This window comes from Oncorhynchus mykiss, chromosome 21 (genome assembly GCF_013265735.2).
Source record: "Oncorhynchus mykiss isolate Arlee chromosome 21, USDA_OmykA_1.1, whole genome shotgun sequence".
Taxonomy (NCBI): Eukaryota; Metazoa; Chordata; class Actinopteri; order Salmoniformes; family Salmonidae; genus Oncorhynchus; species Oncorhynchus mykiss.
The window spans coordinates 61,929,527-62,068,057 of NC_048585.1; the positions used below are offsets into that span (position 1 = coordinate 61,929,527).

Sequence of the window (138,531 nt, forward strand, 5' to 3'; positions counted from 1 at the left end):
TACTACTATATATTACTACTATTTATTTCTACTATATATTAATACTATATATTACTACTATATAGTACTACTATATATTACTACTTTATATTACGACTACATATTACTACTATATATTACTACTTTATATTACTACTATATATTACTACTATTTATTACTACTATATATTACTACTATATATTATTACTATATATTACTACTATATAGTACTACCATTTATTACTACTATATATTACTACTTTATATTACTACTATATATTACTACTATATATTACTACTATATATTACTACTATATATTACTACTATATAGTACTACTATTTATTACTACTATATATTACTACTTTATATTACTACTATTTATTACTACTATATATTACTACTATATATTAGTACTATATATTACTACTATATAGTACTACTATTTGATACTACTATATATTACTACTATATATTGCTACTATATATTACTACTATATATTACTACTATATAGTACTACTATATATTACTACTTTATATTACGACTACATATTACTACTATATATTACTACTTTATATTACTACTATATATTACTACTATTTATTACTACTATATATTACTACTATATATTATTACTATATATTACTACTATATAGTACTACCATTTATTACTACTATATATTACTACTTTATATTACTACTATATATTACTACTATATATTACTACTATATATTACTACTATATATTACTACTATATAGTACTACTATTTATTACTACTATATATTACTACTTTATATTACTACTATTTATTACTACTATATATTACTACTATATATTAGTACTATATATTACTACTATATAGTACTACTATTTATTACTACTATATATTACTACTATATATTACTACTATTTATTTCTACTATATATTACTACTATATATTACTACTTTATATTACTACTATATATTACTACTATATATTACTACTATATGATACTACTTTATATTACTACTGTATATTACTACTATATATTACTACTTTATATTACTACTATATATTACTACTATATAGTACTACTATTTGATACTACTATATATTACTACTATATATTACTACTATATATTACTACTATATATTACTACTATTTATTACTACTATATATTACTACTCTATAGTACTACTATTTGATACTACTATATATTACTACTATATATTACTACTATATATTACTACTATATATTACTACTATATAGTACTACTATTTGATACTACTATATATTACTACTATATATTACTACTATATATTACTACTATATATTACTACTATATAGTACTACTATTTGATACTACTATATATTACTACTATATATTACTACTATATATTACTACTATATATTACTACTATATAGTACTACTATTTGATACTACTATATATTACTACTTCATATTACTACTATATATTACTACTATATGATACTACTTTATATTACTACTATATATTACTACTATATATTACTACTATATGATACTACTATATATTACTACTATATATTACTACTATATATTACTACTATATAGTACTACTATTTGATACTACTATATATTACTACTATATATTACTACTATATATTACTACTATTTATTACTACTATATATTACTGCTATATATTACTACTATATATTACTACTATATAGTACTACTATTTGATACTACTATATATTACTACTATATATTACTACTATATATTACTACTATATATTACTACTATATAGTACTACTATTTGATACTACTATATATTACTACTATATATTACTACTATATATTACTACTATATATTACTACTATATAGTACTACTATTTGATACTACTATATATTACTACTTCATATTACTACTATATATTACTACTATATGATACTACTTTATATTACTACTATATATTACTACTATATATTACTACTATATGATACTACTATATATTACTACTATATATTACTACTATATATTACTACTATATAGTACTACTATTTGATACTACTATATATTACTACTATATATTACTACTTTATATTACTACTATATATTACTACTATATATTACTACTATATGATACTACTTTATATTACTACTGTATATTACTACTATATATTACTACTTTATATTACTACTATATATTACTACTATATAGTACTACTATTTGATACTACTATATATTACTACTATATATTACTACTATATATTACTACTATATATTACTACTATTTATTACTACTATATATTACTACTATATATTACTACTATATATTACTACTATATAGTACTACTATTTATTACTACTATATATTACTACTTTATATTACTACTATATATTACTACTATATATTACTACTATATGACACTACTATATATTACTACTATATATTACTACTATATATTACTACTATATAGTACTACTATTTGATACTACTATATATTACTACTATATATTACTACTATATATTACTACTATATATTACTACTATATAGTACTACTATTTGATACTACTATATATTACTACTTCATATTACTACTATATATTACTACTATATGATACTACTTTATATTACTACTATATATTACTACTATATATTACTACTATATGATACTACTATATATTACTACTATATATTACTACTATATATTACTACTATATAGTACTACTATTTGATACTACTATATATTACTACTATATATTACTACTTTATATTACTACTATATATTACTACTATATATTACTACTATATGATACTACTTTATATTACTACTGTATATTACTACTATATATTTCTACTTTATATTACTACTATATATTACTACTATATAGTACTACTATTTGATACTACTATATATTACTACTATATATTACTACTATATATTACTACTATATATTACTACTATTTATTACTACTATATATTACTACTATATATTACTACTATATATTACTACTATATAGTACTACTATTTATTACTACTATATATTACTACTTTATATTACTACTATATATTACTACTATATATTACTACTATATGACACTACTATATATTACTACTATATATTACTACTATATATTACTACTATATAGTACTACTATTTGATACTACTATATATTACTACTATATATTACTACTATATATTACTACATATGATACTACTTTATATTACTACTATATATTACTACTATATATTACTACTATATGATACTACTATATATTACTACTATATAATACTACTATATATTACTACTATATATTACTACTATATATTACTACTATATAGTACTACTATTTGATACTACTATATATTACTACTATATATTGCTACTATATATTACTACTATATATTACTACTATATAGTACTACTATATATTACTACTTTATATTACGACTACATATTACTACTATATATTACTACTTTATATTACTACTATATATTACTACTATTTATTACTACTATATATTACTACTATATATTATTACTATATATTACTACTATATAGTACTACTATTTATTACTACTATATATTACTACTTTATATTACTACTATATATTACTACTATATATTACTACTATATATTACTACTATATATTACTACTATATAGTACTACTATTTATTACTACTATATATTACTACTTTATATTACTACTATTTATTACTACTATATATTACTACTATATATTAGTACTATATATTACTACTATATAGTACTACTATTTATTACTACTATATATTACTACTATATATTACTACTATTTATTTCTACTATATATTAATACTATATATTACTACTATATAGTACTACTATATATTACTACTTTATATTACGACTACATATTACTACTATATATTACTACTTTATATTACTACTATATATTACTACTATTTATTACTACTATATATTACTACTATATATTATTACTATATATTACTACTATATAGTACTACCATTTATTACTACTATATATTACTACTTTATATTACTACTATATATTACTACTATATATTACTACTATATATTACTACTATATATTACTACTATATAGTACTACTATTTATTACTACTATATATTACTACTTTATATTACTACTATTTATTACTACTATATATTACTACTATATATTAGTACTATATATTACTACTATATAGTACTACTATTTATTACTACTATATATTACTACTATATATTACTACTATTTATTTCTACTATATATTACTACTATATATTACTACTTTATATTACTACTATATATTACTACTATATATTACTACTATATGATACTACTTTATATTACTACTGTATATTACTACTATATATTACTACTTTATATTACTACTATATATTACTACTATATAGTACTACTATTTGATACTACTATATATTACTACTATATATTACTACTGTATATTACTACTATATATTACTACTATTTATTACTACTATATATTACTACTCTATAGTACTACTATTTGATACTACTATATATTACTACTATATATTTCTACTATATATTACTACTATTTATTACTACTATATATTACTGCTATATATTACTACTATATATTACTACTATATAGTACTACTATTTGATACTACTATATATTACTACTATATATTACTACTATATATTACTACTATATATTACTACTATATAGTACTACTATTTGATACTACTATATATTACTACTATATATTACTACTATATATTACTACTATATATTACTACTATATAGTACTACTATTTGATACTACTATATATTACTACTTCATATTACTACTATATATTACTACTATATGATACTACTTTATATTACTACTATATATTACTACTATATATTACTACTATATGATACTACTATATATTACTACTATATATTACTACTATATATTACTACTATATAGTACTACTATTTGATACTACTATATATTACTACTATATATTACTACTTTATATTACTACTATATATTACTACTATATATTACTACTATATGATACTACTTTATATTACTACTGTATATTACCACTATATATTACTACTTTATATTACTACTATATATTACTACTATATAGTACTACTATTTGATACTACTATATATTACTACTATATATTACTACTATATATTACTACTATATATTACTACTATTTATTACTACTATATATTACTACTATATATTACTACTATATATTACTACTATATAGTACTACTATTTATTACTACTATATATTACTACTTTATATTACTACTATATATTACTACTATATATTACTACTATATGACACTACTATATATTACTACTATATATTACTACTATATATTACTACTATATAGTACTACTATTTGATACTACTATATATTACTACTATATATTACTACTATATATTACTACATATGATACTACTTTATATTACTACTATATATTACTACTATATATTACTACTATATGATACTACTATATATTACTACTATATAATACTACTATATATTACTACTATATATTACTACTATATATTACTACTATATAGTACTACTATTTGATACTACTATATATTACTACTATATATTGCTACTATATATTACTACTATATATTACTACTATATAGTACTACTATATATTACTACTTTATATTACGACTACATATTACTACTATATATTACTACTTTATATTACTACTATATATTACTACTATTTATTACTACTATATATTACTACTATATATTATTACTATATATTACTACTATATAGTACTACTATTTATTACTACTATATATTACTACTTTATATTACTACTATATATTACTACTATATATTACTACTATATATTACTACTATATATTACTACTATATAGTACTACTATTTATTACTACTATATATTACTACTTTATATTACTACTATTTATTACTACTATATATTACTACTATATATTAGTACTATATATTACTACTATATAGTACTACTATTTATTACTACTATATATTACTACTATATATTACTACTATTTATTTCTACTATATATTAATACTATATATTACTACTATATAGTACTACTATATATTACTACTTTATATTACGACTACATATTACTACTATATATTACTACTTTATATTACTACTATATATTACTACTATTTATTACTACTATATATTACTACTATATATTATTACTATATATTACTACTATATAGTACTACCATTTATTACTACTATATATTACTACTTTATATTACTACTATATATTACTACTATATATTACTACTATATATTACTACTATATATTACTACTATATAGTACTACTATTTATTACTACTATATATTACTACTTTATATTACTACTATTTATTACTACTATATATTACTACTATATATTAGTACTATATATTACTACTATATAGTACTACTATTTATTACTACTATATATTACTACTATATATTACTACTATTTATTTCTACTATATATTACTACTATATATTACTACTTTATATTACTACTATATATTACTACTATATATTACTACTATATGATACTACTTTATATTACTACTGTATATTACTACTATATATTACTACTTTATATTACTACTATATATTACTACTATATAGTACTACTATTTGATACTACTATATATTACTACTATATATTACTACTATATATTACTACTATATATTACTACTATTTATTACTACTATATATTACTACTCTATAGTACTACTATTTGATACTACTATATATTACTACTATATATTACTACTATATATTACTACTATTTATTACTACTATATATTACTGCTATATATTACTACTATATATTACTACTATATAGTACTACTATTTGATACTACTATATATTACTACTATATATTACTACTATATATTACTACTATATAGTACTACTATTTGATACTACTATATATTACTACTATATATTACTACTATATATTACTACTATATATTACTACTATATAGTACTACTATATATTACTACTATATATTATTACTATATATTACTACTATATAGTACTACTATTTATTACTACTATATATTACTACTTTATATTACTACTATATATTACTACTATATATTACTACTATATATTACTACTATATATTACTACTATATATTACTACTATATAGTACTACTATTTGATACTACTATATATTACTACTATATATTACTACTTTATATTACTACTATATATTACTACTATATATTACTACTATATGATACTACTTTATATTACTACTGTATATTACTACTATATATTACTACTTTATATTACTACTATATATTACTACTATATAGTACTACTATTTGATACTACTATATATTACTACTATATATTACTACTATATATTACTACTATATATTACTACTATTTATTACTACTATATATTACTACTATATATTACTACTATATATTACTACTATATAGTACTACTATTTATTACTACTATATATTACTACTTTATATTACTACTATATATTACTACTATATATTACTACTATATGACACTACTATATATTACTACTATATATTACTACTATATATTACTACTATATAGTACTACTATTTGATACTACTATATATTACTACTATATATTACTACTATATATTACTACATATGATACTACTTTATATTACTACTATATATTACTACTATATATTACTACTATATATTACTACTATATGATACTACTATATATTACTACTATATAATACTACTATATATTACTACTATATATTACTACTATATATTACTACTATATAGTACTACTATTTGATACTACTATATATTACTACTATATATTGCTACTATATATTACTACTATATATTACTACTATATAGTACTACTATATATTACTACTTTATATTACGACTACATATTACTACTATATATTACTACTTTATATTACTACTATATATTACTACTATTTATTACTACTATATATTACTACTATATATTATTACTATATATTACTACTATATAGTACTACTATTTATTACTACTATATATTACTACTTTATATTACTACTATATATTACTACTATATATTACTACTATATATTACTACTATATATTACTACTATATAGTACTACTATTTATTACTACTATATATTACTACTTTATATTACTACTATTTATTACTACTATATATTACTACTATATATTAGTACTATATATTACTACTATATAGTACTACTATTTATTACTACTATATATTACTACTATATATTACTACTATTTATTTCTACTATATATTAATACTATATATTACTACTATATAGTACTACTATATATTACTACTTTATATTACGACTACATATTACTACTATATATTACTACTTTATATTACTACTATATATTACTACTATTTATTACTACTATATATTACTACTATATATTATTACTATATATTACTACTATATAGTACTACCATTTATTACTACTATATATTACTACTTTATATTACTACTATATATTACTACTATATATTACTACTATATATTACTACTATATATTACTACTATATAGTACTACTATTTATTACTACTATATATTACTACTTTATATTACTACTATTTATTACTACTATATATTACTACTATATATTAGTACTATATATTACTACTATATAGTACTACTATTTATTACTACTATATATTACTACTATATATTACTACTATTTATTTCTACTATATATTACTACTATATATTACTACTATATAGTACTACTATATGATACTACTTTATATTACTACTATATATTACTACTATATATTACTACTATATGATACTACTATATATTACTACTATATATTACTACTATATATTACTACTATATAGTACTACTATTTGATACTACTATATATTACTACTATATATTACTACTTTATATTACTACTATATATTACTACTATATATTACTACTATATGATAGTACTTTATATTACTACTGTATATTACTACTATATATTACTACTTTATATTACTACTATATATTACTACTATATAGTACTACTATTTGATACTACTATATATTACTACTATATATTACTACTATATATTACTACTATATATTACTACTATTTATTACTACTATATATTACTACTATATATTACTACTATATATTACTACTATATAGTACTACTATTTATTACTACTATATATTACTACTTTATATTACTACTATATATTACTACTATATATTACTACTATATGACACTACTATATATTACTACTATATATTACTACTATATATTACTACTATATAGTACTACTATTTGATACTACTATATATTACTACTATATATTACTACTATATATTACTACATATGATACTACTTTATATTACTACTATATATTACTACTATATATTACTACTATATGATACTACTATATATTACTACTATATAATACTACTATATATTACTACTATATATTACTACTATATATTACTACTATATAGTACTACTATTTGATACTACTATATATTACTACTATATATTGCTACTATATATTACTACTATATATTACTACTATATAGTACTACTATATATTACTACTTTATATTACGACTACATATTACTACTATATATTACTACTTTATATTACTACTATATATTACTACTATTTATTACTACTATATATTACTACTATATATTATTACTATATATTACTACTATATAGTACTACTATTTATTACTACTATATATTACTACTTTATATTACTACTATATATTACTACTATATATTACTACTATATATTACTACTATATATTACTACTATATAGTACTACTATTTATTACTACTATATATTACTACTTTATATTACTACTATTTATTACTACTATATATTACTACTATATATTAGTACTATATATTACTACTATATAGTACTACTATTTATTACTACTATATATTACTACTATATATTACTACTATTTATTTCTACTATATATTAATACTATATATTACTACTATATAGTACTACTATATATTACTACTTTATATTACGACTACATATTACTACTATATATTACTACTTTATATTACTACTATATATTACTACTATTTATTACTACTATATATTACTACTATATATTATTACTATATATTACTACTATATAGTACTACCATTTATTACTACTATATATTACTACTTTATATTACTACTATATATTACTACTATATATTACTACTATATATTACTACTATATATTACTACTATATAGTACTACTATTTATTACTACTATATATTACTACTTTATATTACTACTATTTATTACTACTATATATTACTACTATATATTAGTACTATATATTACTACTATATAGTACTACTATTTATTACTACTATATATTACTACTATATATTACTACTATTTATTTCTACTATATATTACTACTATATATTACTACTATATAGTACTACTATATATTACTACTTTATATTACGACTACATATTACTACTATATATTACTAATTTATATTACTACTATATATTACTACTATTTATTACTACTATATATTACTACTATATATTATTACTATATATTACTACTATATAGTACTACTATTTATTACTACTATATATTACTACTTTATATTACTACTATATATTACTACTATATATTACTACTATATATTACTACTATATATTACTACTATATATTACTACTATTTATTACTACTATATATTACTACTTTATATTACTACTATTTATTACTACTATATATTACTACTATATATTACTACTATTTATTACTACTATATATTAATACTATATATTACTACTATATAGTACTCCTATTTATTACTACTGTATATTACTACTTTATATTACTACTATATATTACTGCTATATATTACTACTATATATTACTACTTTATATTACTACTATATATTACTACTTTATATTACTACTATATAGTACTACTATATAATACTACTATATATTACTACTTTATATTACTACTATATATTACTACTATATATTACTACTATATGATACTACTATATATTACTACTATATATTACTACTATATATTACTACTATAGTACTACTATATATTACTACTATATATTACTACTATATATTACTACTATATATTACTACTATATAGTACTACTATTTGATACTACTATATATTACTACTATATATTACTACTATATATTACTACTATATATTACTACTATATAGTACTACTATTTGATACTACTATATATTACTACTTTATATTACTACTATATATTACTACTATATGATACTACTTTATATTACTACTATATATTACTACTATATATTACTACTATATGATACTACTATATATTACTACTATATATTACTACTATATATTACTACTATATAGTACTACTATTTGATACTACTATATATTACTACTATATATTACTACTTTATATTACTACTATATATTACTACTATATATTACTACTATATGATACTACTTTATATTACTACTGTATATTACTACTATATATTACTACTTTATATTACTACTATATATTACTACTATATAGTACTACTATTTGATACTACTATATATTACTACTATATATTACTACTATATATTACTACTATATATTACTACTATTTAGTACTACTATATATTACTACTATATATTACTACTATATATTACTACTATATAGTACTACTATTTGATACTACTATATATTACTACTATATATTACTACTATATATTACTACTATATATTACTACTATATATTACTACTATATAGTACTACTATTTGATACTACTATATATTACTACTATATATTACTACTATATATTACTACTATATATTACTACTATATAGTACTACTATTTGATACTACTATATATTACTACTTCATATTACTACTATATATTACTACTATATGATACTACTTTATATTACTACTATATATTACTACTATATATTACTACTATATGATACTACTATATATTACTACTATATATTACTACTATATATTACTACTATATAGTACTACTATTTGATACTACTATATATTACTACTATATATTATTACTATATATTACTACTATATAGTACTACTATTTATTACTACTATATATTACTACTTTATATTACTACTATATATTACTACTATATATTACTACTATATATTACTACTATATAGTACTACTATTTATTACTACTATATATTACTACTTTATATTACTACTATTTATTACTACTATATATTACTACTATATATTAGTACTATATATTACTACTATATAGTACTACTATTTATTACTACTATATATTACTACTATATATTACTACTATTTATTTCTACTATATATTAATACTATATATTACTACTATATAGTACTCCTATTTATTACTACTATATATTACTACTTTATATTACTACTATATATTACTACTATATATTACTACTTTATATTACTACTATATATTACTACTATATATTACTACTTTATATTACTACTATATAGTACTACTATATAATACTACTATATATTACTACTTTATATTACTACTATATATTACTACTATATATTACTACTATATGATACTACTATATATTACTACTATATATTACTACTATATATTACTACTATATAGTACTACTATTTGATACTACTATATATTACTACTATATATTACTACTATATATTACTACTATATATTACTACTATATAGTACTACTATTTGATACTACTATATATTACTACTATATATTACTACTATATATTACTACTATATATTACTACTATTTGATACTACTATATATTACTACTTTATATTACTACTATATATTACTACTATATATTACTACTATATATTACTACTATATATTACTACTATATATTACTACTATATAGTACTACTATTTGATACTACTATATATTACTACTTTATATTACTACTATATATTACTACTATATGATACTACTTTATATTACTACTATATATTACTACTATATATTACTACTATATGATACTACTATATATTACTACTATATATTACTACTATATATTACTACTATACAGTACTACTATTTGATACTACTATATATTACTACTATATATTACTACTTTATATTACTACTATATATTACTACTATATATTACTACTATATGATACTACTTTATATTACTACTATATATTACTACTTTATATTACTACTATATATTACTACTATATAGTACTACTATTTGATACTACTATATATTACTACTATATATTACTACTATTTATTACTACTATATATTACTACTATATATTACTACTATATATTACTACTATTTATTACTACTATATATTACTACTATATATTATTACTATATATTACTACTATATAGTACTACCATTTATTACTACTATATATTACTACTTTATATTACTACTATATATTACTACTATATATTACTACTATATATTACTACTATATATTACTACTATATAGTACTACTATTTATTACTACTATATATTACTACTTTATATTACTACTATTTATTACTACTATATATTACTACTATATATTAGTACTATATATTACTACTATATAGTACTACTATTTATTACTACTATATATTACTACTATATATTACTACTATTTATTTCTACTATATATTACTACTATATATTACTACTTTATATTACTACTATATATTACTACTATATATTACTACTATATGATACTACTTTATATTACTACTGTATATTACTACTATATATTACTACTTTATATTACTACTATATATTACTACTATATAGTACTACTATTTGATACTACTATATATTACTACTATATATTACTACTATATATTACTACTATATATTACTACTATTTATTACTACTATATATTACTACTCTATAGTACTACTATTTGATACTACTATATATTACTACTATATATTACTACTATATATTACTACTATTTATTACTACTATATATTACTGCTATATATTACTACTATATATTACTACTATATAGTACTACTATTTGATACTACTATATATTACTACTATATATTACTACTATATATTACTACTATATAGTACTACTATTTGATACTACTATATATTACTACTATATATTACTACTATATATTACTACTATATATTACTACTATATAGTACTACTATATATTACTACTATATATTATTACTATATATTACTACTATATAGTACTACTATTTATTACTACTATATATTACTACTTTATATTACTACTATATATTACTACTATATATTACTACTATATATTACTACTATATATTACTACTATATATTACTACTATATAGTACTACTATTTGATACTACTATATATTACTACTATATATTACTACTTTATATTACTACTATATATTACTACTATATATTACTACTATATGATACTACTTTATATTACTACTGTATATTACTACTATATATTACTACTTTATATTACTACTATATATTACTACTATATAGTACTACTATTTGATACTACTATATATTACTACTATATATTACTACTATATATTACTACTATATATTACTACTATTTATTACTACTATATATTACTACTATATATTACTACTATATATTACTACTATATAGTACTACTATTTATTACTACTATATATTACTACTTTATATTACTACTATATATTACTACTATATATTACTACTATATGACACTACTATATATTACTACTATATATTACTACTATATATTACTACTATATAGTACTACTATTTGATACTACTATATATTACTACTATATATTACTACTATATATTACTACATATGATACTACTTTATATTACTACTATATATTACTACTATATATTACTACTATATATTACTACTATATGATACTACTATATATTACTACTATATAATACTACTATATATTACTACTATATATTACTACTATATATTACTACTATATAGTACTACTATTTGATACTACTATATATTACTACTATATATTGCTACTATATATTACTACTATATATTACTACTATATAGTACTACTATATATTACTACTATATATTACTACTATATAGTACTACTATTTGATACTACTATATATTACTACTATATATTACTACTATATATTACTACTATATATTACTACTATATAGTACTACTATTTGATACTACTATATATTACTACTTTATATTACTACTATATATTACTACTATATGATACTACTTTATATTACTACTATATATTACTACTATATATTACTACTATATGATACTACTATATATTACTACTATATATTACTACTATATATTACTACTATATAGTACTACTATTTGATACTACTATATATTACTACTATATATTACTACTTTATATTACTACTATATATTACTACTATATATTACTACTATATGATACTACTTTATATTACTACTGTATATTACTACTATATATTACTACTTTATATTACTACTATATATTACTACTATATAGTACTACTATTTGATACTACTATATATTACTACTATATATTACTACTATATATTACTACTATATATTACTACTATTTAGTACTACTATATATTACTACTATATATTACTACTATATATTACTACTATATAGTACTACTATTTGATACTACTATATATTACTACTATATATTACTACTATATATTACTACTATATATTACTACTATATATTACTACTATATAGTACTACTATTTGATACTACTATATATTACTACTATATATTACTACTATATATTACTACTATATATTACTACTATATAGTACTACTATTTGATACTACTATATATTACTACTTCATATTACTACTATATATTACTACTATATGATACTACTTTATATTACTACTATATATTACTACTATATATTACTACTATATGATACTACTATATATTACTACTATATATTACTACTATATATTACTACTATATAGTACTACTATTTGATACTACTATATATTACTACTATATATTATTACTATATATTACTACTATATAGTACTACTATTTATTACTACTATATATTACTACTTTATATTACTACTATATATTACTACTATATATTACTACTATATATTACTACTATATATTACTACTATATAGTACTACTATTTATTACTACTATATATTACTACTTTATATTACTACTATTTATTACTACTATATATTACTACTATATATTAGTACTATATATTACTACTATATAGTACTACTATTTATTACTACTATATATTACTACTATATATTACTACTATTTATTTCTACTATATATTAATACTATATATTACTACTATATAGTACTCCTATTTATTACTACTATATATTACTACTTTATATTACTACTATATATTACTACTATATATTACTACTTTATATTACTACTATATATTACTACTATATATTACTACTTTATATTACTACTATATAGTACTACTATATAATACTACTATATATTACTACTTTATATTACTACTATATATTACTACTATATATTACTACTATATGATACTACTATATATTACTACTATATATTACTACTATATATTACTACTATATAGTACTACTATTTGATACTACTATATATTACTACTATATATTACTACTATATATTACTACTATATATTACTACTATATAGTACTACTATTTGATACTACTATATATTACTACTATATATTACTACTATATATTACTACTATATATTACTACTATTTGATACTACTATATATTACTACTTTATATTACTACTATATATTACTACTATATATTACTACTATATATTACTACTATATATTACTACTATATATTACTACTATATAGTACTACTATTTGATACTACTATATATTACTACTTTATATTACTACTATATATTACTACTATATGATACTACTTTATATTACTACTATATATTACTACTATATATTACTACTATATGATACTACTATATATTACTACTATATATTACTACTATATATTACTACTATACAGTACTACTATTTGATACTACTATATATTACTACTATATATTACTACTTTATATTACTACTATATATTACTACTATATATTACTACTATATGATACTACTTTATATTACTACTATATATTACTACTTTATATTACTACTATATATTACTACTATATAGTACTACTATTTGATACTACTATATATTACTACTATATATTACTACTATTTATTACTACTATATATTACTACTATATATTACTACTATATATTACTACTATTTATTACTACTATATATTACTACTATATATTATTACTATATATTACTACTATATAGTACTACCATTTATTACTACTATATATTACTACTTTATATTACTACTATATATTACTACTATATATTACTACTATATATTACTACTATATATTACTACTATATAGTACTACTATTTATTACTACTATATATTACTACTTTATATTACTACTATTTATTACTACTATATATTACTACTATATATTAGTACTATATATTACTACTATATAGTACTACTATTTATTACTACTATATATTACTACTATATATTACTACTATTTATTTCTACTATATATTACTACTATATATTACTACTTTATATTACTACTATATATTACTACTATATATTACTACTATATGATACTACTTTATATTACTACTGTATATTACTACTATATATTACTACTTTATATTACTACTATATATTACTACTATATAGTACTACTATTTGATACTACTATATATTACTACTATATATTACTACTATATATTACTACTATATATTACTACTATTTATTACTACTATATATTACTACTCTATAGTACTACTATTTGATACTACTATATATTACTACTATATATTACTACTATATATTACTACTATTTATTACTACTATATATTACTGCTATATATTACTACTATATATTACTACTATATAGTACTACTATTTGATACTACTATATATTACTACTATATATTACTACTATATATTACTACTATATAGTACTACTATTTGATACTACTATATATTACTACTATATATTACTACTATATATTACTACTATATATTACTACTATATAGTACTACTATATATTACTACTATATATTATTACTATATATTACTACTATATAGTACTACTATTTATTACTACTATATATTACTACTTTATATTACTACTATATATTACTACTATATATTACTACTATATATTACTACTATATATTACTACTATATATTACTACTATATAGTACTACTATTTGATACTACTATATATTACTACTATATATTACTACTTTATATTACTACTATATATTACTACTATATATTACTACTATATGATACTACTTTATATTACTACTGTATATTACTACTATATATTACTACTTTATATTACTACTATATATTACTACTATATAGTACTACTATTTGATACTACTATATATTACTACTATATATTACTACTATATATTACTACTATATATTACTACTATTTATTACTACTATATATTACTACTATATATTACTACTATATATTACTACTATATAGTACTACTATTTATTACTACTATATATTACTACTTTATATTACTACTATATATTACTACTATATATTACTACTATATGACACTACTATATATTACTACTATATATTACTACTATATATTACTACTATATAGTACTACTATTTGATACTACTATATATTACTACTATATATTACTACTATATATTACTACATATGATACTACTTTATATTACTACTATATATTACTACTATATATTACTACTATATATTACTACTATATGATACTACTATATATTACTACTATATAATACTACTATATATTACTACTATATATTACTACTATATATTACTACTATATAGTACTACTATTTGATACTACTATATATTACTACTATATATTGCTACTATATATTACTACTATATATTACTACTATATAGTACTACTATATATTACTACTTTATATTACGACTACATATTACTACTATATATTACTACTTTATATTACTACTATATATTACTACTATTTATTACTACTATATATTACTACTATATATTATTACTATATATTACTACTATATAGTACTACTATTTATTACTACTATATATTACTACTTTATATTACTACTATATATTACTACTATATATTACTACTATATATTACTACTATATATTACTACTATATAGTACTACTATTTATTACTACTATATATTACTACTTTATATTACTACTATTTATTACTACTATATATTACTACTATATATTAGTACTATATATTACTACTATATAGTACTACTATTTATTACTACTATATATTACTACTATATATTACTACTATTTATTTCTACTATATATTAATACTATATATTACTACTATATAGTACTACTATATATTACTACTTTATATTACGACTACATATTACTACTATATATTACTACTTTATATTACTACTATATATTACTACTATTTATTACTACTATATATTACTACTATATATTATTACTATATATTACTACTATATAGTACTACCATTTATTACTACTATATATTACTACTTTATATTACTACTATATATTACTACTATATATTACTACTATATATTACTACTATATATTACTACTATATAGTACTACTATTTATTACTACTATATATTACTACTTTATATTACTACTATTTATTACTACTATATATTACTACTATATATTAGTACTATATATTACTACTATATAGTACTACTATTTATTACTACTATATATTACTACTATATATTACTACTATTTATTTCTACTATATATTACTACTATATATTACTACTATATAGTACTACTATATGATACTACTTTATATTACTACTATATATTACTACTATATATTACTACTATATGATACTACTATATATTACTACTATATATTACTACTATATATTACTACTATATAGTACTACTATTTGATACTACTATATATTACTACTATATATTACTACTTTATATTACTACTATATATTACTACTATATATTACTACTATATGATAGTACTTTATATTACTACTGTATATTACTACTATATATTACTACTTTATATTACTACTATATATTACTACTATATAGTACTACTATTTGATACTACTATATATTACTACTATATATTACTACTATATATTACTACTATATATTACTACTATTTATTACTACTATATATTACTACTATATATTACTACTATATATTACTACTATATAGTACTACTATTTATTACTACTATATATTACTACTTTATATTACTACTATATATTACTACTATATATTACTACTATATGACACTACTATATATTACTACTATATATTACTACTATATATTACTACTATATAGTACTACTATTTGATACTACTATATATTACTACTATATATTACTACTATATATTACTACATATGATACTACTTTATATTACTACTATATATTACTACTATATATTACTACTATATGATACTACTATATATTACTACTATATAATACTACTATATATTACTACTATATATTACTACTATATATTACTACTATATAGTACTACTATTTGATACTACTATATATTACTACTATATATTGCTACTATATATTACTACTATATATTACTACTATATAGTACTACTATATATTACTACTTTATATTACGACTACATATTACTACTATATATTACTACTTTATATTACTACTATATATTACTACTATTTATTACTACTATATATTACTACTATATATTATTACTATATATTACTACTATATAGTACTACTATTTATTACTACTATATATTACTACTTTATATTACTACTATATATTACTACTATATATTACTACTATATATTACTACTATATATTACTACTATATAGTACTACTATTTATTACTACTATATATTACTACTTTATATTACTACTATTTATTACTACTATATATTACTACTATATATTAGTACTATATATTACTACTATATAGTACTACTATTTATTACTACTATATATTACTACTATATATTACTACTATTTATTTCTACTATATATTAATACTATATATTACTACTATATAGTACTACTATATATTACTACTTTATATTACGACTACATATTACTACTATATATTACTACTTTATATTACTACTATATATTACTACTATTTATTACTACTATATATTACTACTATATATTATTACTATATATTACTACTATATAGTACTACCATTTATTACTACTATATATTACTACTTTATATTACTACTATATATTACTACTATATATTACTACTATATATTACTACTATATATTACTACTATATAGTACTACTATTTATTACTACTATATATTACTACTTTATATTACTACTATTTATTACTACTATATATTACTACTATATATTAGTACTATATATTACTACTATATAGTACTACTATTTATTACTACTATATATTACTACTATATATTACTACTATTTATTTCTACTATATATTACTACTATATATTACTACTATATAGTACTACTATATATTACTACTTTATATTACGACTACATATTACTACTATATATTACTAATTTATATTACTACTATATATTACTACTATTTATTACTACTATATATTACTACTATATATTATTACTATATATTACTACTATATAGTACTACTATTTATTACTACTATATATTACTACTTTATATTACTACTATATATTACTACTATATATTACTACTATATATTACTACTATATATTACTACTATATATTACTACTATTTATTACTACTATATATTACTACTTTATATTACTACTATTTATTACTACTATATATTACTACTATATATTACTACTATTTATTACTACTATATATTAATACTATATATTACTACTATATAGTACTCCTATTTATTACTACTGTATATTACTACTTTATATTACTACTATATATTACTGCTATATATTACTACTATATATTACTACTTTATATTACTACTATATATTACTACTTTATATTACTACTATATAGTACTACTATATAATACTACTATATATTACTACTTTATATTACTACTATATATTACTACTATATATTACTACTATATGATACTACTATATATTACTACTATATATTACTACTATATATTACTACTATATAGTACTACTATATATTACTACTATATATTACTACTATATATTACTACTATATATTACTACTATATAGTACTACTATTTGATACTACTATATATTACTACTATATATTACTACTATATATTACTACTATATATTACTACTATATAGTACTACTATTTGATACTACTATATATTACTACTTTATATTACTACTATATATTACTACTATATGATACTACTTTATATTACTACTATATATTACTACTATATATTACTACTATATGATACTACTATATATTACTACTATATATTACTACTATATATTACTACTATATAGTACTACTATTTGATACTACTATATATTACTACTATATATTACTACTTTATATTACTACTATATATTACTACTATATATTACTACTATATGATACTACTTTATATTACTACTGTATATTACTACTATATATTACTACTTTATATTACTACTATATATTACTACTATATATTACTACTATATATTACTACTATATATTACTACTATTTAGTACTACTATATATTACTACTATATATTACTACTATATATTACTACTATATAGTACTACTATTTGATACTACTATATATTACTACTATATATTACTACTATATATTACTACTATATATTACTACTATATATTACTACTATATAGTACTACTATTTGATACTACTATATATTACTACTATATATTACTACTATATATTACTACTATATATTACTACTATATAGTACTACTATTTGATACTACTATATATTACTACTTCATATTACTACTATATATTACTACTATATGATACTACTTTATATTACTACTATATATTACTACTATATATTACTACTATATATTACTACTATATATTACTACTATATATTACTACTATATAGTACTACTATTTGATACTACTATATATTACTACTATATATTATTACTATATATTACTACTATATAGTACTACTATTTATTACTACTATATATTACTACTTTATATTACTACTATATATTACTACTATATATTACTACTATATATTACTACTATATATTACTACTATATAGTACTACTATTTATTACTACTATATATTACTACTTTATATTACTACTATTTATTACTACTATATATTACTACTATATATTAGTACTATATATTACTACTATATAGTACTACTATTTATTACTACTATATATTACTACTATATATTACTACTATTTATTTCTACTATATATTAATACTATATATTACTACTATATAGTACTCCTATTTATTACTACTATATATTACTACTTTATATTACTACTATATATTACTACTATATATTACTACTTTATATTACTACTATATATTACTACTATATATTACTACTTTATATTACTACTATATAGTACTACTATATAATACTACTATATATTACTACTTTATATTACTACTATATATTACTACTATATATTACTACTATATGATACTACTATATATTACTACTATATATTACTACTATATATTACTACTATATAGTACTACTATTTGATACTACTATATATTACTACTATATATTACTACTATATATTACTACTATATATTACTACTATATAGTACTACTATTTGATACTACTATATATTACTACTATATATTACTACTATATATTACTACTATATATTACTACTATTTGATACTACTATATATTACTACTTTATATTACTACTATATATTACTACTATATATTACTACTATATATTACTACTATATATTACTACTATATATTACTACTATATAGTACTACTATTTGATACTACTATATATTACTACTTTATATTACTACTATATATTACTACTATATGATACTACTTTATATTACTACTATATATTACTACTATATATTACTACTATATGATACTACTATATATTACTACTATATATTACTACTATATATTACTACTATACAGTACTACTATTTGATACTACTATATATTACTACTATATATTACTACTTTATATTACTACTATATATTACTACTATATATTACTACTATATGATACTACTTTATATTACTACTATATATTACTACTTTATATTACTACTATATATTACTACTATATAGTACTACTATTTGATACTACTATATATTACTACTATATATTACTACTATTTATTACTACTATATATTACTACTATATATTTCTACTATATATTACTACTATTTATTACTACTATATATTACTACTTTATATTACTACTATATATTACTACTATATATTACTACTATATGATACTACTATATATTACTACTATATATTACTACTATATATTACTACTATATAGTACTACTATTTGATACTACTATATATTACTACTATATATTACTACTATATATTACTACATATGATACTACTTTATATTACTACTATATATTACTACTATATATTACTACTATATGATACTACTATATATTACTACTATATAATACTACTATATATTACTACTATATATTACTACTATATATTACTACTATATAGTACTACTATTTGATACTACTATATATTACTACTATATATTGCTACTATATATTACTACTATATGATACTACTATATATTACTACTATATGATACTACTATATATTACTTCTATATATTACTACTATATATTACTACTATATAGTACTACTATTTGATACTACTATATATTACTACTATATATTACTACTATATAGTACTACTATTTGATACTACTATATATTACTACTATATATTACTACTATATATTACTACTATTTGATACTACTATATATTACTACTATATATTACTACTATATATTACTACTATATATTACTACTATATAGTACTACTATTTATTACTACTATATATTACTACTTTATATTACTACTATATATTACTACTATATATTACTACTTTATATTACTACTATATATTACTACTATATATTACTACTATATAGTACTACTATTTGATACTACTATATATTACTACTATATATTACTGCTATATATTGCTACTATATGAGTAACACTTTTTGTATATTGCCACTGTTGTTGTAGCACACACACACACATTGCAGAGGGAAAACAAGCCAACCACTTTCATTCCAATAACCAGTAGCCTTCAGAAGCTGTGGATATATCAAATACATGATGTCAATTCCCTGAAGTGCTAACGTTTATCCTTTTCCCTAACCAAGCTGTTCTCTGTGTATTCTGCGCAGTGCTAACGGTAAAATGACACACGGATGACCATATTGAGGGACATTCTGGTAAATTCCATGTTGTCTCAGACTCAGACACACACACACACACACACACACACACCGGGGAATAACACTCTGTCTCGAAGGTCTGAGGTTATGAGCATTCTACTATGCCGTATTCCAAGCCTCAGTGATGCCAACTGACAGTCAGATCTGACAGAAAGATGATTTCTTCTGGGAACTATGTATATATAGTTACATATATATATATATGTATATACATCGACTGATGTAGTCCCCACTGCACGTCCATTTGATTTGGGAGAAGGAAAGAGAAAAGAGCTTTGTTGTCAAGGTCGATAATAGATTTTCATTCAACTGAAGGGAAGCCGATTGTCCATTCCTTTATGGCAGACAGAGTTGCTGGTTCAAGATCTGCTCGACTGTCCCCCCCCCCCTTGATTGCTACACTACACTCGGAAAAGCTGACCACTACTCCATTTTGTTGCTTCCAGCCTATAGACAGAGACTAAAACAGGAAGCTGCTAACCATGTGTATGTGACAAATAAAATTGGATTTGATTTGATTTGCAAAAATCAGAAACTTTTTTTCTAAAAATGATGCAGAAAAATTAATCCATGCTTTTGTCACTTCTAGGTTAGACTACTGCAATGCTCTACTTTCTGGCTACCCGGATAAAGCACTAAATACACTTCAGTTAGTGCTAAATACGGCTGCTAGAATCCTGACTAGAACCAAAACATTTGATCATATTATTCCAGTGCTAGCCTCCCTACACTGGCTTCCTGTCAAAGCAAGGGCTGATTTCAAGGTTTTACTGCTAACCTACAAAGCATTACATGGGCTTGCTCCTACCTATCTCTCTGATTTGGTCCTGCCGTACATACCTACACGTACGCTACGGTCACAAGACGCAGGCCTCCTAATTGTCCCTAGAATTTCTAAGCAAACAGCTGGAGGCAGGGCTTTCTCCTATAGAGCTCCATTTTTATGGAATGTTTTTTTATTTTTTTATTTCACCTTTATTTAACCAAGTTGAGAACAAGTTCTCATTTACAATTGAGACCTGGCCAAGATAAAGCAAAGCAGTTCGACACGTACAACGACACAGAGTTACACATGGGATAAACAAACATACAGTCAATAATACAGTATAAACAAGTCTATATACGATGTGAGCAAATGAGGTGAGATAAGGGAGGCAGGAATGACCTGCCTATCCATGTGAGAGACGCAAACTCGGTCTCAACCTTTAAGTCTTTACTGTAGACTCATCTCTTCAGTGGGTCATATGATTGAGTGTAGTCTGGCCCAGGAGTGGGAAGGTGAATGGAAAGTCTCTGGAGCAACGAACCCGCCCTTGCTGTCTCTGCCTGGCCGGTTCCCCTCTTTCTCCACTGGGATTCTCTGCCTCTAACCCTATTACAGGGGCTGAGTCACTGGTTTACTGGTGTTCTTCCATGCCGTCCCTCGGAGGGCTGAGTCACTGGCTTACTGGGGCTCTTCCATGCCGTCCCTAGGAGGGCTGAGTCACTGGTTTACTGGGGCTCTTCCGTTCGTCACCTGAGTGGGTTGAGTCACTGACATGATCTTCCTGTCTGCGTTGGCCCCCCTCGGGTTCGTGCCGTGGGGGAGATCTCCGTGGGCTATACTCGGCCTTGTCTCAGGATGGTAAGTTGGTGGTTTGAAGATATCCCTCTAGTGGTGTGAGGGCTGTGCTTTGGCAAAGTGGGTGGGGATATATCCTGTCTTTTTGGCCCTTTCCGGGAGTATCGTCAGACGGGGCCACAGTGTCTCCCAACCCCTCCTGTCTCAGCCACCAGTATTTATGCCGCAATAGTTTATGTGTCGGGGGGCTAGGGTCAGTCTGTTATATCTGGAGTACTTCTCCTGTCCTATCCGGTGTCCTGTGTGAATTTAAGTATGCTCTCTCTAATACTCTCTCTCTCTTTCTCTCTTTCTCTCTTTTTCTGAGCCCAAGGACCATACCTCAGGATTACCTGGCCGGATGACTCCTTGCTGTCCCCAGTCCACCTGGCCGTGCTGCTGCTCCAGTTTCAACTGTTCTGCCTGCGGCTATGGAACCCTGACCTGCTCACCAGACGTGCTACCTGTCCCAGACCTGCTGTTTTCGACTCTCTCTCATTATACCGCACCTGCTGTCTCTAACTCTGAATAATCTGCTATGAAAAGCCAACTGACATTTACTCCTGAGGCTTTGTCCTTTTGTACCCTCGACAACCACTATGATTATTATTATTTGACCATGCTGGTCATCTATGAACATTTGAACATCTTGGCCATGCTCTGTTATAATCTCCACCCGGCACAGCCAGAAGAGGAATGGCCACCCCTCAGAGCCTGGTTCCTCTCTAGGTTTCTTCCTAGGTTCTGAACTTTCTAGGGAGTTTTTTCCTAGCCACCGTGCTTCTACATCTGCATTGCTTGCTGTTTGGAGTTTTAGGTTGGGTTTCTGTATAAGCACTTGGTGTCATCGGCTGATGTAAAAAGGGCTATATAAATACGTTTGATTGATTGATTGGTTGACCAATCATATCGAGTGGTTCACAAAACTCCCATGACGCTCTGCAATCCAAGGCTTGAGACTTGTTTCAGCAAAGTTGACTGACAAAAATACTAGGATGCAAGCAAATGTAAGTAATTATAACTTCATAATGAAAATGTAGAATTAAGAGGAATATGTTAGTTAAAGGAATGGTTCATGATTTTGGCGGCCATAGTTAGTTCTCTATAGCCTATACGGTGCTAGCTGCCCTGGGCAGCCGTAGTTAGTGCTCTATAGCCTATACGGTGCTAGCTGCCCTGGACAGCTGTAGTTAGTGCTCTAGAGCCTATATGGTGCTAGCTGTAGTTAGTTCTCTATAGCCTATACGGTTCTAGCTGTAGTTAGTTCTCTATAGCCTATACGGTGCTAGCTGCCCTAGACGGCTGTAGTTAGTGCTCCATCCATGTTCCTCCAGACAGTTAAGCCTGTTGTTCCTCCAGACAGTTCAACCTGTTGGTGATCATGTTGTTCCTCCAGACAGTACAGCCTGTTGTTCCTCCAGACAGTTCAGCATGTTGTTCCTCCAGACAGTACAGCCTGTTGTTCCTCCAGACAGTTCAGCATGTTGTTCCTCCAGACAGTACAGCCTGTTGTTCCTCCAGACAGTACAGCCTGTTGTTCCTCCAGACAGTACAGCCTGTTGTTCCTCCAGACAGTTCAGCATGTTGTTCCTCCAGACAGTTCAGGCTGTTGTTCCTCCAGACAGTTCAGCATGTTGTTCCTCCAGACAGTACAGCCTGTTGTTCCTCCAGACAGTTCAGGCTGTTGTTCCTCCAGACAGTTCAGCCTGTTGGTGATCATGTTGTTCATCCAGACAGTACAGCCTGCTGTTCCTCCAGACAGTTCAGCCTGTTGGTGATCATGTTGTTCCTCCAGACAGTACAGCCTGTTGTTCCTCCAGACAGTACAGCCTGTTGGTGATCATGTTGTTCCTCCAGACAGTTCAGTATGTTGCTCCTCCAGACAGTACAGCCCGTTGTTCCTCCAGACAGTTCAGCCTGTTGTTCCTCCAGACAGTTCAGCCTGTTGTTCCTCCAGACAGTTCAGCCTGTTGTTCCTCCAGACAGTACAGCCTGTTGTTCCTCCAGACAGTTCAGGCTGTTGTTCCTCCAGACAGTTCAGCCTGTTGGTGATCATGTTGTTCCTCCAGACAGTTCACCCTGTTGTTCCTCCAGACAGTACAGCCTGCTGTTCCTCCAGACAGTACAGCCCGTTGTTCCTCCAGACAGTTCAGCCTGTTGTTCCTCCAGACAGTTCCGCCTGTTGTTCCTCCAGACAGTTCAGGCTGTTGTTCCTCCAGATAGTTCAGGCTGTTGTTTCTCCAGACAGTTCAGCCTGTTGTTCCTCCAGATAGTTCAGGCTGTTGTTCCTCCAGACAGTTCAGCCTGTTGGTGATCATGTTGTTCCTCCAGACAGTAAAGCCTGTTGGTGATCATGTTGTTCCTCCAGACAGTACAGCCTGTTGGTGATCATGTTGTTCCTCCAGACAGTAAAGCCTGTTGGTGATCATGTTGTTCCTCCAGACAGTAAAGCCTGTTGGTGATCATGTTGTTCCTCCAGACAGTAAAGCCTGTTGGTGATCATGTTGTTCCTCCAGACAGTTCAGCCTGTTGGTGATCATGTTGTTCCTCCAGACAGTAAAGCCTGTTGGTGATCATGTTGTTCCTCCAGACAGTAAAGCCTGTTGGTGATCATGTTGTTCCTCCAGACAGTAAAGCCTGTTGGTGATCATGTTGTTCCTCCAGACAGTAAAGCCTGTTGGTGATCATGTTGTTCCTCCAGACAGTAAAGCCTGTTGGTGATCATGTTGTTCCTCCAGACAGTAAAGCCTGTTGGTGATCATGTTGTTCCTCCAGACAGTAAAGCCTGTTGGTGATCATGTTGTTCCTCCAGACAGTAAAGCCTGTTGGTGATCATGTTGTTCCTCCAGACAGTAAAGCCTGTTGGTGATCATGTTGTTCCTCCAGACAGTAAAGCCTGTTGGTGATCATGTTGTTCCTCCAGACAGTAAAGCCTGTTGGTGATCATGTTGTTCCTCCAGATAGTTCAGGCTGTTGTTCCTCCAGACAGTAAAGCCTGTTGGTGATCATGTTGTTCCTCCAGACAGTAAAGCCTGTTGGTGATCATGTTGTTCCTCCAGACAGTAAAGCCTGTTGGTGATCATGTTGTTCCTCCAGACAGTAAAGCCTGTTGGTGATCATGTTGTTCCTCCAGACAGTAAAGCCTGTTGGTGATCATGTTGTTCCTCCAGACAGTAAAGCCTGCTGGTGATCATGTTGTTCCTCCAGACAGTAAAGCCTGTTGGTGATCATGTTGTTCCTCCAGACAATAAAGCCTGTTGGTGATCATGTTGTTCCTCCAGACAGTTCAGCCTGTTGGTGATCATGTTGTTCCTCCAGACAGTAAAGCCTGTTGGTGATCATGTTGTTCCTCCAGACAGTAAAGCCTGTTGGTGATCATGTTGTTCCTCCAGACAGTAAAGCCTGTTGGTGATCATGTTGTTCCTCCAGACAGTTCACCCTGTTGTTCCTCCAGACAGTACAGCCTGCTGTTCCTCCAGACAGTACAGCCCGTTGTTCCTCCAGACAGTTCAGCCTGTTGTTCCTCCAGACAGTTCCGCCTGTTGTTCCTCCAGACAGTTCAGGCTGTTGTTCCTCCAGATAGTTCAGGCTGTTGTTTCTCCAGACAGTTCAGCCTGTTGTTCCTCCAGATAGTTCAGGCTGTTGTTCCTCCAGACAGTTCAGCCTGTTGGTGATCATGTTGTTCCTCCAGACAGTAAAGCCTGTTGGTGATCATGTTGTTCCTCCAGACAGTACAGCCTGTTGGTGATCATGTTGTTCCTCCAGACAGTAAAGCCTGTTGGTGATCATGTTGTTCCTCCAGACAGTAAAGCCTGTTGGTGATCATGTTGTTCCTCCAGACAGTAAAGCCTGTTGGTGATCATGTTGTTCCTCCAGACAGTTCAGCCTGTTGGTGATCATGTTGTTCCTCCAGACAGTAAAGCCTGTTGGTGATCATGTTGTTCCTCCAGACAGTAAAGCCTGTTGGTGATCATGTTGTTCCTCCAGACAGTAAAGCCTGTTGGTGATCATGTTGTTCCTCCAGACAGTAAAGCCTGTTGGTGATCATGTTGTTCCTCCAGACAGTAAAGCCTGTTGGTGATCATGTTGTTCCTCCAGACAGTAAAGCCTGTTGGTGATCATGTTGTTCCTCCAGACAGTAAAGCCTGTTGGTGATCATGTTGTTCCTCCAGACAGTAAAGCCTGTTGGTGATCATGTTGTTCCTCCAGACAGTAAAGCCTGTTGGTGATCATGTTGTTCCTCCAGACAGTAAAGCCTGTTGGTGATCATGTTGTTCCTCCAGACAGTAAAGCCTGTTGGTGATCATGTTGTTCCTCCAGATAGTTCAGGCTGTTGTTCCTCCAGACAGTAAAGCCTGTTGGTGATCATGTTGTTCCTCCAGACAGTAAAGCCTGTTGGTGATCATGTTGTTCCTCCAGACAGTAAAGCCTGTTGGTGATCATGTTGTTCCTCCAGACAGTAAAGCCTGTTGGTGATCATGTTGTTCCTCCAGACAGTAAAGCCTGTTGGTGATCATGTTGTTCCTCCAGACAGTAAAGCCTGTTGGTGATCATGTTGTTCCTCCAGACAGTAAAGCCTGTTGGTGATCATGTTGTTCCTCCAGACAATAAAGCCTGTTGGTGATCATGTTGTTCCTCCAGACAGTTCAGCCTGTTGGTGATCATGTTGTTCCTCCAGACAGTAAAGCCTGTTGGTGATCATGTTGTTCCTCCAGACAGTAAAGCCTGTTGGTGATCATGTTGTTCCTCCAGACAGTAAAGCCTGTTGGTGATCATGTTGTTCCTCCAGACAGTAAAGCCTGTTGGTGATCATGTTGTTCCTCCAGACAGTAAAGCCTGTTGGTGATCATGTTGTTCCTCCAGAGAGTAAAGCCTGTTGGTGATCATGTTGTTCCTCCAGACAGTAAAGCCTGTTGGTGATCATGTTGTTCCTCCAGACAGTAAAGCCTGTTGGTGATCATGTTGTTCCTCCAGACAGTAAAGCCTGTTGGTGATCATGTTGTTCCTCCAGACAGTAAAGCCTGTTGGTGATCATGTTGTTCCTCCAGATAGTTCAGGCTGTTGTTCCTCCAGACAGTAAAGCCTGTTGGTGATCATGTTGTTCCTCCAGACAGTAAAGCCTGTTGGTGATCATGTTGTTCCTCCAGACAGTAAAGCCTGTTGGTGATCATGTTGTTCCTCCAGACAGTAAAGCCTGTTGGTGATCATGTTGTTCCTCCAGACAGTAAAGCCTGTTGATGATCATGTTGTTCCTCCAGACAGTAAAGCCTGTTGGTGATCATGTTGTTCCTCCAGATAGTTCAGGCTGTTGTTCCTCCAGACAGTAAAGCCTGTTGGTGATCATGTTGTTCCTCCAGACAGTAAAGCCTGTTGGTGATCATGTTGTTCCTCCAGACAGTAAAGCCTGTTGGTGATCATGTTGTTCCTCCAGACAGTTCAGCCTGTTGGTGATCATGTTGTTCCTCCAGACAGTAAAGCCTGTTGGTGATCATGTTGTTCCTCCAGACAGTAAAGCCTGTTGGTGATCATGTTGTTCCTCCAGACAGTAAAGCCTGTTGGTGATCATGTTGTTCCTCCAGACAGTAAAGCCTGTTGGTGATCATGTTGTTCCTCCAGACAGTAAAGCCTGTTGGTGATCATGTTGTTCCTCCAGACAGTAAAGCCTGTTGGTGATCATGTTGTTCCTCCAGACAGTAAAGCCTGTTGGTGATCATGTTGTTCCTCCAGACAGTAAAGCCTGTTGGTGATCATGTTGTTCCTCCAGACAGTAAAGCCTGTTGGTGATCATGTTGTTCCTCCAGACAGTAAAGCCTGTTGGTGATCATGTTGTTCCTCCAGACAGTAAAGCCTGTTGGTGATCATGTTGTTCCTCCAGACAGTAAAGCCTGTTGGTGATCATGTTGTTCCTCCAGACAGTTCAGCCTGTTGGTGATCATGTTGTTCCTCCAGACAGTAAAGCCTGTTGGTGATCATGTTGTTCCTCCAGACAGTAAAGCCTGTTGGTGATCATGTTGTTCCTCCAGACAGTAAAGCCTGTTGGTGATCATGTTGTTCCTCCAGACAGTAAAGCCTGTTGGTGATCATGTTGTTCCTCCAGACAGTAAAGCCTGTTGGTGATCATGTTGTTCCTCCAGACAGTAAAGCCTGTTGGTGATCATGTTGTTCCTCCAGACAGTAAAGCCTGTTGGTGATCATGTTGTTCCTCCAGACAGTAAAGCCTGTTGGTGATCATGTTGTTCCTCCAGACAGTAAAGCCTGTTGGTGATCATGTTGTTCCTCCAGACAGTTCAGCCTGTTGGTGATCATGTTGTTCCTCCAGACAGTAAAGCCTGTTGGTGATCATGTTGTTCCTCCAGACAGTAAAGCCTGTTGGTGATCATGTTGTTCCTCCAGACAGTAAAGCCTGTTGGTGATCATGTTGTTCCTCCAGACAGTAAAGCCTGTTGGTGATCATGTTGTTCCTCCAGACAGTAAAGCCTGTTGGTGATCATGTTGTTCCTCCAGACAGTAAAGCCTGTTGGTGATCATGTTGTTCCTCCAGACAGTTCAGCCTGTTGGTGATCATGTTGTTCCTCCAGACAGTAAAGCCTGTTGGTGATCATGTTGTTCCTCCAGACAGTAAAGCCTGTTGGTGATCATGTTGTTCCTCCAGACAGTACAGCCTGTTGGTGATCATGTTGTTCCTCCAGACAGTAAAGCCTGTTGGTGATCATGTTGTTCCTCCAGACAGTAAAGCCTGTTGGTGATCATGTTGTTCCTCCAGACAGTAAAGCCTGTTGGTGATCATGTTGTTCCTCCAGACAGTAAAGCCTGTTGGTGATCATGTTGTTCCTCCAGACAGTAAAGCCTGTTGGTGATCATGTTGTTCCTCCAGACAGTAAAGCCTGTTGGTGATCATGTTGTTCCTCCAGACAGTAAAGCCTGTTGGTGATCATGTTGTTCCTCCAGACAGTAAAGCCTGTTGGTGATCATGTTGTTCCTCCAGACAGTTCAGCCTGTTGGTGATCATGTTGTTCCTCCAGACAGTAAAGCCTGTTGGTGATCATGTTGTTCCTCCAGACAGTAAAGCCTGTTGGTGATCATGTTGTTCCTCCAGACAGTAAAGCCTGTTGGTGATCATGTTGTTCCTCCAGACAGTAAAGCCTGTTGGTGATCATGTTGTTCCTCCAGACAGTAAAGCCTGTTGGTGATCATGTTGTTCCTCCAGACAGTAAAGCCTGTTGGTGATCATGTTGTTCCTCCAGACAGTTCACCCTGTTGTTCCTCCAGACAGTACAGCCTGCTGTTCCTCCAGACAGTACAGCCCGTTGTTCCTCCAGACAGTTCAGCCTGTTGTTCCTCCAGACAGTACAGCCTGTTGGTGATCATGTTGTTCCTCCAGACAGTAAAGCCTGTTGGTGATCATGTTGTTCCTCCAGACAGTAAAGCCTGTTGGTGATCATGTTGTTCCTCCAGACAGTAAAGCCTGTTGGTGATCATGTTGTTCCTCCAGACAGTTCAGCCTGTTGGTGATCATGTTGTTCCTCCAGACAGTAAAGCCTGTTGGTGATCATGTTGTTCCTCCAGACAGTAAAGCCTGTTGGTGATCATGTTGTTCCTCCAGACAGTAAAGCCTGTTGGTGATCATGTTGTTCCTCCAGACAGTAAAGCCTGTTGGTGATCATGTTGTTCCTCCAGACAGTAAAGCCTGTTGGTGATCATGTTGTTCCTCCAGACAGTAAAGCCTGTTGGTGATCATGTTGTTCCTCCAGACAGTAAAGCCTGTTGGTGATCATGTTGTTCCTCCAGACAGTAAAGCCTGTTGGTGATCATGTTGTTCCTCCAGACAGTAAAGCCTGTTGGTGATCATGTTGTTCCTCCAGACAGTAAAGCCTGTTGGTGATCATGTTGTTCCTCCAGATAGTTCAGGCTGTTGTTCCTCCAGACAGTAAAGCCTGTTGGTGATCATGTTGTTCCTCCAGACAGTAAAGCCTGTTGGTGATCATGTTGTTCCTCCAGACAGTAAAGCCTGTTGGTGATCATGTTGTTCCTCCAGACAGTAAAGCCTGTTGGTGATCATGTTGTTCCTCCAGACAGTAAAGCCTGTTGGTGATCATGTTGTTCCTCCAGACAGTAAAGCCTGTTGGTGATCATGTTGTTCCTCCAGACAGTAAAGCCTGTTGGTGATCATGTTGTTCCTCCAGACAATAAAGCCTGTTGGTGATCATGTTGTTCCTCCAGACAGTTCAGCCTGTTGGTGATCATGTTGTTCCTCCAGACAGTAAAGCCTGTTGGTGATCATGTTGTTCCTCCAGACAGTAAAGCCTGTTGGTGATCATGTTGTTCCTCCAGACAGTAAAGTCTGTTGGTGATCATGTTGTTCCTCCAGACAGTTCACCCTGTTGTTCCTCCAGACAGTACAGCCTGCTGTTCCTCCAGACAGTACAGCCCGTTGTTCCTCCAGACAGTTCAGCCTGTTGTTCCTCCAGACAGTTCCGCCTGTTGTTCCTCCAGACAGTTCAGGCTGTTGTTCCTCCAGATAGTTCAGGCTGTTGTTTCTCCAGACAGTTCAGCCTGTTGTTCCTCCAGATAGTTCAGGCTGTTGTTCCTCCAGACAGTTCAGCCTGTTGGTGATCATGTTGTTCCTCCAGACAGTAAAGCCTGTTGGTGATCATGTTGTTCCTCCAGACAGTACAGCCTGTTGGTGATCATGTTGTTCCTCCAGACAGTAAAGCCTGTTGGTGATCATGTTGTTCCTCCAGACAGTAAAGCCTGTTGGTGATCATGTTGTTCCTCCAGACAGTAAAGCCTGTTGGTGATCATGTTGTTCCTCCAGACAGTTCAGCCTGTTGGTGATCATGTTGTTCCTCCAGACAGTAAAGCCTGTTGGTGATCATGTTGTTCCTCCAGACAGTAAAGCCTGTTGGTGATCATGTTGTTCCTCCAGACAGTAAAGCCTGTTGGTGATCATGTTGTTCCTCCAGACAGTAAAGCCTGTTGGTTATCATGTTGTTCCTCCAGACAGTAAAGCCTGTTGGTGATCATGTTGTTCCTCCAGACAGTAAAGCCTGTTGGTGATCATGTTGTTCCTCCAGACAGTAAAGCCTGTTGGTGATCATGTTGTTCCTCCAGACAGTAAAGCCTGTTGGTGATCATGTTGTTCCTCCAGACAGTAAAGCCTGTTGGTGATCATGTTGTTCCTCCAGACAGTAAAGCCTGTTGGTGATCATGTTGTTCCTCCAGACAGTAAAGCCTGTTGGTGATCATGTTGTTCCTCCAGATAGTTCAGGCTGTTGTTCCTCCAGACAGTAAAGCCTGTTGGTGATCATGTTGTTCCTCCAGACAGTAAAGCCTGTTGGTGATCATGTTGTTCCTCCAGACAGTAAAGCCTGTTGGTGATCATGTTGTTCCTCCAGACAGTAAAGCCTGTTGGTGATCATGTTGTTCCTCCAGACAGTAAAGCCTGTTGGTGATCATGTTGTTCCTCCAGACAGTAAAGCCTGTTGGTGATCATGTTGTTCCTCCAGACAGTAAAGCCTGTTGGTGATCATGTTGTTCCTCCAGACAATAAAGCCTGTTGGTGATCATGTTGTTCCTCCAGACAGTTCAGCCTGTTGGTGATCATGTTGTTCCTCCAGACAGTAAAGCCTGTTGGTGATCATGTTGTTCCTCCAGACAGTAAAGCCTGTTGGTGATCATGTTGTTCCTCCAGACAGTAAAGCCTGTTGGTGATCATGTTGTTCCTCCAGACAGTAAAGCCTGTTGGTGATCATGTTGTTCCTCCAGACAGTAAAGCCTGTTGGTGATCATGTTGTTCCTCCAGAGAGTAAAGCCTGTTGGTGATCATGTTGTTCCTCCAGACAGTAAAGCCTGTTGGTGATCATGTTGTTCCTCCAGACAGTAAAGCCTGTTGGTGATCATGTTGTTCCTCCAGACAGTAAAGCCTGTTGGTGATCATGTTGTTCCTCCAGACAGTAAAGCCTGTTGGTGATCATGTTGTTCCTCCAGATAGTTCAGGCTGTTGTTCCTCCAGACAGTAAAGCCTGTTGGTGATCATGTTGTTCCTCCAGACAGTAAAGCCTGTTGGTGATCATGTTGTTCCTCCAGACAGTAAAGCCTGTTGGTGATCATGTTGTTCCTCCAGACAGTAAAGCCTGTTGGTGATCATGTTGTTCCTCCAGACAGTAAAGCCTGTTGATGATCATGTTGTTCCTCCAGACAGTAAAGCCTGTTGGTGATCATGTTGTTCCTCCAGATAGTTCAGGCTGTTGTTCCTCCAGACAGTAAAGCCTGTTGGTGATCATGTTGTTCCTCCAGACAGTAAAGCCTGTTGGTGATCATGTTGTTCCTCCAGACAGTTCAGCCTGTTGGTGATCATGTTGTTCCTCCAGACAGTAAAGCCTGTTGGTGATCATGTTGTTCCTCCAGACAGTAAAGCCTGTTGGTGATCATGTTGTTCCTCCAGACAGTAAAGCCTGTTGGTGATCATGTTGTTCCTCCAGACAGTAAAGCCTGTTGGTGATCATGTTGTTCCTCCAGACAGTAAAGCCTGTTGGTGATCATGTTGTTCCTCCAGACAGTAAAGCCTGTTGGTGATCATGTTGTTCCTCCAGACAGTTCAGCCTGTTGGTGATCATGTTGTTCCTCCAGACAGTAAAGCCTGTTGGTGATCATGTTGTTCCTCCAGACAGTAAAGCCTGTTGGTGATCATGTTGTTCCTCCAGACAGTAAAGCCTGTTGGTGATCATGTTGTTCCTCCAGACAGTAAAGCCTGTTGGTGATCATGTTGTTCCTCCAGACAGTAAAGCCTGTTGGTGATCATGTTGTTCCTCCAGACAGTTCAGCCTGTTGGTGATCATGTTGTTCCTCCAGACAGTAAAGCCTGTTGGTGATCATGTTGTTCCTCCAGACAGTAAAGCCTGTTGGTGATCATGTTGTTCCTCCAGACAGTAAAGCCTGTTGGTGATCATGTTGTTCCTCCAGACAGTAAAGCCTGTTGGTGATCATGTTGTTCCTCCAGACAGTAAAGCCTGTTGGTGATCATGTTGTTCCTCCAGACAGTAAAGCCTGTTGGTGATCATGTTGTTCCTCCAGACAGTAAAGCCTGTTGGTGATCATGTTGTTCCTCCAGACAGTAAAGCCTGTTGGTGATCATGTTGTTCCTCCAGACAGTACAGCCTGTTGGTGATCATGTTGTTCCTCCAGACAGTAAAGCCTGTTGGTGATCATGTTGTTCCTCCAGACAGTAAAGCCTGTTGGTGATCATGTTGTTCCTCCAGACAGTAAAGCCTGTTGGTGATCATGTTGTTCCTCCAGACAGTTCAGCCTGTTGGTGATCATGTTGTTCCTCCAGACAGTAAAGCCTGTTGGTGATCATGTTGTTCCTCCAGACAGTAAAGCCTGTTGGTGATCATGTTGTTCCTCCAGACAGTAAAGCCTGTTGGTGATCATGTTGTTCCTCCAGACAGTAAAGCCTGTTGGTGATCATGTTGTTCCTCCAGACAGTAAAGCCTGTTGGTGATCATGTTGTTCCTCCAGACAGTAAAGCCTGTTGGTGATCATGTTGTTCCTCCAGACAGTAAAGCCTGTTGGTGATCATGTTGTTCCTCCAGACAGTAAAGCCTGTTGGTGATCATGTTGTTCCTCCAGACAGTAAAGCCTGTTGGTGATCATGTTGTTCCTCCAGACAGTAAAGCCTGTTGGTGATCATGTTGTTCCTCCAGACAGTAAAGCCTGTTGGTGATCATGTTGTTCCTCCAGATAGTTCAGGCTGTTGTTCCTCCAGACAGTAAAGCCTGTTGGTGATCATGTTGTTCCTCCAGACAGTAAAGCCTGTTGGTGATCATGTTGTTCCTCCAGACAGTAAAGCCTGTTGGTGATCATGTTGTTCCTCCAGACAGTAAAGCCTGTTGGTGATCATGTTGTTCCTCCAGACAGTAAAGCCTGTTGGTGATCATGTTGTTCCTCCAGACAGTAAAGCCTGTTGGTGATCATGTTGTTCCTCCAGACAGTAAAGCCTGTTGGTGATCATGTTGTTCCTCCAGACAATAAAGCCTGTTGGTGATCATGTTGTTCCTCCAGACAGTTCAGCCTGTTGGTGATCATGTTGTTCCTCCAGACAGTAAAGCCTGTTGGTGATCATGTTGTTCCTCCAGACAGTAAAGCCTGTTGGTGATCATGTTGTTCCTCCAGACAGTAAAGCCTGTTGGTGATCATGTTGTTCCTCCAGACAGTTCACCCTGTTGTTCCTCCAGACAGTACAGCCTGCTGTTCCTCCAGACAGTACAGCCCGTTGTTCCTCCAGACAGTTCAGCCTGTTGTTCCTCCAGACAGTTCCGCCTGTTGTTCCTCCAGACAGTTCAGGCTGTTGTTCCTCCAGATAGTTCAGGCTGTTGTTTCTCCAGACAGTTCAGCCTGTTGTTCCTCCAGATAGTTCAGGCTGTTGTTCCTCCAGACAGTTCAGCCTGTTGGTGATCATGTTGTTCCTCCAGACAGTAAAGCCTGTTGGTGATCATGTTGTTCCTCCAGACAGTACAGCCTGTTGGTGATCATGTTGTTCCTCCAGACAGTAAAGCCTGTTGGTGATCATGTTGTTCCTCCAGACAGTAAAGCCTGTTGGTGATCATGTTGTTCCTCCAGACAGTAAAGCCTGTTGGTGATCATGTTGTTCCTCCAGACAGTTCAGCCTGTTGGTGATCATGTTGTTCCTCCAGACAGTAAAGCCTGTTGGTGATCATGTTGTTCCTCCAGACAGTAAAGCCTGTTGGTGATCATGTTGTTCCTCCAGACAGTAAAGCCTGTTGGTGATCATGTTGTTCCTCCAGACAGTAAAGCCTGTTGGTGATCATGTTGTTCCTCCAGACAGTAAAGCCTGTTGGTGATCATGTTGTTCCTCCAGACAGTAAAGCCTGTTGGTGATCATGTTGTTCCTCCAGACAGTAAAGCCTGTTGGTGATCATGTTGTTCCTCCAGACAGTAAAGCCTGTTGGTGATCATGTTGTTCCTCCAGACAGTAAAGCCTGTTGGTGATCATGTTGTTCCTCCAGACAGTAAAGCCTGTTGGTGATCATGTTGTTCCTCCAGACAGTAAAGCCTGTTGGTGATCATGTTGTTCCTCCAGATAGTTCAGGCTGTTGTTCCTCCAGACAGTAAAGCCTGTTGGTGATCATGTTGTTCCTCCAGACAGTAAAGCCTGTTGGTGATCATGTTGTTCCTCCAGACAGTAAAGCCTGTTGGTGATCATGTTGTTCCTCCAGACAGTAAAGCCTGTTGGTGATCATGTTGTTCCTCCAGACAGTAAAGCCTGTTGGTGATCATGTTGTTCCTCCAGACAGTAAAGCCTGTTGGTGATCATGTTGTTCCTCCAGACAGTAAAGCCTGTTGGTGATCATGTTGTTCCTCCAGACAATAAAGCCTGTTGGTGATCATGTTGTTCCTCCAGACAGTTCAGCCTGTTGGTGATCATGTTGTTCCTCCAGACAGTAAAGCCTGTTGGTGATCATGTTGTTCCTCCAGACAGTAAAGCCTGTTGGTGATCATGTTGTTCCTCCAGACAGTAAAGCCTGTTGGTGATCATGTTGTTCCTCCAGACAGTAAAGCCTGTTGGTGATCATGTTGTTCCTCCAGACAGTAAAGCCTGTTGGTGATCATGTTGTTCCACCAGAGAGTAAAGCCTGTTGGTGATCATGTTGTTCCTCCAGACAGTAAAGCCTGTTGGTGATCATGTTGTTCCTCCAGACAGTAAAGCCTGTTGGTGATCATGTTGTTCCTCCAGACAGTAAAGCCTGTTGGTGATCATGTTGTTCCTCCAGACAGTAAAGCCTGTTGGTGATCATGTTGTTCCTCCAGATAGTTCAGGCTGTTGTTCCTCCAGACAGTAAAGCCTGTTGGTGATCATGTTGTTCCTCCAGACAGTAAAGCCTGTTGGTGATCATGTTGTTCCTCCAGACAGTAAAGCCTGTTGGTGATCATGTTGTTCCTCCAGACAGTAAAGCCTGTTGGTGATCATGTTGTTCCTCCAGACAGTAAAGCCTGTTGATGATCATGTTGTTCCTCCAGACAGTAAAGCCTGTTGGTGATCATGTTGTTCCTCCAGATAGTTCAGGCTGTTGTTCCTCCAGACAGTAAAGCCTGTTGGTGATCATGTTGTTCCTCCAGACAGTAAAGCCTGTTGGTGATCATGTTGTTCCTCCAGACAGTAAAGCCTGTTGGTGATCATGTTGTTCCTCCAGACAGTTCAGCCTGTTGGTGATCATGTTGTTCCTCCAGACAGTAAAGCCTGTTGGTGATCATGTTGTTCCTCCAGACAGTAAAGCCTGTTGGTGATCATGTTGTTCCTCCAGACAGTAAAGCCTGTTGGTGATCATGTTGTTCCTCCAGACAGTGAAGCCTGTTGGTGATCATGTTGTTCCTCCAGACAGTAAAGCCTGTTGGTGATCATGTTGTTCCTCCAGACAGTAAAGCCTGTTGGTGATCATGTTGTTCCTCCAGACAGTAAAGCCTGTTGGTGATCATGTTGTTCCTCCAGACAGTAAAGCCTGTTGGTGATCATGTTGTTCCTCCAGACAGTAAAGCCTGTTGGTGATCATGTTGTTCCTCCAGACAGTAAAGCCTGTTGGTGATCATGTTGTTCCTCCAGACAGTAAAGCCTGTTGGTGATCATGTTGTTCCTCCAGACAGTAAAGCCTGTTGGTGATCATGTTGTTCCTCCAGACAGTTCAGCCTGTTGGTGATCATGTTGTTCCTCCAGACAGTAAAGCCTGTTGGTGATCATGTTGTTCCTCCAGACAGTAAAGCCTGTTGGTGATCATGTTGTTCCTCCAGACAGTAAAGCCTGTTGGTGATCATGTTGTTCCTCCAGACAGTAAAGCCTGTTGGTGATCATGTTGTTCCTCCAGACAGTAAAGCCTGTTGGTGATCATGTTGTTCCTCCAGACAGTAAAGCCTGTTGGTGATCATGTTGTTCCTCCAGACAGTAAAGCCTGTTGGTGATCATGTTGTTCCTCCAGACAGTAAAGCCTGTTGGTGATCATGTTGTTCCTCCAGACAGTAAAGCCTGTTGGTGATCATGTTGTTCCTCCAGACAGTAAAGCCTGTTGGTGATCATGTTGTTCCTCCAGACAGTTCAGCCTGTTGGTGATCATGTTGTTCCTCCAGACAGTAAAGCCTGTTGGTGATCATGTTGTTCCTCCAGACAGTAAAGCCTGTTGGTGATCATGTTGTTCCTCCAGACAGTAAAGCCTGTTGGTGATCATGTTGTTCCTCCAGACAGTAAAGCCTGTTGGTGATCATGTTGTTCCTCCAGACAGTAAAGCCTGTTGGTGATCATGTTGTTCCTCCAGACAGTAAAGCCTGTTGGTGATCATGTTGTTCCTCCAGACAGTTCAGCCTGTTGGTGATCATGTTGTTCCTCCAGACAGTAAAGCCTGTTGGTGATCATGTTGTTCCTCCAGACAGTAAAGCCTGTTGGTGATCATGTTGTTCCTCCAGACAGTACAGCCTGTTGGTGATCATGTTGTTCCTCCAGACAGTAAAGCCTGTTGGTGATCATGTTGTTCCTCCAGACAGTAAAGCCTGTTGGTGATCATGTTGTTCCTCCAGACAGTAAAGCCTGTTGGTGATCATGTTGTTCCTCCAGACAGTAAAGCCTGTTGGTGATCATGTTGTTCCTCCAGACAGTAAAGCCTGTTGGTGATCATGTTGTTCCTCCAGACAGTAAAGCCTGTTGGTGATCATGTTGTTCCTCCAGACAGTAAAGCCTGTTGGTGATCATGTTGTTCCTCCAGACAGTAAAGCCTGTTGGTGATCATGTTGTTCCTCCAGACAGTTCAGCCTGTTGGTGATCATGTTGTTCCTCCAGACAGTAAAGCCTGTTGGTGATCATGTTGTTCCTCCAGACAGTAAAGCCTGTTGGTGATCATGTTGTTCCTCCAGACAGTAAAGCCTGTTGGTGATCATGTTGTTCCTCCAGACAGTAAAGCCTGTTGGTGATCATGTTGTTCCTCCAGACAGTAAAGCCTGTTGGTGATCATGTTGTTCCTCCAGACAGTAAAGCCTGTTGGTGATCATGTTGTTCCTCCAGACAGTTCACCCTGTTGTTCCTCCAGACAGTACAGCCTGCTGTTCCTCCAGACAGTACAGCCCGTTGTTCCTCCAGACAGTTCAGCCTGTTGTTCCTCCAGACAGTTCCGCCTGTTGTTCCTCCAGACAGTTCAGGCTGTTGTTCCTCCAGATAGTTCAGGCTGTTGTTTCTCCAGACAGTTCAGCCTGTTGTTCCTCCAGATAGTTCAGGCTGTTGTTCCTCCAGACAGTTCAGCCTGTTGGTGATCATGTTGTTCCTCCAGACAGTAAAGCCTGTTGGTGATCATGTTGTTCCTCCAGACAGTACAGCCTGTTGGTGATCATGTTGTTCCTCCAGACAGTAAAGCCTGTTGGTGATCATGTTGTTCCTCCAGACAGTAAAGCCTGTTGGTGATCATGTTGTTCCTCCAGACAGTAAAGCCTGTTGGTGATCATGTTGTTCCTCCAGACAGTTCAGCCTGTTGGTGATCATGTTGTTCCTCCAGACAGTAAAGCCTGTTGGTGATCATGTTGTTCCTCCAGACAGTAAAGCCTGTTGGTGATCATGTTGTTCCTCCAGACAGTAAAGCCTGTTGGTGATCATGTTGTTCCTCCAGACAGTAAAGCCTGTTGGTGATCATGTTGTTCCTCCAGACAGTAAAGCCTGTTGGTGATCATGTTGTTCCTCCAGACAGTAAAGCCTGTTGGTGATCATGTTGTTCCTCCAGACAGTAAAGCCTGTTGGTGATCATGTTGTTCCTCCAGACAGTAAAGCCTGTTGGTGATCATGTTGTTCCTCCAGACAGTAAAGCCTGTTGGTGATCATGTTGTTCCTCCAGACAGTAAAGCCTGTTGGTGATCATGTTGTTCCTCCAGATAGTTCAGGCTGTTGTTCCTCCAGACAGTAAAGCCTGTTGGTGATCATGTTGTTCCTCCAGACAGTAAAGCCTGTTGGTGATCATGTTGTTCCTCCAGACAGTAAAGCCTGTTGGTGATCATGTTGTTCCTCCAGACAGTAAAGCCTGTTGGTGATCATGTTGTTCCTCCAGACAGTAAAGCCTGTTGGTGATCATGTTGTTCCTCCAGACAGTAAAGCCTGTTGGTGATCATGTTGTTCCTCCAGACAGTAAAGCCTGTTGGTGATCATGTTGTTCCTCCAGACAATAAAGCCTGTTGGTGATCATGTTGTTCCTCCAGACAGTTCAGCCTGTTGGTGATCATGTTGTTCCTCCAGACAGTAAAGCCTGTTGGTGATCATGTTGTTCCTCCAGACAGTAAAGCCTGTTGGTGATCATGTTGTTCCTCCAGACAGTAAAGCCTGTTGGTGATCATGTTGTTCCTCCAGACAGTTCACCCTGTTGTTCCTCCAGACAGTACAGCCTGCTGTTCCTCCAGACAGTACAGCCCGTTGTTCCTCCAGACAGTTCAGCCTGTTGTTCCTCCAGACAGTTCCGCCTGTTGTTCCTCCAGACAGTTCAGGCTGTTGTTCCTCCAGATAGTTCAGGCTGTTGTTTCTCCAGACAGTTCAGCCTGTTGTTCCTCCAGATAGTTCAGGCTGTTGTTCCTCCAGACAGTTCAGCCTGTTGGTGATCATGTTGTTCCTCCAGACAGTAAAGCCTGTTGGTGATCATGTTGTTCCTCCAGACAGTACAGCCTGTTGGTGATCATGTTGTTCCTCCAGACAGTAAAGCCTGTTGGTGATCATGTTGTTCCTCCAGACAGTAAAGCCTGTTGGTGATCATGTTGTTCCTCCAGACAGTAAAGCCTGTTGGTGATCATGTTGTTCCTCCAGACAGTTCAGCCTGTTGGTGATCATGTTGTTCCTCCAGACAGTAAAGCCTGTTGGTGATCATGTTGTTCCTCCAGACAGTAAAGCCTGTTGGTGATCATGTTGTTCCTCCAGACAGTAAAGCCTGTTGGTGATCATGTTGTTCCTCCAGACAGTAAAGCCTGTTGGTGATCATGTTGTTCCTCCAGACAGTAAAGCCTGTTGGTGATCATGTTGTTCCTCCAGACAGTAAAGCCTGTTGGTGATCATGTTGTTCCTCCAGACAGTAAAGCCTGTTGGTGATCATGTTGTTCCTCCAGACAGTAAAGCCTGTTGGTGATCATGTTGTTCCTCCAGACAGTAAAGCCTGTTGGTGATCATGTTGTTCCTCCAGACAGTAAAGCCTGTTGGTGATCATGTTGTTCCTCCAGACAGTAAAGCCTGTTGGTGATCATGTTGTTCCTCCAGATAGTTCAGGCTGTTGTTCCTCCAGACAGTAAAGCCTGTTGGTGATCATGTTGTTCCTCCAGACAGTAAAGCCTGTTGGTGATCATGTTGTTCCTCCAGACAGTAAAGCCTGTTGGTGATCATGTTGTTCCTCCAGACAGTAAAGCCTGTTGGTGATCATGTTGTTCCTCCAGACAGTAAAGCCTGTTGGTGATCATGTTGTTCCTCCAGACAGTAAAGCCTGTTGGTGATCATGTTGTTCCTCCAGACAGTAAAGCCTGTTGGTGATCATGTTGTTCCTCCAGACAATAAAGCCTGTTGGTGATCATGTTGTTCCTCCAGACAGTTCAGCCTGTTGGTGATCATGTTGTTCCTCCAGACAGTAAAGCCTGTTGGTGATCATGTTGTTCCTCCAGACAGTAAAGCCTGTTGGTGATCATGTTGTTCCTCCAGACAGTAAAGCCTGTTGGTGATCATGTTGTTCCTCCAGACAGTAAAGCCTGTTGGTGATCATGTTGTTCCTCCAGACAGTAAAGCCTGTTGGTGATCATGTTGTTCCTCCAGAGAGTAAAGCCTGTTGGTGATCATGTTGTTCCTCCAGACAGTAAAGCCTGTTGGTGATCATGTTGTTCCTCCAGACAGTAAAGCCTGTTGGTGATCATGTTGTTCCTCCAGACAGTAAAGCCTGTTGGTGATCATGTTGTTCCTCCAGACAGTAAAGCCTGTTGGTGATCATGTTGTTCCTCCAGATAGTTCAGGCTGTTGTTCCTCCAGACAGTAAAGCCTGTTGGTGATCATGTTGTTCCTCCAGACAGTAAAGCCTGTTGGTGATCATGTTGTTCCTCCAGACAGTACAGCCTGTTGGTGATCATGTTGTTCCTCCAGACAGTAAAGCCTGTTGGTGATCATGTTGTTCCTCCAGACAGTAAAGCCTGTTGATGATCATGTTGTTCCTCCAGACAGTAAAGCCTGTTGGTGATCATGTTGTTCCTCCAGATAGTTCAGGCTGTTGTTCCTCCAGACAGTAAAGCCTGTTGGTGATCATGTTGTTCCTCCAGACAGTAAAGCCTGTTGGTGATCATGTTGTTCCTCCAGACAGTAAAGCCTGTTGGTGATCATGTTGTTCCTCCAGACAGTTCAGCCTGTTGGTGATCATGTTGTTCCTCCAGACAGTAAAGCCTGTTGGTGATCATGTTGTTCCTCCAGACAGTAAAGCCTGTTGGTGATCATGTTGTTCCTCCAGACAGTAAAGCCTGTTGGTGATCATGTTGTTCCTCCAGACAGTAAAGCCTGTTGGTGATCATGTTGTTCCTCCAGACAGTAAAGCCTGTTGGTGATCATGTTGTTCCTCCAGACAGTAAAGCCTGTTGGTGATCATGTTGTTCCTCCAGACAGTAAAGCCTGTTGGTGATCATGTTGTTCCTCCAGACAGTAAAGCCTGTTGGTGATCATGTTGTTCCTCCAGACAGTAAAGCCTGTTGGTGATCATGTTGTTCCTCCAGACAGTAAAGCCTGTTGGTGATCATGTTGTTCCTCCAGACAGTAAAGCCTGTTGGTGATCATGTTGTTCCTCCAGACAGTTCAGCCTGTTGGTGATCATGTTGTTCCTCCAGACAGTAAAGCCTGTTGGTGATCATGTTGTTCCTCCAGACAGTAAAGCCTGTTGGTGATCATGTTGTTCCTCCAGACAGTAAAGCCTGTTGGTGATCATGTTGTTCCTCCAGACAGTAAAGCCTGTTGGTGATCATGTTGTTCCTCCAGACAGTAAAGCCTGTTGGTGATCATGTTGTTCCTCCAGACAGTAAAGCCTGTTGGTGATCATGTTGTTCCTCCAGACAGTAAAGCCTGTTGGTGATCATGTTGTTCCTCCAGACAGTAAAGCCTGTTGGTGATCATGTTGTTCCTCCAGACAGTAAAGCCTGTTGGTGATCATGTTGTTCCTCCAGACAGTAAAGCCTGTTGGTGATCATGTTGTTCCTCCAGACAGTTCAGCCTGTTGGTGATCATGTTGTTCCTCCAGACAGTAAAGCCTGTTGGTGATCATGTTGTTCCTCCAGACAGTAAAGCCTGTTGGTGATCATGTTGTTCCTCCAGACAGTAAAGCCTGTTGGTGATCATGTTGTTCCTCCAGACAGTAAAGCCTGTTGGTGATCATGTTGTTCCTCCAGACAGTAAAGCCTGTTGGTGATCATGTTGTTCCTCCAGACAGTAAAGCCTGTTGGTGATCATGTTGTTCCTCCAGACAGTAAAGCCTGTTGGTGATCATGTTGTTCCTCCAGACAGTTCAGCCTGTTGGTGATCATTTTGTTCCTCCAGACAGTAAAGCCTGTTGGTGATCATGTTGTTCCTCCAGACAGTAAAGCCTGTTGGTGATCATGTTGTTCCTCCAGACAGTACAGCCTGTTGGTGATCATGTTGTTCCTCCAGACAGTAAAGCCTGTTGGTGATCATGTTGTTCCTCCAGACAGTAAAGCCTGTTGGTGATCATGTTGTTCCTCCAGACAGTAAAGCCTGTTGGTGATCATGTTGTTCCTCCAGACAGTAAAGCCTGTTGGTGATCATGTTGTTCCTCCAGACAGTAAAGCCTGTTGGTGATCATGTTGTTCCTCCAGACAGTAAAGCCTGTTGGTGATCATGTTGTTCCTCCAGACAGTAAAGCCTGTTGGTGATCATGTTGTTCCTCCAGACAGTAAAGCCTGTTGGTGATCATGTTGTTCCTCCAGACAGTTCAGCCTGTTGGTGATCATGTTGTTCCTCCAGACAGTAAAGCCTGTTGGTGATCATGTTGTTCCTCCAGACAGTAAAGCCTGTTGGTGATCATGTTGTTCCTCCAGACAGTAAAGCCTGTTGGTGATCATGTTGTTCCTCCAGACAGTAAAGCCTGTTGGTGATCATGTTGTTCCTCCAGACAGTAAAGCCTGTTGGTGATCATGTTGTTCCTCCAGACAGTAAAGCCTGTTGGTGATCATGTTGTTCCTCCAGATAGTTCAGGCTGTTGTTCCTCCAGACAGTAAAGCCTGTTGGTGATCATGTTGTTCCTCCAGATAGTTCAGGCTGTTGTTCCTCCAGACAGTAAAGCCTGTTGGTGATCATGTTGTTGAGGAAAAAGAGTAGTGTCAAAGCTGATGAAAGATTCAGTTCTTCATCCTCCGGGACAGACCGGAGGAGCGAGATCACAACGTTGATTTCCTGGGAGAGAAAGGAATATTAATGAACTCCCCCTCCAAAACGTTATATTACTAGAACTACACACATAGCTTATGGTGTCTTTTCTAATTTGTGGAGATGAGAGGTGTGTTTATGATGTAGGAATCCCTTTTCCCATCTGGGAATCCATCGATTTATGATATTCCAATCACTTTTTGAAGAGGAGGAGAGAGAGATTTTTGTATATATAAAAAAATAAAATAATAATAAAAATATCCTCTATGTACAACGTAGAACACCAAATAATGCAGAGCAGAATTAGGCCGATACCCACTAATTATCAAAATCCAGAAAAGAGCCGTTAAATTCTACAACCACCTAAAAGGAAGTGATTCACAAACCTTCCATAACAAAGCCATCACCTACAGAGAGATGAACCTGGAGAAGAGTCCCCTAAGCAAGCTGGTCCTGGGGTTTGTTCACAAACACAAACACACTCCACAGAGCCCCAGGACAGCAGCACAATTAGACCCAACCAAATCATGAGAAAACAAAAAGATAATTACTTGACACATTGGAAAGAATTAACAAAAAAACAGAGCAAACTAGAATGCTATTTGGCCCTACACAGAGAGTACACAGCGGCAGAATACCTGACCACTGTGACTGACCCAAAATTAAGGAAAGCTTAGACTATGTACAGACTCAGTGAGCATAGCCTTGCTATTGAGAAAGGCCGCCGTAGGCAGACATGGCTCTCAAGAGAAGACAGGCTATGTGCACACTGCCCACAAAATGAGGTGGAAACTGAGCTGCACTTCGTAACCTCCTGCCCAATGTATGACCAAATTAGAGACACATATTTCCCTCAGATTACACAGACCCACAAAGAATTCGAAAACAAATCCGATTTTGATAAACTCCCATATCTACTGGGTAAAATACCACAGTGTTCCATCACAGCAGCAAGATTTGTGACCTGTTGCCACGAGAAAAGGGCAACCAGTGAAGAACAAACACCATTGTAAATACAACCCATATTTATGCTTAATTATTTTCCCTTGTGTCCTTTAACCATTTGTACATTGTTACAACACTGTATATTTATATATAATATGACATTTGTAATGTCATGTAATGTCTTTATTGTTTTGAAATTACTGTATGTGTAATGTTTACTGTTAATTTTTAGTGTTTATTTCACATTTGTATATTATCTACCTCACTTGCTTTGGCAATGTTAACACATGTTGCCCATTGAATTGAATTGAGAGAGAGAGAGAGAGAGAGAGAGAGAGAGAGAGAGAGAGCGAGAGAGCGAGGTGTAGACAGATGGTGACCAGAGAACAGAGGTTTATATTACTGTTCAGCAGCCTGTGCTACAGTGTCATACCAACCGCTCCCCTGTGGAGAGGAGGAGGGCTGGAGGATGAGGGAGAGAGGCGGGGAGGCAAGGAGGAGGGGGGAGAGGAGAGAGCAGAGGGAGAGAGGAGGGGAGGGAAGGAGGAGGGGGAGAGGAGAGGAGGAGGAGGAGGAGGAGGAGGCAGAGGAGGAGGAGGAGAAAAAGAGTGACAAGAAGGAGATGAATGATGGGAGTGTGTGTGACATAAAAACACACATACACAAAAGGGTGACCACACACATGCATTTTTAAAGCATTAGCGCCATCTACTGGCTAAGTACCAAACCTACAGCCAAGGAGGACTCGTCGACCTGACAGCAAATACACTGTACCAAACATTATGATGTCGACTGACCAGGTGAACCCTGGCGAAGTGATGTCACTTGTTAAATCCACTTCAATCCGTGTAGATGATGAGGAGGACACGGGTGTAAGAATGAATTTTAAGCCTTGAGACAGTTGAGACACAACCGAGATGGCGTAGCAGTCGGACCTGTGTTTGTCTTGTCTCGTGTCGTTTTCCTCATCCCCCGTATATATTTTAATCTCACTTTCCATCCACGGACTGAATATACTTTCCTGCAACCTGCCTCGCCCAATGTGGTACGGATCTGCTATTGTTATACTTTAGAACCGGAACCCCCATCAGAAGCTAGCCAGCTAACTAGCTACTAGCTAGTAGTCAGTTAGACACTGCTAGCGGTCATCACCGTTAACTCAGACACCAGCCAGCTTCAGCTTGGTCAATTCCTGCCAGTCAGCACAGCGTGAAGATCTGGACCATTACACTGGATCAGCTGCAATGCGAGTGGCTACTCCTGGCTAACGCCTCTGTCCCGAAGCAAGCACCAGTTAGCCTGGAGCTAGCCTCGAGCTAGGCCCATCTCCCAGCTCGCCGCAGAGGTCTACCAGCTAATTCTTGGGATACAATACCTCTTTTGCCAATTGGCCTGGACCATTTATTGCCGACAAGGAGCCCCGCTGATCCATCACGACATAATCATCCGAGGTGGTTTCAACAGGCTTTTTCATTGCCGAAGGCCCATCTGCTGGCCCCGGCCCGCTAGCTGTCTGAATCGCCGTGTCTCCAGCAACTGCCGATTGGCTCCCTGACTCACCTATTGCTGCTCATTGGACCCTATGATCACTCGGCTACACATGCCTCTCCCTGATGTCAATATGCCGTGTCTATTGCTGTTTTGGTTAGTTATTATTGTCTTATTCCACTGTAGAGCCTCCAGCCATGCCCAATATGCCTTAGATAGCATTTTTGTTCCACCCTCCACACATGTGGAGACCTCACCTTGCTTAGCTGGTGCCTCTAGAGACAACCTCTCTCATCATCACTCAATGCCAGGGTTTACCCTTATCCTACTCCTCCTCTGTTCCTCTGGTGATGTAGAGGTTAACCAAGGCCCTGCAGTCCCCAGCACCGCTCCTATTCCCCAGGCGCTCTAATTTGTTGACTTCTGTTGACTTCTGTTCTGGGACACTGTAATTTCCATGGAGAATAAGAGCACCTCCTCCCAGCTGCCCACTGAGACTAGGAAACACTGTCACCATAATTTGACGATAATCGATCATTTCAATAAGCATTTTTCTACGGTTGGCCCTACTTTCCATCCCGGCCAACAGCTCTGCACCACCTGCAGCAACTTGCCCAAGAACCCCCCCCCCCCCCCCCCCCCCGCTTCTCCTTCTCCCAAATCCAGGCAGCTGATGTTCTGAAAGAGCTGCAAAATCTGGACCCCTGCAAATCAACTGGGCTAGACAATCTGGACCCTCTCTTTCTAAATTTATCAGCTGAAATTGCTGCAACCCCTATTGCTCTGAGATCCCCAAAGATTGGAAAGCTGCCGCGGTCTTCCCCCTCTACAAAGAGGGTGACACTCTAGACCCAAACTGTTACGGACCTATATCCATCCTGCCCTGCCTTTCTAAAATCTTCAAAAGCCAAGTTAACTTGTTATGGCTGCAATCCCGATATCGGGATAAGTGTCATCAACAACCGCTGAATAGCATAGTGCTACATACAATGAATATTACTATAAATATGTATATTCATGAAATCACAAGTGCATTATAGGAAAACACAGCTTAGCCTTTTGTTAATCCACCTGTTGTGTCAGATTTTGAAATTATGCTTTTCAGCAAAAGCAATCCAAGCGTTTGTGTAAATTTATCGATAGCAAAACATAACATTATACATAATGTATACTTAGCATTAGGAAGCTTGGTCACGAAAATCAGAAAACCAATCAAAATAATAATTTACCTTTGATGATCTTCGGATGTTTTCACTCACGAGACTCCCAGTTACACAACAAATGTTCCTTTTGTTCCATAAAGATTATTTTTTATATCCAAAATACCTCAAAATACCTTTGTTTGTCGCGTTATGTTCAGAAATCCACAGGAAAGAGCGGTCACGACAACGCAGACAAATTCCAAATCGTTTCCATAAATGTCCACAGAAACATGTCAAATGTTTTTTATAATCAATCCTCAGGTTGTTTTAAAAATATATAATCGATAATATATCAACCGCAAATGTCTTTTACAGTAGGAGAGGGAAAAACAATACCTACCTGGTTAAATAAATATATAATAAAACAAAGGATTCAAAATAGATGCAACATGAGGAAGGGAAATTATGTGGATATATTAAAGAAACATCAGTCAGGATTGCTTGGTCGCAAAATGGTCTTCCAAGTGGACAATGACCCCAAGCATACTTCCAAAGTTGTGTCAAAATGGCTTAAGGACAACAAAGTCAAGGTATTGGAGTGGCCATCACAAAGCCCTGACCTCCATAGAAAATGAATGGGCAGAACTGAAAAAGTGTGTGAGAGCAAGGAGGACTACAAACCTGACTCAGTTACACCAGCTCTGTCAGGAGGAATGGGCCAAAATTCACCCAATTTATTGTGGGAAGCTTGTGGAAGGCTACCCGAAATGTTTGACCCAAGTTAAACAATTTAAAGGCAATGATACCAAATACTAATTGAGTGTATGTAAACTTCTGACCCACTGGGAATGTGATGATAGAAATAAAAGCTGAAATAAATCATTGTCTCTACTATTATTCTGACATTTCACATTCTTAAAATAACGTGGTGATCCTAACTGACCTAAGACAGGGAATTTATACTAGAATTAAATGTCAGGAATTGTGAAAACTGAGTTTAAATGTATTTGGCTAAAGTGTATGTAAACTTCCGACTTCAACTGTATATGTATACATATATAGATATTGATGCCCATGACACAGATTACGGTTGAATAGAGAGCTAACAGAGTTAGTGGAAACAAGTAAACCACTGACACAGAAGACTTCATGCTGGAGGGCAGAGTAACACAAAAACCCTGGTCCTTGAAAGGCTCCAACCACCGTGTCATTTATATAGGACACATTCTTACTGGATGTATATAGATTCACCAACCCCCCCTCTCTCTCTCTCTCTGTCTCTCTCTCTCTGTCTCTCTCTCTCTCCCTCTCTCTCTCTCCCTCTCTCTCTCTCTCTCTCTGTCCCTCTCTCTCTCTCTCTCTCTGTCCCTCTCTCTCTCTCTCTCTGTCCCTCGCTCTCTCTCTCTCTGTCCCTCTCTCACACACATCAGCTATCTGCACAACACTTAAGGAGAGAGAGAGATGGGTGACTGGCGCGGGAAACTGGCTCTCTTCTCTCCCCTCTCCCCTCTCTCCTCTCCTCTCTCTCCTCTCTCTCTCCTCTCCTCTCTCCCCTCTCCTCTCTCCCCTCTCCTCTACCCTCTCCCCTCTCCTCTCTCCCCTCTACACTCTCCTCTCTCCTCTCTCCCCTCTCCTGTCTCTTCTCTCCCCTCTCCCCTCTCCTCTCTCCCCTCTCCCTTCTCCTCTCTCCCCTCTCCTCTCTCCCCTCTCCTCTCTCCCCTCTACCCTCTCCTCTCTCCCCTCTCCTCTCTCCTCTCTCCCCTCTCCTCTCTCCCCTCTCCCCTCTCCTCTCTTCCCTCTCCTCGCTCTTCTCTCCTCTCTCCTCTCTCCCCTCTCAAGTCTCCAAGGAAGGAAAACTTCCTTGGAGAGATGACTAGTGAGTAGAGTACCACCCCCATTTATTCTAAGACTGTATAGATTAGAGATGAGAGTTTGTGTGTTCAGTATCATCTATCTATATCTATCTCGCTTTCTCTCGTTGGTCAATTGACGACTATAATCGGTAGTTTGATAGCATAGTTGTTAAAAATGTCCCGACTTTAAACGTCGTTGATGACCGGTTACTGGCGATTCTCCTCCCGCCTCGGCTTCCGGTAATGCCACGGTACCGAGATGATACACAGGCTCTCCCCATCGTGTCAGTCAGCAGGCCTAAACACCGGGTTCGGCTGTGTCACAGCTCCTGGGAAAATAATCACGCACTCGCCCATCTCATCTCCTCCGTTGGCTGCACCGGTGATTAAAGACAGAGTGAGTCAGGGTGAGAACTGGAAGGGAACAACTCTTGACAGAACCTAAACTCCCCTAAACAGTTGGGGAATGGATCCCAAAATAGCGCGCCAAAACAGATAGAGACACCTAACTATTATCTGCATGGCGTGAGTAGCCTATAGGCTAAATGGGAAGAGGTAATTTAAATTGGAGAATGAATATGTAGAATGAAATTGTAGAATGAATATGTAGAATGAAATGAAATTGGAGAATGAATTAAATGAAATTGGAGAATTAATTAAATTAAATTGGAGAATGAATGAAATTAAATTGGGGAATGAATATGCAGAATGAAATGAAATTGTAGAATGAATATGCAGAATGAAATTAAATTGTAGAATGAATATGTAGAATGAAATTGTAGAATGAATATGCAGAATGAAATTAAATTGTAGAATGAAATGAAATTGTAGAATGAATTGAAATTGTAGAATGAAATGAAATTGTAGAATGAATATGTAGAATGAAAATGTAGAATGAAATTGTAGAATGTTCTAGCTAAGCGTTTCTTTTCCCGTTCTTTTTGAAAAGATCAGCGAGGTCAGCTTTTAACATAGTATTGTTTGTATTTATTATGAGACCCCAGATAGGATAGTAGTTGGCATCATATACTAAAAGTTTTTACTAGGCTACAACACATCTCAAGTAGCCTAGACAACAACAGCACTTTGCCCTTTCCGAGGCGTTTCAGCACGGATTCAATGCTGAATAATCATTAGGGTTGTCACCATATCTGATGTTATTGATTAGGGTTGTCACCATATCTGATGTTATTGATTAGGGTTGTCACCATATCATTAATGATTAGGTCTGTCACCATACCTGATGTTATTGATTAGGGTTGTCACCATATCTGATGTTATTGATTAGGGTTGTCACCATACCTGATGTTATTGATTAGGGTTGTCACCATATCTGATGTTATTGATTAGGGTTGTCACCATATCATTAATGATTAGGGTTGTCACCATATCTGATGTTATTGATTAGGGTTGTCACCATATCTGATGTTATTGATTAGGGTTGTCACCATATCTGATGTTATTGATTAGGGTTGTCACCATATCTGATGTTATTGATTAGGGTTGTCACCATATCATTAATGATTAGGGTTGTCACCATATCTGATGTTATTGATTAGGGTTGTCACCATACCTGATGTTATTGATTAGGGTTGTCACCATATCTGATGTTATTGATTAGGGTTGTCACCATATCTGATGTTATTGATTAGGGTTGTCACCATATCTGATGTTATTGATTAAGGTTGTCACCATATCTGATGTTATTGATTAGGGTTGTCACCATATCTGATGTTATTGATTAGGGTTGTCACCATATTTTTAATGACTAGGGTTGTCATCATATCTGATGTTATTGATTAGGGTTGTCACCATATCTGATGTTTTTGATTAGGGTTGTCACCATATCTGATGTTATTGATTAGGGTTGTCACCATATCATTAATGACTAGGGTTGTCATCATATCGGATGTTATTGATTAGGGTTGTCACCATATCTGATGTTTTTGATTAGGGTTGTCACCATATCTGATGTTATTGATTAGGGTTTTCACCATATCATTAATGACTATGGTTGTCATCATATCTGATGTTATTGATTAGGGTTGTCACCATATCTGATGTTATTGATTAGGGTTGTCACCATATCTGATGTTATTGATTAAGGTTGTCACCATATCATTAATGATTAGGGTTGTCACCATATCTGATGTTATTGATTAAGGTTGTCACCATATCATTAATGATTAGGGTTGTCACCATATCTGATGTTATTGATTAGGGTTGTCACCATATCTGATGTTATTGATTAGGGTTGTCACCATATCTGATGTTATTGATTAGGGTTGTCACCATATCTGATGTTATTGATTAGGGTTGTCACCATATCATTAATGATTAGGGTTGTCACCATATCTGATGTTATTGATTAGGGTTGTCACCATATCTGATGTTATTGATTAGGGTTGTCACCATATCTGATGTTATTGATTAGGGTTGTCACCATATCTGATGTTGTTGATTAGGGTTGTCACCATATCTGATGTTATTGATTAGGGTTGTCACCATATCTGATGTTATTGATTAGGGTTGTCACCATATCTGATGTTATTGATTAGGATTGTCACCATACCTGATGTTATTGATTAGGGTTGTCACCATATCATTAATGATTAGGTCTGTCACCATACCTGATGTTGTTGATTAGGGTTGTCACCATATCTGATGTTATTTATTAGGGTTGTCACCATATCTGATGTTATTGATTAGGGTTGTCACCATATCATTAATGATTAGGGTTGTCATCACATCTGATGTTATTGATTAGGGTTGTCACCATATCTGATGTTTTTGATTAAGGTTGTCACCATTTCATTAATGATTAGGGTTGTCACCATATCTGATGTTATTGATTAAGGTTGTCACCATATCATTAATGATTAGGGTTGTCACCATATCTGATGTTATTGATTAGGGTTGTCACCATATCATTAATGATTAGGGTTGTCACCATATCTGATGTTATTGATTAGGGTTGTCATCATATCTGATGTTATTGATTAGGGTTGTCACCATATCTGATGTTATTGATTAGGGTTGTCACCATATCTGATGTTATTGATTAAGGTTGTCACCATATCATTAATGATTAGGGTTGTCACCATATCTGATGTTATTGATTAAGGTTGTCACCATATCATTAATGATTAGGGTTGTCACCATATCTGATGTTATTGATTAGGGTTGTCACCATATCTGATGTTATTGATTAGGGTTGTCACCATATCTGATGTTATTGATTAGGGTTGTCACCATATCTGATGTTATTGATTAGGGTTGTCACCATATCATTAATGATTAGGGTTGTCACCATATCTGATGTTATTGATTAGGGTTGTCACCATATCTGATGTTATTGATTAGGGTTGTCACCATATCTGATGTTATTGATTAGGGTTGTCACCATATCTGATGTTGTTGATTAGGGTTGTCACCATATCTGATGTTATTGATTAGGGTTGTCACCATATCTGATGTTATTGATTAGGGTTGTCACCATATCTGATGTTATTGATTAGGATTGTCACCATACCTGATGTTATTGATTAGGGTTGTCACCATATCATTAATGATTAGGTCTGTCACCATACCTGATGTTGTTGATTAGGGTTGTCACCATATCTGATGTTATTTATTAGGGTTGTCACCATATCTGATGTTATTGATTAGGGTTGTCACCATATCATTAATGATTAGGGTTGTCATCACATCTGATGTTATTGATTAGGGTTGTCACCATATCTGATGTTTTTGATTAAGGTTGTCACCATTTCATTAATGATTAGGGTTGTCACCATATCTGATGTTATTGATTAAGGTTGTCACCATATCATTAATGATTAGGGTTGTCACCATATCTGATGTTATTGATTAGGGTTGTCACCATATCTGATGTTATTGATTAGGGTTGTCACCATATCTGATGTTATTGATTAGGGTTGTCACCATATCATTAATGATTAGGGTTGTCACCATATCTGATGTTATTGATTAGGGTTGTCACCATATCTGATGTTATTGATTAGGGTTGTCATCATATCTGATGTTATTGATTAGGGTTGTCACCATATCTGATGTTGTTGATTAGGGTTGTCACCATATCTGATGTTATTGATTAGGGTTGTCACCATATCTGATGTTATTGATTAGGGTTGTCACCATATCTGATGTTATTGATTAGGGTTGTCACCATACCTGATGTTATTGATTAGGGTTGTCACCATATCATTAATGATTAGGTCTGTCACCATACCTGATGTTGTTGATTCGGGTTGTCACCATATCTGATGTTATTGATTAAGGCTTTCACCACCAACACAGAGCAGGGTAAAGTCTTTGCAGCCCAATTCTGATCCTTTAATGAGTTATTGACAGAGGCGATCTGATTGGTCAAAAGACCAATTACTGACAGAGGCGATCTGATTGGTCAAAAGATCAACTACTGACAGAGGCGATCTGATTGGTCAAAAGACCAATGACTGACAGAGGCGATCTGATTGGTCAAAAGACCAATGACTGACAGAGGCGATCTGATTGGTCAAAAGACCAATTACTGACAGAGGCGATCTGATTGGTCAAAAGTGGGAAAAAAAATATGTGAATTTGGGCTTCCTGTATAATAGTTCATGCAGTCATGCAAATGATACAATTTTCATCCCCATAATGCAACACACTTTGGAAAGCGACGTGCCAAAGGTGATTTGCTCGAGCGCGCCCATCGTGCGCTATAGATTGGAGAATTAGTCAATGTGACTTATATGACAACTTCCGGGCTGTTTGTTTCCAACTAGGGATAGTTGGTTATGGGATGACTTCATATATATTCACATTTCCATCCACCTGACGTTTTCGTTTGTGTGTGTGTTTGTCCAGTTGTACGAGCAGTCCCACCCATTCCCTCGCCCCGGAGGCCACGCCCTCGCTCACAGCGAAGAGGAAGTGGCGCAACAACAACAGGAATTAGAAGGGGCTAACCCTAAGCACAGCCAATCAGCCGTTGAGGTGGTCTTCCTTGCAGAATTCCAGCGGTCTCACCTCCCACAAGCTTTCCACCTATCAGCTGCCTACCCTAAGCAAAGGTCTGCCTCTACTTCCAGGGTGGGGGGGCAACAGCAGGGAGGGGCATAGTTTCGTCGGAGGAGGGGTTTACCATGGAAACAGCAAGGCGAGACGCCGGCCCAACCTCCAGTCCGCCTCCGATGTGCATCAATTGGTTATCCTGTACCCCAGTAACCCCGCCTACCAGTTCCAGCCGGTCCTTCCAACTTTTCCATAGGCAAGCTACCCATACGGACACGCCTACCTGTCGGACATATCCGTCGCCTCATTGGAGCTTGTCCCGCAGATGAGTTGTATAGACCACGCCCCTTTGGCGGGGCTGACACACCCTTCTCTCGACTCACACTCTGATTCGTAAGGCGTAACCTCTGCCCATCCAGGTTGGGATTGGCTAAGGTGTACCAGGGTGGGCTTTCAACTGGAAATGCGATATAGCAGTGAGGGAGAGGGTTACTAAACTGAGACTGTAGAATTGCGGTGTGTGTGTGAGTGTGTAGATCAGCGAGGGTTTTGTGTGTATGGTGTGTGTGTGTGTAACAGTATAACTTTAGACCGTCCCCTCGCCCCGGGCGCGAACCAGGGACCCTCTGCACACATCAACAACAGTCACCCTCGAAGCATCGTTACCCATCGCTCCACAAAAGCCGCGGCCCTAGCAGAGCAAGGGGAACCACTACTTCAAGGTCTCAGAGCAAGTGACGTCACCGATTGAAACACTATTAGCGTGCACAACCGCTAACTAGCTAGCTATTTCACATCGGTTACATGTGTCTGTGAGTGTGTAGATCAGCGAGGGTTTTGTGTGTATGGTGTGTGTATGTATGGTGTTTTGTGTGTATGGTGTGTGTATGTGTTTGTATGGTGTTTTGTGTGGGTGTGTATTTATGGTGTGTGTGTATGGTGTGTGTGTGTGTTTGTATGGTGTTTTGTGTGGGTGTGTATTTATGGTGTGTGTGTATGGTGTGTGTTTGTGTGTATGTATGGTGTTTTGTGTGGGTGTGTATTTATGGTGTGTGTGTATGGTGTGTGTATGTGTTTGTATGGTGTTTTGTGTGGGTGTGTGTGTATGGTGTGTGTGTTTGTATGGTGTTTTGTGTGGGTGTGTATTTATGGTGTGTGTATGGTGTGTGTTTGTGTGTATGTATGGTGTTTTGTGTGGGTGTGTATTTATGGTGTGTGTGTTTGTGTGTATGTATGGTGTTTTGTGTGGGTGTGTATTTATGGTGTGTGTGTGGGTGTGTATTTATGGTGTGTGTGTGTATGGTGTGTGTTTGTGTGGGTGTGTATTTATGGTGTGTGTGTGGGTGTGTATTTATGGTGTGTATTTATGGTGTGTGTCTGGGTGTGTATGTATGGTGTGTGTGTCTGGGTGTGTATGTATGGTGTGTGTGTGGGTGTGTATTTATGGTGTGTGTGTGGGTGTGTATGTATGGTGTGTGTGTGGGTGTGTATGTATGGTGTGTGTGTGGGTGTGTATTTATGGTGTGTGTGTCTGGGTGTATGTATGGTGTGTGTGTCTGGGTGTATGTATGGTGTGTGTGTGGGTGTGTATGTATGGTGTGTGTGTGGGTGTGTATGTATGGTGTGTGTGTGGGTGTGTATGTATGGTGTGTGTGTGTGGGTGTGTATGTATGGTGTGTGTGTGGGTGTGTATGTATGGTGTGTGTGTGGGTGTGTATGTATGGTGTGTGTGTCTGGGTGTGTATGTATGGTGTGTGTGTGGGTGTGTATGTATGGTGTGTGTATGTATGGTGTGTGTGTGGGTGTGTATGTATGGTGTGTGTATGTATGGTGTGTGTGTGGGTGTGTATGTATGGTGTGTGTGTGGGTGTGTATGTATGGTGTGTGTGTAGCAGGTTTGACAGAGCACATGGGTGTATTCAACACTAATGATCGTTTGAACCTTAAAAAACGGTGTTGAATTGAACCTTCGGTCACAGACCTGAGAAATGACTGTGTTTCCATTACAGGTTTTGGTCTGAATTAATCTGTCAATATAGAACGTATTCCATATGAAGGATGGGTTCTCATGAATGTACCAATCTCAGCATTTCTCCTGGTACGTACATCTCTTATTTACGGTTGAACAAACCCTATTTACATCAACAGAAATAAATTCTCATCATCCACTATTAGTATTACTTATTAATCAACATAAAAATAAAAAAACAACAAGAAATGTAATATGTAAATGTATACAGAATGTAAAGAAATAAAACTAGCTGTGAGTTTTGACGATCTGAGCCGGCTAAGAACTGAAAAACGACACTAGATGGCGCTCTGACCGCGTGATGTGGTTTCTAGGTGTTGGTTCTAAAGGTATATTCATTCTAGCCGAATGCTGGATTAGAACACTGGTCAACAATCCAAACAACTCTACACTCCTTGCTAATCATTGAACACTGTTTGACACTTCACTGTCTCTGTGTGTGTGTGTGTGTGTGTGTGTGTTTGAACAGACACTGCTTAGTTAAATAAAAGAACAGACTTTGAACAGCAAAGATTTTGTAGACCTGGCTAGTTGGACTGTTTGTATTTATTTCTTTCTTTGTGTCCCCCCCCCTCTCTTGTAGGATACAATGTAGTGTATCCTGCGCACACACCCCCATGTGGAATTCCTGGTCTCTGGCAGTGTTTGGTACTGCCGATCTGCAGTCAACAAGAACGAGTTCATCTCAGCCTATGCTGCCCTTCAGTCCCTTGACCTTTTGGCCCTGACGGAGACACGGATCAGCCCAGAGAACTCTGCTACTCCAGCTGCTCTCTCTTCATCTGACTACGTTTTCTCTCAGAGTCCGAGAGCATCTGGTCGTCGCGTGGTGGAACAGGGCTACTCATTTCTTCTAAGTGGAGATTCTCTTCTCCCATTTCCTCACTTCCCTCATCAACTCATCCCTGACTATTGGCTCCGTCCCCTCTGACTTCAAAATGGCCCGAATCGTTCCACTTCTCAAGAAACCAACCCTCGACTTATCAGACGTCAAAAACTACAGACATGTAGTTTTTGAGGAGGGAGGAGATGAGAGGGGGAGAGAGGGGGAGGGGAGAGGAGATGAGAGGGGGGATGGGAGGAGGAGGGAGGAGATGAGAGGGGGGGAGCGAGGAGATGAGAGGGGGGGGAGGGAGGAGATGAGAGGGGGGAGGGGAGGAGGAGTTGAGAGGGGGGATGGGAGGAGGGGAGAGGAGATGAGAGGAGGGGAGACAGAGGAGGTGAGAGGAGATGAGAGGGGGAGGGGAGACAGAGGAGAGGAGAGATGAGACAAAAAATGAGATATTTAGGAAGATAAAATATTAATTATTTTCTGTTCATCCACATTCAACCACCAGATGGCAGTAACAAGCAACATGTTGATGTTCTCTGTTTAGTGAGTCCTCCAGATCAGAGGCAGTAGGGAGGACCAGGGATGTTCTCTGTCGAACGCCGCCCGAACAAGGAGAGGAGCCGACTTCGGAGGAAGTCGTGACACCATGGATGTTCTCTTGATAAGTGCCTGAATTGGACCATTTCCTGTCCTGATGAGCATTCAAAATGTAACGAGTACTTTTGGGTGTCAGGGAAAACGCATGGAGTAAAAAGTACCTTAATAATTTTGGACTGTAGTGGAGTAAAAGTTGTCAAAAATATAAAGAGTAAAGATACCCAGAAAAACGACTTAAGTACTTTAAAGTATGTTTTACTAAGTACTATACACCACTGCACAAGGTTTATTTAATCAAATATATATTTTTCATAATGGTCAGGTTGTTACCAATGCACTGACATAGCTGGACTCATGGCATTTCTGCAACTTTGATAAAAAAACTACTTTGTATGTGAGTTGGGCTGTTGTCATAGAGATAGAGGACTCCTCTTGAATATAAGCCATTTTAAACATGGACATTGCCATTGAGGGCTTCCACCATTTTAAATAGTCAACTGGGTGGGTATTTCTATGAGAGGAATCAGCCAATGAAGAGAAAATGGACTACTTTAAACAGAAACCACCTCAATGGCGCTGCCCATCCCGTCACAATGGCAGATACGAAGATGACTCCTCTATCTATCTCTATGGCCTGTTGTGCCACACGCGTATCTGCCCTCTCATTGGCTAGAATGGTCCTACCTTATGGTCCCACCTTTTTTGACCAATCAGATTGGCTCTGAAAAAGAGCTGCCGTGAAAAGTTCTGATGTGATTGGTGAAAAGACCAATTAGTGGATAAAAAAAAAAAATCTGAACTGAGCTATCTGCGTAAATGCAGCCATAGAACAGTTTATGCAAACCAACCCTCCTTGTTCTATCTTGACACCTGGAGGAGTTGTCTCTGAAAACGACTGGTCACTGCAACTTCATCTTTGTCTCTGTGGTGTCTTCATGTGATGATGGGGGTATTGAAGCATCTCTCTGCTCTCCTCCTTTTCTCATCCCTTCATAGTGCGCTCTCTGAGGTGGTGGTGAAGTTCGATCCAAAGTGCAAGGGGTTCTTCCTGGATGAGAAGACTCCAAATATTTCGGGTATTTTGCTTGATGGGACTGCACAGAACCATTACAAACCGATTTGCCAGTTGTTCAACAATGTCTACCGGTATGCAACTCTTTATGACACAGCCAACAGGATCCCTGTGTTCTCAGCCTACACCTTCATCGGTACTGGGGGCGACAGCATCAAAAGACCGGCATGGAAGATAGAACCACAGGTAACTTGATTAATTAATTATTTGTGCATTAATGATAATCTTATTTAAAATGATTGAACATATACTGTATGTGTAAGATGTGTGAATACTCTTGTCAATAGATCTGTGAAGTAGATGTATCTTAAAAGTTTTTTTCAAATAAATATTGTTCCTGTAGCTGGATGAAGAGACAGATCCCAATATGGCACTGGCTACCCCGGGAATCAATTACCCAAATCAGGCTGTCAAAGAAGACTATGTTGGGGCAGAGGACACACACAAGGTGAACAGAGGTCACATGTTTCCAAATGAGCATGCGAGTGATACAGAAAGCAAGAATTCCACCTTCACCTTAACCAACTGCGTTCCGCAAGCAGTGTCCTCAAATGCGTTTAGCTGGTGTAACATGGAGAAAAGTGTCAAAAAGATTCTTGAGAACAACTGTAAGGACGCCAACAACAAGATAAAAGCCTATGTGGTGACCGGAGCGGTGCCCAGTAACGGCAACACACTGAAGAACCGGGTGAACATCCCATCTCACCTGTGGTCTGCCTATTGTTGTTACAACAGAAACCTGGAGAAGTGGATGGCCAAGGCCTATTGGAGCGAGAATGTTCCAGAGGTGTGTGGGAAAAAAAGGTTGAAACCACTTGCGTTGACAGATCTGTATGAAAAGCTGAACGTAATCTATCCCGGAGGCGAAGTCAGTGTATTTCCCCAGCAGTGTTCAAGTGATTTCCAGCTCAGGTTAGCAGGTGAATATTTAGATTTGGATGGGAAGGACGGAGGAAGAGATGGGCAAGAAGAGGATGATGAGTGTGCCTGTCCTTCTGGAAAGACTGTGAAACAGGTAGAGAACTGAATCCAGCTGCCGGACAAATGCACGATATTGACCGCAAATAGCCTAAATAGATATTGTATTTGACAATAATAAACTGTAATAATTTCAAACATTGATTACATAGATGCAATCAAGATGTTTCTGTATATATTAATGGGAATAATTGAGGACTTCCTTGATTAAAATAATTTTACCTGAATTCCTTGTGATTAGTCTTTTTGTCCAACAATAATTAAAAAAAAATACAAAATGTGCATTTGTTTGGTGGTCTCCATTTCGCTCTACGATCCCCACCGTTGTCAGGGTAATTATCTGAAGTCAGCACCGTTGTCAGGGTAATTATCTGAAGTCAGCACCGTTGTCAGGGTAATTATCTGAAGTCAGCACCGTTGTCAGGGTAATTATCTGAAGTCAGCACCGTTGTCAGGGTAATTATCTGAAGTCAGCACCGTTGTCAGGGTAATTATCTGAAGTCAGCACCGTTGTCAGGGTAATTATCTGAAGTCAGCACCGTTGTCAGGGTAATTATCTGAAGTCAGCACCGTTGTCAGGGTAATTATCTGAAGTCAGCACCGTTGTCAGGGTAATTATCTGAAGTCAGCACCGTTGTCAGGGTAATTATCTGAAGTCAGCACCGTCCGAGTATGAAGGTAGTTTTGTGCCTCCCCAAGAAACGGGCGAGATGTTGTGAAAAAATAACACATTTCCTGAGCTTATGTCTCCTAGACACAGGACAAAAACTTCAACACCTATTTGTTGACTGTCTGTTGTTGCCATTTATGAATGTGTAATTCAATGCATTTCTCTGGGCTACAGTAGTAAAGGCCAAATTCAGTATTTGATCAAATACATTTTTTTTTATATAACTTTTTGATACCTAAAGGGGTCCTAAAATTCTAATTGAAACATTTAAATCAGGCATAGTATAACCACCTAAAACCCTCCAACGGCTTACCCTTTTAACAGTGTACTACTCTCCCACTCTGCCTATGCATATATTTCTCTCACACACACACACACACACACACACACACACACACACAGAGGTTTTGTTAAAAGTATTTTAGTCTCACAACATTATTACTCAGAATATCAGCACAACAGGACCTGTTATTATTCAGCTGTATAATTGATAGGTAGCTCTTGTCCATGTTGTTACGTGCATCTAGCAGGTTCGGCACCAGCCAAGTCGCGCGTAACGCCTTGGACCAGATCTAAATCATTAGGATGTAGTGCCAACAACACGTTACAGTTAGATTTGCATCCCAAATGGCACACTATCCCCTTTATAGGGCACTACTTTAAAAGCAGGGCACTATGGCCAATAGGGCTCAGGTCAATAGCAGTAGGGAATAGGGAGGCATTTGGGACTCCGCTTAGTTAGATATTACAACAGTTAACCAGAGAGTGTGACAGACAACAGGAGACACCTCTATAATAGAAAATAAACCAACTATTTAAAAATAAATCACATAACAATGACTGCAGAGAGTGAGTGAAATATATATATATATAGTCACACCAATCTATCACCGGTCGATCAAAAACCAATAAATATCACCAGGTCTGTAGCACTCAGTGATTTATTTTACTGTAGAAACGGAGTGTGTCAGTTTTTACAGTAAAAATCAGATTCTACAGTAGAAAAAAAAAATATTGGTGTGATGGCGAGTGCAGGCTCCTCCAGGTTTCCTCCCAGTCCAGTAGGGGACTATTAGTCCTAACAGCCAGTCCAGTAGGGGACTATTAGTCCTAACAGCCAGTCCAGTAGGGGACTATTAGTCCTAACAGCCAGTCCAGTAGGGGACTATTAGTCCTAACAGCCAGTCCAGTAGGGGACTATTAGTCCTAACAGCCAGTCCAGTAGGGGACTATTAGTCCTAACAGCCAGTCCAGTAGGGGACTATTAGTCCTAACAGCCAGTCCAGTAGGGGACTATTAGTCCTAACAGCCAGTCCAGTAGGGGACTATTAGTCCTAACAGCCAGTCCAGTAGGGGACTATTAGTCCTAACAGCCAGTCCAGTAGGGGACTATTAGTCCTAACAGCCAGTCCAGTAGGGGCCTATTAGTCCTAACAGCCAGTCCAGTAGGGGACTATTAGTCCCAACAGCCAGTCCAGTAGGGGACTATTAGTCCTAACAGCCAGTCCAGTAGGGGACTATTAGTCCTAACAGCCAGTCCAGTAGGGGACTATTAGTCCTAACAGCCAGTCCAGTAGGGGACTATTAGTCTATAGGGCCCTAGTCTAAAGTAGTGCACTATATAGGGAATAGGGTTCTATAGGGCCCTGGTCTAAAGTAGTGCACTATATAGGGAAAAGGGGCTCTGGTCAAACGTTGAGTGGTGCACCATTTGGGACATATCCACTAAGACCAGTTAGTTATTCCAGACAGAGGCAGTTTAGACAGTTTGATCTAGTTGGATCTAGTTTGATCTGGTTGGATCTAGTTTGATCTGGTTGGATCTAGTTTGATCTGGTTGGATCTGGTTTGATCTAGTTTGACTTGGTCATGTTAATGTTTGTTCTCACGCTCCTTCCAATACCATATCTCCCTTAGTACATCTCTCTGTTCCTCTCCATGTCAGGGGTTCCCTAATGTTTTAACTCGGGGTCCCTCTTCCAGCATTGAGGAACCCCCCCCCCATTTCTATGGGTTCCTCTCCCCTCTATGTGATGTTCTGTATGGGCTCCTCTCTCCTCTATGTGATGTTCTGTATGGGCTCCTCTCTCCTCTATGTAATGTTCTGTATGGGCTCCTCTCCCCTCTATGTGATGTTCTGTATGGGCTCCTCTCCCCTCTATGTGATGTTCTGTATGGGCTCCTCTCCCCTCTATGTGATGTTCTGTATGGGCTCCTCTCTCCTCTATGTGATGTTCTGTATGGGCTCCTCTCCCCTCTATGTGATGTTCTGTATGGGCTCCTCTCTCCTCTATGTAATGTTCTGTATGGGCTCCTCTCCCCTCTATGTGATGTTCTGTATGGGCTCCTCTCCCCTCTATGTGATGTTCTGTATGGGCTCCTCTCCCCTCTATGTGATGTTCTGTATGGGCTCCTCTCCCTCTCTATGTGATGTTCTGTATGGGCTCCTCTATGTGATGTTCTGTATGGGCTCCTCTCCCCTCTATGGGCTGTTCTGTATAGGTTCGCTGATCTTCAGACAGCCCCAGTAGATCATTCTGCACATGCTCAGTACAGCCAGGAGAATCAGGAAGACCCAGGAGGCATAGATCCCTCTGTTGAGCAAGGCTGATTTACACGTTCCCAACTAGAGGGGGAAACAGAGAGGGGGAAAAAAACAGAGAGGTTAGAGTACTAGGCATAGTTCCATCTGACTTCCATGTTCCCACCTAGATAGAGAAACAGAGAGGTTAGAGTACTAGGCATAGTTCCATCTGGCTTCAATGTTCCCACCTACAGATGCTTACACACACACAATTGTGACTGAAATAGTATCTTCAGAAACTAAACTCACCACTAGTCCTGCCGTGCCGCCAGTGAAAACCAAAAACAACAGGAAACACCACAAGCCCCGCCTCCTGGGGTACCGCCGGCCAACAGAAGAGCTGCAACAGAGATAAAACAGGAAGTCACTACAGGAACAGAGTTGAAGATTGATAATAAGGAAAAAGCTGATGCGAGATGGTATATAGACTCACACTTTTCTGCAGTGGGGGCATCTGGCTAACGTTCTGTCTGAGAAATCAGTCCACTGACAACACACACAGTACACAACTGTTAGTTTACACTACTACCCCCCCCCCCCTTCCCTCAGACACACACACGATCCTACCAGGAATGTGTTTCTGCAGTGTCCACAGACCACTCTGACCCCAGCGAGTTGTTGAGGTTCTGGACTGCCTGAACCGGACCCTGCAGCAGGCACCAGACCCAAGTTCATGACACGCTTACTGGAACACAGGCGAGCACGCGCACACACACACACACGATCAGTTACAATCCTTAACCCCTGACACACCAAACAGAATGGACTCTAGCCTAGATCCTTCCAATCTTCTCCCTCTCCCATTCTCCCTACCAAACATTGTCCTTTCTCTCTCTCTCTCCAGCCCGTCACCTTCCACTCTCTCTACCTGTCTATATGTCCCCTATCTCCATCTCTCTCTCACCAGTAAAGTCGGGGACAGGCGATCCTCTGGGAGGTGACTTTACAGATGAGGAGACAGTTACAGGGGCAGCGTACATACTTCTTCCCTGCTGGAGCATTCTTTATAGGCTGGAGAGAGACGATGATAAGAGTTAGTTCTGATAACTAATTAATAGTATCCTTCCATCAGTCTCCAGTGTGTGTGTGTGTGTGTGTGTTGTAAGTAGATAGAACTGTGTCTGCATTCTGCTCACCGTAGCCTCATTGCAGATGACACACTTGACTACGTGTTGGTGTGTCTTTCCCTCCACGTTGATGGCACTCTGACACACCCTTATAATACAAAACACAATACAACTTTATTGTCCAAAATGTTACAACAAAACAACAGATTTGCCTTCTGCTGAATGTTTAACCCTGTTTATCTAGTCCTCGGCCAAGGATTCAAAAGGGCAACATCTCAGCTACAGGTTCATCTGCTTAGCTGCTGAGGTAGGACGTATAGAGTGAAAGAGTGTGTGTTGCTGGGTTACCTACCTGCAACTGATGATGGGGGAGCTGCCAATGTCTGGGCTGCCCAGGGGAGAGTAGGGAGGCGGGGCTTCACCGAACAGGACTGGAGGAGGGGCACTGGGGCTGAGGAATGGAGGGGCACTGGGGCTGAGGAATGGAGGGAAACCTGGGGCAGAGGACGGGAGGGGAGAGAGGTGGGTAATATATATATTTATTTATTTATTTTTTTTTGGGGGGGGGGACAGAGTAGAAGGAGGAGGGAATTCGGGAAGAAAGGCAGAGAGAGGGTATGGGGGTTGAGAAATAGAATGACAGGAAATACATTTTTTTTTATTTTTTAAGAGGAATGATTCGTTCACACAAAAGCTTTCACTTCAGAGTTCACATAACTGTCTAGAAATAGAATATGGAAGTGAAATCAGTTGTTATTGCTGGATAGATACCCTCTTCTACTAGGTAGTTACTATTCAGCCAGCTAGTAGCTACGGGGAAAGAAAACCTGTAAATAGCCGAGTTGTTAATAAACTAGCTAGCTAGAGAGCTTATAGTGCATCCAGCTAAGCTAGCTAGTTGACCTTAGTTAGCTAGGTAGTTAGCTACTGTTGTTAGCTAGGTAGTTAGCTACTGTTGTTAGCTAGGTAGTTTGCTACTGTTGTTAGCTAGGTAGTTAGCTACTGTTGTTAGCTAGGTAGTTAGCTATTGTTGTTAGCTAGGTAGTTAGCTATTGTTGTTAGCTAGGTAGTTAGCTACTGTTGTTAGCTAGCCAGCTATAGTAACATAGCCACTGCCAGCTGTTGTTATAGTTACTCACTCTGTGGCCTCGGGGGAAAGCCATACGAGGCACCATTCGTCCCGTCGTGCTGGTCCGAAAGCAACGGGCTACGCTCTCCATCCGCCATAGAGTAGCTAGTGGGAACCAGCGCAGGCTGTAGCGGGGTGTCGAGTGCCCAAACTGGGGTAGTGTGTATGACCGGGACGGCTAGCTGTAGTATTCACATGATCACGGAAACCAGGAAGCCCAACAAACCAACAACACTCTGTCACATGACTCGTTAGTCGTTATGCAAGTGATGGACGTGATGTTCAACCAATTGTCGTCCTCAATATAAATCGGGAAGCCGGAAGTCGTCTAGTGATTGGTTCGTTGTTGTTGTTGCCAAACCCATGCATCATACGGCCACTTATTTTACAGCTCAATGTACAACCACGTTTTTTCCACCGGGGCGCAACAACGCGAGATTTCAGGGAACGCTTGAGAAACAGACCAGGTCGTTTTTTAATTTATATATATATGAAAAAAAAAAAAAAAAAAAATCTTCCTTATTGCTTTGTGTAATCTCTCTGGCTGTTCTGTTTTTTGTGTTTTGCATGTTACTGTTTTTTATTTTTATTTTTTTGTAAACAGTAACATGCAAAACACAAAAAAACAGAACAGCCAGAGAGATTACACAAAGCAATAAGGAAGAGAAAAAAAATCTAAATAAAATCATTCAAATCCACATTATATCAATTGAAATACAGGCATGTAGCGAATACATTTGGTTGACATTTTGTTTTGTTAAACGTTTTAATGACTCAAAATAGTTTTCCAAATCAGATCTAATAAAAATTAAGAAAATGGGCTTTTTCTTCATAGATTTTAATTTGTGTATGAAAAATAATTCCTAATAAAATAAAGAGGTTTATGACATACTCACATTTCAATTGTGTAATCAGTGTAGTAAAATATACATATGAGATAAATAATGTAGGGTATGTAAACATTATATTAAGTAGCATTGTTTAAAGTGGCTAGTGATATATTTTACATCATTTCCCATCAATTCCCATTATTAAAGTGGCTGGAGTTGAGTCAGTGTGTTGGCAGCAGCCACTCAATGTTAGTGGTGGCTGTTTAACAGTCTGATGGCCTTGAAGCTGTTTTTCAGTCTCTCGGTCCCAGCTTTGATGCACCTGTACTGACCTCGCCTTCTGGATGATAGCGGGGTGAACAGGCAGTGGCTCGGGTGGTTGTTGTCCTTGATGATCTTTATGGCCTTCCTGTGACATCGGGTGGTGTAGGTGTCCTGGAGGGCAGGTAGTTTGCCCCCGGTGATGCGTTGTGCAGACCTCACTACCCTCTGGAGAGCCTTACGGTTGTGGGCGGAGCAGTTGCCATACCAGGCGGTGATACAGCCCGTCAGGATGCTCTCGATTGTGCATCTGTAGAAGTTTGTGAGTGCTTTTGGTGACAAGCCAAATTTCTTCAGCCTCCTGAGGTTGAAGAGGCGCTGCTGCGTCTCGAGCTTGATGACGAGCTTGGAGGGCACTATGGTGTTAAATGCTGAGCTGTAGTCGATGAACAGCATTCTCACATAGGTATTCCTCTTGTCCAGATGGGTTAGGGCAGTGTGATTGCGTCGTCTGTGGACCTATTTGGGCGGTAAGCAAATTGGAGTGGGTCTAGGGTGTCAGGTAGGGTGGAGGTGATATGGTCCTTGACTAGTCTCTCAAAGCACTTCATGATGACGGAAGTGAGTGCTACGGGGCGGTAGTCGTTTAGCTTAGTTACCTTAGCTTTCTTGGGAACAGGAACAATGGTGGCCCTCTTGAAGCATGTGGGAACAACAGACTGGGATAGGGATTGATTGAATATGTCCGTAAACACACCAGCCAGCTGGTCTGCGCATGCTCTGAGGGCGCGGCTGGGGATGCCGTCTGGGCCTGCAGCCTTGCGAGGGTTAACACGTTTAAATGTTTTACTCACCTCGGCTGCAGTGAAGGAGAGTCCGCATGTTTTGGTTGCGGGCCGTGTCAGTGGCCCGTAGAGGCTATATACAGGGGGTACCGGTACAGAGTCAATGTGGAGGCTATATACAGGGGGTACCGGTACAGAGTCAATGTGGAGGCTATATACAGGGGGTACCGGTACAGAGTCAATGTGGAGGCTATATACAGGGGGTACCGATACAGAGTCAATGTGCAGAGGCATCGGTTATTTGTGGTAGTATGTACATGTAGGTAGAGATACTAAAGTGATTATCCATAGATGACAACAGAGAGTAGCAGTGGTGTAAAGAGGGGATGGGGGGGCACTGCAAATAGTCTGGGTATCAATTTGACTAGATGTTCAGGAGTCTTATGGCTTGGGGGGTAGAAGCTGTTTAGAAGCCCCTTGGACCTAGACTTGGCGCTCCGGTACCGCTTGCCGTGCGGTAGCAGAGAGAACAGTCTATGACTGGGGTGGCTGGGGTCTTTAACAATTTTTAGGGCCTTCCTCTGACACCACTTGGTATAGAGGTCCTGGACGGCTGGAAGCCTGGCCCCGGGATGTACTGGGCCGTTTGCATTACCCTCTGTAGTGCCTTGCGGTTGGAGGTAAAGCAGTTGCCGTACCAGGCAGTGATGCAACCATGCTCTCGATGGTGCAGCTGTAGAACCTTTTGAGGATCTCAGGACCCTTGCCAAATCTTCTCAGTTTCCTGAGGTGGGAATAGGTTTCGTCGTGCCCTCTTCACGACTGTCTTGGTGTGTTTGGACCATGTTAGTTTGTTGGTGATGTGGACACCAAGGAACTTGAAGCTCTCAACCTGCTCCACTGCAGCCCCGTCGATGAGAATGGGGGCGTGGCTCTGTCCTTTTTTTCCCTGTAGTCCCCAATCATCTCCTCTGTCCTGATCACATTGAGGGAGAGGTTGTTGTCCTGGCACCACACGGACAGGTGCCTGACCTCCTCCCTATAGGATGTCTCGTCATTGTCGGTGATCAGGCCTACCGCTGTTGTGTCATCGGCAAATTTAATGATGGTATTGGAGTCGTGCCTGGCCGTACAGTCATGAGTGAACAGGGAGTACAGGAGGGGACTGAGCACGCACCCTTGAGGGGCGTTGAGGATCAGCATGGCAGATGTGTTGTTACCTACCCTCACCACCTGGGGGCGGCCCGCCAGGAAGAATGTGCCTTCAAAATTCCTCCACAGCAACAACTTCAGGAAGTGGTTGGTGTGAGTCAAAGGTGGCATAACCAGATACTGAGTGTAAACGGGGAAATTACTTTTTCACCCAGGGGCATTTGGCTGTTGCATAACTTTGTTCATTAAATAATTATGTTATTGTTGTGTTATTTGTTCATTCGGGTTCCCTTTATCTAATATTAGGATTTGGTTGAAGATTTGACAACATTCAGTATCAGAAATATGTAAAAAATAGAGAGCTCTGTACATCTGGGGGGGGTAACGGCAACAACATTGAGTGGAGGTTTTGAAGAGTGTTCATTCACAGGTAGGTAAATTATAGCCTCCAAAACTTTAAATCTCAGACACCCAGCGCATCTGTCCACAAGCGATTACAACCTGGTGCCCGTTATTACTGAATCGACTGCAGCTGAGAACAAACTAAACCTTAAAAAAAATTGTGAATTTAGTGAAAACTTACCCATTTGTAACAAGCATGGCAAGAAGCATGTTGTTGTTCCACCTCTAATTAAAAACTGCTATTACCGATAAAAAAGATTAAATAAAAAAAGTTTAGTTATTACAATTAACTACAATACTTGTGTAATTACACTATAATAAAGAACCCCTTAAAATGAAGTGTTACTCAAATCAGGTAACTAAGAAATGAGCTGTAAAGATCCTTGAATAGTTATGACTGGTTCGAGCTCTCTGTTGTGTCGGAAGACGACGGCGGCGTTGCTACTTAACGCAGATCCCAGGTCAGTTTTGAGATCCACCGGCGTCATCGGCGATGGGGTTATAGCTGGACGTTTGACTGGTCTTGGAACTGTGACGGGAAGCCTATCCCCACCAACCTCTTTTAAACGTTTTTTTATTTATTTTTTATCAAATGACTATCGTATTGGTTGATTAAAAGCAGGACTTTATTAATATAATGAGTCATCAAGTAATGTCACGAGTTAATTCACGCAAGAAAACTCGAGAAAATATCAACTCCACAGAGCGCCGTTGGCTACACTGAATGGCTAAATGACTTCCGGACACGAAGGGTCCGTGCGGCTCCTCCTCACTACTCTGTACGACCGGGGTTGACCGGGTTTAGGCAACTCTGTCCCTGTAGAGCTGCAGGTACTGCAGGTATTATATTCCAACTAGGCACCACACCTGACCAACGGAGCTAATTGATCAGTTCGGTGATTGTCTAAATTCGACACACCTGGTCGTACAGGTCCGGTAAAAAACACGAAATGGCTGAGGCACTCCGGGACCAGGGTTTTCCTACCGGATGTAGATCAAATCTCTAAATGCAACAAAAAATAAACTCCTCACACAAAATAAATACCAGATTTAAAATATTTTACTTCCACATAATGCAGTAGTCCCCAGCAGCATTTAGAAAAAACACACACAGTTGTAGTTCACAGTCAGAGATACACACAATACGTCCAAAATGGCACCCCATTCCCTTTAAAAGTAGTGCACTAAATTGGGAATAAGAGTGCCATTTGGGGACATATGCACAGTAAAATATCGATATATTGATAAATGTAAACGTCATCATGAAAACACGATTCCTCCTCTGTACACATATATACATTCCACTCCGCTGTCAACAAAACAAAATCAAGATTTAAAAAAAAAACAACGAGTCGGTATCCCTGACGGCGCCCTATTCCCTACAGAATGCACCGTAGGGGCTCTGGTCAAAAGTAGTGCACTAAATAGGGAATAACGGGTGCCCTTTTGGGACCAGGACGCAGCCAGTAACAATATCATTATAAATAAATAAAAACTGTTAACGTTTCAACATAAAACCAAGAGGCAAACCAAGTACCCTGATCATGTTGTTAGAATCAACGTAATGGTACTCTGGTAGTTAGTGCACTATATAGGGAGAATAGGGTGGGGGCGGCAGGGTAGCCTAGTGGTTAGAGCGTTGGAGGTTGCAAGTTCAAACCCCCGAGCTGACCAGGTACAAATCTGTCTCTCTGCCCCTGAACAAGTGTTCCTAGGCCGTCATTGAAAATAAGAATTTGTTCTGAACTGACTTGCCTAGTTAAATAAAGGTTAAATAAATAAAGGTGCTGTTTGGGACGAATACCATATCTCCCCTTCATATGAATAGAACACATAAAATACACTGAGTATACAAAATATTAAGAACACCTTCCTAATGTTGACTACCTAGCATACTAAATATTAAGAACACCTTCCTAATGTTGACTACCTAGCATACTAAATATTAAGAACACCTTCCTAATGTTGACTACCGAGCATACTAAATATTAAGAACACCTTCCTAATGTTGACTACCTAGCATACTAAATATTAAGAACACCTTCCTAATGTTGAGTACCTAGCATACTAAATATTAAGAACACCTTCCTAATGTTGAGCACCTAGCATACTAAATATTAAGAACACCTTCCTAATGTTGAGTACCTAGCATACTAAATATTAAGAACACCTTCCTAATGTTGAGTACCTAGCATACTAAATATTAAGAACACCTTCCTAATGTTGAGTACCTAGCATACTAAATATTAAGAACACCTTCCTAATGTTGACTACCTAGCATACTAAATATTAAGAACACCTTCCTAATGTTGAGTACCTAGCATACTAAATATGAAGAACACCTTCCTAATGTTGAGCACCTAGCATACTAAATATTAAGAACGCCTTCCTAATGTTGACTACCTAGCATACTAAATATTAAGAACACCTTCCTAATGTTGAGTACCGAGCATACTAAATATTAAGAACACCTTCCTAATGTTGACTACCGAGCAAACTAAATATTAAGAACACCTTCCTAATGTTGACTACCTAGCATACTAAATATTAAGAACACCTTCCTAATGTTGAGTACAGCAAACTTTTGCCCTCAGAACACGCTCAATTTGTTGGGACATGAACTCTAAAAGATGTCAAAAGTGTTCCACAGGGATGCTGGTCCATGTGGACTCTACAAGGTGTTGAAAGCGTTCCACAGGGATGCTGGTCCATGTTGACTCTACAAGGTGTCTAAAGCGTTCCACAGGGATGCTGGTCCATGTTGACTCTACAAGGTGTTGAAAGCGTTCCACAGGGATGCTGGCTCATGTTGACTCTACAAGGTGTTGAAAGCGTTCCACAGGGATGCTGGTCCATGTTGACTCTACAAGGTGTTGAAAGCGTTCCACAGGGATGCTGGCCCATGTTGACTCTACAAGGTGTTGAAAGCGTTCCACAGGGATGCTGGTCCATGTTGACTCTACAAGGTGTCTAAAGCGTTCCACAGGGGATGCTGGCCCATGTTGACTCTACAAGGTGTAGAAAGCGTTCCACAGGGATGCTGGCCCATGTGGACTCTACAAGGTGTTGAAAGCGTTCCACAGGGATGCTGGCCCATGTTGACTCTACAAGGTGTAGAAAGCGTTCCACAGGGATGCTGGCCCATGTGGACTCTACAAGGTGTTGAAAGCGTTCCACAGGGATGCTGGCCCATGTTGACTCTACAAGATGTCAAAAGCGTTCCACAGGGATGCTGGCCCATGTGGACTCTACAAGGTGTTGAAAGCGTTCCACAGGGATGCTGGCCCCATGTTGACTCTCTACAAGGTGTTGAAAGCGTTCCACAGGGATGCTGGTCCATGTTGACTCTACAAGGTGTCGAAAGCGTTCCACAGGGATGCTGGTCCATGTTGACTCCAAATGCTTCCTACAGTTGTATCAAGTTGGCTGGATGTCCTTTGGGTGTCGGACCATTCTTGATACACGGGAAACTGAAAAACCCAGCAGCCTTACAGTTCTTGATGTAACCGATGTGAAACGGCTAGCTTAGTTAGCGGTGGTGCGCGCTAAATAGCGTTTCAATCGGTGACGTCACTTGCTCTGAGACCTTGAAGTAGTGGTTCCCCTTTGCTCTGCAAAGGCCGCGGCTTTTGTGGAGCGATGGGTAAACGATGCTTTGTGGGTGACTGTTGTTGATGTGTGCAGAGGGTCCCTGGTTCGCGCCCGGGTCGGGGCGAGGGGACGGACTAAAAAGTTATACTGTTACATTGACACAAACCGGTGCGCCTGGAACATACCAACCCTGTTCAAAAGCACTTCAATATTTTGTCTTGACCTTTCACCCTCTGAATGGCAACACATACACACTCCATGTCTCAATAGTTTCAAGGCTTAAAAATCCTTCTTTAACCCGTCTCCTCCACTTCATCTACACTGACTGAAGTGGATTTAACAAGTGACATCAATAAGGGATCATAGTTTTAAACCTGGATTCACCTGGTCAGTCTGTGTGGAAAGAGCAGGTGTTCCTAATGTTTTGTACACTCAGTGTGCGTACAGGTAGTAGACCTGGGTTCAAATACTATTCGACATAATTTCAGAAAAAGTATCTAGGCTTGATTGAGCTTCTCGACATTAAAAAAAATAAAAAAATAAATAGAAAAGTCCCAAAAGTACAAACCCTGGCCATCTGGCATTCGAGGCGGACTGAAGCAAACGCTCAAATCATTTCAAACTACTTTTAAAAAGTATTTGAACCCCAGGTCTGATCTGTAAGGTAGGTAAAACGTTTAACCACAAACACACACAGGTAGAGATGGAAAGTAGTCTATATGAATAAATCATGTTCAGATTCATCTTCCCTCACAGTCAACAACCGAAGTGATTCCTTCACCGAGACAAATTCTGACTGTGTGTGTGGTAGTGTGTGTGGTTGTGGTAGTGGTAGTGTGTGTGGTAGTGTGTGGTAGTGGTAGTGTGTGTGGTAGTGGTAGTGTGTGTGGTAGTGTGTGTGGTATTGGTAGTGTGTGTGGTAGTGTGTGTGGTAGTGTGTGTGGTAGTGGTAGTGGTAGTGTGTGTGGTAGTGTGTGCGGTAGTGGTAGTGGTAGTGTGTGTGGTAGTGTGTGCGGTAGTGGTAGTGTGTGTGGTAGTGTGTGTGGTAGTGGTAGTGTGTGCGGTAGTGTGTGTGGTAGTGGTAGTGTGTGCGGTAGTGTGTGCGGTAGTGTGTGTGTGTGTGGTAGTGGTAGTGTGTGTGGTAGTGTGTGTGGTATTGGTAGTGTGTGTGGTAGTGTGTGCGGTATTGTGTGTGTGTGGTAGTGTGTGGTAGTGGTAGTGTGTGTGGTAGTGGTAGTGTGTGTGGTAGCGGTAGTGTGTGTGGTAGCGGTAGTGTGTGTGGTAGTGTGTGTGGTAGCGGTAGTGTGTGCGGTAGTGTGTGTGGTAGTGGTAGTGTGTGTGGTATTGGTAGTGTGTGTGGTGGTGTGTGTGGTAGTGGTAGTGTGTGTGGTAGTGGTAGTGTGTGTGGTAATGGTAGTGGTAGTGTGTGTGGTAGTGTGTGCGGTAGTGGTAGTGTGTGCGGTAGTGGTAGTGTGTGTGGTAGTGGTAGTGTGTGTGGTATTGGTAGTGTGTGTGGTAGTGTGTGCGGTAGTGTGTGCGGTAGTGGTAGTGTGTGCGGTAGTGTGTGTGTGTGGTAGTGGTAGTGTGTGTGGTAGCGGTAGTGTGTGCGGTAGTGTGTGTGTGTGGTAGTGGTAGTGGTAGTGTGTGTGGTAGTGTGTGTGGTAGCGGTAGTGTGTGTGGTAGTGTGTGTGGTAGCGGTAGTGGGTACGGTAGTGTGTGTGGTAGTGGGTGTGGTAGTGTGGTAGGTAGTGTGGTAGTGGGTGTGGTAGTGGTAGTGTGTGTGGTAGTGAGTGTGGTAGGTAGTGTGGTAGTGGGTGTGGTAGTGGTAGTGTGTGTGGTAGTGGGTGTGGTAGTGGGAGTGTGTGTGGTAGTGTGGTAGTGGGTGTGGTAGTGGTAGTGTGTGTGGTAGTGTGTGTGGTAGTGTGGTAGTGGGTGTGGTAGTGGTAGTGTGTGCGGTAGTGTGTGTAACAAGTCAGAATACATCAGTAGTATAATCAGTAATATCGTATCAAATACTGTAACCCTAACCTTCCCTCAACCCTAACCTTCCCTCAACCCTAACCTTCCCTCAACATCTAAAACTAACCTTCCCTCAACATCTAAAACTAACCTTCCCTCAACATCTAAAACTAACCTTCCCTCAACCCTAACCTTCCCTCAACATCTAAAACTAACCTTCCCTCAACCCTAACCTTCCCTCAACATCTAAAACTAACCTTCCCTCAACCCTAACCTTCCCTCAACATCTAAAACTAACCTTCCCTCAACATCTAAAACTAACCTTCCCTCAACATCTAAAACTAACCTTCCCTCAACATCTAAAACTAACCTTCCCTCAACATCTAAAACTAACCTTCCCTCAACCCTAACCTTCCCTCAACATCTAAAACTAACCTTCCCTCAACATCTAAAACTAACCTTCCCTCAACATTGTAACGAATTGCGATTAACTAAACGCCACGAATTAAATGAATCATTTGACAGCCCTAATTATATGATGGCCGTAACGTAACCACAACGTTGAAGGAATGTTAAAACGCTGTCGTCACAGAATGTTGTTTGAAGGTTGTGGGAACGTTACACATCATAATCCGGAACAGCCGAGTAGCTGATTCCACCGACGGTGGGGGGACTGGAATGTAGAGGGAACAGCCAACAGAACACCGACCCTGAGAGACGGGGGGGGGGGGGGGGGGGAGGAGAGACAGCGCTACTGTTAGAAATATGCTACTATATGTTAAATATTCTTTAAGACTGTGAGAAAAAAACCATGAACAGACGGTTGAACAACACACCTCTCCCGAAGACCTCTCTGAGCAGGGCTAGTTTGGGCTTGCGTGTGTGTGGGATGTGTGTCGGTGGCTCAGAGGTGCTGCTGGTGATCGATGTTCTGTCTTTCATCAGTCTGTTCCTCAAATGTTCTATAGGAGTTTCATCTGTTATAATGGACACCAACTGAGAGAGAGGAGGATGGAGAGAGAGGAGGATGGAGAGAGAGAGATGGAGAGAGGAGTATAGAGAGGATGGAGAGAGGAGTATGGAGAGAGAGAGGAGGATGGAGAGATGGAGATGAGAGAGAGGAGGATGGAGAGATGGCGATGAGAGAGAGAGGAGGATGGAGAGGGAGGATGGAGAGATGGAGATGAGAGAGAGAGGAGGATGGAGAGGGAGAGAGGAGGATGGAGAGAGAGAGATGGAGAGAGGAGTATAGAGAGGATGGAGATAGGAGTATGGAGAGAGAGAGGAGGATGGAGAGATGGAGATGAGAGAGAGGAGGATGGAGAGATGGCGATGAGAGAGAGAGGAGGATGGAGAGGGAGGATGGAGAGATGGAGATGAGAGAGAGAGAGGAGGATGGAGAGGGAGAGAGGAGGATGGAGAGAGAGAGAGAGGAGGATGGAGAGAGAGAGAGAGGAGGATGGAGAGAGAGAGAGAGGAGGATGGAGAGAGAGAGAGAGGAGGATGGAGAGAGAGAGAGAGGAGGATGGAGAGAGAGAGAGGAGGATGGAGAGAGAGAGAGAGAGGATGGAGAGAGAGAGAGGAGGATGGAGAGAGAGAGAGGATGGAGAGAGAGAGGAGGATGGAGAGAGAGAGGAGGATGGAGAGAGAGAGAGAGGAGGATGGAGAGAGAGAGAGAGGATGGAGAGAGAGAGAGAGGATGGAGAGAGAGAGAGAGAGGATGGAGAGAGAGAGAGAGAGAGAGGATGGAGAGAGAGGAGGATGGAGAGAGAGAGAGGAGGATGGAGAGAGAGAGAGGATGGAGAGAGAGAGAGGATGGAGAGAGAGAGAGGAGGATGGAGAGAGAGAGGAGGATGGAGAGAGGAGGATGGAGAGAGAGGAGGATGGAGAGAGAATTAAGTGATCAGGTTAAAACATAAACATGTCCCCAAAGTTTCAGGTCTGCCTCGTTAAAATTGGTCTTCTGAGGTCTCGTTAAAAGAGAACAGTTTCAGGTCTGCCTCGTTAAGAGAGAACAGTTTCAGGTCTGCCTCGTTAAGAGAGAACAGTTTCAGGTCTGCCTCGTTATAAGAGGTCTTCTGAGGTCTTTTCTGAATGCAAACAACACATTTAACCGAGACTTGACCATACCTGGTCGTAGAAGATGACCATGACGAACACTCCAAACAACACATTTAACCGAGACTTGACCATACCTGGTCGTAGAAGATGACCATGACGAACACTCCAAACAACACTGACTCAACCAGGAGAATGATGTAGTGAGCTCTGAGAAGGGGCAACAATGAAAAGACAGAATATACATCACAAAAATTATACTTGTACATCTCTATCCTCTCTATCCTCTCTATCCTCTCTATCATCTCTCTCTCGTCCTTCACTCACACAATCAGGTGTTTGCTGGGAGACTCCTCTCCTTCCTTCTCTCCTTCACCGTCTCTCTCGCTCCGTATTCTCCACACCCAGGCTGACACCACCAGAGCCATGGAGTAGAGACTGGCCATACCTGGAGAGAGACGGATGAGAGAGAGAGGGGGATGAGAGAGAGATATGAGAGAGAGAGAGGGATATGAGACGGAGAGATGAGAGAGAGAGAGGGATGAGAGAGAGAGATGGATGAGAAAGAAAGGGATGAGAGAGAGAGAGAGAGGGATATGAGAGAGAGAGAGAGGGATATGAGACGGAGAGATGAGAGGGAGGGATGAGAGAGGGAGGGATGAGAGGGAGGGATGAGAGAGGGAGGGATGAGAGAGAGATGAGAGAGATGGGAGAGAGAGGGATGGGACAGAGAGGGATGGGAGAGAGAGAGGGAAGAGAGATAGATGAGAGAGGGATGGGAGAGAGAGGGATGGGAGAGATATGAGAGAGGGATGAGAGACGGAGAGATGAGAGAGAGGGATGAGAGAGGGAGGGATGAGGGAGAGATGAGAGAGGGATGAGAGAGGGATGAGAGAGGGAAGAGAAAGCGAAGGATGAGAGAGAAATGAGAGAGGGAGGGATGAGAGAGGGAAGAGATAGATGAGAGAGAGATATGAAATAATAAATCAATCAGTGGAGGCTGTTGAAGGGAGGACGGCTCATAATAATGGATGGAAAGGTCTGACTGCTCAGAGATGCTTTGGGAAAATGGGTGACCAGTGTGTGTTTCAGGAGAACGGGGTTGTACCTGATCACAGGACATTACTTTATCAAATCTCCCCATTTGTTATGTAACTGTACATGATTTAGATACAAGTCCTTTCTTGAGTTTGGCTCTGGGACGTAACAACTGTTGAGATTGTGGAGGAAAAGAGTGTGTGTGTGTGTGTGTGTGTAAGAGTGTGTGTGTGTGTGTGTAAGAGTGTGTGTGTGTGTGTGTGTAAGAGTGTGTGTGTGTGTGTGTGTGTGTAAGAGTGTGTGTGTGTGTGTGTGTAAGAGTGTGTGTGTGTGTGTGTGTGTGTAAGAGTGTGTGTGTGTGTGTGTGTAAGAGTGTGTGTGTGTGTGTGTAAGAGTGTGTGTGTGTGTGTAAGAGTGTGTGTGTGTGTGTGTGTGTGTAAGAGTGTGTGTAAGAGTGTGTGTGTGTGTAAGAGTGTGTGTGTGTGTGTGTGTGTAAGAGTGTGTGTGTGTGTGTGTGTGTGTGTAAGAGTGTGTGTGTGTGTGTAAGAGTGTGTGTGCGTGTAAGAGTGTGTGTGTGTGTGTGTAAGAGTGTGTGTAAGAGTGTGTGTAAGAGTGTGTGTGTGTGTGTGTGTGTGTGTGTGTGTGTGTGTGTGTGTGTATGTGTGTCCCACAACTGTTGGGGGTAAAGATGTTAGGGACAATATTGGATGAACAATAATAATAATAGTAATTGTAATTGTCATTGTAATTGTTTGCTAAAATAATAATTGCTTGACAAAAAAACGTAACACAATCCTGGTTATACGCAATAATCATGTTTATGTTTATCATCATTATGTTAGCACAGCTGAAAACTGTTGTTGTGTGGAATTATGTCATACAAGCAGCTAACAACAATATATGGAAAAATCCCAAAATTACAACCAACTAAGAGGCAAGTGGAAGGGGGAGGAAGTAGGGAACGTGTCTGTCAGCATTAAAGACCATAATTGGTTAAAGAAAACTTAGATAAAAGATAAATAAATAGATAGAATAGAAGATAAATAAAAGTATGCCTGTTTAATTTAAAAGGACAAGACAAAATTGACAGAGGTGCCATATAGATTTTAAACTAGTTGGGAAGAGATCCAAGGTGGTTCACGAACTGATACGCAAAAATGAAGCCGGATTCAAAACTTAGAATCTTTCCATTTAAATTATTATACAAAATAATAAATATATTTTCATTTGCTTTAAACTTTTTTTGGTTACTACGTGATTCCATATGTGCCATTTCATAGTTTTGATTTCTTTACAATGTAGAAAATTGTAAAAAAAATATAAGAAAAACCCTTGAATGAGTCGTTGTGTCTTTTGACTGGTTCTGTATATATATATGTGCCCCAAAAAATATAATATAATAGTCATTTTCAACATTAACAATGTCTACACTGTATTTCTGATCAATTTGATGTTATTTTAAAATGGACAAAAAGTGTTTTTCTTTCAAAAACAAGGACATTTCTAAGTGACCCCAAACTTTTAAACGGTAGTGTACATATATAAATATATATATCCCCCCCCAAAAAAAATATATATGGGGGATTGGAAATGATACAATTACATTGATGGAAGCTACAATCTATCTGCAGTATCAAGGCTGATCCACCTTCATTTGGGAGGACGGGTTTGTGGTAATGGCTGGAACGGAGCGAACGGAATGGCATCGTGTCTTAGATGTATTAGATACGATTCCACTCCAGCCATTACCACAAGCCCGTCCTCCCAAATGTAGGTGCCACCAACCTCCTGTGTAAGCAATAGAGTAGAGTAGAGAGTAGAGAGTAGAGAGTAGAGAGCAGAGCAGAGTAGAGCAGAGTAGAGCAGAGTAGAGTAGAGTAGTATAGAGAGTATAGAGAGTAGAGAGTAGTATAGAGAGTAGAGAGTAGAGAGTAGAGAGTAGAGCAGAGCAGAGCAGAGCAGAGCAGAGCAGAGCAGAGCAGAGCAGAGCAGAGCAGAGCAGAGCAGAGCAGAGCAGAGCAGAGCAGAGCAGAGCAGAGCAGAGCAGAGCAGAGCAGAGCAGAGCAGAGCAGAGCAGAGCAGAGTAGAGTAGAGTAGAGTAGAGTAGAGCAGAGCAGAGCAGAGCAGAGCAGAGCAGAGCAGAGCAGAGCAGAGCAGAGCAGAGTAGAGTAGAGTAGAGTAGAGTAGAGTAGAGTAGAGTAGAGTAGAGTAGAGTAGAGTAGAGTAGAGTAGAGTAGAGTAGAGCAGAGCAGAGCAGAGCAGAGTAGAGTAGAGTAGAGTAGAGCAGAGCAGAGCAGAGCAGAGCAGAGCAGAGTAGAGTAGAGTAGAGCAGAGCAGAGCAGAGGAGAGTAGAGTAGAGTAGAGTAGAGTAGAGTAGAGTAGAGTAGAGTAGAGTAGAGTAGAGTAGAGTAGAGTAGAGTAGAGCAGAGCAGAGGAGAGTAGAGGACTCACCTGTATAGAAGAGAAACTGGATGAAGTACTTCTGGTTCAACTCTCCAACACAGTTATTGATCCTACAACACAACCACACACTATATTATAACGATAGAGGAGAGACAGAGGAGAGACAGAGAGAGGGGAGCCAGAGAGAGGAGAGACAGAGAGAGAGGAGAGACTGAGGAGAGACAGAGAGAGAGACAGAGGAGAGACTGAGGAGAGACAGAGAGAGGAGAGACAGAGAGAGAGGAGAGACTGAGGAGAGACAGAGGAGAGACAGAGGAGAGACAGAGGAGAGACAGAGAGAGAGACAGAGGAGAATGACAGAGATAGAAAGATAGGAGGGCTGGATGAGGAGGAGGAAGTTTACCAGGGACAGAGAGAGGTTGTAGGAGGAGCTGTAGAGTGACTAACCAGGGACAGAGAGAGGTTGTAGGAGGAGCTGTAGAGTGACTAACCAGGGACAGAGAGAGGTTGTAGGAGGAGCTGTAGAGTGACTAACCAGGGACAGAGAGAGGTTGTAGGAGGAGCTGTAGAGTGACTAACCAGGGACAGAGAGAGGTTGTAGGAGGAGCTGTAGAGTGACTAACCAGGGACAGAGAGAGGTTGTAGGAGGAGCTGTAGAGTGACTAACCAGGGACAGAGAGAGGTTGTAGGAGGAGCTGTAGAGTGACTAACCAGGGACAGAGAGGTTGTAGGAGGAGCTATAGAGTGACTAACCAGGGACAGAGAGAGGTTGTAGGAGGAGCTGTAGAGTGACTAACCAGGGACAGAGAGAGGTTGTAGGAGGAGCTGTAGAGTGACTAACCAGGGACAGAGAGAGGTTGTAGGAGGAGCTGTAGAGTGACTAACCAGGGACAGAGAGAGGTTGTAGGAGGAGCTGTAGAGTGACTAACCAGGGACAGAGAGAGGTTGTAGGAGGAGCTGTAGAGTGACTAACCAGGGACAGAGAGAGGTTGTAGGAGGAGCTGTAGAGTGACTAACCAGGGACAGAGAGGTTGTAGGAGGAGCTGTAGAGTGACTAACCAGGGACAGAGAGAGGTTGTAGGAGGAGCTGTAGAGTGACTAACCAGGGACAGAGAGAGGTTGTAGGAGGAGCTGTAGAGTGACTAACCAGGGACAGAGAGAGGTTGTAGGAGGGGCTGTAGAGTGACTAACCAGGGACAGAGAGAGGTTGTAGGAGGAGCTGTAGAGTGACTAACCAGGGACAGAGAGAGGTTGTAGGAGGAGCTGTAGAGTGACTAACCAGGGACAGAGAGAGGTTGTAGGAGGAGCTGTAGAGTGACTAACCAGGGACAGAGAGAGGTTGTAGGAGGAGCTGTAGAGTGACTAACCAGGGACAGAGAGAGGTTGTAGGAGGAGCTGTAGAGTGACTAACCAGGGACAGAGAGAGGTTGTAGGAGGAGCTGTAGAGTGACTAACCAGGGACAGAGAGAGGTTGTAGGAGGAGCTGTAGAGTGACTAACCAGGGACAGAGAGAGGTTGTAGGAGGAGCTGTAGAGTGACTAACCAGGGACAGAGAGAGGTTGTAGGAGGAGCTGTAGAGTGACTAACCAGGGACAGAGAGAGGTTGTAGGAGGAGCTGTAGAGTGACTAACCAGGGACAGAGAGAGGTTGTAGGAGGAGCTGTAGAGTGACTAACCAGGGACAGAGAGAGGTTGTAGGAGGAGCTGTAGAGTGACTAACCAGGGACAGAGAGAGGTTGTAGGAGGAGCTGTAGAGTGACTAACCAGGGACAGAGAGAGGTTGTAGGAGGAGCTGTAGAGTGACTAACCAGGGACAGAGAGAGGTTGTAGGAGGAGCTGTAGAGTGACTAACCAGGGACAGAGAGAGGTTGTAGGAGGAGCTGTAGAGTGACTAACCAGGGACAGAGAGAGGTTGTAGGAGGAGCTGTAGAGTGACTAACCAGGGACAGAGAGAGGTTGTAGGAGGAGCTGTAGAGTGACTAACCAGGGACAGAGAGAGGTTGAGTAGCTGTAGAGTGACTAACCAGGGACAGAGAGAGGTTGTAGGAGGAGCTGTAGAGTGACTAACCAGGGACAGAGAGAGGTTGTAGGAGGAGCTGTAGAGTGACTAACCAGGGACAGAGAGAGGTTGTAGGAGGAGCTGTAGAGTGACTAACCAGGGACAGAGAGAGGTTGTAGGAGGAGCTGTAGAGTGACTAACCAGGGACAGAGAGAGGTTGTAGGAGGAGCTGTAGAGTGACTAACCAGGGACAGAGAGAGGTTGTAGGAGGAGCTGTAGAGTGACTAACCAGGGACAGAGAGAGGTTGTAGGAGGAGCTGTAGAGTGACTAACCAGGGACAGAGAGAGGTTGTAGGAGGAGCTGTAGAGTGACTAACCAGGGACAGAGAGAGGTTGTAGGAGGAGCTGTAGAGTGACTAACCAGGGACAGAGAGAGGTTGTAGGAGGAGCTGTAGAGTGACTAACCAGGGACAGAGAGAGGTTGTAGGAGGAGCTGTAGAGTGACTAACCAGGGACAGAGAGAGGTTGTAGGAGGAGCTGTAGAGTGACTAACCAGGGACAGAGAGAGGTTGTAGGAGGAGCTGTAGAGTGACTAACCAGGGACAGAGAGAGGTTGTAGGAGGAGCTGTAGAGTGACTAACCAGGGACAGAGAGAGGTTGTAGGAGGAGCTGTAGAGTGACTAACCAGGGACAGAGAGAGGTTGTAGGAGGAGCTGTAGAGTGACTAACCAGGGACAGAGAGAGGTTGTAGGAGGAGCTGTAGAGTGACTAACCAGGGACAGAGAGAGGTTGTAGGAGGAGCTGTAGAGTGACTAACCAGGGACAGAGAGAGGTTGTAGGAGGAGCTGTAGAGTGACTAACCAGGGACAGAGAGGTTGTAGGAGGAGCTGTAGAGTGACTAACCAGGGACAGAGAGAGGTTGAGGAGCTGTAGAGTGACTGACCAGGGACAGAGAGAGGTTGTAGGAGGAGCTGTAGAGTTACTAACCAGGGACAGAGAGAGGTTGTAGGAGGAGCTGTAGAGTGACTAACCAGGGACAGAGAGAGGTTGTAGGAGGAGCTGTAGAGTGACTAACCAGGGACAGAGAGAGGTTGTAGGAGGAGCTGTAGAGTTACTAACCAGGGACAGAGAGAGGTTGTAGGAGGAGCTGTAGAGTGACTAACCAGGGACAGAGAGAGGTTGTAGGAGGAGCTGTAGAGTTACTAACCAGGGACAGAGAGAGGTTGTAGGAGGAGCTGTAGAGTTACTAACCAGGGACAGGGAGAGGTTGAGGAGCTGTAGAGTGACTAACCAGGGACAGTGAGAGGTTGTAGGAGGAGCTGTAGAGTGACTAACCAGGGACAGAGAGAGGTTGAGGAGCTGTAGAGTTACTAACCAGGGACAGAGAGAGGTTGTAGGAGGAGCTGTAGAGTGACTAACCAGGGACAGAGAGAGGTTGTAGGAGGAGCTGTAGAGTGACTAACCAGGGACAGAGAGAGGTTGTAGGAGGAGCTGTAGAGTGACTAACCAGGGACAGAGAGAGGTTTTAGGAGGAGCTGTAGAGTTACTAACCAGGGACAGAGAGAGGTTGAGGAGCTGTAGAGTGACTAACCAGGGACAGAGAGAGGTTGAGGAGCTGTAGAGTGACTAACCAGGGACAGTGAGAGGTTGTAGGAGGAGCTGTAGAGTGACTAACCAGGGACAGAGAGAGGTTGAGGAGCTGTAGAGTTACTAACCAGGGACAGAGAGAGGTTGTAGGAGGAGCTGTAGCGTTACTAACCAGGGACAGAGAGAGGTTGTAGGAGGAGCTGTAGAGTGACTAACCAGGGACAGAGAGAGGTTGTAGGAGGAGCTGTAGAGTGACTAACCAGGGACAGAGAGAGGTTGTAGGAGGAGCTGTAGAGTGACTAACCAGGGACAGAGAGAGGTTGTAGGAGGAGCTGTAGAGTGACTAACCAGGGACAGAGAGAGGTTGTAGGAGGAGCTGTAGAGTGACTAACCAGGGACAGAGAGAGGTTGTAGGAGGAGCTGTAGCGTTACTAACCAGGGACAGAGAGAGGTTGTAGGAGGAGCTGTAGAATGACTAACCAGGGACAGAGAGAGGTTGTAGGAGGAGCTGTAGAGTGACTAACCAGGGACAGAGAGAGGTTGTAGGAGGAGCTGTAGCGTTACTAACCAGGGACAGAGAGAGGTTGTAGGAGGAGCTGTAGCGTTACTAACCAGGGACAGAGAGAGGTTGTAGGAGGAGCTGTAGAGTGACTAACCAGGGACAGAGAGAGGTTGTAGGAGGAGCTGTAGAGTGACTAACCAGGGACAGAGAGAGGTTGTAGGAGGAGCTGTAGAGTTACTAACCAGGGACAGAGAGAGGTTGTAGGAGGAGCTGTAGAGTGACTAACCAGGGACAGAGAGAGGTTGTAGGAGGAGCTGTAGAGTGACTAACCAGGGACAGAGAGAGGTTGTAGGAGGAGCTGTAGAGTGACTAACCAGGGACAGAGAGAGGTTGTAGGAGGAGCTGTAGAGTGACTAACCAGGGACAGAGAGAGGTTGTAGGAGGAGCTGTAGAGTGACTAACCAGGGACAGAGAGAGGTTGTAGGAGGAGCTGTAGAGTGACTAACCAGGGACAGAGAGAGGTTGTAGGAGGAGCTGTAGAGTGACTAACCAGGGACAGAGAGAGGTTGTAGGAGCAGCTGTAGAGTGACTAACCAGGGACAGAGAGAGGTTGTAGGAGGAGCTGTAGAGTGACTAACCAGGGACAGAGAGAGGTTGTAGGAGGAGCTGTAGAGTGACTAACCAGGGACAGAGAGAGGTTGTAGGAGGAGCTGTAGAGTGACTAACCAGGGACAGAGAGAGGTTGTAGGAGGAGCTGTAGAGTGACTAACCAGGGACAGAGAGAGGTTGTAGGAGGAGCTGTAGAGTGACTAACCAGGGACAGAGAGGTTGTAGGAGGAGCTGTAGAGTGACTAACCAGGGACAGAGAGAGGTTGTAGGAGGAGCTGTAGAGTGACTAACCAGGGACAGAGAGAGGTTGTAGGAGGAGCTGTAGAGTTACTAACCAGGGACAGAGAGAGGTTGTAGGAGGGGCTGTAGAGTGACTAACCAGGGACAGAGAGAGGTTGTAGGAGGAGCTGTAGAGTGACTAACCAGGGACAGAGAGAGGTTGTAGGAGGAGCTGTAGAGTGACTAACCAGGGACAGAGAGAGGTTGAGTAGCTGTAGAGTGACTAACCAGGGACAGAGAGAGGTTGTAGGAGGAGCTGTAGAGTGACTAACCAGGGACAGAGAGAGGTTGTAGGAGGAGCTGTAGAGTGACTAACCAGGGACAGAGAGAGGTTGTAGGAGGAGCTGTAGAGTGACTAACCAGGGACAGAGAGAGGTTGTAGGAGGAGCTGTAGAGTGACTAACCAGGGACAGAGAGAGGTTGTAGGAGGAGCTGTAGAGTGACTAACCAGGGACAGAGAGAGGTTGTAGGAGGAGCTGTAGAGTGACTAACCAGGGACAGAGAGAGGTTGTAGGAGGAGCTGTAGAGTGACTAACCAGGGACAGAGAGAGGTTGTAGGAGGAGCTGTAGAGTGACTAACCAGGGACAGAGAGAGGTTGTAGGAGGAGCTGTAGAGTGACTAACCAGGGACAGAGAGAGGTTGTAGGAGGAGCTGTAGAGTTACTAACCAGGGACAGAGAGAGGTTGTAGGAGGGGCTGTAGAGTGACTAACCAGGGACAGAGAGAGGTTGTAGGAGGAGCTGTAGAGTGACTAACCAGGGACAGGGAGAGGTTGTAGGAGGAGCTGTAGAGTGACTAACCAGGGACAGAGAGAGGTTGAGTAGCTGTAGAGTGACTAACCAGGGACAGAGAGAGGTTGTAGGAGGAGCTGTAGAGTGACTAACCAGGGACAGAGAGAGGTTGTAGGAGGAGCTGTAGAGTGACTAACCAGGGACAGAGAGAGGTTGTAGGAGGAGCTGTAGAGTGACTAACCAGGGACAGAGAGAGGTTGAGGAGCTGTAGAGTGACTAACCAGGGACAGAGAGAGGTTGTAGGAGGAGCTGTAGAGTGACTAACCAGGGACAGAGAGAGGTTGAGGAGCTGTAGAGTGACTAACCAGGGACAGAGAGAGGTTGTAGGAGGAGCTGTAGAGTGACTAACCAGGGACAGAGAGAGGTTGTAGGAGGAGCTGTAGAGTTACTAACCAGGGACAGAGAGAGGTTGTAGGAGGAGCTGTAGAGTGACTAACCAGGGACAGAGAGAGGTTGTAGGAGGAGCTGTAGAGTGACTAACCAGGGACAGAGAGAGGTTGTAGGAGGAGCTGTAGAGTGACTAACCAGGGACAGAGAGAGGTTGTAGGAGGAGCTGTAGAGTGACTAACCAGGGACAGAGAGAGGTTGTAGGAGGAGCTGTAGAGTGACTAACCAGGGACAGAGAGAGGTTGTAGGAGGAGCTGTAGAGTGACTAACCAGGGACAGAGAGAGGTTGTAGGAGGAGCTGTAGAGTGACTAACCAGGGACAGAGAGAGGTTGAGGAGCTGTAGAGTGACTAACCAGGGACAGAGAGAGGTTGTAGGAGGAGCTGTAGAGTGACTAACCAGGGACAGAGAGAGGTTGTAGGAGGAGCTGTAGAGTGACTAACCAGGGACAGTGAGAGGTTGAGGAGCTGTAGAGTTACTAACCAGGGACAGAGAGAGGTTGAGGAGCTGTAGCGTTACTAACCAGGGACAGAGAGAGGTTGAGGAGCTGTAGAGTGACTAACCAGGGACAGAGAGAGGTTGAGGAGCTGTAGAGTTACTAACCAGGGACAGAGAGAGGTTGTAGGAGGAGCTGTAGAGTGACTAACCAGGGACAGAGAGAGGTTGTAGGAGGAGCTGTAGAGTGACTAACCAGGGACAGAGAGAGGTTGTAGGAGGAGCTGTAGAGTGACTAACCAGGGACAGAGAGAGGTTGTAGGAGGAGCTGTAGAGTGACTAACCAGGGACAGAGAGAGGTTGTAGGAGGAGCTGTAGCGTTACTAACCAGGGACAGAGAGAGGTTGAGGAGCTGTAGAGTGACTAACCAGGGACAGAGAGAGGTTGAGGAGCTGTAGAGTGACTAACCAGGGACAGAGAGAGGTTGTAGGAGGAGCTGTAGAGTGACTAACCAGGGACAGAGAGAGGTTGAGGAGCTGTAGAGTGACTAACCAGGGACAGTGAGAGGTTGAGGAGCTGTAGAGTGACTAACCAGGGACAGAGAGAGGTTGAGGAGCTGTAGCGTTACTAACCAGGGACAGAGAGAGGTTGAGGAGCTGTAGAGTGACTAACCAGGGACAGAGAGAGGTTGAGGAGCTGTAGAGTGACTAACCAGGGACAGAGAGAGGTTGTAGGAGGAGCTGTAGCGTTACTAACCAGGGACAGAGAGAGGTTGAGGAGCTGTAGAGTGACTAACCAGGGACAGAGAGAGGTTGAGGAGCTGTAGAGTGACTAACCAGGGACAGAGAGAGGTTGTAGGAGGAGCTGTAGAGTGACTAACCAGGGACAGAGAGAGGTTGAGGAGCTGTAGAGTGACTAACCAGGGACAGTGAGAGGTTGAGGAGCTGTAGAGTGACTAACCAGGGACAGAGAGAGGTTGAGGAGCTGTAGAGTGACTAACCAGGGACAGAGAGAGGTTGAGGAGCTGTAGAGTGACTAACCAGGGACAGAGAGAGGTTGTAGGAGGAGCTGTAGAGTGACTAACCAGGGACAGAGAGAGGTTGAGGAGCTGTAGAGTGACTAACCAGGGACAGTGTGAGGTTGAGGAGCTGTAGAGTGACTAACCAGGGACAGAGAGAGGTTGAGGAGCTGTAGAGTGACTAACCAGGGACAGAGAGAGGTTGAGGAGCTGTAGCGTTACTAACCAGGGACAGAGAGAGGTTGTAGGAGGAGCTGTAGAGTGACTAACCAGGGACAGAGAGAGGTTGAGGAGCTGTAGAGTGACTAACCAGGGACAGAGAGAGGTTGAGGAGCTGTAGAGTGACTAACCAGGGACAGAGAGAGGTTGAGGAGCTGTAGAGTGACTAACCAGGGACAGAGAGAGGTTGTAGGAGGAGCTGTAGAGTGACTAACCAGGGACAGAGAGAGGTTGTAGGAGGAGCTGTAGAGTGACTAACCAGGGACAGAGAGAGGTTGTAGGAGGAGCTGTAGAGTGACTAACCAGGGACAGAGAGAGGTTGTAGGAGGAGCTGTAGAGTTACTAACCAGGGACAGAGAGAGGTTGAGGAGCTGTAGAGTGACTAACCAGGGACAGTGAGAGGTTGAGGAGCTGTAGAGTGACTAACCAGGGACAGAGAGAGGTTGAGGAGCTGTAGAGTGACTAACCAGGGACAGAGAGAGGTTGAGGAGCTGTAGAGTGACTAACCAGGGACAGAGAGAGGTTGTAGGAGGAGCTGTAGAGTGACTAACCAGGGACAGAGAGAGGTTGAGGAGCTGTAGCGTTACTAACCAGGGACAGAGAGAGGTTGTAGGAGGAGCTGTAGAGTGACTAACCAGGGACAGAGAGAGGTTGTAGGAGGAGCTGTAGAGTGACTAACCAGGGACAGAGAGAGGTTGAGGAGCTGTAGAGTGACTAACCAGGGACAGAGAGAGGTTGAGGAGCTGTAGAGTGACTAACCAGGGACAGAGAGAGGTTGAGGAGCTGTAGAGTGACTAACCAGGGACAGTGAGAGGTTGAGGAGCTGTAGAGTTACTAACCAGGGACAGAGAGAGGTTGAGGAGCTGTAGCGTTACTAACCAGGGACAGAGAGAGGTTGAGGAGCTGTAGAGTGACTAACCAGGGACAGAGAGAGGTTGAGGAGCTGTAGAGTTACTAACCAGGGACAGAGAGAGGTTGTAGGAGGAGCTGTAGAGTGACTAACCAGGGACAGAGAGAGGTTGTAGGAGGAGCTGTAGAGTGACTAACCAGGGACAGAGAGAGGTTGTAGGAGGAGCTGTAGAGTGACTAACCAGGGACAGAGAGAGGTTGTAGGAGGAGCTGTAGAGTGACTAACCAGGGACAGAGAGAGGTTGTAGGAGGAGCTGTAGCGTTACTAACCAGGGACAGAGAGAGGTTGAGGAGCTGTAGAGTGACTAACCAGGGACAGAGAGAGGTTGAGGAGCTGTAGAGTGACTAACCAGGGACAGAGAGAGGTTGTAGGAGGAGCTGTAGAGTGACTAACCAGGGACAGAGAGAGGTTGAGGAGCTGTAGAGTGACTAACCAGGGACAGTGAGAGGTTGAGGAGCTGTAGAGTGACTAACCAGGGACAGAGAGAGGTTGAGGAGCTGTAGCGTTACTAACCAGGGACAGAGAGAGGTTGAGGAGCTGTAGAGTGACTAACCAGGGACAGAGAGAGGTTGAGGAGCTGTAGAGTGACTAACCAGGGACAGAGAGAGGTTGTAGGAGGAGCTGTAGCGTTACTAACCAGGGACAGAGAGAGGTTGAGGAGCTGTAGAGTGACTAACCAGGGACAGAGAGAGGTTGAGGAGCTGTAGAGTGACTAACCAGGGACAGAGAGAGGTTGTAGGAGGAGCTGTAGAGTGACTAACCAGGGACAGAGAGAGGTTGAGGAGCTGTAGAGTGACTAACCAGGGACAGTGAGAGGTTGAGGAGCTGTAGAGTGACTAACCAGGGACAGAGAGAGGTTGAGGAGCTGTAGAGTGACTAACCAGGGACAGTGTGAGGTTGAGGAGCTGTAGAGTGACTAACCAGGGACAGAGAGAGGTTGAGGAGCTGTAGAGTGACTAACCAGGGACAGAGAGAGGTTGAGGAGCTGTAGCGTTACTAACCAGGGACAGAGAGAGGTTGTAGGAGGAGCTGTAGAGTGACTAACCAGGGACAGAGAGAGGTTGAGGAGCTGTAGAGTGACTAACCAGGGACAGAGAGAGGTTGAGGAGCTGTAGAGTGACTAACCAGGGACAGAGAGAGGTTGAGGAGCTGTAGAGTGACTAACCAGGGACAGAGAGAGGTTGTAGGAGGAGCTGTAGAGTGACTAACCAGGGACAGAGAGAGGTTGTAGGAGGAGCTGTAGAGTGACTAACCAGGGACAGAGAGAGGTTGTAGGAGGAGCTGTAGAGTGACTAACCAGGGACAGAGAGAGGTTGTAGGAGGAGCTGTAGAGTTACTAACCAGGGACAGAGAGAGGTTGAGGAGCTGTAGAGTGACTAACCAGGGACAGTGAGAGGTTGAGGAGCTGTAGAGTGACTAACCAGGGACAGAGAGAGGTTGAGGAGCTGTAGAGTGACTAACCAGGGACAGAGAGAGGTTGAGGAGCTGTAGAGTGACTAACCAGGGACAGAGAGAGGTTGTAGGAGGAGCTGTAGAGTGACTAACCAGGGACAGAGAGAGGTTGAGGAGCTGTAGCGTTACTAACCAGGGACAGAGAGAGGTTGTAGGAGGAGCTGTAGAGTGACTAACCAGGGACAGAGAGAGGTTGTAGGAGGAGCTGTAGAGTGACTAACCAGGGACAGAGAGAGGTTGAGGAGCTGTAGAGTGACTAACCAGGGACAGAGAGAGGTTGAGGAGCTGTAGAGTGACTAACCAGGGACAGAGAGAGGTTGAGGAGCTGTAGAGTGACTAACCAGGGACAGAGAGAGGTTGAGGAGCTGTAGAGTGACTAACCAGGGACAGTGAGAGGTTGAGGAGCTGTAGAGTGACTAACCAGGGACAGAGAGAGGTTGTAGGAGGAGCTGTAGAGTGACTAACCAGGGACAGAGAGAGGTTGTAGGAGGAGCTGTAGAGTGACTAACCAGGGACAGAGAGAGGTTGAGGAGCTGTAGAGTGACTAACCAGGGACAGAGAGAGGTTGAGGAGCTGTAGCGTTACTAACCAGGGACAGAGAGAGGTTGAGGAGCTGTAGAGTGACTAACCAGGGACAGAGAGAGGTTGAGGAGCTGTAGAGTGACTAACCAGGGACAGTGAGAGGTTGAGGAGCTGTAGAGTGACTAACCAGGGACAGAGAGAGGTTGAGGAGCTGTAGCGTTACTAACCAGGGACAGAGAGAGGTTGAGGAGCTGTAGAGTGACTAACCAGGGACAGAGAGAGGTTGAGGAGCTGTAGAGTGACTAACCAGGGACAGAGAGAGGTTGAGGAGCTGTAGCGTTACTAACCAGGGACAGAGAGAGGTTGAGGAGCTGTAGAGTGACTAACCAGGGACAGAGAGAGGTTGAGGAGCTGTAGAGTGACTAACCAGGGACAGAGAGAGGTTGTAGGAGGAGCTGTAGAGTTACTAACCAGGGACAGAGAGAGGTTGTAGGAGGAGCTGTAGAGTGACTAACCAGGGACAGAGAGAGGTTGTAGGAGGAGCTGTAGAGTTACTAACCAGGGACAGAGAGAGGTTGTAGGAGGAGCTGTAGAGTGACTAACCAGGGACAGAGAGAGGTTGTAGGAGGAGCTGTAGAGTTACTAACCAGGGACAGAGAGAGGTTGTAGGAGGAGCTGTAGAGTGACTAACCAGGGACAGAGAGGTTGTAGGAGGAGCTGTAGAGTGACTAACCAGGGACAGAGAGAGGTTGTAGGAGGAGCTGTAGAGTGACTAACCAGGGACAGAGAGAGGTTGTAGGAGGAGCTGTAGAGTGACTAACCAGGGACAGAGAGAGGTTGAGGAGCTGTAGAGTGACTAACCAGGGACAGTGAGAGGTTGAGGAGCTGTAGAGTGACTAACCAGGGACAGAGAGAGGTTGAGGAGCTGTAGAGTGACTAACCAGGGACAGAGAGAGGTTGTAGGAGGAACTGTAGAGTGACTAACCAGGGACAGTGGTGGTCCATGCGTCGTATGCATCGTTGACATACTCTACAGTGGTGAGCTCTGGGGGGGCGGTAGGTCTCACAACGACTACAAACAGTCCAGCCCTCACAACCCTGTAACACACAATATCACAGCAACAATATATTACACTACTGTGTGTGTGTGTGTCTGTGTGTCAGACTCTGCACAGCAACTAAATGGCAACTTAACGTTTCAAGCTACACAGTTCAGCCCCCACAACCCTGTAGGGAACACATAATGTCATAATACACCCCCACACATCATAGTGGAATAGACTAAACCGTAAGCTCAATGCACAGCTTGAAATCGCTCCCCTCGTGTCACCTGGCTAAAAGACATTTGTCACGTGTGTTTGTGAAGCAGAGGGTCCCTAGATCAGGCCTTTCTAAGGACGGTGTTCCCAGAAGGAAGCAGAGGGTCCATAGATCAGGCCTTTCTAAGGACGGTGTTCCTAGAAGGAAGCAGAGGGTCCCTAGATCAGGCCTTTCTAAGGACGGTGTTCCCAGAAGGAAGCAGAGGGTCCCTAGATCAGGCCTTTCTAAGGACGGTGTTCCCAGATAGGGAAGGAAGCAGAGGGTCCCTATTTCAGGCCTTTCGAAAGGACGGTGTTCCCAGAAGGAAGCAGAGGGTCCCTAGATCAGGCCTTTCTAAGGACGGTGTTCCCAGATAGGGAAGGAAGCAGAGGGTCCCTAGATCAGGCCTTTCTAAGGACGGTGTTCCCAGAAGGAAGCAGAGGGTCCCTAGATCAGGCCTTTCTAAGGACGGTGTTCCCAGAAGGAAGCAGAGGGTCCCTAGATCAGGCCTTTCTAAGGACGGTGTTCCCAGAAGGAAGCAGAGGGTCCCTAGATCAGGCCTTTCTAAGGACGGTGTTCCCAGAAGGAAGCAGAGGGTCCCTAGATCAGGCCTTTCTAAGGACGGTGTTCCCAGAAGGAAGCAGAGGGTCCCTAGATCAGGCCTTTCGAAAGGACGGTGTTCCCAGAAGGAAGCAGAGGGTCCCTAGATCAGGCCTTTCTAAGGACGGTGTTCCCAGATAGGGAAGGAAGCAGAGGGTCTCTAGATCAGTCCTTTCGAAAGGACGGTGTTCCCAGAAGGAAGCAGAGGGTCCCTAGATCAGGCCTTTCTAAGGACGGTGTTCCCAGATAGGGAAGGAAGCAGAGGGTCCCTAGATCAGGCCTTTCGAAAGGACGGCGTTCCCAGAAGGAAGCAGAGGGTCCCTAGATCAGGCCTTTCTAAGGACGGTGTTCCCAGATAGGGAAGGAAGCAGAGGGTCCCTAGATCAGGCCTTTCTAAGGACGGTGTTCCCAGAAGGAAGCAGAGGGTCCCTAGATCAGGCCTTTCTAAGGACGGTGTTCCCAGAAGGAAGCAGAGGGTCCCTAGATCAGGCCTTTCTAAGGACGGTGTTCCCAGAAGGAAGCAGAGGGTCCCTAGATCAGGCCTTTGTAAGGACGGTGTTCCCAGAAGGAAGCAGAGGGTTCCTAGATCAGGCCTTTCTAAGGACGGTGTTCCCAGAAGGAAGCAGAGGGTCCCTAGATCAGGCCTTTCTAAGGACGGTGTTCCCAGAAGGAAGCAGAGGGTCCCTAGATCAGGCCTTTCTAAGGACGGTGTTCCCAGAAGGAAGCAGAGGGTCTCTAGTTTAGGCCTTTCTAAGGACGGTGTTCCCAGAAGGAAGCAGAGGGTCCCTAGATCAGGCCTTTCTAAGGAAGGTGTTCCCAGAAGGAAGCAGAGGGTCCCTAGATCAAGCATTTCTAAGGATGGTGTTCCCAGAAGGAAGCAGAGGGTCCCTAGATCAGGCCTTTCTAAGGACGGTGTTCCCAGATAGGGAAGGAAGCAGAGGGTCCCTAGATCAGTCCTTTCTAAGGACGGTTTTCCCAGAAGGAAGCAGAGGGTCTCTAGATCAGGCCTTTCTAAGGACGGTATTCCCAGAAGGAAGCAGAGGGTCCCTAGATCAGTCCTTTCTAAGGACGGTGTTCCCAGAAGGAAGCAGAGGGTCTCTAGATCAGGCCTTTCTAAGGACGGTGTTCCCAGAAGGAAGCAGAGCTTCTAATTAAGCGCAGTGACATCCATCACACTAGTGCTGTGAGTATGTGTGTTACTCACCCTCTCATTCATGTGTGAATTCTGGGACCTCAGGTCAGAGAAGTCGATGGCCGTCTCTGGTAGGGGAACCATACCTGGAGGAGACACAGGTAGTCAAGTACACCTGAGTCACAACATATTATAAACCCACACCACACCAACCATACCTGGAGGACACACAGGTAGTCAAGTACACCTGAGTCACATCATATTATAAACCCACACCAACCACACCAACCATACCTGGAGGACACACAGGTAGTCAAGTACACCTGAGTCACAACATATTATAAACCCACACCACACCAACCATACCTGGAGGACACACAGGTAGTCAAGTACACCTGAGTCACATCATATTATAAACCCACACCAACCATACCTGGAGGACACACAGGTAGTCAAGTACACCTGAGTCACATCATATTATAAACCCACACCACACCAACCATACCTGGAGGACACACAGGTAGTCAAGTACACCTGAGTCACAACATATTATAAACCCACACCAACCATACCTGGAGGACACACAGGTAGTCAAGTACACCTGAGTCATAACATATTATAAACCCACACCAACCATACCTGGAGGAGACACAGGTAGTCAAGTACACCTGAGTCACAACATATTATAAACCCAGACCAACCATACTTGGAGGACACACAGGTAGTCAAGTACACCTGAGTCACAACATATTATAAACCCACACCACACCATACCTGGAGGACACACAGGTAGTCAAGTACACCTGAGTCACATCATATTATAAACCCACACCAACCATACCTGGAGGCCACACAGGTAGTCAAGTACACCTGAGTCACATCATATTATAAACCCACACCACACCAACCATACCTGGAGGAGACACAGGTAGTCAAGTACACCTGAGTCACAACATATTATAAACCCACACCAACCATACCTGGAGGAGACACAGGTAGTCAAGTACACCTGAGTCACAACATATTATAAACCCACACCAACCATACCTGGAGGAGACACAGGTAGTCAAGTACACCTGAGTCACATCATATTATAAACCCACACCAACCATACCTGGAGGAGACACAGGTAGTCAAGTACACCTGAGTCACAACATATTATAAACCCACACCACACCATACCTGGAGGACACACAGGTAGTCAAGTACACCTGAGTCACATCATATTATAAACCCACACCAACCATACCTGGAGGAGACACAGGTAGTCAAGTACACCTGAGTCACAACATATTATAAACCCACACCAACCACACCTGGAGGAGACACAGGTAGTCAAGTACACCTGAGTCACATCATATTATAAACCCACACCAACCATACCTGGAGGACACACAGGTAGTCAAGTACACCTGAGTCACAACATATTATAAACCCACACCAACCATACCTGGAGGACACACAGGTAGTCAAGTACACCTGAGTCACAACATATTATAAACCCACACCAACCATACCTGGAGGACACACAGGTAGTCAAGTACACCTGAGTCACAACATATTATAAACCCACACCAACCACACCTGGAGGAGACACAGGTAGTCAAGTACACCTGAGTCACATCATATTATAAACCCACACCAACCATACCTGGAGGACACACAGGTAGTCAAGTACACCTGAGTCACAACATATTATAAACCCACACCAACCACACCTGGAGGAGACACAGGTAGTCAAGTACACCTGAGTCACAACATATTATAAACCCACACCAACCACACCTGGAGGAGACACAGGTAGTCAAGTACACCTGAGTCACATCATATTATAAACCCACACCAACCATACCTGGAGGACACACAGGTAGTCAAGTACACCTGAGTCACAACATATTATAAACCCACACCACACCAACCATACCTGGAGGACACACAGGTAGTCAAGTACACCTGAGTCACAACATATTATAAACCCACACCGCACCATACCTGGAGGACACACAGGTAGTCAAGTACACCTGAGTCACATCATATTATAAACCCACACCACACCAACCATACCTGGAGAAGACACAGGTAGTCAAGTACACCTGAGTCACAACATATTATAAACCCACACCAACCATACCTGGAGGAGACACAGGTAGTCAAGTACACCTGAGTCACAACATATTATAAACCCACACCAACCATACCTGGAGGAGACACAGGTAGTCAAGTACACCTGAGTCACATCATATTATAAACCCACACCAACCATACCTGGAGGAGACACAGGTAGTCAAGTACACCTGAGTCACAACATATTATAAACCCACACCAACCATACCTGGAGGACACACAGGTAGTCAAGTACACCTGAGTCACAACATATTATAAACCCACAACAACCATACCTGGAGGAGACACAGGTAGTCAAGTACACCTGAGTCACAACATATTATAAACCCACACCACACCATACCTGGAGGACACACAGGCAGTCAAGTACACCTGAGTCACATCATATTATAAACCCCCACCAACCATACCTGGAGGACACACAGGTAGTCAAGTACACCTGAGTCACAACATATTATAAACCCACACCACACCAACCATACCTGGAGGACACACAGGTAGTCAAGTACACCTTAGTCACAACATATTATAAACCCACACCAACCATACCTGGAGGACACACAGGTAGTCAAGTACACCTGAGTCACATCATATTATAAACCCACACCAACCATACCTGGAGGAGACACAGGTAGTCAAGTACACCTGAGTCACAACATATTATAAACCCACACCAACCACACCTGGAGGAGACACAGGTAGTCAAGTACACCTGAGTCACATCATATTATAAACCCACACCAACCATACCTGGAGGACACACAGGTAGTCAAGTACACCTGAGTCACAACATATTATAAACCCACACCACACCAACCATACCTGGAGGACACACAGGTAGTCAAGTACACCTGAGTCACAACATATTATAAACCCACACCACACCATACCTGGAGGAGACACAGGTAGTCAAGTACACCTGAGTCACATCATATTATAAACCCACACCAACCATACCTGGAGGACACACAGGTAGTCAAGTACACCTGAGTCACATCATATTATAAACCCACACCAACCATACCTGGAGGAGACACAGGTAGTCAAGTACACCTGAGTCACAACATATTATAAACCCACACCAACCATACCTGGAGGACACACAGGTAGTCAAGTACACCTGAGTCACAACATATTATAAACCCACAACAACCATACCTGGAGGAGACACAGGTAGTCAAGTACACCTGAGTCACAACATATTATAAACCCACACCAAACCATACCTGGAGGACACACAGGCAGTCAAGTACACCTGAGTCACATCATATTATAAACCCCCACCAACCATACCTGGAGGACACACAGGTAGTCAAGTACACCTGAGTCACAACATATTATAAACCCACACCACACCAACCATACCTGGAGGACACACAGGTAGTCAAGTACACCTTAGTCACAACATATTATAAACCCACACCAACCATACCTGGAGGACACACAGGTAGTCAAGTACACCTGAGTCACATCATATTATAAACCCACACCAACCATACCTGGAGGAGACACAGGTAGTCAAGTACACCTGAGTCACAACATATTATAAACCCACACCAACCACACCTGGAGGAGACACAGGTAGTCAAGTACACCTGAGTCACATCATATTATAAACCCACACCAACCATACCTGGAGGACACACAGGTAGTCAAGTACACCTGAGTCACAACATATTATAAACCCACACCACACCAACCATACCTGGAGGACACACAGGTAGTCAAGTACACCTGAGTCACAACATATTATAAACCCACACCAACCATACCTGGAGGAGACACAGGTAGTCAAGTACACCTGAGTCACATCATATTATAAACCCACACCAACCATACCTGGAGGACACACAGGTAGTCAAGTACACCTGAGTCACAACATATTATAAACCCACACCAACCATACCTGGAGGACACACAGGTAGTCAAGTACACCTGAGTCACATCATATTATAAACCCACACCACACCATACCTGGAGGACACACAGGTAGTCAAGTACACCTGAGTCACAACATATTATAAACCCACACCAACCATACCTGGAGGACACACAGGTAGTCAAGTACACCTGAGTCACAACATATTATAAACCCACACCAACCATACCTGGAGGACACACAGGTAGTCAAGTACACCTGAGTCACATCATATTATAAACCCACACCACACCATACCTGGAGGACACACAGGTAGTCAAGTACACCTGAGTCACAACATATTATAAACCCACACCACACCAACCATACCTGGAGGACACACAGGTAGTCAAGTACACCTGAGTCACAACATATTATAAACCCACACCACACCATACCTGGAGGAGACACAGGTAGTCAAGTACACCTGAGTCACATCATATTATAAACCCACACCAACCATACCTGGAGGACACACAGGTAGTCAAGTACACCTGAGTCACAACATATTATAAACCCACACCAACCATACCTGGAGGACACACAGGTAGTCAAGTACACCTGAGTCACATCATATTATAAACCCACACCACACCATACCTGGAGGACACACAGGTAGTCAAGTACACCTGAGTCACAACATATTATAAACCCACACCAACCATACCTGGAGGACACACAGGTAGTCAAGTACACCTGAGTCACAACATATTATAAACCCACACCAACCATACCTGGAGGACACACAGGTAGTCAAGTACACCTGAGTCACATCATATTTCAAACCCACACCACACCACCCATACCTGGAGGAGACACAGGTAGTCAAGTACACCTGAGTCACAACATATTATAAACCCACACCAACCATACCTGGAGGACACACAGGAAGTCAAGTACACCTGAGTCACATCATATTATAAACCCACACCACACCATACCTGGAGGACACACAGGTAGTCAAGTACACCTGAGTCACAACATATTATAAACCCACACCACACCATACCTGGAGGAGACACTCAGGCATAATAAACAAAGGAAGCATGTGTGTTCAGTGAGTACACCAGATCAGAGGCATTAGGGATGACCAGGGATGTTCTCTGTTTAGTGAGTCCACCAGATCAGAGGCAGTAGGGATGACCAGGGATGTTCTCTGTTTAGTGAGTTCTCCAGATCAGAGGCAGTAGAGATGACCAGGGATGTTCTCTGTTTAGAGAGTCCTCCAGATCAGAGGGAGTAGGGATGACCAGGGACGTTCTTTGTTTAGTGAGTCCTCCAGATCAGAGGCAGTAGGGATGACCAGGGATGTTCTCTGTTTAGTGAGTTCTCCAGATCAGAGGCAGTAGGGATGACCAGGGATGTTCTCTGTTTAGTGAGTCCTCCAGATCAGAGGCAGTAGGGATGACCAGGGATGTTCTCTGTTTAGTGAGTCCTCCAGATCAGAGGCAGTAGGGATGACCAGGGTTGTTCTCTGTTTAGTGAGTCCTCCAGATCAGAGGCAGTAGGGATGACCAAGGATGTTCTCTTGATAAGTGTGTGAATCTGACTATTTTCCTTTCCTGCTAAGCATTCAAATGTAACAAGTACTTTTGGGTGTCAGGGGAAAATGTATGGAGTAAAAAATACATTATTTTCTTAAGGAATGGAGTGAATTAAAGTATTCAAAAATATGAATGGTAAAGTACAGATACCCCCAAAAACAACTTGAGTACGTTACACCACTGCACCAGATACACACAGGTACAGACAGAAGCCTTGCTAGACTGTAACACACCCCTATTGTCAAAAGAAAAACACTTTCTGGGTTAGTCTCGTCAGTTGGTAGTATTGTTTCCGTCTCTCACTCACACACACGGGCTGAACAAACCTGGGTCTGAGAAGACAGCTTTGGAGTGACAGGCCAGCAGCAGTAGTAGAATCAAGTTAAACACTGACCCATGTAGTGTACACCACACACTGAAAAGAGAGAGAGAGAGAGAGAGAGAAGAGAGAAGAGAGAGCAAAGAGAGAGGGAGAGAAGAGAGAGAGAAGAGACAGAAGAGAGAGAAGAGAGGGAGAGAAGAGAGGAGAGAGAGAGAAGAGACAGAAGAGAGAGAGGATAGTTGGAGAAAGAAGGAGCGGTGAGGAGGGGGAGAGAGAGTGAGAGTCAAGGGTGGAGACTGACAGCACCAAATGAATGAATGAGTGAACTAGCTAGCCAACTACACTGGCTTGTAGCACCAAACAAAGTATTTTACACTTTTCTCTAACTGCAGTAGAGAAGGGATGAAACGTTTATCCGGTTTGACTGGTTCGACAAGGATAGATTACAATTTGTGAGTTCACAGTAAACCCACACATTGGGCGAGTTCATTATGCATGGCCCGGTGCACTGGGTTTGCGCATTTTATACAGTTCCATTCCTAAAATGACATCCCTACCCACCCGGGGCAGCGGGCCATTTAAAACGAACTCTCAGTAGTGAAGCTCTGAGTGTCAACAACATTGTTTTGATGCTATCAAACTAGCCTTTCACTTTGTTCTTGTGTACTGTGCTCAAAGACTGACTTGGGAAAACGCGTTAACTACCTGGTCATAGTGAATGTACAGCCCCGCTACAGGTAACTAACTATAAGTAATGTAACGAAGCCGTTGTCAACATTGGATAATGATACAGAATACCTATACAAACAGCGAAGGTATGCTAACGTTAGCTATACAGACGCTAAGCCGTTTTTAAGCAGTTAGCGGAAGAAACACACGCAATACTTACCTTCCCGAGTAGGCAGGGATGAGGACATACTGAATGACCACATAATCGGCGTAAAAGACGCTGAAATAAGTTAGTATGAGACATATAAATCCACACGGGTCTCGCCTACAGCGTAGAAACGCCATCTTGGTTCCCCCGTCCGTCCCCCTCTTCCGGGTGACGTCAGGAGGGCGGGGACTAGGGGGAGAATCAAAATGCCATGTTCTCTCCCGACGGGGTTAACTGCGGTTACCATCCAACGTTAAAGGTGCATCACCGCCTCCGGATGGACGCGGTATTGAATAAGAACTGGGCTCCCGAGTGGCGCAGCGGTCTAAGGCACTGCATCTCAGTGCTAGAGGCGTCACTACAGACCCTGGTTTGATTCCAGGCTGTATCTCAACCAGCCGTGATTGGGAGTGCACAATTGGCCCAGTGTTGTTAGAGTTTGGCCAGCGTAGGCCGTCATTGTAAATAATAATTTGTTCTTAACCGACTTGCCGAGTTAAATGAAGGTTAAATTAAAATGTAAAAAATATTTTTTTAAATCACAGTCCACTACTAAATTTACATCCGTACACACCCTCAGGAACCTGTGATGGGGCTACATTCACCGACAGGAGTTCTTGCACTGCCTCGACTGTGAAATCACAAAGACCCCAAAAACTTTCAGCGGCATTCACAATCATTCCAATTGTTCTTAGACTTCTTCTCCTCTTGTGCTGTACAGTTGATGACCATTGAAATAAATAATACAAAATTCACCTTTCACTGTCCTTCGTTTGATGATAATCCTTCACTGGTCTAGGAATGATGACCTTCACTGGTCTAGGGTTGATGAGAACCCTTCACTGGTCTAGGGTTGATGAGAATCCTTCACTGGTCTAGGGTTGATGAGAATCCTTCACTGGTCTAGGGTTGATGAGAATCCTTCACTGGTCTAGGGTTGATGAGAATCCTTCACTGGTCTAGGGTTGATGAGAATCCTTCACTGGTCTAGGGATGATGAGAATCCTTCACTGGTCTAGGGTTGATGAGAATCCTTCACTGGTCTAGGGTTGATGAGAATCCTTCACTGGTCTAGGGTTGATGAGAATCCTTCACTGGTCTAGGGTTGATGAGAATCCTTCACTGGTCTAGGGTTGATGATATACCTTCACTGGTCTAGGGTTGATGAGAATCCTTCACTGGTCTAGGGATGATGAGAATCCTTCACTGGTCTAGGGTTGATGAGAATCCTTCACTGGTCTAGGGTTGATGACCTTCACTGGTCTAGGGTTGATGAGAACCCTTCACTGGTCGAGGGTTGATGAGAATCCTTCACTGGTCTAGGGTTGATGAGAATCCTTCACTGGTCGAGGGTTGATGACCTTCACTGGTCTAGGGTTGATGAGAACCCTTCACTGGTCGAGGGTTGATGAGAACCCTTCACTGGTCTAGGTTTGATGAGAATCCTTCACTGGTCGAGGGTTGATGAGAATCCTTCACTGGTCTAGGGTTGATGAGAATCCTTCACTGGTCTAGGGTTGATGAGAATCCTTCACTGGTCGAGGGTTGATGAGAACCCTTCACTGGTCGAGGGTTGATGAGAATCCTTCACTGGTCTAGGGTTGATGAGAATCCTTCACTGGTCTAGGGTTGATGAGAATCCTTCACTGGTCTAGGGTTGATGAGAATCCTTCACTGGTCTAGGGTTGATGAGAACCCTTCACTGGTCGAGGGTTGAAGACCTTCACTGGTCTAGGGTTGATGAGAACCCTTCACTGGTCGAGGGTTCATGAGAATCCTTCACTGGTCTAGGGTTGATGAGAATCCTTCACTGGTCTAGGGTTGATGAGAATCCTTCACTGGTCTAGGGTTGATGAGAATCCTTCACTGGTCTAGGGTTGATGAGAATCCTTCACTGGTCGAGGGTTGATGAGAATCCTTCACTGGTCTAGGATTGATGAGAATCCTTCACTGGTCTAGGGTTGATGAGAATCCTTCACTGGTCTAGGGTTGATGAGAACCCTTCACTGGTCTAGGGTTGATGAGAACCCTTCACTGGTCTAGGTTTGATGAGAACCATTCACTGGTCTAGGTGGCTCTACTACCATTGCTTCTTCCCCGCCACACTCGTTCCCCGCCACGCTCGTTCCCCGCCACACTCGTTCCCCTCCACACTTGTTCCCCTCCACACTTGTTCCCGGCCACAATCGTTCCCGGCCACAATCGTTCCCCTCCACACTTGTTCCCCTCCACACTTGTTCCCCGCCACACTCGTTCCCCTCCACACTCGTTCCCGGCCACAATCGTTCCCCGCCACACTCGCCTCCAGATAGGAGACACGCTGGACACTCCTTCCCCTTACCACCTCATTCTCCTTCGCCCTAACAGGACACTCCTTACCCTCTCTTAAAAAAAAAAAATCCTCCTCTTCATCTCTGTCCCTTCCCTCATCCATCCTCTTCCTATCTCTGTCCCTTCCCTCATTCCTCCTCTTCATATCTCTGTCCCTTCCCTCATTCCTCCTCTTCATCTCTGTCCCTTCCCTCATTCCTCCTCTTCATATCTGTCCCTTCCCTCATTCCTCCTCATCATCTCTGTCCCTTCCCTCATTCCTCCTCTTCATCTCTGTCCCTTCCCTTATTCCTCCTCTCCCTATCTCTGTCCCTTCCCTCATTCCTCCTCTTCATCTCTGTCCCTTCCCTCATTCCTCCTCTTCATATATCTGTCCCTTCCCTCATTCCTCCTCTTCATACCTCTGTCCCTTCCCTCATTCCTCCTCTTCACATCTCTGTCCCTTCCCTCATTCCTCCTCTTCATCTCTGTCCCTTCCCTCATTCCTCCTCTTCATCTCTGTCCCTTCCCTCATTCCTCCTCTTCATCTCTCTGTCCCTTCCCTCATTCCTCCTCTTCATATCTCTGTCCCTTCCCTCATTCCTCCTCTTCATCTCTGTCCCTTCCCTCATTCCTCCTCTTCATATCTCTGTCCCTTCCCTCATTCATCCTCTTCATCTCTGTCCCTTCCCTCATCCATCCCTATCTCTGTCCCTTCCCTCATTCCTCCTCTTCATCTCTGTCCCTTCCCTCATTCATCCTCTTCATCTCTGTCCCTTCCCTCATCCATCCTCTCCCTATCTCTGTCCCTTCCCTCATTCCTCCTCTCCCTATCTCTGTCCCTTCCCTCATTCCTCCTCTCCCTATCTCTGTCCCTTCCCTCATTCCTCCTCTTCATATCTCTGTCCCTTCCCTCATTCCTCCTCTTCATATCTCTGTCCCTTCCCTCATTCCTCCTCTTCATCTCTGTCCCTTCCCTCATTCCTCCTCTCCCTATCTCTGTCCCTTCCCTCATTCCTCCTCTTCATCTCTGTCCCTTCCCTCATTCCTCCTCTCCCTATCTCTGTCCCTTCCCTCATTCCTCCTCTTCATATCTCCCTCCTCTCCTTTCACCATCTCTCTCTCTCACTCTCTCTCTCTCTCTCTCTCTCTCCCCCCTCTCGATTGAATTCAATTCAATTCAAGGGTCTTTATTGACATGGGAAACATATGTTAACGTTGCCAAAGAAAGTGAAGTAAATAATAAACAAAAGTTAAATAAACAATACAAATGAACATTAAACATTACACTCACAGAAGTTCCAAAATAATAAAGACATATTATGTGTAAATAGTTAAAGTACCAAAGGGAAAATAAATCATCATAAATATGGGTTGTATTTACATTGGTGTGTGTTCTTCACTGGTTGACCTTTTCTTGTGGCAACAGGTCACACATCTTGCTGCTGTGATGGAACACTGTGGTATTTCACCCAGTAGATATGGGAGTTTATCAAAATTGGGTTTGTTTTCTAATTCTTTGTTGGTCTGTGTAATCTGAGGGAAATATGTGTCTCTAATATGGTCATACAGTTTCCACCTCATTTTGTGGGTAGTGTACAGATAGCATCTCTCTCTCTCTCTCTCTCTCGCTTTCGGTCTCTCTCTCTCTCTCTCTCTCTCTCTCTCTCTCTCGCTCTGTGCCACTGACTGTATGATCAGGACTGCAGCGCAGGTGAACACAGTTAGATTAACTTTCAGTCCAGAGAGAGAGAAGAGAGGGAGAAGAGGGAGAAGAGAGGGAGAGAAGAGAGGGAGAAGAGAGAAGAGAGAGACTAGTGAGAGAAGAGCGAGAGACAGAGAGAGATGAGAGCGAGAGAGAGCAAGAGAAGAGCGAGAGATGAGAGATGAGAGAGGGATGAGAGAGAGAGATGCGAGAGAAGAGCCAGAGAGAGAGGGACTAGAGAGAGAAGAGAGAGAGAAGAGAGAGGGATGAGAGAGAGAAGAGAGAGGGATGAGAGAGAGAATAGAGAGGGATGAGAGAGAAGAGAGAGGGATGAGAGAGAGAAGAGAGAGGGATGAGAGAGAGAAGAGAGAGGGATGAGAGCGAGAAGAGAGAGAAGATAACCTTATCAATAACAATTCTGAAAACTCAAAGCACCAGTTTTCCTCCACCAAGCGCAGTGTAACATATTCATTGACTTAAAAAAATAAAATAAGATAAGGCAGCAACATCTCTACGACTCTCATCCCTTCCTCGACCTTCCACCAACGCCACCCTCAGCCTCTTCCTTGAAGTCACCCAGGGAGTTATTGAGAAAACTCCTACCTTGGATCCTATTTCAACAGCCCTGCTAAATCATGTACCCTTGTACTCAGCCCTCTGTTAATCCAGATTGTTAACCACTCCCTCCAATATCTGTTAGTGTCCCACCTGCTTTTAAGATGGCTGCCATTAGCCCCCTTCTGAAGAAACCCACCCTGGAGCAGGAAGTGCTGACCAATTACAGGCCAAGGCCAATATCCAACGTCCTTTACCTCTTCAAGGCGCTGCTATACAGCTACAGGACCTGTTTGAGACATTCCAGTCAGGTTTCTGGCCCACAGTACTGAAACAGCCCTACTCAGGATCACCAACAACCTGCTGCTGATGGTAGCTGATCCAGTCTCTCCCTGTCTCGACCACCCCCCAGCCTCTGGAAGGCCCTCCCGGAGCACATGAAGGCGCCACAGACCCCGGGGTCCATTTAAAAAGGGGCCTAAAAACCTTTCTCTCTAGGAAGTCTTTCTGTTGATAGCTGTGCTCTTTAACATTGCAGATAGATTGTGTCAATGTCATTGTCTGCATTATTTCCAATCCCCCATACATATCGTATAAGGGCACATGGCGAGACCCAGATGCAGACACGAGAGGCCGATGGTTCAAGTCTCTGATATTTATTATAATCCAAGGAGCAGGCAAGAAAATGGTCGTGGACAGGCAAAACATCATCAACAAGGTCAGAGTCCAGGAGGTACAGAATGACAGGCAGGCTCGAGGTCAGGGCAGGCAGTATGGTCAGGCAGGCGGGTTCAGAGTCAAGGCAGGCAAGGGTCAAAACCGGAAGGACTAGAAACAACAACAAAAAAAAAAAATGGAGAAAAGGGGGGAAAAAAGTCTGGTTGACTTGACAAAACAAGACGAACTGGCAACAGACAAACAGAGAACACAGGAATAAATACCCTGGGGATAATGGGACTTCCGAGGAAACCAGGTGACATCTGGAGGTGGGTGGAGACAATCACAAAGACAGGTGAACCAGATCAGGGAGATATTGTTTTGGAAATATATACAGAACAGTCAAGAGTTTGGACACGCCTACTTTTTCTTTATTTTTACTATTTTCTACATTGTAGAATAATAGTGAAGACATCAAAACTATGAAATAACACACATGGAATCATGTAGTAACCAAAAAATTTTTAAACAAATCAAAATATATTTTGTATTTGAGATTTATCAAAGTAGCGACCCTTCGCTTTGATGATAGCTTTGCACACTCTTGACATTCTCTCAACCAGCTTCATGAGTCACCTGGAATGCAGCTTTCTTGTTGTAATTTTCTTTTCTATTTGGTTAAAAAAAATAATATTATATGCACTTTGAGATTTTTTCTGTATAATTAAAAGCACTTATTATCAATGATTATTATTACATCAATACAGGAGTTAGCCATCGGGAACATTTCAGACACTGTTTGCTAGGCACACACACACACACGCGCGTGCACACACACACACACACACACACTTGTTTCTGTAGGAATCACATAAAAACACCTTAAAATGGTCACCTGGCCAACAGGCAGAAAAGTCCCACAATGCAATGTTTTTCCTTCAATTTTTGATTGAATAGGTTTTTTTTGTACCTGAAACAACACAAAACAAAAGCATAATTTTTCTAATTATGTTAAAACAACATTGTTTCAACCAGCGTGTGCCCAGTGGGTAAATGTTTCTTTAATAAAGTAGCTATCAGGGAGGGGGGAGAGGTGTGTGTGTGTGTGTGTGTGTGTGTGTGTGTGTGTGTGTGTGTGTGTGTGTGTGTGTGTGTGTGTGTGTGTGTGTGTGTGTGTGTGTGTGTGTGTGCGTAATTAATCAAGATACTTTGTGAAGAGTTGGGTTTTCAGACATCTTCGGAAGATGGGCAGGGACTCTACTCTCCTAGCATCATCGATAGCTGGTTCGTACCAGAATTGAGAGGAGCTTTGACTGGGTTGAGCGGGAGCTGAGAAACCAGAGGTGGCAGAACGGAGTACAATTGAGATACACCCCAGATAGGAGAGGGTGAAAGCTAAGACTATTGAAATAGGCCCAGAGATTTCTCGAGATCTCACTTTTGAACCAACCCAGAAACGGTCTGGTCTGGAGACAGTGATACATTTCTGTGCCATTCCATGAGCCGGTCTAGCAGAAAGGGAGTGCCGGCTGATTGGACCGCCATCTTGGATGGGTAAGAAACATGGATGAGTTCCCGAACTCTGTGTTCCTGTAGGCTACGTTCTAAAGACGTGTGTGTGTGTGTGCGTGTGTGTGTGTGTGTGTGTGTGTGTGTGTGTGTATCCACCGATGTGTTCGGCAGGGCAGTGTCTTTAAGTCCAATATACACTCAACTTACCCTATCAGCAGGAAAACGCCAAGCAACGAACAAATAAAAATGATTAAAGGAATAATCTGAGAAAACAGTTGAGAGACGTCCTGACGGCTGATCGATTCCAGATGCTTAGGGAAGCGCTGTAAGCACCGTGCCATTGGCTTGGACCAAATCCCCAGAGGCACATTCATCTGTGATGTATTTTAATGATCCCGCGCACACACACACACACACATCCCCATAGGCATGGAAATGGAAATGGCAAGAATTAACGATTCAAAGTCACAAAACCTCAAAAGAGAAACCGTGCAAGAGCATAGAGAGAGAGAGAGAGAGGAGATGGAGAGAGAGAGAGGAGATGGAGAGAGAGAGAGAGAGAGAGAGAGAGAGACAGAGAGAAAGGGAGAGAGAGAGAGAGAGAGGGAGAGAGGGAGAGAGAGAGAGAGAGAGAGAGAGAGAGAGAGAGAGAGAGGGAGAGAGAGAGACACAGAGAGAAAGGGAGAGAGAGGAGAGGGAGAGAGAGAGAGAGAGTGAGAGAGAGAGAGCAAGAGTGGGAGGAGAGAGAGACAGAGAGAGAGAGGAGAAAGATAGAGAGAGAGAGACAGAGAGAGAGAGAGAGAGGAGAAAGACAGAGAGAGAGAGGAGAAAGACAGAGAGAGAGAGACAGAGAGAGAGAGGAGAAAGACAGAGAGAGAGAGAGACAGAGAGAGAGACAGAGAGAGAGGAGAGGGAGACAGAGAGAGAGGGAGACAGAGAGACAGACAGAGAGAGACAGAGAGAGAGAGGGAGAGAGACAGAGAGACAGACATAGAGAGACAGAGAGAGATTTAAGGCAATTCTCTCAGCAGGGAACCATCATTTATTCCAGAGTTGCAAAGTTTTAATAAACTTTTGTTGACAGCCACAGTGGAAAGGCAATGTGGTTAATCAGAGATACAGAGCACACACACACACACACACACACACACACACACACACACACACACACACACACACACACACACACACACACACACACACACACACACACACACACACGAGTCCTTCGGGAACCAGTCCGTGTACCAGTAACTAGCCTGTCTGGATCAGAAACACACACACAAACATTTATAATGAAGCAAACTGACTAATCACCAGATAACGGTTGGAACTGCAGCCGATAATATCAGCCCATAGTAGTATCAGCATATAGTAGTATCAGCATATAGTAGTATCAGCCCATAGTAGTATCAGCCCATAGTAGTATCAGCATATAGTAGTATCAGCCCATAGTAGTATCAGCATATAGTAGTATCAGCATATAGTAGTATCAGCCCATAGTAGTATCAGCCTATAGTATTATCAGCCTATAGTAGTATCAGCATATAGTAGTATCAGCCTATAGTAGTATCAGCCTATAGTAGTATCAGCCCATAGTAGTATCAGCCCATAGTAGTATCAGCCCATAGTAGTATCAGCATATAGTATTATCAGCCTATAGTAGTATCAGCCTATAGTAGTATCAGCCCATAGTAGTATCAGCCCATAGTAGTATCAGCCCATAGTAGTATCAGCATATAGTATTATCAGCCTATAGTAGTATCAGCCCATAGTAGTATCAGCCCATAGTAGTATCAGCCCATAGTAGTATCAGCATATAGTATTATCAGCCCATAGTAGTATCAGCCCATAGTAGTATCAGCATATAGTATTATCAGCCTATAGTAGTATCAGCCTATAGTAGTATCAGCCCATAGTATTATCAGCCTATAGTAGTATCAGCCCTTAGTAGTATCAGCCTATAGTATTATCAGCCCATAGTATTATCAGCCTATAGTAGTATCAGTCTATAGTAGTATCAGCCTATAGTAGTATCAGTCTATAGTAGTATCAGCCCATCATGTGCCCTCCCAGAACCACCCACGGCCGTGCCTCTGCCCAGTCATGTGCCCTCCCAGAACCACCCACGGCTGTGCCTCTGCCCAGTCATGTGCCCTCCCAGGCCCACCCACGGCTGTGCCCCTGCCCAGCCATGGTTGTGCCCCTGCCCAGTCATGTGCCCTCCCAGGCCCACCCACGGCTGTGCCCCTGCCCAGCCATGGTTGTGCCCCTGCCCAGTCATGTGCTCTCCCAGGCCCACCCACGGCTGTGCCCCTGCCCAGTCATGTGCCCTCCCAGGCCCACCCACGGCTGTGCCCCTGCCCAGTCATGTGCCCTCCCAGGCCCACCCACGGCTGTGCCCCTGCCCAGTCATGTGCCCTCCCAGGCCCACCCACGGCTGTGCCCCTGCCCAGTCATGTGCCCTCCCAGGCCCACCCACGGCTGTGCCCCTGCCCAGTCATGTGCCCTCCCAGGCCCACCCACGGCTGTGCCCCTGCCCAGTCATGTGAAATCTGTAGATTAGGGCCTAATCAATGTATTATAACTGACTGATTTCCTCATGTGAACTGTAACTCAGTAAAATCGTTGAATTTGTTGCGTTTATATTCTTATTCAGTATATTTATATAATAGAAAACAGTTCGAGTTTTTCAGCTGATGTACCTGGGAGGAGGTCAGCTGATGTACCTGGGAGGAGATCAGCTGATGTACCTGGGAGGAGGTCAGCTGATGTACCTGGGAGGAGGTCAGCTGATGTACCTGGGAGGAGGTCAGCTGATGTACCTGGGAGGAGGTCAGCTGATGTACCTGGGAGGAGGTCAGCTGATGTACCTGGGAGGAGATCAGCTGATGTACCTGGGAGGAGGTCAGCTGATGTACCTGGGAGGAGGTCAGCTGATGTACCTGGGAGGAGATCAGCTGATGTACCTGGGAGGAGGTCAGCTGATGTACCTGGGAGGAGGTCAGCTGATGTACCTGGGAGAAAGTCAACTGTTGTACCTGGGAGGAGATCAGCTGATGTACCTGGGAGGAGGTCAACGGATGTACCTGGGAGGAGGTCAACTGTTGTACCTGGGAGGAGGTCAGCTGATGTACCTGGGAGGAGGTCAGCTGATGTACCTGGGAGGAGATCAGCTGATGTACCTGGGAGGAGGTCAGCTGATGTACCTGGGAGGAGGTCAGCTGATGTACCTGGGAGGAGGTCAACGGATGTACATGGGAGGATGTCAGCTGATGTACCTGGGAGGAGGTCAGCTGATGTACCTGGGAGGAGGTCAGCTGATGTACATGGGAGGAGGTCAACGGATGTACATGGGAGGATGTCAGCTGATGTACCTGGGAGGAGGTCAGCTGTTGTACCTGGGAGGAGGTCAATGGATGTACATGGGAGGAGGTCAACGGATGTACATGGGAGAATGTCAGCTGATGTACCTGGGAGGAGGTCAGCTGATGTACCTGGGAGGAGGTCAGCTGATGTACCTGGGAGGAGGTCAGCTGATGTACCTGGGAGAAGGTCAGCTGATGTACCTGGGAGGAGGTCAGCTGTTGTACCTGGGAGGAGGTCAGCTGATGTACATGGGAGGATGTCAGCTGATGTACCTGGGAGGAGGTCAGCTGATGTACCTGGGAGGAAGTCAACTGTTGTACCTGGGAGGAGGTCAGCTGATGTACCTGGGAGGAGGTCAGCTGATGTACCTGGGAGGAGGTCAGCTGATGTACCTGGGAGGAAGTCAACTGTTGTACCTGGGAGGAGGTCAGCTGTTGTACCTGGGAGGAGGTCAGCTGATGTACCTGGGAGGAGGTCAGCTGATGTACCTGGGAGGAAGTCAACTGTTGTACCTGGGAGGAGGTCAGCTGTTGTACCTGGGAGGAGGTCAGCTGATGTACCTGGGAGGAGGTCAGCTGGTGTACCTGGGAGAGACATTCAAAACATCTCTGACCTGTCTCTTCTTCCTACTCCTCTCTTTCTTCCTGTAAGCAACATATTTCTTCTCTCACTCTTCCCCTCCCTTCTTCTTCCTCCCCTGTCTTGTCCCTCCTCTCCCTCTGTCTTGTCCCTCCCTCTTCCTTCCATCTCCTCTCCCTTCTTCTTCCTCCCCTGTCTTGTCCCTCCTCTCCCTCTGTCTTGTCCCTTCTTCTTCCTTCCATCTCCTCTCCCTTCTCTCTCTGATCTCATCTCCTCCCCTCTGCCTCCTTTTTCTCCTCCCTCCCCATCTCCCTTCTCCTCCCTCCCCATCTCCCTTCTCCTCCCTCCCCCTTCATCTCCCTCTGTAAGTAGCTTATTTGGAGCAGCACTGTTCAGTCATCTGAGGGCTTGGGATGGCTTTTTCTGATAGCTGAGACATGCTGTTTGATCGTACACACTCTCACTCAGCTGGGCCTGCCTGACTGCCTGGATACCTGACTGCCTGCCTGCCTGATTGCCTGGCTGCCTGACTGCCTGACTGCCTGGCTGCCTGGCTACCTGACTGCCTGGATACCTGACTGCCTGACTGCCTGGCTATCTGACTGCCTGGCTGCCTGACTGCCTGGATACCTGACTGCCTGGCTACCTGACAGCCTGGATACCTGACTGCCTGACTATCTGACTGCCTGGCTGCCTGACTGCCTGGATACCTGAATGCCTGCCTGCCTGCCTGACTGACTACCTGGCTACCTGACTGCTTGCCTTACTGACTGCCTGGCTACCTGACTGCCTGACTGCCTGACTGCCTGGCTGCCTGGCTGGCTGCCTGCCTGCCTGCCTGGCAGTCAGGCAGGCCCCCTATTACCATTCAATGAGACAGTGTTTTTAATGTTTAGCGGTGTAATGAGTCGCGACGCAGAGGGACAGAATCGGAATACTGATGTCTATTTCGACGTCAATTTTAGTTGCCTGTCACCTCTGGAATTATAAATAGCTTAAATGAGTCGCGGGGTGAAAAAAAAGTATATTTTAAAAAAAAAGCATGTTTTCCCCACCAACAGAACGAAGCGTTACGGTCAATAATGTATTAGAATGTGCACAGAGGGACAGGATACTGATGTCTGTTGTTCGGAGTTCTAACTTTAGTTGACGGTCACCTTTGAAATCTGTATTTGAATCTACAGAATATTTTTTTAGTTTTGGATTAAAATAACCTACTTCTGGAGGAGCGGAACCAGAGACAGCAGTGGGGTCAAACTGTAAAACCCAATTCATACATTTTAATTTAAAAATAGATTTTTGTTTTTTCTCAAACAAAAACTAGACAACATTTTTATCTCTGAGACCCTCAGGATGACAGATCAGAGCCAGATTACTGAATGTAAGTACGTTATTTACCTTCAGAGGTGAATGTATCAAACCAGTTGCCGTGATACAAGTGTTTTTTTGTTAATGGAGGAGAATCTGAACACTGTGTCTAACTTCAGGTCTCTCTGAGTCATTTTGGACTCCAACCAGCTGTTCTTGTTAATGGAGGAGAATCTGAACGTTATGTCTAACTTCAGGTATCTCGGAGTCATTTTGGACTCCTACTTGACATTTTAAGAAACACGTGAAGAAGGTGGTTAAACACGGTTAAGTTTGAGATTATCCAACTTCAGGTTGATCAGACCTTTCCTTCCCTCAGGAGGCCTCCTGCAATGCTGTGATCTCCTCACGTCTGAGATATTTCCACACATCCTGGTCACAAGCAGGAGCTGCTATTCTGAAACCAATTGAATTCACACAACAAACAAACACTTAATATTTTTTTATAACAAACCAAACAGTTACCTCCATTGTCATGTATTTTACAAACATAATTGATTTAATTCTGGGTAGCTTTAAGCAGTATGTAGATGCAGGCCTTGTCTTTAGGATCCTGCATGGTCTTGGCCCTCCACGTCTATGCCGGCATATCATTCTCAAGGAAAGCACCTCCAAGGCCAGCAACTAGAGGGGATTGCGTTGTCCCTTTTCGACACAGTAAAATCGCCCAATCAGTCTTCTCTATTTAGAGCTATAATATACTGGAATGCAATCCCATTGGACTAGAGAAGCTGCACTGATTATTGTAATTTTAAATTTAAATTGAAAACATGGCTCAAATCTCTCCAAACCTGATGAGTTGTCTGTGGTTCTTCATACGCCAGACGACAGTTGATGATGGTGTTGTTGTCGTTTGAATTATATATTATTGGATGTAAAGTATTGGTATGTTGTATTGTTTTAGTGAGTTTGTGTAAAGGCTTTTACCCATCCAATGGACTAGAAGGGCAAAGGAGCTTTTCGTTAAACCCTGGCACATTTACATGGAAGGTTGCATTACTGGAATCGTGATGTTAATTAATGTAATTAAATGTCATTTATTTTATCTCGGTGGGTGAAAGCGGCGTGCGTTTTAGATTGCGTCGTCTATGGATCTATGAGTGTCTGGGATGATGGAGTTGATGTGACCAGCCTTTCTAACCACTTCCTGATGACAGAGTGCTACAGGGCTTTAGGCATTTCGGCATGGATCCTTGGAGTTTTTGGGAACAGGGTGTGTGTGTGTGTGTGTGTGTGTGTGTGTGTGTGTGTGTGTGTGTGTGTGTGTGTGTGTGTGTGTGTGTGTGAAACATCATGTCAGATCTGTCAAAGGTAATCCACTCAGCTGGTTTTCAGACGTCATAGCGATGAGATGTCATAATCTGTCACCGTCAAATACTGTGTGTGTGCGTGTGTGTGTTTGTCTGTGTGTGTGTGCATTTGTGTGTGTGTGTGTTCGTGTGCGTGTTTGTGTGTGTGTTTGCCTGTGTGTGTGTGTGTTTTTGTGTATGCATTTCTGTGTGTGTGTGTGTGTGTGTTTTTGTGTATGCATTTCTGTGTGTGTGTGTGTGTGTATGTGTGTGTGTGCGTGTGTGTGTGTGTGTGTGTGCGTGTGTGTGTGTGTGTGTGTATATATTTCTGTGTGGGTGTATGTGTGTGTGTGTGTGTTCGGGTGCGTGTTTGTGTGTGTGTTTGCCTGTGTGTGTGTTTTTGTGTATGCATTTCTGTGTGTGTGTGTGTGTGTGTGTGTTTGGAACTACTGTCTGTTTAAATCAATAATTATTCACAGAGACACACACACAGAGACACACACACACACACCAAAGGGAATTCTTGATCAATGTCGGTGTTTCTTATTAAGTATTACTCTGTCTTCAGGCTGGCTTCCAAAAACTGATGAGCTTCTATTTTACAGTTTATTTAGATGTTGTTGTTGTTGTTCTTTACATATTACATACATACATAATATTTGTTAATGACTTTCCAAACTATCAAATCACCCTCGGGAAGAAGATGACGATTATCCCCCCCCCCATTCTTGTAAAACAAGACCACATAGATATGCTAATTAAATTTGTATGTATTCATACATTCATCGACCGTTTGGAAATTACACAGTCGGGTCTTGGTGAAATGTATTATTTAAAAAAAATGTGACTAGAATAACGGAGCTGTGAGTCGGGAAGCAGGAAGCAGGAAGCAGGAAGCAGGAAGCAGGAAGCAGGTGAAACATTTAATAAAACAACAAAAACAGTAAAGGGATAAATCCATAAGGCCCCCCCCCCCCTCCCCCCACGCCGGTAAACAACAACAACTGGTGAGAAAACACAAGGGAGGGACATTCAAAGGGGAGGAAATGCTAATGAGGTACAGGAGTGAATAATGATGAATCCCGGAGGTTAGTATTCTGGTGATGTCGTACGGCCGGAGAGGAAGAGTAGGAGAAGATGTGACAGTACTCCCCCCCCCTGACACGCAGCTCTAGCCGCAGGACGACGCCGACCAGAGGGTCGGAAATGTTTTGGGGTGGGGGTGAGTTAGTTAGTTAGTTCGTTTTTTATACATAGTCTGTGTTTAATGTAATTGCGTATGAAAACACAGTTTGAGATCATTGTGAGAGGATTTTGCCAGTAGTTTGAGTGGTGAGTTGGGCTTCCCGGGAACATGCCGTCCAGTTTGAGATCATTGTGAGAGGATTTTGCCAGTAGTTTGAGTGGTGAGTTGGGCTTCCCGGGAACATGCTGTCCGAGGTTGCAACAGCAATGGGAACGGGGTTTAGCGAAAGGGGCCAGTTGGTACCTTTTTTGCTCAATCGGTTCGCACGTTGTCAAGAGGGAAGTCCCGTGTGTCTGAGAGACTCTTTCCTGCGCATTAAAGGTCTGGAGTGTAATGTTTTAAAAAAAAACAAATCCACCACTAGCTAAAACATGTTCCCATCAGGGCGGAATTACAATCCCCTCCCCTCGCCTGTCCTGTCAACAACACACATACACACATACACACCGGTGGAGGGTGTTGAGGGGAGGACGGTTCATATCAATGGAATGGCATCAAACACATCTGCTCCAGCCATTACCAAAAGCCTATTATCCTCCCCAGTTAATACACACACACACACACACACACACACACACACACACACACACACACACACACACACACACACACACGCGCATACACACGCACACACACACACACACACACACACACACACACGCACGCACACACACACACACACACACACGCACACACACACACACGCACGCACACACACACACACACACACACACACACACACACACACGCGCATACACACGCACACACACACACACACACACACACACACGCACGCACACACACACACACACACGCACACACACGCGCATACACACGCACACACACACACACACACACACACGCATACACACACACACACACGCACACACACGCGCATACACACGCACACACACACACACACACACACACACACACACACACGCATACACACACACGCGCATACACACGCACACACACACACACACACACACACACACGCATACACACACACACACACACACACACGACTCATGCTGAATGCAGAGCTCGGTTTGTTGTTTAGACATTTTCTGAAAAAGTCCTTGATAAATGTTTGTTTACTACGCTGCCTGTTTCATTTGGATCCCGCCTCAGTTTCTGGGACCGCTATTATCTTTCCTGGGATAATGCTGTAGCCTAAAGTCTGAAGGGCCGCTGCTTCGTGAGGCAGCTAGCCTAGCTGCTAGCTATCAAGCTAGCCAGGTTGTATTGACAGTTTGAACACAGCCTGCGACGCGGTTAGCCCTTGTGGCTAGGATAGGGAGGGAACCAAAGGGAGGGACATATATAGGGAGGGAACCAAAGGCAGGGACATATATAGGGAAGGAACCAAAGAGAGAGACATATATAGGGAGGGAACCAAAGGCAGAGACATATATAGGGAAGGAACCAAAGAGAGCGACATATATAGGGAAGGAACCAAAGAGAGAGACATATATAGGGAAGGAACCAAAGGGAGAGACAAATATAGGGAAGGAACCAAAGGGAGTGACATATATAGGGAAGGAACCAAAGAGAGAGACATATATAGGGAAGGAACCAAAGGGAGTGACATATATAGGGAAGGAACCAAAGGGAGAGACATATATAGGGAAGGAACCAAAGGGAGTGACATATATAGGGAAGGAACCAAAGGGAGAGACATATATAGGGAAGGAACCAAAGGGAGTGACATATATAGGGAAGGAACCAAAGGGAGAGACATATATAGGGAAGGAACCAAAGGGAGCGACATATATAGGGAAGGAACCAAAGGGAGAGACATATATAGGGAAGCAACCAAAGGGAGGGACATATATAGGGAAGGAACCAAAGGGAGGGACATATATAGGGAAGCAACCAAAGGGAGGGACATATATAGGGAAGGAACCAAAGGGAGAGACATATATAGGGAAGCAACCAAAGGGAGTGACATATATAGGGAAGGAACCAAAGGGAGGGACATATATAGGGTAGGAACCAAAGGGAGTGACATATATAGGGAAGGAACCAAAGAGAGAGACATATATAGGGAAGGAACCAAAGGGAGAGACATATATAGGGAAGGAACCAAAGGGAGTGACATATATAGGGAAGGAACCAAAGGGAGAGACATATATAGGGAAGGAACCAAAGGGAGGGACATATATAGGGAAGGAACCAAAGGGAGAGACATATATAGGGAAGCAACCAAAGGGAGTGACATATATAGGGAAGGAACCAAAGGGAGGGACATATATAGGGTAGGAACCAAAGGGAGTGACATATATAGGGAAGGAACCAAAGAGAGAGACATATATAGGGAAGGAACCAAAGGGAGAGACATATATAGGGAAGGAACCAAAAGGAGGGACATATATAGGGAAGGAACCAAAGGGAGAGACATATATAGGGAAGGAACCAAAGGGAGGGACATATATAGGGAAGGAACCAAAGGGAGTGACATATATAGGGAAGGAACCAAAGGGAGTGACATATATAGGGAAGGAACCAAAGGGAGGGACATATATAGGGAAGGATCCAAAGGGAGAGACATATATAGGGAAGCAACCAAAGGGAGGGACATATATAGGGAAGCGACCAAAGGGAGAGACATATATAGGGAAGGAAGCAAAGGGAGGGACATATATAGGGAAGGAACCAAAGGGAGGGACATATATAGGGAAGGAACCAAAGGGAGTGACATATATAGGGAAGGAACCAAAGGGAGTGACATATATAGGGAAGGAACCAAAGGGAGTGACATATATAGGGAAGGAACCAAAGGGAGTGACATATATAGGGAAGGAACCAAAGGGAGTGACATATATAGGGAAGGAACCAAAGGGAGAGACATATATAGGGAAGGAACCAAAGGGAGAGACATATATAGGGAAGCAACCAAAGGGAGGGACATATATAGGGAAGGAAGCAAAGGGATGGACATATATAGGGAAGGAAGCAAAGGGAGAGACATATATAGGGAAGGAACCAAAGGGAGAGACATATATAGGGAAGCAACCAAAGGGAGGGACATATATAGGGAAGGAAGCAAAGGGATGGACATATATAGGGAAGGAAGCAAAGGGAGGGACATATATAGGGAAGGTAATCAGAGAAGTGATGGAGTCCAGGTGAGTCTGATGATGCGCAGGCGCGTGTAACGATGGTGACAGGTGTGCGCCATAACGAGCAGCCTGGTGACCTAGAGGCAGGTGAGGGAGCACACGTGACAATGTATCTAATTATAGACAAGTCGACTAACAAATAGCATACCAAAGTGTTGTAAATTATAAGCAGAAACATATCTAAATCAGGCAAAATAATCCTCCACCCTCCACCAAATTAAGTGTTTAAGGTTAGCCATTACCTCTGAATGGTTAAGGTTTAGCCATTACCTCTGAATGGTTAAGGTTAGCCATTACCTCTGAATGGTTAAGGTTAGGCATTAACTCTGAATGGTTAAGGTTAGTCATTAACTCTGAATGGTTAAGGTTAGTCATTAACTCTGAATGGTTAAGGTTAGTCATTACCTCTGAATGGTTAAGGTTAGGCATTAACTCTGAATGGTTAAGGTTAGTCATTAACTCTGAATGGTTAAGGTTAGCCATTAACTCTGAATGGTTAAGGTTAGGCATTAACTCTGAATGGTTAAGGTTAGGCATTAACTCTGAATGGTTAAGGTTAGGCATTAACTCTGAATGGTTAAGGTTAGGCATTAACTCTGAATGGTTAAGGTTAGGCATTAACTCTGAATGGTTAAGGTTAGGCATTAACTCTGAATGGTTAAGGTTAGTCATTATCTCTGAATGGTTAAGGTTAGGCATTAACTCTGAATGGTTAAGGTTAGTCATTATCTCTGAATGGTTAAGGTTAGGCATTAACTCTGAATGGTTAAGGTTAGGCATTAACTCTGAATGGTTATGGTTAGGCATTAACTCTGAATGGTTAAGGTTAGTCATTATCTCTGAATGGTTAAGGTTAGGCATTAACTCTGAATGGTTAAGGTTAGTCATTATCTCTGAATGGTTAAGGTTAGGCATTAACTCTGAATGGTTAAGGTACGGGGTTAAAGTTTTGGAAAGGCTTAAAAAATTCTAAATAAAACCCTATCTTGATTCAAACTTAAAACCTCTGGAATCAGAGGCAGATGCTCGCGCCCATCCCCAATCCCCATCAGCCTAGCAAAACCTACTTGAAGGTAACAGGGCTGTTGCGCCTATTGGCCAGTAGAGTCTATGTCAGAGTGTATTTTTCAGCCATGTTGATGGTGTGTGCGTGTGTGTGTGTGTGTGCGAGTGTGTGTGTGTGCGAGTGTGTGTGTGTGTGTGTGTGTGTGCATGTGTGTGTTTATGTGCGAGTGTGTGTGTGTGCGTGTGCGTGTGCGTGTGTGTGTGTGTGTGTGTCAGAGCCATCCACTGTATTGGTTACCATTGCTAATAAGAGCACACTGTCCTGCTGGAACTGTCCCGTTCTGTTGACAAACACTGAGGTTTTCACACTTCACAACTAAAAACCCTTCCATGTTTAACAAAAAAAATGTATTTATTTTTTCACACACACACATACATGCACACTTGCACAGTTACAGCCAATGTTTCCTGGCTCGACAGGAAACAACAGACAGGAAACAACAAGACAGGAAACAACAAGACAGGAAACAACAGACAGGAAACAACAGACAGGAAACAACAGACAGGAAACAACAGACAGGAAACAATAGACAGGAAACAACAGACATGAAACAACAGACATGAAACAACAGACAGGAAACAACAGACAGGAAACAACAGACAGGAAACAATAGACAAGAAACAAAAGACAGGAAACAATACACAGGAAACAACAGACAGGAAACAATGGTCGTGGCCTCCTCATCACTATATTAATATAATTTAGGGTAAACAGATTCCCTCCCTCCTCTCCTCTCCTCTCCTCTCCTCTCCTCTCCTCTCCTCTCCTCTCCTCTCCTCTCCTCTCCTCTCCTCTCCCCTCCTCTCCTCTCCCCTCCCCTCCTCTCCTCTCCTCTCCTCTCCCCTCCTCTCCTCTCCTCTCCTCTCCTCTCCTCTCCTCTCCTCTCCTCTCCTCTCCTCTCCTCTCCTCTCCTCTCCTCTCCTCTCCTCTCCCCTCCCCATCCATACTTTTCTCCTCCTCCGGGTTGAATACTCTCCATGCTCACACAAAACGTACCGGACTTGCCTCGTGCAGTCCGCTCTTTCAGTCTCTCTGTTCAGTGCGCGCAGGGAGGGTGAATTGATGTCATCGTTGAAGCGTCGCGCAGGGAAACAACATCTGGCTCGGTTTAACGTGGGAATGAACAGGATCAGCTTTCCGGGACTTTTTATTATATTTTTTTCATCAGATTGAAAACAGATTTCACCGGAACATGGAAGGATTAAAGGAACAGCAAACTGAAACCAAAGGTCGCGACTTTGAGGTCTGGGACCGTTTCTGTTTCTTTTGAGGTGTCTGATCTCTATCAGAATATGACAGTTTGATGGTTGAGAATGACAATGTCAAGTATTATTTCGTGACAAGATATAATATGTTATTAGTAGAGCTTTATGGGATGTGTTAGCCTACTACTAATGGATTGGAGGACTGGACGTCTGTGAGTGGATTTTACATTTGCGTGTGACAGAGGGAAAGGTAGGTTAAGTGTGTGTGTGTGTGTGTGTGTGTGTGTCACACTGACCCTTCAACAAGCTCGCACGGTCTCAATTCAGAATCCGACGTTAGCCCACGAACGCCAAATTTCGATGTTTGCTTTTAGGCATTTCATTCTGAATGTTTAAGCTAGGGGTTAAGGGTTAAGGGTTAAGGTTTGGAGCAGGGTAATAAAAAAAAATAAACACACAAAAAAAAAAATTGTGCGTAAATTACATTTTCTTTTAACATTCCCCCCCAAAAAACGTGTACATACGAACGACAACTTAAAGACACCATGACTACATCCCACCGCTACTTCTCCTCTGCCCAGACCTGCTCCTCCGTCCTTAGTCCGTTAAAAGGATGTTTATACGTTAGTACCTCTGACAGGTCATTTCTAGCTCTGCCCATAACTTCATAGTGTTCCCAGAAAAAGCATGGCTTATTGAGACATTATTCGTTTTGCTGTTGAATTTGTGAATTGTGTCTCTTGTAAAATACATTCTATACATTAAGCACACATTTTCACTCACTGTAATTCCGTATACTCGAACTTTCTCTCCATCTTATGCCAGCATCAGATCAGCATCAGATCAGCATCAGATCTTTTTAAATCTTGGTTGAAATAGTTGCTATTTGTTTCTAAGAGATTGTCAGGTAGATATGCTCTCTGCAAGGTATAGTATATCCTACCTATCATATGACTATCCCTTTCTGACTCAAATAAGAAGATTCAAGGTTTCTCTGATGTCAATACGATTTCAAATCGTATCATAATCATGTCATAATATATAACCGCTGGCATAACTTGTCATATCCTGTCATAATATTGTCATAACACTGTCATGACACATACATTTACACCTGTTGTGACACCTCTCTCTGTCTATCTCTCTTCCTCCCCCTCTCTCTCCCCCTTTCTCTATTTCTCCCTCTCTCCCCCCCCCCCCCCCCCCTCTCTCTCTCTCTCTCTCTCTCTCTTGTTGCTAGCTAGACTCAGTAACATTGGTCCCAGTGAAGGGGCAGTAAATTGGCTTAGGAACTATCTTTCTGACAGAACACAATGTGTATACAGTGACAATCACAAGTCTAGCTTTCTAGAGTTTAATAGAGGTGTCCCCCAGGGTTCCATTTTAGCTCCTGTGTTGTTCTCAATGTTTATTCATGATTTGGGAAATGGGATTCAACCAGCAAAGTTCCATCTATATGCAGATAATACAGTCATCTATGCATGTGTTCCTTCTCTGGTTCAGGCTGTTGAAGAGCTCCAGACTGATTTTCAGTCACTGCAGGCCTCCCTTTATGGTCTCAAACTGGTCTTGAATGTACAAAAAACTAAGTTCATGACCTTTATCAGAGTTAGAACTCTGCCAGAGAAGGTTAGCATTGTCACATCTGGTGGCTTATTGAAAAAGTGTCATCCTACAAATACCTCAGTATATGGTTGGATGACAAGTTGTCCTTTAAAGTTCATGTGGATAATCTTGTGACAAGCTTCAATTGAAATTTGGTTTTTATTTCTTGTAGTAAGGCTTGCTTCCCGCTTATGGCTAGAAAGAAGCTTGTTCAGGCCACTTTTATCTCTGTTATTGATTATGGTTGTTGTATATGCATCCCGCTTCCTCTGTCATACAGAGACTGGACTCCGTTTATCATGCAGCCTCCTCTGTCTGACAGAGACTGGACTCTGTTTATCATGTAGCCTCCTCTGTCTTACAGAGACTGGACTCCGTTTATCATGCAGCCTCCTCTGTCTGACAGAGACTGGACTCCGTTTATCATGTAGCCTCCTCTGTCTGACAGAGACTGGACTCCGTTTATCATGTAGCCTCCTCCGTTTATCATGTAGACTCCTCTGTCTAACAGAGACTGGACTCCGTTTATCATGTAGCCTCCTCTGTCTGACAGAGACTGGACTCCGTTTATCATGCAGCCTCCTCTGTCTGACAGAGACTGGACTCCGTTTATCATGTAGCCTCCTCCGTTTATCATGTAGCCTCCTCTGTCTAACAGAGACTGGACTCCGTTTATCATGTAGCCTCCTCTGTCTGACAGAGACTGGACTCCGTTTATCATGCAGCCTCCTCTGTCTGACAGAGACTGGACTCCGTTTATCATGTAGCCTCCTCCGTTTATCATGTAGCCTCCTCTGTCTAACAGAGACTGGACTCCGTTTATCATGTAGCCTCCTCTGTCTGACAGAGACTGGACTCCGTTTATCATGCAGCCTCCTCTGTCTGACAGAGACTGGACTCCGTTTATCATGTAGCCTCCTCCGTTTATCATGTAGCCTCCTCTGTCTAACAGAGACTGGACTCCGTTTATCATGTAGCCTCCTCTGTTTATCATGCAGCCTCCTCTGTCATACAGAGACTGGACTCCGTTTATCATGTAGCCTCCTCTGTCTTACAGAGACTGGACTCTGTTTATCATGCAGCCTCCTCTGTCTAACAGAGACTGGACTCTGTTTATCATGCAGCCTCCTCTGTCTAACAGAGACTGGACTCTGTTTATCATGCAGACTCCTCTGTCTGACAGAGACTGGACTCCGTTTATCATGTAGCCTCCTCTGTCTTACAGAGACTGGACTCTGTTTATCATGCATCCTCCTCTGTTTATCATGTAGCCTCCTCTGTCTTACAGAGACTGGACTCTGTTTATCATGCAGCCTCCTCTGTTTATCATGCAGCCTCCTCTGTCTGACAGAGACTGGACTCTGTTTATCATGCAGCCTCCTCTGTCTTACAGAGACTGGACTCTGTTTATCATGCGGCCTCCTCTGTCTTACAGAGACTGGACTCTGTTTATCATGTAGCCTCCTCTGTCTTACAGAGACTGGACTCTGTTTATCATGCAGCCTCCTCTGTCTTACAGAGACTGGACTCTGTTTATCATGCGGCCTCCTCTGTCTTACAGAGACTGGACTCTGTTTATCATGTAGCATCCTCTGTCTTACAGAGACTGGACTCTGTTTATCAAGCAGCCTCCTCTGTCTTACAGAGACTGAACTCTGTTTATCATGTAGCCTCCTCTGTCTTACAGAGACTGAACTCTGTTTATCATGCAGACTCCTCTGTCTTACAGAGACTGGACTCTGTTTATCATGCAGCCTCCTCTGTCTAACAGAGACTGGACTCTGTTTATCATGCAGCCTCCTCTGTTTATCATGCAGCCTCCTCTGTCTTACAGAGACTGGACTCTGTTTATCATGCAGCCTCCTCTGTCTGACAGAGACTGGACTCTGTTTATCATGCAGCCTCCTCTGTCTAACAGAGACTGGACTCTGTTTATCATGCAGCCTCCTCTGTTTATCATGCAGCCTCCTCTGTCTTACAGAGACTGGACTCTGTTTATCATGCAGCCTCCTCTGTTTATCATGCAGCCTCCTCTGTCTTACAGAGACTGGACTCTGTTTATCATGCAGCCTCCTCTGTCTGACAGAGACTGGACTCTGTTTATCATGCAGCCTCCTCTGTCACCTTGTACCAAATGGTAGGTTGGACCTCACTTTATATGAGCAGAAAGATACATTTGTATGTGTTCATCTACAAAGCCCTTTTGGAAAAACTCCCTCTTTACCTCTGTAGTCTGGTCTCCTTCACCACCAGCAGTTACCAGACCCGTTCTGCTAGGTGGTTGCTACTTAAAGTTACTTACACACACACACACTGAGAACAAGATGGCGCCGACAGGCATGGCAGCTCTGCTTCTAGCTTCTAAGCAACCTTACAGTTTTTCGTTTTTTTTTGTGTGTGTTTTATTTCTTACATTATTAGCCCAGAAAATGTTTTGTGTTATGGCATACAGCCGGAAATAACTTTTGGATATCAGAGCGATGGTAACTCACCAGCATTACGACCAGAAATACGACTTTCCCGAATTGGATTCTTCGTTCGCAACCCACATGGCAACTGAACTCATCCCAGAGGCTCCTCCAAGATGCTGCTGGCGGAGAAGAGGTATTCTGAGTGGACTACTAGTCTGACTCAGGAGGCGGGGCATCCACCGCTTCCGAGTATATTACTCACCAATATTCAGTCTGTGGACAATAAAGTAGACGAGCTCAGGGCGAGGATTTATTGCAACTGGAGATTTCAACAAAGCAAATTTGAGGAAAACGCTACCTAAGTTCTACCAACACATTGACTGTAGTACTCACGCTGGGAAAACACTCGACCGCTGCTTTTCTCTCTTCCGGGATGCCTACAAGGCCCTCCCCCGCCCTCCCTTCGGCAAATCAGATCACGACTCCATTTTGTTCCTCCCTTCTTATAGGCAGAAACTCAAAGGTCTGTTCAACGCTGGTCTGACCAATCGGAATCCATGCTTCAAGGTTGTTTTGATCACGCAGACTGTTTCCCGGGTAGCCTCGGATAATAACATTGACGTATACACGGACCCGGTGACTGAGTTCATCAGGAAGTGTAAAGGGGACGTTGTTCCCACTGTGACTACTAAAACCCACCCACTGTGACTACTAAAACCCACCCACTGTGACTACTAAAACCTACCCACTGTGACTACTAAAACCCACCCACTGTGACTACTAAAACCCACCCACTGTGACTACTAAAACCTACCCACTGTGACTACTAAAACCCACCCACTGTGACTACTAAAACCCACACACTGTGCCTACTAAAACCCACCCACTGTGACTATTAAAACCTACCCACTGTGACTATTGAAACCTACCCACTGTGACTATTAAAACCCACCCACTGTGACTACTAAAACCCACACACTGTGACTACTAAAACCCACACACTGTGCCTACTAAAACCTACCCACTGTGACTACTAAAACCCACCCACTGTGACTACTAAAACCCACACACTGTGCCTACTAAAACCCACCCACTGTGACTATTAAAACCTACCCACTGTGACTATTAAAACCCACCCACTGTGACTACTAAAACCCACCCACTGTGACTACTAAAACCCACCCACTGTGCCTACTAAAACCCACCCACTGTGACTATTAAAACCTACCCACTGTGACTATTAAAACCCACCCTCTGTGACTATTAAAACCTACCCACTGTGACTATTAAAACCCACCCACTGTGCCTACTAAAACCCACACACTGTGCCTACTAAAACCCACCCACTGTGACTATTAAAACCTACCCACTGTGACTATTAAAACCTACCCACTGTGACTACTAAAACCCACCCACTGTGACTACTAAAACCCACACACTGTGCCTACTAAAACCCACCAACTGTGACTATTAAAACCTACCCACTGTGACTATTAAAACCTACCCACTGTGACTACTAAAACCCACCCACTGTGACTACTAAAACCCACACACTGTGCCTACTAAAACCCACCCACTGTGACTACTAAAACCTACCCACTGTGACTATTAAAACCTACCCACTGTGACTATTAAAACCTACCCACTGTGACTACTAAAACCTACCCACTGTGACTACTAAAACCCACACACTGTGCCTACTAAAACCCACCCACTGTGACTATTAAAACCTACCCACTGTGACTATTAAAACCTACCCACTGTGACTACTAAAACCTACCCACTGTGACTATTAAAACCTACCCACTGTGACTACTAAAACCCACCCACTGTGACTATTAAAACCTATCCACTGTGACTATTAAAACCTATCCACTGTGACTATTAAAACCTACCCACTGTGACTACTAAAACCCACCCACTGTGACTATTAAAACCTACCCACTGTGACTATTAAAACCTACCCACTGTGACTATTAAAACCTACCCACTGTGACTACTAAAACCTACCCACTGTGACTATTAAAACCTACCCACTGTGACTACTAAAACCTACCCACTGTGACTATTAAAACCTACCCACTGTGACTACTAAAACCTACCCACTGTGACTACTAAAACCCACCCACTGTGACTATTAAAACCTACCCACTGTGACTATTAAAACCTACCCACTGTGACTATTAAAACCTACCCACTGTGACTACTAAAACCTACCCACTGTGACTATTAAAACCTACCCACTGTGACTATTAAAACCTACCCACTGTGACTATTAAAACCTACCCACTGTGACTATTAAAACCTACCCACTGTGACTACTAAAACCCACCCACTGTGACTACTAAAACCCACACACTGTGCCTACTAAAACCCACCCACTGTGACTATTAAAACCTACCCACTGTGACTATTAAAACCTACCCACTGTGACTACTAAAACCCACCCACTGTGACTACTAAAACCCACACACTGTGCCTACTAAAACCCACCCACTGTGACTATTAAAACCTACCCACTGTGACTATTAAAACCTACCCACTGTGACTATTAAAACCTACCCACTGTGACTACTAAAACCTACCCACTGTGACTACTAAAACCCACACACTGTGCCTACTAAAACTCACCCACTGTGACTATTAAAACCTACCCACTGTGACTATTAAAACCTACCCACTGTGACTACTAAAACCTACCCACTGTGACTATTAAAACCTACCCACTGTGTCTACTAAAACCCACCCACTGTGACTATTAAAACCTATCCACTGTGACTATTAAAACCTATCCACTGTGACTATTAAAACCTACCCACTGTGACTACTAAAACCCACCCACTGTGACTATTAAAACCTACCCACTGTGACTATTAAAACCTACCCACTGTGACTATTAAAACCTACCCACTGTGACTACTAAAACCTACCCACTGTGACTATTAAAACCTACCCACTGTGACTACTAAAACCTACCCACTGTGACTATTAAAACCTACCCACTGTGACTACTAAAACCTACCCACTGTGACTACTAAAACCCACCCACTGTGACTATTAAAACCTACCCACTGTGACTATTAAAACCTACCCACTGTGACTATTAAAACCTACCCACTGTGACTACTAAAACCTACCCACTGTGACTATTAAAACCTACCCACTGTGACTATTAAAACCTACCCACTGTGACTATTAAAACCTACCCACTGTGACTACTAAAACCCACCCACTGTGACTACTAAAACCTACCCACTGTGACTACTAAAACCCACCCACTGTGACTACTAAAACCTACCCACTGTGACTACTAAAACCTACCCACTGTGACTATTAAAACCTACCCACTGTGACTATTAAAACCTACCCACTGTGACTATTAAAACCTACCCACTGTGACTATTAAAACCTACCCACTGTGACTACTAAAACCTACCCACTGTGACTATTAAAACCTACCCACTGTGACTACTAAAACCTACCCACTGTGACTACTAAAACCTACCCACTGTGACTACTAAAACCTACCCACTGTGACTACTAAAACCTACCCACTGTGACTACTAAAACCTACCCACTGTGACTATTAAAACCTACCCACTGTGACTACTAAAACCTACCCACTGTGACTATTAAAACCTACCCACTGTGACTATTAAAACCTACCCACTGTGACTATTAAAACCTACCCACTGTGACTATTAAAACCCACCCACTGTGACTACTAAAACCTACCCACTGTGACTACTAAAACCTACCCACTGTGACTACTAAAACCTACCCACTGTGACTACTAAAACCTACCCACTGTGACTACTAAAACCTACCCACTGTGACTACTAAAACCTACCCACTGTGACTACTAAAACCTACCCACTGTGACTACTAAAACCTACCCACTGTGACTATTAAAACCTACCCACTGTGACTACTAAAACCCACCCACTGTGACTATTAAAACCTACCCACTGTGACTATTAAAACCTACCCACTGTGACTACTAAAACCTACCCACTGTGCCTATTAAAACCTACCCACTGTGACTATTAAAACCTACCCACTGTGACTATTAAAACCTACCCACTGTGACTATTAAAACCTACCCACTGTGACTACTAAAACCTACCCACTGTGACTACTAAAACCTACCCACTGTGACTACTAAAACCTACCCACTGTGACTACTAAAACCTACCCACTGTGACTACTAAAACCTACCCACTGTGACTACTAAAACCTACCCACTGTGACTACTAAAACCTACCCACTGTGACTACTAAAACCTACCCACTGTGACTACTAAAACCTACCCACTGTGACTATTAAAACCTACCCACTGTGACTATTAAAACCTACCCACTGTGACTACTAAAACCTACCCACTGTGACTACTAAAACCTACCCACTGTGACTACTAAAACCTACCCACTGTGACTACTAAAACCTACCCACTGTGACTATTAAAACCTACCCACTGTGACTACTAAAACCTACCCACTGTGACTACTAAAACCTACCCACTGTGACTACTAAAACCCACCCACTGTGACTACTAAAACCTACCCACGGTGACTACTAAAACCTACCCACTGTGACTACTAAAACCCACCCACTGTGACTATTAAAACCTACCCACTGTGACTACTAAAACCTACCCACTGTGACTACTAAAACCCACCCACTGTGACTACTAAAACCTACCCACTGTGACTACTAAAACCCACCCACTGTGACTACTAAAACCTACCCACTGTGACTACTAAAACCTACCCACTGTGACTACTAAAACCCACCCACTGTGACTACTAAAACCCACCCACTGTGACTACTAAAACCTACCCACTGTGACTACTAAAACCCACCCACTGTGACTACTAAAACCTACCCACTGTGACTACTAAAACCCACCCACTGTGACTATTAAAACCCACCCACTGTGACTACTAAAACCTACCCACTGTGACTACTAAAACCCACCCACTGTGACTACTAAAACCCACCCACTGTGACTACTAAAACCTACCCACTGTGACTACTAAAACCCACCCACTGTGACTACTAAAACCTACCCACTGTGACTACTAAAACCCACCCACTGTGACTACTAAAACCCACCCACTGTGACTACTAAAACCCACCCACTGTGACTACTAAAACCCACCCACTGTGACTACTAAAACCTACCCACTGTGACTACTAAAACCCACCCACTGTGACTACTAAAACCCACCCACTGTGACTACTAAAACCCACCCACTGTGACTACTAAAACCTACCCACTGTGACTACTAAAACCCACCCACTGTGACTACTAAAACCCACCCACTGTGACTACTAAAACCTACCCACTGTGACTACTAAAACCTACCCACTGTGACTACTAAAACCTACCCACTGTGACTACTAAAACCCACCCACTGTGACTACTAAAACCTACCCACTGTGACTACTAAAACCTACCCACTGTGACTACTAAAACCCACCCACTGTGACTACTAAAACCCACCCACTGTGACTACTAAAACCCACCCACTGTGACTACTAAAACCCACCCACTGTGACTACTAAAACCTACCCACTGTGACTACTAAAACCTACCCACTGTGACTACTAAAACCTACCCACTGTGACTATTAAAACCTACCCACTGTGACTACTAAAACCCACCCACTGTGACTATTAAAACCCACCCACTGTGACTATTAAAACCTACCCACTGTGACTATTAAAACCTACCCACTGTGACTACTAAAACCTACCCACTGTGCCTATTAAAACCTACCCACTGTGACTATTAAAACCTACCCACTGTGACTATTAAAACCTACCCACTGTGACTATTAAAACCTACCCACTGTGACTACTAAAACCTACCCACTGTGACTACTAAATCCTACCCACTGTGACTACTAAAACCTACCCACTGTGACTACTAAAACCTACCCACTGTGACTACTAAAACCTACCCACTGTGACTACTAAAACCTACCCACTGTGACTACTAAAACCTACCCACTGTGACTACTAAAACCTACCCACTGTGACTATTAAAACCTACCCACTGTGACTATTAAAACCTACCCACTGTGACTACTAAAACCTACCCACTGTGACTACTAAAACCTACCCACTGTGACTACTAAAACCTACCCACTGTGACTACTAAAACCTACCCACTGTGACTATTAAAACCTACCCACTGTGACTACTAAAACCTACCCACTGTGACTACTAAAACCTACCCACTGTGACTACTAAAACCCACCCACTGTGACTACTAAAACCTACCCACGGTGACTACTAAAACCTACCCACTGTGACTACTAAAACCCACCCACTGTGACTATTAAAACCTACCCACTGTGACTACTAAAACCTACCCACTGTGACTACTAAAACCCACCCACTGTGACTACTAAAACCTACCCACTGTGACTACTAAAACCCACCCACTGTGACTACTAAAACCTACCCACTGTGACTACTAAAACCTACCCACTGTGACTACTAAAACCCACCCACTGTGACTACTAAAACCCACCCACTGTGACTACTAAAACCTACCCACTGTGACTACTAAAACCCACCCACTGTGACTACTAAAACCTACCCACTGTGACTACTAAAACCCACCCACTGTGACTATTAAAATCCACCCACTGTGACTACTAAAACCTACCCACTGTGACTACTAAAACCCACCCACTGTGACTACTAAAACCCACCCACTGTGACTACTAAAACCTACCCACTGTGACTACTAAAACCCACCCACTGTGACTACTAAAACCTACCCACTGTGACTACTAAAACCCACCCACTGTGACTACTAAAACCCACCCACTGTGACTACTAAAACCCACCCACTGTGACTACTAAAACCCACCCACTGTGACTACTAAAACCTACCCACTGTGACTACTAAAACCCACCCACTGTGACTACTAAAACCCACCCACTGTGACTACTAAAACCCACCCACTGTGACTACTAAAACCTACCCACTGTGACTACTAAAACCCACCCACTGTGACTACTAAAACCCACCCACTGTGACTACTAAAACCTACCCACTGTGACTACTAAAACCTACCCACTGTGACTACTAAAACCTACCCACTGTGACTACTAAAACCCACCCACTGTGACTACTAAAACCTACCCACTGTGACTACTAAAACCCACCCACTGTGACTACTAAAACCTACCCAAGCCAGAAACTGTGGATAGATGGCAGCATTCGCGCTAAACTGAAAGCGCTAACTGCTGCATTTAAGCATGACACGGTGACTAGGAATGTGGTCGAATACAAACAGTGTAGTTATTCCCTCCGTAAGGCAAGCAAACAGGCAACACGTCAGGACAGAGACAAAGTGGAGTCACACGTATGCGAAGACCAGCTGCCTGGAGTGTTTACGGACATATTCAATCAATCCTTATCCCAGTCTGTTGTTCCCACATGCTTCAACATGTCCACCATTGTTCCTGTTCCCAAGAAGGCAAAGGTAACTGAACTAAATGACTACCGCCCCGTAGCCCTCACTTCTGTCATCATCAAGTGCTTTGAGAGGCTAGTTAACGATCATATCACCTCCACCCTAGACCCACTGAAATTTGCAAACCGCCCCAATAGGTGCACAGACGACGCCATCACACTGCCCTATCCCACCTGGACAAGAGGAATACCAATGTAAGAATGCTGTTCGTTGTCTATAGCTCAGCCTTCAACACCACAGCACCCTCCAAGCTCACCATCAAGCTCGGGGCCCCAAAACGAAGAAGCTGATTGTGGACTTCAGGAAACAGCAGAGGGAACACCCCCTTATCCACATTGTGGAGGAAAAACTTCAAGTTCCTCGCCGGACACATCACTGATAGTCTGAAATGGTCCACACAGAGGGTGGTGTGCCCAACGCATTCCTGGGGGTTACACTGCCTGCTCTCCAGGACACCTACACCACCCGATGTCACAGGAAGGCCAAAAAGATCATCAAGGACATCCACCACCCACCCCAACTCACACCCTGACCAAACCAAAACAGAGACATAAAAGGATCTCTAAGGACACAAGCATTTCGCTACACCCGCAATAACATCTGCTAAATATGTGTAGGTGACCAATAAAATGATATTTTATTTGTCATTAAACTGCTATGAGCTTCACAAAGGTCGGATTCTTGTAGCTATGTGATTGATGGAAGATGGTTGGGGTATTAAGCAAGTCTCAAATGGCTCTCCCTCTCTTCTCTCTCTCTCTCTCTCTCTCTCTCCCTCTCTTCTCTCTCTCTCTCTCTCCCTCTCTTCTCTCTCTCTCTCTCTCTCCCTCTCCCTCTCTTCTCTCTATCTCTCTCTCTCCCTCTCTTCTCTCTATCTCTCTCTCTCTCCCTCTCTTCTCTCTATCTCTCTGTCTCTCCCTCTCTTCTCTCTCTCTCTCTCTCTCTCCCTCTCTTCTCTCTATCTCTCTCTCTCTCCCTCTCTTCTCTCTATCTCTCTCTCTCCCTCTCTTCTCTCTATCTCTCTCCGTCTCTTCTCTCTATCTCTCTCCCTCTCTTCTCTCTATCTCTCTCTCTCTCCCTCTCTTCTCTCTATCTCTCTCTCTCTCCCTCTCTATCTCTCTCTCTCTCCCTCTCTTCTCTCTCTCTCCCTCTATTCTCTCTCTCTCTCTCTCCCTCTCTTCTCTCTATCTCTCTCCCTCTCTTCTCTCTATCTCTCTCTCTCTCCCTCTCTTCTCTCTATCTCTCTCTCTCTCCCTCTCTTCTCTCTATCTCTCTCTCTCTCCCTCTCTTCTCTCTCTCTCTCTCTCTCCCTCTCTTCTCTCTCTCTCTCTCTCTCCCTCTCTTCTCTCTCTCTCTCTCTCCCTCTCTTCTCTCTATCTCTCTCTCTCTCTCTCCCTCTATCTCTCTCTCTCTCCCTCTCTTCTATCTATCTCTCTCTCTCTCCCTCTCTTCTCTCTCTCTCTCTTCCTCTCCATCTCTCTCTCTCTCCCTCTCTTCTCTCTATCTCTCTCTCTCTCCCTCTCTTCTCTCTCTCTCTCTCTCCCTCTCTCACTCTCTCCCTCTCTCTTTTTCTCTCCTTCTCTCTCCCCCCTCCTCTCTATATCTCAGGTAAGAGGTTCAGCTCTTCTCTTCACAAGTAGTGAAAATAGTTAAAGTACAAAAGGGAAAATAAATCAACATAAATATGGGTTGTATTTACAGTGGTGTTTGTTCTTCACTGGTTACCCCTTTCTCTTGGCAACAGGTCACAAATCTTACTGCTGTGATGACACACTGTGGAATTTCACCCAGTAGATATGGGAGTTAATCAAAATTGGATTTGTTTTCTAATTCTTTGTGGATCTGTGTAATCTGAGGGGAAATATGTCTCTCTACTGTTCCTTAGGCCGTCATTGTAAATAAGAATTTGTTCTTAACGGACTTGCCTAGTTAAATAAAGGTTAAATATATATTTTTTTATAACAAAATACATTGGCGAGAGGTTAGGAAGTGCAACTAATTATTTGGTGTTTTGCATTGTACACAAAGTATAGCCTCAATTTGGTGTTCGTCCCGTCTTGTGAATTCTTGGTTGGGTTCTATCTTATTCAAGTATTTT

General features: G+C 40.8%; 3 protein-coding genes and 3 long non-coding RNA genes across 17 annotated transcripts; 3 read left to right on the top strand and 3 right to left on the bottom strand.

Annotated features, from left to right (window-relative positions):
* Positions 1-56,939: 56,939 nt before the first annotated feature.
* Positions 56,940-58,178, top strand: LOC118942795. The gene is made up of 3 exons (XR_005038445.1): positions 56,940-56,990; positions 57,080-57,443; positions 57,773-58,178. It is a non-coding gene; the product is annotated as an uncharacterized LOC118942795 (long non-coding RNA).
* A 5,066-nt stretch (positions 58,179-63,244) lies between these two features.
* On the top strand, positions 63,245-64,709 carry LOC110512266 (endonuclease domain-containing 1 protein). The gene is made up of 2 exons (XM_021592755.2): positions 63,245-63,690; positions 63,848-64,709. Exons 1-2 carry the CDS (start codon positions 63,373-63,375, stop codon positions 64,529-64,531), a joined length of 1,002 nt encoding a protein of 333 aa, XP_021448430.2. The 5' UTR covers positions 63,245-63,372; the 3' UTR covers positions 64,532-64,709.
* Positions 64,710-65,286: 577 nt separating this feature from the next.
* Positions 65,287-70,206, bottom strand: LOC110512265 (type I phosphatidylinositol 4,5-bisphosphate 4-phosphatase-A). 3 transcript variants are annotated; one of them, XM_036958348.1, is made up of 9 exons: positions 69,943-70,202; positions 69,156-69,297; positions 68,873-68,951; positions 68,641-68,747; positions 68,304-68,421; positions 68,170-68,222; positions 67,986-68,076; positions 67,606-67,778; positions 67,375-67,446 (listed from the first exon to the last, which is right to left on the bottom strand). In XM_036958348.1, the coding sequence occupies exons 1-8, from the start codon at positions 70,028-70,030 to the stop codon at positions 67,635-67,637; spliced, it is 822 nt and encodes a 273-aa protein (XP_036814243.1). In that variant the 5' UTR covers positions 70,031-70,202; the 3' UTR covers positions 67,375-67,446; positions 67,606-67,634. The 3 variants fall into 3 exon arrangements, with proteins under 3 accessions (XP_036814244.1, XP_036814242.1, XP_036814243.1); XM_036958349.1 differs by having other exon boundaries at positions 65,287-67,778; positions 69,156-69,274; positions 69,944-70,206; XM_036958347.1 differs by having other exon boundaries at positions 65,287-67,778; positions 69,943-70,201.
* An 8,587-nt stretch (positions 70,207-78,793) lies between these two features.
* On the bottom strand, positions 78,794-105,168 carry zgc:77880 (zf-DHHC domain-containing protein). 10 transcript variants are annotated; one of them, XR_005038678.1, is made up of 11 exons: positions 104,948-105,168; positions 104,063-104,151; positions 98,223-98,296; positions 96,105-96,217; positions 84,460-84,521; positions 81,298-81,418; positions 81,108-81,180; positions 79,749-79,908; positions 79,372-79,622; positions 79,187-79,323; positions 78,794-79,128 (listed from the first exon to the last, which is right to left on the bottom strand). XR_005038678.1 is itself a non-coding variant. In XM_036958351.1 (9 exons), exons 1-9 carry the CDS (start codon positions 105,070-105,072, stop codon positions 79,531-79,533), a joined length of 909 nt encoding a protein of 302 aa, XP_036814246.1. In that variant the 5' UTR covers positions 105,073-105,168; the 3' UTR covers positions 79,135-79,530. The 10 variants fall into 10 exon arrangements, 1 of the variants encoding a protein (XP_036814246.1); XR_005038685.1 differs by having other exon boundaries at positions 78,794-79,145; positions 79,211-79,306; positions 79,348-79,622; XR_005038683.1 differs by having other exon boundaries at positions 79,187-79,306; positions 79,348-79,622.
* Positions 98,679-99,274, top strand: LOC118942970. The gene is made up of 2 exons (XR_005038687.1): positions 98,679-98,737; positions 99,079-99,274. It is a non-coding gene; the product is annotated as an uncharacterized LOC118942970 (long non-coding RNA).
* Positions 100,200-102,183, bottom strand: LOC118942969. Its single transcript, XR_005038686.1, has 3 exons — positions 101,971-102,183; positions 100,282-101,840; positions 100,200-100,214 (listed from the first exon to the last, which is right to left on the bottom strand). It is a non-coding gene; the product is annotated as an uncharacterized LOC118942969 (long non-coding RNA).
* Positions 105,169-138,531: the final 33,363 nt, after the last annotated feature.

What these genes read in the sequence shown, in the direction of transcription:
- LOC110512266 (XM_021592755.2), top strand. Translation starts at nt 63,373, where the DNA reads ATGATGGGGGTATTGAAGCATCTCTCTGCTCTCCTCCTTTTCTCATCC. An exon ending in CATGGAAGATAGAACCACAG is followed by an intron (nt 63,691 to 63,847) that starts GTAACTTGATTA and finishes TTGTTCCTGTAG; the next exon opens with CTGGATGAAGAGACAGATCC.
- LOC110512265 (XM_036958347.1), bottom strand. Translation starts at nt 70,030, where the DNA reads ATGGCGGATGGAGAGCGTAGCCCGTTGCTTTCGGACCAGCACGACGGG. An exon ending in CTTTCCCCCGAGGCCACAGA is followed by an intron (nt 69,298 to 69,942) that starts GTGAGTAACTAT and finishes CCTCTGCCCCAG; the next exon opens with GTTTCCCTCCATTCCTCAGC. An exon ending in TGCCCCCACTGCAGAAAAGT is followed by an intron (nt 68,077 to 68,169) that starts GTGAGTCTATAT and finishes TCTCTGTTGCAG; the next exon opens with CTCTTCTGTTGGCCGGCGGT.
- zgc:77880 (XM_036958351.1), bottom strand. Translation starts at nt 105,072, where the DNA reads ATGGCGTTTCTACGCTGTAGGCGAGACCCGTGTGGATTTATATGTCTC. An exon ending in ATTCACACATGAATGAGAGG is followed by an intron (nt 96,218 to 98,222) that starts GTGAGTAACACA and finishes TGTGTGTTACAG; the next exon opens with GGTTGTGAGGGCTGGACTGT. An exon ending in CCAGTTTCTCTTCTATACAG is followed by an intron (nt 81,419 to 84,459) that starts GTGAGTCCTCTA and finishes GTCTCTCTCCAG; the next exon opens with GTATGGCCAGTCTCTACTCC.